The sequence below is a fragment of the Staurois parvus genome, unplaced genomic scaffold (genome assembly GCF_062004578.1).
Source record: "Staurois parvus isolate SC_StPar_1 unplaced genomic scaffold, SC_StPar_1.0 ptg000203l, whole genome shotgun sequence".
Lineage (NCBI taxonomy): Eukaryota > Metazoa > Chordata > Amphibia > Anura > Ranidae > Staurois > Staurois parvus.
Genome location: NW_028317999.1, coordinates 1619688 through 1763866, shown reverse-complemented (window position 1 = coordinate 1763866; position 144179 = coordinate 1619688). Strand labels below are relative to the sequence as shown.

General features: G+C 39.7%; 1 protein-coding gene across 1 annotated transcript; it reads left to right on the top strand.

The window, feature by feature from the left end:
- Positions 1-29411: 29411 nt before the first annotated feature.
- On the top strand, positions 29412-134747 carry ASXL3 (ASXL transcriptional regulator 3). The gene is made up of 10 exons (XM_089678351.1): positions 29412-29520; positions 33621-33729; positions 53151-53248; positions 83074-83191; positions 84487-84606; positions 88932-89095; positions 93505-93601; positions 103679-103784; positions 114395-116330; positions 120325-134747. The coding sequence occupies exons 1-10, from the start codon at positions 29443-29445 to the stop codon at positions 123835-123837; spliced, it is 6339 nt and encodes a 2112-aa protein (XP_089534477.1). The 5' UTR covers positions 29412-29442; the 3' UTR covers positions 123838-134747.
- The last annotated feature ends 9432 nt before the right edge of the window (positions 134748-144179 follow it).

Genomic DNA, 144179 nt, shown 5'->3' with positions numbered 1-144179 from the left:
AAAGTCTGGATACACCTAGAACCGTCTGTTTCCACCTTTTCCATTAAGGCTCATTCCATGGCTCTACCCCATATGTATGTTTGTTTTATGTATGTTTTAAGGAAGATTTAAAAATGGTAATTGTGGCTACGTAGTATCCTAAAAAATTTACCTTTTTGTCTTGAATCGCTCTTGAAAAATATTTGTTCATGTCCCGTGACTTCAGCCTTATAGCTGTGTGTCTGAGTATGAGATCTGAGGAACTGTATGCCTGTGAATGCTAGTTTCGCAAGATTTGGAGAACTGTACTGATCACTGTTCTCCTTGCTGAAGAGAACATTGCAGTACAAGGATCTTCCCGCTTCTGTTAATTGTCTGAAGCTCTGCTTTCTGAATAATTCTTGATATTGGTGCTAGGATATTTCTGTATTAATCATCAGATCTCTGGTCATTAGGGCACAGCTCTGACATATGGAAGCAAAGTCAAGCCCCTACCAATATGGCCTCCACACAGAGGCACCGTGCAGAGCGAGGCATGGTAAGCAGGGGTGTGGAAATTTTTAAAAAACTACTTGTCCAGGGACTACATTGGTGCACCAATCTACCTGTCCCTCATGACAATCTACTTGTTCAGATAAAAAATTTTTTTTTTTAACCAAAACTGTATTTAAATCAGGTGATATTAGGAATGTGTGGGGCTTTTAAAAACAAAAGGGGCTTTATGGCGACTTAAACGTGTAATATTTTTAACATTGCGCTGTATATCTCCTCCTCCCTGCCTCTCTCCAGCACCACCCTCGGGGACTAGCAGGGAGGGGAGAGATCTTGCAGTGTATTGAGCACTGATTGGCTGCTCTTCAGGAAAGGGTGGGTCAGGGCTTATCCTTTATCCTTTTTCAATGCCAGAACCGTTTTTGCATTTTTTTTACACAAGTTTAAAAAATCATTTTAGGCTCGAAGATTACATAAAACCCCCTAACATTATACAGTCATGGCCGAAATTGTTGGCACCCTTGATATTTCTCCAGGAAATCATGTATTTCTCACGAAACGTATTGCATTAACACATGTTTTGCTATACACATGTTTATTCCCTTTGTGTGTATTGGGACAAAACAAAAAAAGGGAGGAAAGAAAGCAAATTCGACATAATGTCACACAAACCTCCAAAAATGGGCTGGACAAAAGTATTGGCACCCTTTCACAACTGCGGATAAATAAGAATGTTACAAGCATGTGATGCTCCTGTAAACTCACCTGGGGCAAGTAACAGGTGTGGGCAATATAGAAATCACACCTGAAAGCAGATAAAAAGGAGAGACGTTCACTTAACCTTTGCATTGTGTGTCTGTCTGTGCCACACTAAGCATGGACAACAGAAAGAGGAGACGAGAACTGTCTGAGGACCTGAGAACCAAAATTGTGGCAAAATATCAACAATCTCAAGGTTACAAGTCCATCTCCAGAGAACTAGATTTGCCTTTGTCCACAGTGCGCAACATTATCAAGAAGTTTGCAACCCATGGCACTGTAGCTAATCTCCCTGGTCGTGGACGGATGAGGAAAATTGATGAAAGATTGCAACGCAGAATAGTCCGGATGGTGGATAAGCAGCCCCAAACATGTTCCAAAGACATTCAAGCTGTCCTGCAGGCTCAGGGAGCATCAGTGTCAGCGCGAACTATCCGTCGACATTTAAATGAAATGAAACGCTATGGCAGGAGACCCAGGAGGACCCCACTGCTGACACAGAGACATAAAAAAGCAAGACTACAGTTTGCCAAAATGTACTTGAGTAAGCCAAAAGCCTTCTGGGAAAACGTCTTGTGGACAGATGAGACCAAGATAGAGCTTTTCGGTAAAGCACATCATTCTACTGTTTACCGAAAACGGAATGAGGCCTACAAAGAACAAAACACAGTACCTACGGTAAAATATGGTGGAGGTTCAATGATGTTTTGGGGTTGTTTTGCTGCCTCTGGCACTGGGTGCCTTGACTGTGTGCAAGGCATCATGAAATCTGAGGATTACCAAAGGATTTTGGGTCGCACTGTAGGGCCCAGTGTCAGAAAGCTGGGTTTGCGTCCAAGATCCTGGGTCTTCCAGCAGGACAATGACCCCAAACATACGTCAAAAAGCACTCAGAAATGGATGGCAAAGAAGCGCTGGAGAGTTCTGAAGTGGCCAGCAATGAGCCCAGATCTAAATCCCATTGAACACCTGTGGAGAGATCTTAAAATTGCTGTTGGGAAAAGGTGTCCTTCCAATAAGAGAGACCTGGAGCTGTTTGCAAAGGAAGAGTGGTCCAAAATTCCGGGTGAGAGGTGTCAGAAGCTTATTGATGGTTATAGGAAGCGACTGATTTCAGTTATGTTTTCCAAAGGGTGTGCAACCAAATATTAAGTTAAGGGTGCCAATACTTTTGTCCAGCCCATTTTTGGGGTTTTGTGTGACATTATGTCATATTTGCTTTTCTGCCTCTGTTTTATATTTGTTCCAATACATACAAAGGGAATAAACATGTGTATAGCAAAACATGTGTTAATGCAATACCTTTTTTGTGTGAAATACTTGATTTTCAGGAAAAATATCAAGGGTGCCAACAATTTCGGCCATGACTGTATAATTTCTGAAACAAAGACCCTGGAGAATAAAATAGTGGTAGTTCCAATTTTTTATGTTGCATAATATTACTGCAAAATTTCAGTAAAAATTACAAGTAAGTTAATTTTAGGGAACAATAAATTACCTTATTTTCTGTAAAATATAAAAGACGAGGTTGCACCGAGTAAATAGATATCCAACTTTTCAAGCCTTAAATTTTTGAGTTCTCGTGAAATGGCGACAAACTTCAGTACCCTATATTTTCTATAGGTCGACACTTTTAAAGCCCCTTATAGGTCATCAGTTTAGCGTTATGGAGGAGGTCTGGTGCTCATTCTGGCGTGCACGGTGATATGTGACGTGTATCGCAATCGATGTTTTCATGCATGCAAAGTCCCCTATGTGATGATTTTTTGGTGACAGGCTCTCTTTAGTGAGGCATCCAGGGTAAAAGACCCTGCATGTCTCTCCTGTGGTCCACTGAATATAATGCGGTGCACATCGCACCACATTATATTCTTTCCCGGCTTCCATGACCAGGAATCTCTCAACGGGGACCCAGAAGTGACATCATAACATCGCTTCCGGGTCAGGACAATAGGAGGAGGGGAGCAGATGTGTCCGCTGTCCTCCCTCCCCTCTAGCTGACAGCAGTGAGCTGGTCCTGGGCCCGCAGATGGACAAGGAGAGCTCACTGGGGGGAGAGAGGCTGGCACTGTGTGGAACTACATGTCCCGAGCGTTGGGCGATAGGAATCGAACATCCTTGGTAAGTCAGACCTGGGTTAAAGATAAGCTCCAGGGAGCCTACTGGCAATTTTAGGGATTCATACTTTACCTCTGCCCTTTTTTGGACACAGCTTCAATAGTTAAGGTCCTACTCAGTGCATAACTAAGAATTGCCTAAGCACTATGTGTTAGCTGAAGAGAGAGCATAGATACGCAGCTTGCTTAGGTGTTTGATTGGAACCTGGGACTAAGCCTTCAGATAAGGGTTACTCACTTTTTTGATGACTCCTTGACTCCTGGCAGCTGAGAATGATAGAATGCTTCTTATGTGAAGTTTGTCTTACTGGCTGGGTAGATTACAAAACCAAAATATTCATTATTTCATTTCTGCTCTACTTGAAAAAAAATATATATTGTTTAAATTATTTTTATTTTTTTTTAAAGCCTTGACCATAATAACCACTATACACTCCCTTTAAATGGGTCTTTGCCAGAATAATAAACAAAAAAAAACATTTGTGGTAATAACTTTAAGAGCAACATAAAGTGTATGTACAGTAAACTCTAACAATGAATGTAATATATTTGACCCCGTTTGTATTTTTTTAATATACTATACAAAAACATTACAGCCACCCTAATTTATAACTTGCCTTTGCAGTAAGGTGCTCATGGAAGGGCAATGCTCATCACAAACAGATACAAATTTCCCAGCACACACCAGATAGCTTGCAAAAAATGCAAATTGACCCTAAAAATTCACGTTAAAAACAGAGGGTTAATTGTGCAAATTTGCAAATATCTGTGGAAGTGGCAATGCCTTCGCCAAGGCTCCTCTGTATACTGTGGTCCTAATTTTTTTGAGAGCCTCCCAAGTTGGAGCATATCTAGACGTGGATAAATTAAGAGCAGGCATGAACAAGTAGGTAGGTGCTTCACCCAGAGATAATCCCCACGGAGGTGGAATGTCGGTGCTCTGGCTCTGTGTGTCTTCCCGGTATAGATGCAACTGAATGATGAGGATTGGTATAGCTGGCACTCATCTTCCCGAATAATAAACTTAATTGAGTGAGTAAAATATGTATTTAAAATCATGGCAATACCTGTGATGCGAGTTTGGGTGCCATTTGTCTTAATGGAACCCCAAACACAGTGCGTTTCTGCTGACAGAATTGTGCGTCAAAATGCTTGTTTAAAAATTGTGCTAAGCTTGTTGCCCAAAAAGGAGCAAGAGCTTTTTTGGGTGACATCCGCATAGGACATCCCACTGAAGTGCACTTTTAGAATCACAAAGGGGGACTCTTGTTCCCAGAACGTGATATCTGAACGGGGCCTTAATGCTTTATATTTTCCTGTCTCTTAAAAGCAAAGTGCACATTTAGTTTACCAATAGCAATTAGGGTCCCCTCCCATTTATAATAAAATGTACTTAGCTGACATGCAGCTCCCCATTTAATTTTGCTGTGTGGCATTTCAAGGAGTCAGATCAACTGTTTGACCTTTGAACCCTGCCAGGCAAAGTGAACTTCATGTGTTCTAAAATCCTTAGAGACAATTTAAAAAGTTTTGCCTCAAATATCATCTTGTAAGTATGCACAGGTGGAAGATCCAGGGTGACCAAAAAATGACATCTGGTAGTTTTGGCATTAATCTCTACTTGTGTACTTGGTTCCCTCATGAGCTGTGTTGTAATACTGAGCAACAGAATAATAGAAAAATAAGGCTAAGTTCAAACTTGTTCATTCTCTGAAAAGTGATACACAGTGGTAGCCACTATCAGGCATTCAGGAAGTGATCTTGAGACTCCCTGAATGCCTTTTTTTTTTTTTTTTTTAAATAGCAATTTTCAATGTAACTAATGTGCCTGAAACAGCAATCCAAGCTGTAAAACTGCCTGTTTCTACCAACTCCCTGGCTACATGTGCGAATGAGGACTAATGCCTTGTTCACATAGGTGTGCTTTTGCCATGCTAAAAGGCACCTTTCCTGAGTGACAAAAGCGCATGAAAAATGGTTCCCTTTAAATTCTATCTAATTGACATAAATAAACTGAGTTCCTTCTCTTACTACCCAAAGGGTATATTAACCAAGTGGGTTAACCCACTGAAAAATAGTGCAACCCCTTAAAAAAAAATATATATTGGTGTATACCAAAAATCAACAGTGTTATTGTACCAATGCCAGTAATAAATTGTGCTAGTTGCCCCTTAAAGTTAAAATACACTTGTGATTAAATTTTTTGAGAAAGGTGCGGTGCATCACATACATGTATAAACAACCGATAATTTAGCTGCAGACAAAGATAAAGTGTTTAACCGTGGTATCATAAACAAATAAGTACATAAATCCATTAAAGTCCCACACCAATTTGTGTGTCATAAGTTATATGGATTCTTCAAGTGCCCAATAAATTGCTTTGTGCAAATTCTCTTTGTGCTCCACTACCATGTACCGCTATATTGCACTCACCGTTTATCCATGACCCCTTAGATAAAACGGGGTCTAATGCGCTTTATATTTCCAGGGATCAGAATCTCAGTGGGTTCCTTCTCAGCATACTCCCCATTTATTCCTGCAATTCCATAACAACAGAGATAAAAAACATAAACTCGAAAGTATAGTAAATTTATTAAACGTTGTATATTAAGAACAAATAATTGCACTCACATTAGTTGGTGCCCAATCCTTGGTACTAATACATTCAGCTATAGTACACCAGTGTGTCACTAGAGCCGGCGTGCATTCCAATGACCGGAAATGAATGTGACGTCAATGGACCCGGATGTGGCTGGACGAGACACTCTGCCTCTACATGTTTCGCCTAACTGGCGTCTTCAGGAAGCTTACCTAATGGTGAGCTTCTTAAATTCTAGTGTTCTGCATTTATATATAAACCCACAAAGCACTGTGCTTTTTTTTTTTTTTTTAAGTGCAGTGTTTTTTTTCCCAGGTGACCAGAGATGAACGCACATGCAAAACATATCAAGATGCATATATGTTTTAAGGGGCTACATTAAGAACAGGCACTAAAACTGTTTATTGTGAGAGCCGGTTCACACCAAAATGCGGTGGAAATGTGTGGAAAAGGCATGTTCTGTGCACATTTGCTCACATTGCAGGTGAACATGCTGCCCTTGTGAGTCACGTGCGAGTGCCAGTGAAATGTAAATGGTACCCTAAATGCATCTCACAAACACAGCATGTTTGTGGCCGCTAAATTTGATATTCCCACAGTACCATGCTGTTTTGTGCAGTGCATTTTGAAAAAGTAGTGCTTGCACAACTTTTTCTGTGTTCTAGTGTTTTTTGCAGCCTCTCTGAATGAATGGGCCATCAAAAAGGACTGCACAAGAACATGCGGGAATCATGTGGACGTTCCAATCTGAGCCTTGAAAGTATTGTATTTTGAAATTCTTTTTTTTAGCCACACATCTTTCAAAATTGGAAATGCAGTAAGTGCATTAAAGGGTAATGGGAGAAAAAAACATAGGGAAACTTTGGACAAAAGATATGACAGTTTGTAGATAGAAAGTGCTTGGAATACGTTTAAGTCCAAAATACCATATGGAAGTAGTCATGCCCTGTTTTGACTGTTATCTGGATATTATTGATACATTTAAACCAATACAAATTCATGAAAAGTGCTAGAAATTAAAAGAGAAGTGTGGATCCCCCCCATTTATACTTACCTGTGTGGAGGCAGCATCAGTGCGATGCTGCATCTGTCTCCCAACGGCTCTAAGTGTGAGAACTCAGCGATCACATGACTGCTCATCGCAGAGTTCTCATAGCCACTCTGAGCAGAGAGTCAGTCACGCTGCCTGCTCTGCCCCTCCCCCAGCGCTCACTGGAGTGCTGGGCTGGGGAGGGGGAGGGAGCAGTTTGCTCAGGCTTTTAGGGGATCGCTGAGAGGCTGAGGCAGGTGCCGCTCCAGACTCTTGGGTGCATCCCATCTTTTAAGTTGGGATTTTTCCCCAGGCTGGACTAGCTGAGTGGCATCAGCCAACAGCAGGCTTCAGCCCACTGTTAGATGAAAACTGGTCACAGGACTGCAGAATGAACTGCACTCCTGTGTTCCACAGAAGTACAGCCAAAAGAGCTTTGGCTGTACTTCTCCTTTAAGCCATATTAGCCACTCTGAATGACCAGGCCCCCTGCTATATGTATAATTTCACCAAAGTAATAATTGCTTTTACTTGCTCTTGTTTTTTTAACCTCTTCACGCCGGCCAAACGCAAATGTACGGCCTCCTGGCGTCTGGGCCTAGACGCCGAGCGGCTGCACATTTGCGTTCTATTAAAAACGGAAATGTGTCGCGCGCTCCCAGCACACATGTCCGGTACTCACGGAAAGGTCCCGATCTCCTTTTTCGATCGGGACCTTTCCCGATCATGTGACCACCGTGACGGCGCATCATGGCGGTCACATGACCCTAAATCCCGCCCCGCCTCCCGACTTCTGAAACTCTTAAAGGGCCGGGAGGCGCCGGCGTGAAGTGGGTAAATAAAGATTGGTGACGACATTATATTTGAAACTCCCCCAGACAGTTTACATGCAAGAACTCATATTTCTTTCTAGCTAATATCTTTACACCCCAAATATTGTTTAAACTAAGCTAATAAATAACTTCTCTGTTCCAGGGACGATGAGGCACTGCACCACTGATTTCTTAGGCATAGCTTAGAAAAGACTTGAAAGAAAATGATTATCTGGGCTGTTCAAATTTAAAGTGAGACACAACAGGAAGAATTTCAGGTATTCATTCAGCACTCAGTACTCAGTAGTGTGCATTCTTCTCTAAAGGCCTTCTGAAACTTGGAGGAATGAGAAGTGTTAAGTGCCTACAGCAGTTTCATCCTAAACAGACATTCCTCCTCCTGTTCAAAGTTGATGGCTTTTAGAATCATGTCTTGCAGGAGAGTCGGAATCAGCTGTATTGAGTGCCAATTATTTGTTACCTAGCATTATCCTTACTGCCCTGTTCTATTTCTGTGCTTTCTAATGGGTACTATCTAGGTGTTTATCGTGTACTAGTGAACAGTTTCCTCCCTACGGTGCTACAAGTGTATGGACATACTTTCCTTCTTTATCTGGTGGAGATTTTGTCCTTGGGTTAATTTTTTCCTCTTTACTGAACACCGTGTTATCTGCTAAATCAATCTGAAAAATGTAATAGCTAGTATGTCCTCTCTTTTATAGGACTTGTGAGCATAGTATTGGGTTTTGGGTACAATGGGATGGATTAAGTTCTGTATTTAATACAAAAATTAAAAATTAAGGCATATATATTTAGAGGTTGCACTTAGCAACCACCTAATTAATTGCATTAGTTTTCCAACCTGAGCTAGACAATAATAGCTGAGATTTTGTAACCAGCACTTCCCAATTTCCTTTCATTTATGTTTATACATCAGCCCAATGATACAAGACATGGTTATATCCAGTAGATCATATCAGAAGCCAGCTATAATTAGTCCATATGACCAAGTATTAAAAATTGGCAATGACTAGTTAATACAGCATATAAGACATTGGGGGTTATTTACTAAAACTTGACAGTGCAAAGAAGCCAATCAGCTTCCAGGTTGTATTGCCAAAGCGTAATTGAACAAGCTGAAGTTCAAAGCTGATTGGCCACCATGCACAACTGCACCAGATTCTGAGTGCACCAGTTTTAGTAAATCTCATCCATGGTCTTTGTCCTAGGTTCATTAATAATGTTTAAGTTATATTAATCAAGTGGTGTCATCCGGGTGTACAACCTGCGGCCTATGCTCTGCATGCAGCCCAAGACATCTATGAATGTAGCCCAGTTGTTTGTAAAAATGTGTTTAAACTCATGTGCAGAAGAAAAATTTGACTCTTTACTAGACTTTTATAAGTTTTATCTTCTCAAAGAAAATATCCATTTCTTTCTAATCATGCCTTATTCGGTTCAACAGATGTCGGCAGTACCTATATTTATGAGCAACTATTTTCAAGGATGAAGCACACAAAGGGCAAAATTAGAACCAAATTTTCTAATAAGCACCTTGAGAATTCATTGAGAATTGCTACTACATCCATCGAACCACATATTGATTTGTTGGTTTATCAAAAACAGTCACACTAGTTTTATGTTGCCATCTTTTACTTTTATAATAAAAATATTACAAAGAATAAAGCTGCATTACTCAGGTACATTATTTATATCAGTGATCATTAACTTGTGAACTGCTGGACTTTTTCTGCTCATCACCTATCCTTTTTGCTAATGTATTTTATGTGTGGCCAAAGACACTTCCTCTTCTTCCAAAGTGGCCCAGGAAGGTCAAAACAGTGAACCCCTGGGTACATATTATGGCATTATGGTGGCTTAGAAATGAGCACTGTAGCCCTGAAAATCTAGGACTCCCTGAGCTCCATTCCAGGAAGACGTCATCTACTTTTATCATGTTTATGTAAGCTCCCCCCCTTAATCCAAAAACACATGTTAATTGGCTTCTTTATTACAAAATTTGTTAAATAACATATAATGCGTCTGTGCAGCTGCGATTGAGACATGCTTCTGTAAAATCACATTGTTAGGTTAACTGGCTTTTATCCAGAATTGGCCTTTCTGGTGTTTGACTGCTGTAGAAATGTGTGGAGTAAATTAAAATAAATATTAGCTGGCAAGTGAGTTCACAAAGTCTGAACTCAGTAAAGCCCTTTACGCTTTGAATTATTTTTCCATTTTTCAGAAGTGACAGTAGCAGCTACTAGCAGATGCTAAAATAATGGCACAATATTTTTTTTTTTTTATACATTTTTTTTTATAAATGAAGAAACTTTCTAGAAAGTGCAATAAATAGAACAAACATAAATGAAAAGCCATAGATGCCACTTACCTTAAACACAGAAGCAATTCTCTAAGGTATTTGTATTCAGTTTCTGAAGATACTCATATGGTAGGTTTTTCCAAGTATGCCTTAAATACTTGCCACAATTCCAAAGTGGACTTTGGCTGTCTTACTTCTAACTTTGATCTCAACATCATTGATCCATTCTGGGATTACTTGCAAAGACAGTAGTAAGTAAGACGGCAATGTCCACTGTGGAACTATGACAAGTATTAAAAGAATATGTAAATCCAACATTTCATATTCCTGATATGTGCCTGCTGTACCATGAACTTGTATGAAAACCCAGCCTGCTCTCCCCCCACACACACACAGCCTATCACAGGGAAGATCAGTGTACTGCTGCTTCTCCTCCCCTAGCCTTGTTTTGCCTTTCATTTCTACTTTAAACTGGATGGGTTGTTTTCCAAGGCGAATGTTTGCATATACTTTAAAGAAAATGAAAAAGGTGCAAAATATAGTACGCCCCCACAGAACTCTGACCTCAACACCATTGATTCAGGATTACTTGCAAAGTTCAATAGGGACATACCATCTTTTTCACTTTTTTATTTTATTATTTATTTATTGCAGGTCATGATTTTCACCTTGTCCTTCCAGAGAACACTTTGCATTCATTGAGAAAATGCAAAGTATTGTTTGAATTGTGCCTGTGTCAAGTGAGCGAAGCCTGGAAGCTAGCAAGGATCACTTTAATAGCGGTGCCTACTACAGTGATTTTCAGCTTCCATGAGGATCAGCCGGTTATGACACATGGTTATATCGGACCAATGAAACTATGCCAAATAATATCGCTGAAACTTCAGCTTTAAAGGCTAAGTTCACCTTTTCACGCTGTTCGACACATGTCCTTTTACAAAGTTTTGGTAAATCTAAGTAATATTTTACAGGTGTGTGATCACTCAGCTTCTGCACACTCTGCCAAATGAACAAGTGAAAATGCAAGAAGAATGTGAGGTACAAAAAGTTCAATCAGCAGAGGAAAACATGTTTTTAGGCAAAACTGTGCTCATTAAAAATGATTGCATTGCAGAAGCATGTAAGTATAGAGGTGGGTGGGAGCAGTCTTCTGGAGGGGTAGGGCAGGTGCAGGGTATGTTTTAATGAGGTGAGCTAGTGAAGTACTTCCTCATTCTCCCAACAATTTTCATGTCCTATAGGATGCATACCAGGAAGTCATGGTAAAGTTTTCTATAGAAGAAACTGGAAGCTGAGGTAAAGCCTGCCCTAGAATATAGAGAAGTTAGGGAAAAAGTGGTGAACTTTACTTTTAACGTGTGGCAAAAAATGACGAAAAAAAGGCTTTGGCAGTGAAAGGCTTAAGAACATTGAGGTATGTTCTTTTATTACTTTACTTTTTCCAGAAAGAATGTTGGGAACTCTCTTATCTACTTATACAGTGTCAAAGATACCAAATGATCATCTCAACCTTTTTTCAGTTGGGGCGCCCTTTAAAAGTATTTTCAGTCACATGGCACCCCTGTCCAAGGCTTGGTTCATGTTACTGTGTGTTGCGGAACACACACAAAATTGCACTTATTCCTGACAGACAAATGCTTTGCTCTTAATGGTACCCCATACATTGGCAAATGCAGGGTGTTTTTGGTGTGGTGAAGTTTTAAAAGAAAAGGGTCAGGGACGACTTTCCCTGCATTTCTGCAGGTAGGGCAGCCCATTGAAACGAACTGAACCAAGGGCTTGTTTACCTCTGAGGTTGGAGGGTGGTAAAACCACACCGTTGATCTGCTTTTTACACCCCCAACTGCTTCCCCTTTAGCTGCAGAAGCAGCAGCTTGGGGTGTACACATGCTGTGGCTGCAGATGGAAGTATACCTCCAGATGAATGGGGTTGCACTACAACCACCCCGCAACTGTGTTCACATTACAAGCAGTTGTGATGTGGTGATGCTGCATTTACGGGGTTAATACAGGTGGTGAGGAGGCAGCATATTGCCTCTTTATCACCTGTCAAATGCCTCCGAGAAGCGACCTGAGCATAGATTGCTTTTCAGAGGAGCAACAGTCCTTGCTGCAATTAAGACCTTGAGAACGCCCTGTGGGTGGGGCGAAACGCGTTGACGTACTTTTGGTTGATCTCCCGAACGTCCAACATTATTTCCGGTGAGTGGAACGCACGCCGAGGGATGCGTTCCAAGCGGCTATTTTGACTAGTGGAGGAAGTTTGTTTTTTATAGAGGCTGTCATCCTGCTGCATACAAGGCTGTGAGTTCCTAGGAGCTGTGGAAATTCGTTCTGCTGTTCGAAAATTTGATTGATGTCCTTAAATAAATGCTGGTTTTTATCCTATGAAATGTGAGTGGTTTGGCTTGAATTAATTATAAAAGGGGTATAACAGTATTACACTATTAGTCTTTTTTCCCTTTTTGGAACTTGGTGATGTGGAGAGGAGACGAGTGGAGAAAATATCCATAGATCTGAGGTGGAAAATAGAGGAGTCCTCAAAGTCCTCACCTGAAAGGTGTTTTACTCACCATTATCTGGTGAGTGCGGTTTATGTTGGTTTCAGCACAGGTGGATGGTGGAAGAATTATTTGAAGCACTGAAGTTTATTTTTGAGAAAGTTTTTGTAGGGATCACTGGACTTTTGATTTATAAAAAAAAATTTTTATGTCACGGGTTTGTGGTCACTTATCTTTATCACTGGACTTTAAAGATCATTTATAAAATAATAATTTTATATTCCCTTATTATTTTAATATTTGTGTTTTGCGCTGGTTTATATTGGAAAATTTGTTTTGGTTTATATACCTATGCACAGCAGCATTTCACTTATAATTGTTTGTTAGTGTCCTGGGCGCTGTGTGTTTTTTGATCTAAATTTTTATAGTTATAAATACCCATGGTATATACTGTATGGTTGCTTGAAATTTAAGAAAGAAGTTGAGGTAGAATATCACAAATTTACAATTAAAGTTTATCTTTTGTTTAATACTATTCCTTGCCCCTCTTGTCCACCTTCTATTATTCTTATCTCCTTTTCCCCCTTGTGGATGGGAGACATTTGGTTTTATCTGTTATTTAACTGACTATTGCGTAACTAAACCCACACGAATATGATCTGTCTGTATATGCAGTAATGCATTCTTAACATACTCACTCTGGCACCTAAGGGTTTAATCCTCAGCATTATGTTTATATAAAAAAACAAAACAAAACTGGTTGATCCTGCCAGCGCTCTGCTCCTCCCTTCTTTCACTGTCCCCAATTCAGCTGCTGATTCTACAGAGGAGCGTTGGCAAGCAATGAGCATGCCATGTTTTATCTGTGTTTTAATACAGGACATTTCCTCTGTGCTCAGAGCTGTGCATGTCATGTGACTGACTTCATACACATGGGCATATATGCATATGATAAATGACAGCCCACATACTCTCTCCTCCTCCATGCCCACTAACTAGCAAAATTCACAGTGGATGAGATAGTGAAGGAGTTTATCATTGATGTGCTGATGTCCATAAGTAGGATGTAGTAGCCAAATAAAAAGGGCCATTATCACTGCAGCTCTAGCCAACCATTGGGAGCAATGTGTCAGCAGATACAGAACTAAAACAGAGCGCTACTGATATGGTCACAGGATGGGACTGAAGCAACCAATGAACTAGTGCATCGATTGTTCAAGTCTTTTCAGAACAACAAACTGATAGTCCTTACAAAGAATACATTTAGTATGCTAATATATTAAAAGTACCAATTAAAGCACGCTGGTGTATTACATAGGTCAGTGTAGCTTGTGAACTATACTGGTGGTAGAGATAAGCTCCCGGCTTATTTGAAATACCACTGGTCACTGGAGATGTAAAAGTCGCAGTCCAGAGACAGAGGACTGATTGTAGACGCCAAGGTTGGATAGGGGATGGAATGTAACCACAGCTGACCATGGATCGCATTGCGGTGTTGCCAGGACCCACGCACCAGAAGTGACGTGCAGGCACACCAGAAGTGACCTCAGGTGGACCGCAGGAGAGCCGGAACAGGAGCCACAGATCCTCAGAGAAGCGAGGCGCGGTACACAGAGCTTCCTGAACTAATACTGGTTGACTTGACGACACGTTTTGCACTCCCAGTGCTTTGTCACGGTCCAAGCTTGGAATTTTAAATATGTACTTGTATGATAATTTTATAAAAGAATTAATGTTAAATATATATTTTTTCTACTGTATCATTAAAGACTTTTCTTCCTGGGTGCTGTCATGTGACCAGGACAGCAGTAATTGGCACTGTATGGACACAAGAGTCTAAGTTCATGCTTCTTCTTCTGATGTACATAGATACATCAGAGGGGAATGGAAGCTCCTGCTATGATCTATCCCAGCTCTTGGCTCAGCATTAGATATGAATCATGTAACCACTGTATACAGCTATGGCATACCTCAGTTTAATTTGTTTTACTGTACAAACATGAATAGCTTACTTTGGCAGAACATATAAAGGTTATGAGGTATGTGTTTAGTATCACTTTAAATCTGTTGAGCTAGTGGTTGACCTGTATTACTGTACATGTATCCTACTTATGTAATTATGATGTGTTATTGTAAACTGAGCCACTCTGTAAACCCTAACATTTGGCCTACAAGAATATGTGCCACTGGTGATTGTTGGTATTTGTACATACTGAAACCTTTACCTGTTAATAAAATGTGCCTTTTGGAATATTGCATCATTAAAGTGGAACTGCACTGCACCTAAGCACCAGAAATCAAAAATGCTATTTTTAATTCATTTTTAATAAGGCAAACTCACCTATCCATCTATGTCTCCATGCTTTATTTTGCTGAGAAGTCACTTTGAAAAACACCCATTTGTTTTTCAGGCAGTGGCCATCTTGAGTAAGGGCAGATGATTTTATGTATCATTTACATCCTGGAATCCATCTGCCCTTAGCTCAGACATATGCGGAGCTGAGAACTTTCCCTCCCCTCTTGAAGACTCCTGGGATGTATGACATCATTTGCCTAGGCGCGTAAACCAGGAAGTAACTTCCTGGAAACCAGGAAGTAACTTCAGAAACGTAAAAAAAAAGTTTAAAACAAGTAAATATAATATACTTTCCTATCTATCTACTAATGCTAGCAGCATAAGGGCTACAAATAGCTCATGTTCATTGAGAGAATAAGGTTCCACTTTAATTGCGTGTGAGTATCTTTGTCAGACTACACACCATGAGAGACCTAGATCCCAAAAAGCTTAACAGGCCAATACCAAGCAGAATTTCTTAGGCTGGTGCTCTGTATGCCAATACACAACAGCAACTCTCTATTGGCTAGCAAGCCATGTTGCATTGATTGGAGGGAAGGAGACATGCTTATCAGAGCTCCAACCCCAAACCAAGAAGGTGCCATGTCAGATGGTGCTCCTTCAACTTTCCTGCTCCAATAATACTTTTAAAGATTGATGTACATTTTGGCATCTATGGTTGCTTCATTTTTTAATCAAATGTTAAATTTTATATTGCTGAATTAGACCTTAGGTTTACCGTAAACACGTGTACATTGACTAAAACTTTAGATAAAAATAATTTAGGTTGTTCAACTTAAATGATACAATTCCAGTTACTAACAGCAATTTCCTTTTTATCCTTCAGGCTTTAGAAAAACATCCCAATTCACCAATGACTGCAAAACAGATCTTGGAAGTCATCCAAAAAGAAGGCCTAAAAGAAACCAGGTGTGTACAGCATGTTATATACACCATGTTTCATGTTTAAAAGTCTAAAGTTGTGACAAACACAAAAAGAATTGAACATCTCAGTGGCACAGTGAGCAGAATATTATCATAACCAAAATGTTGGGCAGCTGCCATGGACATAAGGTCATTGCACTGTCATAAACAATGTGCATTACATCAGTAAGGGTTGTTGTAAGTGCACATGTTGCTTGTTCTTGTCAGCTCATGTTATGTGTTCCTTAAGAAAATAGCATAATGCCTTAATAATCTTGGCTGGCTGACTAAACAGCGGGTTACCGCATGGGGTCTATGTTGTATAGAACTCTGTAGTAAAACTCTTTGACTTGTTTGAAAAATAACCACATGCAGCTGTGGACTAAGATGATGACATTGTGCGCCTAACCATTTATTTAAAGAAAACGCAGTTATTAAAAGCCAACCTCACCCAAAACTGATATATTATTGTCTGCTTTTTGGTAAGTGTAATTACATATAGTTTTTGGAGATATCATGGTTATATACTACCACCAGAACTCCCATTTGCACCAAATTCCTTTGGCCGCTACAAAGCTTGATAATGTTGACACACTGTACTAATGGATCTTTGATACTAGAATTTATTGTTGGGGAATCTAACTGTGAAGAACCCTTGCTATGACTTGGTGGAGGTTAGAGGGCTAAGACTGTCTAAAAATTCTTGAATTTTGATCTCTGAGAATTGTAAGAAATCAGGTAGAGATTTAACCTACCATTACCAACCCAAAACTGTACTATCACTTTTCGGTAGAGCTGACTTTTGAGAGCATATAATTTGTGCTGGCAAATCAGTTTGTGCTGGAAATGGCCCAGTGGCTCCTGTAGTTGGAGTGTACGGTGTTTCGAATGTATGAGATGTCAAAGAGGAGACAGCATGCACAGCAGCTTGAAGTAATGAAACTCCTGGTTGGAACAAATGGCACGTGAGAGGCTGTATGTGTTCATGGTAGCAGGGGATTTTCATTTGGTGATCACCATAACACATTATGAGATGCACTCATTTAATATAAATGCATGTATTAAAAAATAGTTATGTACCCTACTGGGGCATCATCATAGTATATCATAATATAGTAGAGCAGGCAGAGCTACCAATAGCAATTATAATGTTAGTTGCTGAGATTTTGGTACATATTGCAATATTACCATGACTATGTTTGTTGTTATTTTTGTGAGAAAGTTAGTTTTTTTTTAATCTTTTTCATTAAAATTTATTTAGCAGAAGTGTATGAAGTGGAGAATTCTAACAGTCGATTTTGTAGTGAAGGTTAAACTGGGAAACAAATAGTGGTGCAGCGATATATCAGCCAACAAAAATTATTGGCTGAAAATAGGGTTATTTGACGATTTAAAAAAAGGTACCCATAATGATAATTGACTTCAATGCAAAATTATGTGTCAGTGACTTCAGTGAAAAATTGTGTTTCTTTGACGCAAAATCGCATCTCATTGACTTCAACGCAAAATCGTGTCCCATTGACGTCCGTGTAAAAATGCCCCCTATTGATTTCAATGCAAAATTGCGCCCCATTGACTTCAATGCAAAAATGACCCTATTGAATTCAGTGCAAAATCGCATCTCGTTAAGTTTTTTTATTTTATATATATATTTAATTTTTTCATTTTATTTTCTATCCAATTTTTGTGTTACTTTCAAAAAAAGTTATCTTAGGTTACTGGATTGTATTTTTTAAATTCATATTCATTTAGATTCATTATATTAATTAAAAAGTCATATATAATACAATTCCATAAAAAAACAATTTTTTTTTCTTAAAACTGTCCATTTCGGTTTTGGTTTTCGGCCAAGTGCATCCTGAAGTTTTAGTTTCAGTCCAAAATTTTCATTTCGTTACACCACTAGTAACAAAGTATCTTTCTTGAACAACGCTTACCCGTATCCTTTTTTTTCACATGCGGTCCTATGTAAGTCAATGTTCTCATATAAGTATTTAGGAAAATACACACGAGGGAAAAAGTCTCTAGAGACACAAGATTAAATGTTTTTACATTTGCAAATAGTAGAATCAGCAGCATAAATCCTCTGGGATAATGTACAGTTGTGTCCAAAATTATTCAACCCCCAATGCTGTAAAGGGGTTTAGGGACTATAGTGTACATTTGGAATTGTATTCAGAATCAAATCCTACAAGGACGTTGTAACTACCCAAATGCAACTAAAATGACATCAATTGTTTATGTAATACAGTAGTAAATGGTTCTTATGTGGTTTCTTCATTGCCACAATTATTCAACCCCTTAAAGACTACCACTCTGAAGAACAGAGGTTCATACAGGTGCTTTCCATCAGGTATTGAAAACACCTGTGGATGTCACCGAGCAGCAATCAAGCATAATAAGCACCAATTAGGCAGCTTTAAAATGACTGTGATACTCAGCTCCTTCTAGACATTTACTGGTGTGGTTACAAACATGGTGAAGGCAAGAGAATGGTCCAGGAAGACAAGAGAAGAGGTGATTTCTCTTCACAGGAAGGGCAATGGCTATAAGAAGATTGCAAAGATGTTAAACATACCAAGAGACACCTTAGGAAGCATCATTCGCAAATTCAAGGCAAAGGGCACTGTTGAAACGCTACCTGGTCGTGGCAGAAAGAAGATGCTGACTTCGACTGCTGTGCGCTACCTGAAGCGTAGAGTGGAGAGAAGTCCCCGTGTGACTGCTGAGGAACTGAGAAAAGATTTGTCAGATGTGGGTACAGAAGTTTCAGCCCAGACAATAAGACGCACACTGCGTAATGAAGGCCTCCGTGCCAGAACTCCCAGGCGTACCCCCTTGCTGTCTCCAAAGAATAAGAAGAGTCGACTGCAGTATGCCAAAAGCCATGTGGACAAACCACAAAAGTTGTGGGATAGTGTTCTGTGGACTGATGAAACAAAATTAGAACTGTTTGGGCCCATGGATCAACGCTATGTTTGGAGGAGGAAGAACAAGGCCTATGATGAAAAGAACACCTTGCCTACTGTGAAGCATGGTGGAGGGTCAATCATGCTTTGGGGCTGTTTTGCTTCTGCAGGTACAGGGAAGCTTCAGCGTGTGCAAGGTACCATGAATTCTCTTCAGTACCAGGAGATATTGGATGGAAACGTGATGCAGTCCGTCACACACCTGAGGCTTGGGAGACGTTGGACCTTTCAACAGGACAATGATCCCAAGCATACCTCCAAGTCCACTAGAGCATGGTTGCAGAGGAAAGGCTGGAACATTTTGGAGTGGCCATCGCAGTCACCAGACTTAAATCCGATTGAGAACCTCTGGTGGGACTTAAAGAAAGCAGTTGCAGTGCGCAAGCCTAAGAATGTGACTGAACTGGAGGCCTTTGCCCATGAAGAATGGGCGAAGATACCCGTAGATCGCTGCAAGACACTTGTGTCAAGCTATGCTTCACGTTTAAAAGCTGTTATAACTGTAAAAGGATGCTGTACTAAGTACTAAGATTGAATGTCACTTGGGGGTTGAATAAAACTGATAATGCTGTGAGCACAGAAAAGACATTTGTGGTTATTTCATTATAACTGTTATGTTATATTTGTCTGACCTACAAGTGCCTCTTTAATGTAAATGTAAGCAAGATGACTGAATGATCAAAAGCAATGTCAAACTGGCCAAAACACTCAATTTCAGTGGGGGTTGAATAATTTTGGACACAACTGTACATGTTGGCAACATTAGGAATATATTGGCAAAGATAGTTAAGCAAGTTGCTCAAAAACTCCAACTGTGAAGAGAGTCATTCTCTATAACCATGAATATTTAATGTTAAACTTGATCTACTGAGGGGCATGCTTTGAAATGTGTGTCATTTAAGGAAGGTAATTAAACAAACTTGAAATGGAACATCCATTCAGCAATAACTATTCAGGCTGGTGACATTAAAAAGTAGCCCTAAGATAATGTCTAGTGTAGAATGCTAGTCTAGTCCTCTAAATATACCTCCCACCGCCACTTTAGCGTAGCCACTCAATAACATAAAGTGATATTAAAGGCAGATTTGTTTTTGTTTAAAAATAACAAATGTGTTATACTTACCTTTTCTGTGCAGTGGTTTTGCACAGAACAGCCCCGATCTTTCTTGGGTTCCCCGTCAGGGCTCCTGGCCTCTCTCTTCTGCCTAGTGTCTCTATAGCAGGCAGCTATAGGAGCACCTGAGCAGGCTCGCTCCCGATCCTGTGTCTATTCACGGTTGGCCTTGCTCCCTGTTCTCTTTTCATTGGCAGTGATCAACAGCACTGGGAGCCAATGGCTACTGCTGCTGTCTCAGCCAATAAGGAGGGAGAGACCTGGGAGAGCCGAGGCTCTAGTGCTCATTGCTGGATCGAGAGGGGGACTCAGGTAATTTTTAGGGTGGGCTGCTGAACACTGAAGGTGTTTTTACCTTCATGCATAGAATGCATGAAGGTAAAAAAAACTTTCAGCCTTTAGAACCACTTTAAAGTATTTTTTACCCCAACATTTCATCCCTGATATGTGCCTGTTGTACCATGTACTTGTGTTAAAAAGTACCCCCCCCCCCCTGCACAGCCGCTCACTGGGAACACTGGGAAGACGAATGTACTGCTGCCCCCCCCACACACACACACACCTCTCTCTAAAACTTCTTATTCACCTTCGAACAGAGATTATGTAATCGCTTATTAAAATATATATATATATTTGTTTTTTTCATATATACAGTGTACACTGTTTTCCCTTTCATTTCTATTTTAAACTTATTGGGTAAGGGTTCACCTGCTGCATATTTTAACTTTATCCCCACCAACAAATTCTTCATTGTGAGGCCCTGCCCAGCTCTGCACAATCTTTACATTACAAGAAAATAATCCCAGGTGGGTTCTGGTACGCATGCGCTGTATGGTCTGATTGACTCCCATGGATGGAGCATCCTGTACCAGAGGGCTGCCATCAGTCAAGTGGGGTAGACTGGTATATTTCAAGGAGACGTCCCTAAAAGTGAATGCATAATTGCTTTTTTAGCATTCTCTAATAATGAAGTTGTTGAATATACTTAATTTCACTTATTAAAAAATGTTTTGTAATTATCACACTCTCAGTGCATGCAAGACAGCCTAAGAATATTTCTTCATTAGAAGCATACACTAAGGTCTTACAGTGACAACAGGTTTGTCTGCTGACTACAAAAAACTTCTACAATGAAGGCTTGTCAATAAAAACCTACCAAAGATTCCTAGCCTTCAACATTCTAGCTGAAGCAAAAGACTGGAGTTTCCTTTGCATATGTACATATCCCACATAGTTTTTTTTTTTATACTGTTTTTTTTTTTTTTTTTATGGAGTATCTCATATTTTGTATTTAACAGATAAGATGTCGCCATCAGAAATGCAGGTCTCCTCCTCTCAGGAGGGCTGGGGAGCTGTGTTTGCTATAATTAATCTGTATATACTATGCTTTCATATCATCAGTTGTAAACTAGATTTGATCACTATCTCGAAAAATCGTCCGATATTCACGCCGTTAGTGGGGCCAGCCCGTCGGTTGTTTTTCGCGGATCTTCTCGTTTATTTTTATCGGTCATGCTGGAAAATCTACAAAAAACGTCTGTTTTTCGTGAACATTGGTGGCAGCATCGGCACCGACCGATTTTTCATTTATCGGCCGATAAACAGCCCGTCTATGGCCTGCATATCCCTTTCTGTTGAACTTGTTAAGTATTTGCAATTAGCTATGACACCTTCTCGTGTGTGTGTAATAGCAGCAGGATGGGGTTTTGCTTTTGTGAGGTAGGGACTCCTGACTCATTTATTTTTTTTATTTCCAGAGCCAATGACAAACACTAAAGTAATATTAAAACAGTATAAACAGGATCTTTGTTATATAAGCAAAATGTATATCCTCCCTCTAAAAACCTGCTTAGTGTGCACAAGACAAATACTTTCTCTCTTTGAAATCATGGTAATGGTACTTGCCCATTTGATGGGTGAATATAGCAAATTGGCTAAATTTCTGTTTTCTTATACACCTTCTATCCTCTGCGTGTAATTGGGCAATGAAGGAGCAGCAGCATATTCTTAAGTTCATCCCTGTGCTTTCCCATGTATATATGTCCACATTTGTTAGACTGATTAGCTATAGTAGCTGAAATTTATTTTTTTGTCATAAAATAGTATATTACGCTAACTTTCTCCGATATTACCTGCAAGTTCTTTGAATGAATTGAAATATAAGGCAGAAGAATCGGTTTGGAAAGTCTCTCACATGCACAGACCCCAAAACAATTAGAACTATAGAGACTGTTACACTGTAAGAAATTTGTATAGCCGCACATTGGAGAGTTGTGGTTTCATTACTGAATGGGTTGCACCTCATTTCCCTGCTTCAGGTGTAATAGTAAAAGCCATCATTAATCTTGTTCTGCTGGACCAGTGACCAGCTTTCTTTTGCTGTGGCCCCGAACACCCTGAACTTATATAGTTTAAATGACCCAGAAAATAAGCTCTCACTCAAGGTTTGCAGAATGATTTAATTTATATTGTGCTAAGAATGATTCTGTCTAAAATATTTCTGAATTTATAGAAATGAACTAAACTTTCTCCTTCTTTTTCTTTGCTTTTTGTGTCTCCTGCATCACTTGGATTTCACCTTTTCAGAAAGTAAGTACTTTTTGTGAGATCTACGTAGAAATTGTAACATTAACATGTATTTGATGTATTGCATGTTATCATTCCTTAACTGTGGTCTCTGAATTAGTTTTCCATTTTATTATTTGTTTCCTTTATTTTGACCTAGTGATTGTTTCAGTAACACAATTCCTGTCCTAGGGAGACAGAGCTGAGGTGAGCATCATCATGCTTGAACAGGAAGTGTATTGCTACTGCACAATGGCTCCGCCTCTTACATAGCAAAGGGGCAAAATGCAAAGGACAGCACCAACATTCTAGCATGATCAGCAGTTTGTTTTTTGCACCCATCCAACATATATAACAAAACACTTAAAGTAATAGTTACCAAACCAAAGGGAGTGAAAAAGAAGTTCTTTTTTATGGTTTATGTGTACTTTAATTATACATCTACAAAATGGTCAGTGCATTATTGTGCCACCTTTGGTTATATTTTTGAACTGAATTCCCTTTGCACATTATCAGTTATATGGAAAAAATCTTTTCAATGCAAATTTGATCAGTTTTTGCATTTTTCATGACAGGGGTTAGAATGTCTAACAGAAACTGTAATTTAATATCAATGTATATATTGTGTTTGAAAGACCCTTTGACTTTTCTTTCTACAATTTTAGCAGTCCCCTTTTATAAAAATCTTAACCTGCTTTCACTTCCACCACTCCCCTAACACTATTATCAGCAATTACAGGCTGTCAAAATGACAGGCGAGAATTGCTTCGTATTACATCACTTGTGCAGCTGTCAAAATGTTACCTCTCCTGCATATAACGACACTTGCAAATAGCCTGCAGGTATCATAGAGCAATACACTGTAGCAATGTATTCACTATTTAAGAGAGCAGACATGTACAGAGCTAGAAACAAGCATAGATATTTCAGAGGAGACTTAAAATACTATTGGGTTACCTTAGGCCTATTTCACGCGGGCGGTTGTTCTGCCGCTTGTAAATGCAGGTTTTTTTATTTTGAAATTCCAACACTCGTGGCACTGATATCACTTGAGTTTGTACATTGCGTTTATCTGCGTTTACTTGCATTTACATGCGGCTGCGTTTTGCTGTGGTAGTAAATTCTTGCCATTTCTAATGCAACTGTTTACTTATTTTTTTCTTGGTACTGCGATTAACTGCGTTTATGTACAGATTGCTGCGGGACACCGCTCTTGGACGCAGTCAACTTTATTTTTCCTAAACACATAAAACCGTATGTTATGAAAACGTTGCTAAACGCAGTGTGTGAATGGAGCCAAAGGGATGCATTGTCTGTATTTAGCTGCGGTAAGTTCCTCTAACTGCAGCTAAAACCTGAAATCTAACCGCCCGTGTGAAAGGGGCCTTACAGCGTTTTAAAGTTAATAGAAACAGGATAGGATGCTGATAATTGCATTTAGTTCTTTCTTGGTTTGCTATTTTCAAATCATAATGCTTTTCATTGCTGTTAGTTTTCTTAATATTTTTTTTCTTCTAAAGTACCAGTTTAAATCGAATTAGAAAGGGTTACCTGTCTGTCAGGGTTTACTATTGTCTGTGTCCCTGTTGGGGAGATTTGCACTCCAGTCAGCATTAAAAAAAAATATGTACTGCCCATTCACACTGCTAGTTTTAGCTTCTTATTTTATTTATTTATTATTACAGGTACTTATATAGCGCCGTCAATTTACGCAGTGCTTTTACATATATTGTACATTTACATCAGTAATTCTGGGAAGATTCACCGCATCGTGTACATGGCCAAGCACGGACTGACCCTACAAGCACTTACCCCTCAGTACAGATGCACCCCCCTCTCCGAACAAAACATATATTTTACTTGGGGAATAGAAATAAGCAAGTATACTTTGCTTATTTCTTACTTCATTCTCTGAAGTTTCTGTAGTGTGGGCAGTCCCTCAACGTATTGGTCCTTCACTGGTCTTGATTTGTATATAATGACATCAGATAGGCTGATATGGATGAGCAGCAAAGAAAAGCAGCTTCAGGGAGCTGGTAATATGGCAGGGAGGAAGCCTGTGAGGGCAAGGTATAAGGTTGCTGCCTGGAGCTCAGTTTTAAAGGTTTGGCTGGAATATTTGCAGTTAAGTGTTTATTGGTTACTACAGCTATACGATTTTTTTGTTACATTTTAATGATTAAGCTGGGAGTTGTGTAGCACAAGGAAATTTATGGATACCCAATGCATATATATATTCCACAGTAATTCCAGCAAATTTCTGATAACTTAATCTGCTTTACAAATTTGATTCAGCAAAAGAGAAACAACAAGGCTTATAGGTTTACATTCTCCCCAGAGACCAAGATCATGAAAACAAAAAGACTGATTTGGAAGTGGAACAGCTTAATTGTGTCTGTTTAAACATAAAAATCACTAAAGTTAATCCTGTTTGTAGGATAATCCTAAAATGTAGAAAGCCTCAAGTGGTTTGATGACCCTGCTCTTCTACAGAAAACAGTCTGTTTAAAAAAAAAGAAAAAAAAAAACTTTAAATTTACTGTAAAATGAAATCATTTTTTTGTGTGCATGGATTGCCAAAAAAGCATTTGTTCATTAAAGAGAATAATTTAACAAAAAAAGATTTTCTTGTGTCCTTGAAGACTCGTGAGGCAAACAAAGATGCTCTGGTTCCTTTGCTCCATTTTTATATATTCGGTCCAGTATCTTCCACTGCTTGATATACAAAATTAACAAAGAGCAGAGATTTCATCCTTCATTTTTTTTCTAATCAGTTACTGAAGGTGGGGGGGGGGCTGTCAGCCAGGAGATTACCTGGCCCAAAGTTGAATGTAAACAAAGAGGCCCAGGGATGTTGGTAATGTCATTGTCCAAAAATGCAGATTTGGCAGTGCCCATATTCGGGAACTAGCTTCAGTCAGAAGGGAGGATGACCTGATGGGGAGGCTGGTGTCCATATTTGCAGCACCTGTTGGGTGGGTAGAGCCTGAGTGAGAACTGAGAAACTAGTTCCCCATTAGGTCAACCTTACTTTTTATTGACTGCAGATGGCAGTGAGCAGATTTGAAAGCTGCTGTTGGAATAAATAGCGGCTATGGATCTGCCCACTGCTGTGCACTTGCTGTTAATCAACAGCAAGTTGGGCCTTATGGGGAACTGTTCCTTCAGTTTCCGATCAAGCTTTGCCTAGCATAATACAAAACTCCTCAGCCATGCACCTTTCTGTGTGACCATCACAGAGGTCTGGGAGAGAGGACACTGAGGAGGAAGGATCCAGTGTAGACACTCTAATCTCCATGTCAGGCTCCAAATGATTTATGTACCTGTCTCTGACAAGTACATAAATTGGGCACAATTTGGGGCCTCATCCCGATGAAATTCTAAAGGGTGTTTTGTAGCATGACTATTTCCACCTTCTATCTTTAGTTTCCTTAGTGCAGTTTAGACCGTATAAGGTAGATTCCCGTTTGTGTTTTATATATACACATATTTTCCTAACCCTAGTGCTATGTTGACCAGCATGGTCATATCATCATTCAGTTGCAGAGACCACACCAATTATTTTTCAAAACTATTCTACATGTAATAAAATGGCTAGTAGCATTCATATAGATATCAAGAAGTTTTTTCATTTTGAATTGCTGTTTTTACCATTATAGCAGTATCAAGCCAGTTACCCAGTGTGACATGTTAGCTGGTATAAGTTTTTCAAAATTATAAAAACATTTTTTTAAAAATGTAAATGCAAACTGACTCTTAATGCAGTATCGGTAACCTTTTCTACTTATTAATAATTCTATTTTTTCAATGTGTTTAATTCCATTAAAGTAGAACTAAAAACAACACTTTTTATTTCATTTTGGTTACAGTAAGGGAGGGTTACAACCCCTGTCAGGTTTTTTTTTTTTTTTTCGATTTCCCATTGGGGAGATTTCATTTTATCTCCTGTTTCATAGCTAAAACAGGAAGTGAGAGGATATCCCTCTAAAATAAGGGACTTCCTGGTTGCAGGGCCGTGGATAAGGGGGTACTACCAATCCTCCTGTATGGGGTCCAGGTTAGCAAGGGGGACCAGGTAGCTGAGTGAATCAGATGTGAGCAAAGACGATAATCCGTATGGCCGGGGGGGGGGGGGGGGCAATTACTGGAGCCAATCCCTTGTATGTCTCTCTCTGCAGAAGCTTTAAGCTTGGCTTTTTCTCTCCCTCCCACTGGCTTTCAGCTGCTGCAGAGAGAGCCATACAGGGGGTCGGTTCCAGTAATAGATGGTGCACCTATCACCCCACCTCCCTATGCACCATATGTTTCCCCTGCTGCCCAGGCCTCTCTTTGTACCCCCCTACCGCTGCAGAGCTTCCATCTTCCTTCCTCCCCTTCCCGCTGGCAGCTACAAGCACACAATAGGATCCTTCAGGATGGAGAGTGGGGGAAGCGTTTGGTAAATATGTCAGTTACCAACCCCTTCCTTTACTGAATGAACACAATACTGATCACTCGCTGTGTTCATTCATGACTGAAGCCTAGTAAACTGTTTTTTATTTGGGGGGGGGCTATCAGGGCTGTATGGGGACCCATGGGTTCTAAAAGCAGCCCTGCCTGGTTGTCACCAGAACTACTGTTTCCACTGAACGATTTCTCCTCTATTACTTTTTGAGGACAACCCAAAATTTATGATTTTCTTTCACTTATAGTGATATCAGTAAACGTGACAAATGGAGAGGGTTAATCTCCCTAACAGGGGCAAAGGTAGCAATAAAACACTAAACCCTCTCCAGTGTATCCAAAAATAAGTTTTCCTTTGTGTATACTATAATTTTTTTAATCTAAGGTTCAGGTTTTACAAATTTATCAGGTGAGTAATATTCCAAAAAAAAGGGAAAAAAGAGAAATGATGAACATAAAATAATGATTTTTAATTGTGGATACATTTTTAATAAAGTAATAAATTAAAAGCAAAGAGCTCACTATCATTATTGAGACCTGCAGAACATTCTGTGGATGATGTTGCCACCCCTCCAATCTTTCTTTATGCTGTGTATTGGCCTGAAAGATGTCCCGATACAAATCTAAGTAGATTTTGAACTAGATACGCTGGTGTCTGCAAGTCTCAATAATGACATTGATCTCTTTGCTTTTAGTAATTACTTTAAAACTTTTACTTAAGTATCTAGTTCATCTTTTTATTCTTTATTTACTTTGTTTCACTTTCCTTCTTCATTTGAATTTGTAGCATTTTTTTGTCTCCTTTTTTGTGAAATTTTACTCCTGATGAATTTGTAAAATTTGAATCCATGAATGATGCAGCAGCAATGAAGCAGTTAAACCTTACTGAAGGTCGATAGATGCGATTTATAAGGGAGGCTCTACACTCCTGGTTTAGACCTTGATAAAGATAGTCGTTGCAATCAGTATATGTCAGAAGTGACGCAGGTAGAAGTGTGACATCACATTAACACTAACAGTTTCTACCATCTTGATACTACCTGTTACAAGATCGGCAACCATAGCTCTGACAGGTCTGGTTCACTCCTCCTTTTCCTACATCTACTTTGCTGGATTCTTGCCAATAGGATGCACTTACAGATTATCCAGCAGCAATGTGACAGCGGGATGGCCAGATGAGGAGGTGAACGATATTTTTTATTCATACTTGGTATGAGGAACTTGTTACACTGACTGCTTCTGACAGAACTCATATCCTGTCACAGATATTTTAATAAAGTTACATCCTGCTGTTTTACTTTGATACTTGTTGGTGCTTTCTACTATTTATCACTGCTTATGGCGCTGACCGAATACTGAAGTTTTCCAATTCACAGATATGTCTCATTTGTTAATTTAGCAAGAAGCAATGTCCGATATCAGATTTTCTCATACTGTTTGATTTGTGGGCACTGCATGTGGATATTCAGTTTGGGCTGTGTTCTTAGTCTGGAAAAATGTGTCATAGATGCTGTGCAGAGTAGGGCAGCTTGGAAAGCAACAGTTCTTGCAAAGACAGATTTGCTGATGGCAATGTGCACAGCAAGTCTGTGTTTGCACAGGGAAGCATTCTCCTGTTCAGTGCTATGTCTACATTTCAGCTACAATCTTTTTTGTCATTTTTTTTTTTCTAACAAATCTGAAAGGGAAGAGAAAACTGACCAACAGTTGCCTGTACGGCCAATCAAATTTGATTTTACGTTTTCATTTATGTTGTTTTTTATTTTTTTTTTTCATTCCCAAAGCTGTTTTCCCTCATGCTTTTTGATGCATACTCTTCCCTTCAGACCTTGTATTCTGCTGCAAACTCGAGCATGCAGAAGCAACTTAATTTTGACTCTTGAGGCAGATTTCTAAAGTGAGAATCATTACCACTTGTAACTTAAAACTGTTCTTCCGGGGCCTTTTCTCACTCTGCTTTTGTTGCCTTTTATCCCACTGGATACAGCTGCCAATGAACTTGATTTTTTTTCCCTTCTGATCATTCATGTGCATCAGTGGCATTGTTTGCAGCGTGATGAAAATCCACAGCTTTACTGCGTTATTTACTGAACGATTTTACTTAAATATTTGTGCACTGCTTTCTTGAAAGAGCATAGTTCCGCCGGTTTCTTTTTTTTTTTTTTTTTTATTTGCATGGAAGAAATATAATTATAATGCACAGATTTTCCCCCTGAAGCCTATGGAGCAGATGCATTTGATTAGGATTGTTGAACCCTTTATTGTAATGTAGATGCTTTCAGGCTCAGAAGAATTTCTCTAAAGGGAAGCATGAACAGAAAAAGGAAGAGGAAAGAAAGCCAGGGGGAGAGAAGGCATTGTAGGATGTAGATGAGCTCACGTGTTTTACACTCATTTTCATGCATGCTTTTTCTTCTCTCTGTTTTGTTATTGTTATCTTGCATTGCAGTGGTACTTCTCCGTTGGCTTGTCTAAATGCAATGCTTCATACTAACACTCGTGTGGGAGATGGGACCTTCTTCAAAATCCCTGGGAAGTCAGGACTCTATGCTCTTAAAGTAAGTACATTTCTTGGATACTGACCAAATTCTATGTTCTGCTGCCTCTTAGTTACTTAATGGAATGATTAATCAGTGTTTAAGGGTGGGGTTGTGCTCTTCAACTTTAGGACACAGGAAATAAAAAGCAGAATCTGTTAATTGTAACTATATTACTGTTTTATAAATTTTCTTAAGGCAGATTTTATTGGCGCCAAAGTTTGCCCAAATGAAAGATGTGGCTCAATTTAAACTGTACAAACAGTCTTATTTATTAAAATGAAATTATTTATCAAAGTGCAAAAAACCCACTGTTACAGTAATTCATAGCACACTAATAGCTTTTAGTATTCTGTCCTCAGATTGGTGACAAATATGTATTTGTTGCTGTGAAATACTGTCATTTTCACATTGCATTTTTCAATGGTATCACCTGAATGCCAGATGTTTTTATGTGTTCTAAAACTATTAAAACAAATTGTTCACAGATTTTCTTAATCTAATATTATTAAGCTAAAAATGCATGGCATTTTCTATTTGAAGAACATTCACATAAGTCAGTTTGGATGTGTTTGCCCTGTTTTACATATGTAAGAACATTTTGTAAACCCATAGAAAGATTCTGGACTCCTGCATGAATACCTTTAAATTACGATCTGGTCTCCACAAGTATTGCCAATTCCTTACTAAACAAATACATTAAATAATGAAGGTCATTAGTGGGAAAGGGAAATGTAAATCTTTTGGATAATGACATTGTAAAAATAGGTTCATTGGAGTATTTCAATCGGTGAGTCAAGTGTTTTAATCAATTCAGGTGTGTGTTTGACCTGTCCTGTCATATAAAACACACAATTTTGCTGACCTGATCTTTTCTGTTAATGCACACCATGTCCTGATTAAAATGTTTTCAGAAGACCTTAGAAAATGTCTTTTTGAAGCTAATAAGAATAGAAAGAGTTATCAAAGGTTTTTTAAAGACTTGAGCCTTCATCAGTCCTCAGTAAGATCATTTACAGAGTGCACAGTGTTCAGATAGCTGAAAAGTATCTGCAGGCATCTCTTTTCCTTGATAAAATTTGTTTTAATGATTCTGCAGCAAGAAAACATTAGTTGGTTTGTGATACTGAAATTTATCATGGAGGAAAACACTGCACTGCAAAAATGCTGCTTGTCCTAAAGTGGTTTGAAATATGAACAAAGCATATCCCTCTGTAGTGTCTACTTGTCTCAATCCAGAGCACTTATTGTCATTTCTGTCTGCTGCCTCTGCTATCTGCATGAATCACTTCTGACAAGTTTTCCTGACACCAAGTGAAAAAAGTGACAGGGGAGGGATCTCCAGGATGCAGCCTGTGATTGACATCCTCAGCTCTGTTCCTGTGTGCTTTGTGAAGAGGGTGTATCCCTTCCCTCCAATCATCTCTCACTGAGCTTTGCAGAGTGAAACAGCAGCTCCCCACCCCCTGCTTCATAAAATCTCAGACAAGCTCTTTAAATTCTGCAATTTGAACAATTGTAGAGAAGAGATGGCTGTAGATAAATAGTTACAACTTATGTAGAAGGATTTGTTCCATCTCTGTGTATCACCTGAGGCTTGTCGCTTCCCTGGGTATAAGTGAGGGTTTACAACCACTTTAGGTTTGCAGTAATTTTATATGCCTGATTATCTTACAACAGCTCTTCCCAAATGAGCCTATATGTGGGAATCATAACTGAAAAATTACGCAGGGGGCTGTGTGCTTATATCTATGCCACAGAGCCCACCAGGCCCTAAAATATAACTTTTATTGTACCTTCAATAAAATTAGCAAAAATTAACAAAAAAAACTTATACGTTCCTACAGGTACATGCAATAGGAGAGGAAAGAAGCTGCTAATATTGGAATTTGCAGTAAAACAATGTATATACTGTAACTGCCCATATCAAGGCTGACCAAACTGACAATACCAATCACTCCCTCCTCAAAACTATCTTGTTCCCTGCAAAGTCCAAGCAATAGTGGCACAAAAAATATATAGACCCCCAACCCCACCAGTTCATTATGTTTCACCCATATAAGGAATTCAGGAATAAAGTGCCTAAAAGTACAACTGTGCTCAAGGAAAGCAAAACAAGAAGCCTGTGCATTATCTTAAAAGATCATCTGATTTATTATTTTTACAGCACCACTGAAACAGTTTTCTGTAAGGACATAAAAAGAAATTGTGTTTGCAGAAAGAAACACATACATAGAAATAGTGCACCTTAGCTGTGAAGCATGATGTAGTGCTAGTTTACTTAGGATTGATTGTCTTGGTCTGTTTGGTTGAGATAATTGCTGATAAAGTCAATTCATCTCATTGCTGTATATATATATATATGTATTTTTTTTTTACTTTTTACATCAATAACCTTTATAGCTTTAAGAATTTGAGTTTGTGACAGTGTAATCATTATATATGTAATTTGTTAAATAAGACTATGTTTACTTATTACTTTAACTAAAAGACCAGATCACACAATAGTCTCCGTCACAGGTGGAAAGGTGGCAAACTGCTGCATGTATGCAGTACAGACACCTAGAGGTGGCTACACATACCTGCAGCAGTCTATTTTCTAAGGCAAAGCTTCAGAACGTCCTGTTTGTACTAAAGCTTGCCTGCCCCTTCCTGCATTCTGCACATTGATATTGGCCATTGAGGCTGTCCATTTTAGTGATGGGCTAACAGAAATGCATAGAAGCAAGTCTTAGCAGCAAGCTCCAACATTACTGGAAGATGTTGGAACTTTACCTGTCTAAATGATCTGAAATTTGACCATTAATGGAAGCTGTTGTGGGTATATGCTGGCACCTCATACCTGCAGCAGTTTGACTGCACCCCATTACAGAAACATTTAAAGATGAACTTCACCATCCTGTTTATTTTATAATCTGTTTGTTGGTTTATCCATAATAAAAATACTCGCACACCCAGTGAAAATAATGTTTTTAGATAATTCATCACTCTGCTGCTGTGCACTCAGTCCTGCACCTCCATCTTCTCTACTTACAGCATTGGCAGACGGCTGTCTCTTCCTGGTTCTTACAGCCATCACTGGACGGCCAGCTGCAGGAATAGAAAGCCAGCTCTGTAATGATGCACCTTTGCATTTTCAGTTGCATGACCCACAACCTCCTGAGATGCATGACATGAGTATTCCAGGAGACATGGCCGCTGAGTGCCTCATCCACAGCTAGGCAAGAAATCCAAAATTGGGGGGGAGGGAAATTGGAGGTGGAAAGGTGTAGGTGCTTACTTAAAAATTTTAAATTAATAAAAGGTATTAAAATGGTATGACAGGAAGGGTGGGTGAAGAAGGTGAAGGTCCATTTTAAGCAGAGAGCCAAAAACAATCATATATCATATGGGATTCACAAAATCTGTTTTTTTAACTGAAAGTACCCCCTTTTTTTTAACAACATTATTAGTATTTGTTTATGGCAGTGCATGATGACCTAAAGCCCATTTTAAATTTCAGTTTAGTTTGAGTAAATTCCTGGTGCATCAAAAGAATGCAGAGTCATGAAGTTGGCTTTGCTTAGAAATAAGCTACAGCCTGAGTAGAAATGCCTTTCCTCTGCCAGCGTACTGCAAAGAAGGACCCTTGCTGTATATCTGAAAGCAGTGGTTTTTCTGCAGATGTCCGACACACCCCTTGTGGAGTCGGAGCTAGAGTTCTCCAATCAGCACAGAGCTTGAGCTTTGCTGTATGTAAAACTCTGACTTGACTGGGGCGTGTCGAACTTCTGCAAAGAGACCACTTTTTCCACAATGAGAGCAAGTGTCCATCTTTGCAGCATGCTGCCAGGAAACAGGCTTTTCTACTCGGGCTGTGGCTGCTTTCGAAAGGAAACCAGCTGCAAGACTTTCAACACCTTTTTGTTTTGAAATGTATGTGGTTGATTCAAAACTGGAAATTAAGTTGGGCTTCAAATAAGTGTGCACTGTTTAAAGAAATTCTGCCTAGGGACTCTTAAGGCTGAGTAAGTAGAGTTGTGGGTTTGCCATTGTTTAAACACATTTATAAAGGTTGTCACCCTAGAATTTTCTTTTTCTGTTTGTTTACTATCATTTTTGTCTTTTACTGTTTCCATCAGAAAGAAGAGTCTAGTTGTCCAGCCGACGGGACACTGGAGATAGGCTGTGAATCTGAGTTTGATGGGACAGAAATGGCAGAAGCAAGCAGCAATGGAGAGGAAAATGAAGGTGTGTAGATTTTGGTAGATCCTCAATTTTCTGTGTACTCAATAAAAGTAGCAAACATTTAAAAGGAAACTATCTTGTATTTTCAGTACGTACACATACAGCGAGTAAAATAGTTATTGAACACGTCAACATTTTTCTCTGTAAATATATTTCTAAAGGTTCTAATGACATGAAATTTTCACCACATGTCGGTGACAACCCATGCAATTCATACATACAAAGAAACCAAAACACCTAAATGCAGAAATTAAGTTATGTGTAATAAAATGGAATGACACAGGAAAAAATTATTGAACACATAAAGAAAGGGAGATGCAAAAAGGCATGGAAAGCCAAGCCACCAGCTGAAATCTATCAGTAATTAGAAAGCAATCCTGCCCCTTGTCAGTGAAAATTAATGTCAGCTGGTTCAGTCTGAACTGATGGCCTATAAAAAAGTGTCTCATTACCAGCATGTCACACTAGAAACATTTCATGATGGATAAAAGCAAAGGGGTCACTCAATACCTTTGCAACCTTATTGCTGAAAAACATACTGATGGCATTGGATACAGAAGCATTTCTAAACTTCTGAATGTTCCATTGAGCATTGTTGGGGCCATAATCCGGAAGTGGAAAAAACATCATTTCACTATAAATCGGCCATGACCAGGTGCTCCTTGTTGATTTCAAAGGAGTGAAAAGAATTGTCAGAAGGGTTGTCCAAGAGCCAAAGACCACTTGTGAAGAGCTTTAGAAAGACCTGGAATTAGCAGGTACAATTGTTTCCAAGAAAACAATAAGTGAACCTCTCAACCACCATGGCGTGTATGCACGCTCACCACGCAAGACTCCATTGCTGAAGAAAAAGCATGTTGAAGCTCGTTTAACGTTTGCTGCACAACATTTAGACAAGCCTGTGAAATACTGGGAGAATATGGTCTGGTCAGATGAGACCAAAATTTAACTCTTTGGATGCCAAAATACACACCATGTTTGGAGGTCAAATGGCACTGCACATCACCCCCAAAACACCATACCAACAGTGAAGTTTTCAGGTGGGAACATCATGGTGTGGAGCTGTTTTTCAGAATATGGTACTGGCAAACTTTGTATTACTGAAGGAGGGATGAATGGAAAAATGTACCAAGACACTCTTAATAAAAATTTACTGCCATCTTCCAGGATGATGAAGATGAAACAAAGCTGAATATTTCAGCAAGACAATGATCCCAAACACAAAGCCAAGGAAACTCTCAATTGGTTTCAAAGAAAGAAAATAAAGCTGCTAGAATGGCCTAGCCAACCACCTGACATGAATCCAATAGAAAATCTATGGAAAGAACTAAAGATTAGAGTTCATAGAAGAGGCCCACTGAACCTTCAAGATCTGAAGATTGTGTGGAAGAATGGGCCAAAATCACATCTGAGCAATGCATACGACTAGTTTTAGTCTTTGAGCTGTCATTACCAACAATTTTGTACAAAGTATTAAATAACAGTTAGCGTGTTCAATACTTTTCCCCTGTGTCATTCCATGTTATTACACATAACTTAATTTCTGAACTTATTTGTTTTGGTTTCTTTGAATGTATGAATTTCATGGGTTGTTACTGATATGTGGTGAAAATGTCATGTCAACAGCACCTTTAGAAATACATTTACTGAGAAAAATGGTGACTTGTTCAATACTTATTTTAGACGCAGTAAGCACAGATTAGCAGTCCTCATACAGCTTTGGCAGGTCATCTTTCCCTCAGTCCCCATGGCAGAGCGATTCCATGAGTTTTATTCATACCCATTCACAGTTCCCAAACCGTAGTGGGGTGGCCATCCTATCTCCAGCGTTTGGGTGTAGGAGGTGGAACCTTAGAGCTACACATGTTTTTGCTTCCCCATTCCTTTTCAGTTTATTGTCTTCCACCCTTCTTATGTCACCGCACAAATTGGCTGATCTTCATCTGGCTCTCTTGGATCTTCTAGATTGGTATGTCTTTCCTCTTAGGGAACTGTTCAGAAGGTTTTACCCCAACCTGTTCATATTACCAAATCAAAAGAAGATATGTCTTCATCTAGGATCCTTAAGCTGTGCATGTCTTCATTCAAGTCCAGAAATTCTTCCTGGAATCCACTAAATCTGTCTTTTCTTCCCCTCACTAGGTAGACTTCCTGGCTTCTCTGTACATCAAGGCCATGCATCTGCCTGTCTTCATTTTCCGGTGCTCCATGTTTCCTATTTTTGTGTTTGTGGCCTGCCCTTCAGCCCTAGTGGCTGCCCCAGTAAATGCTTTACTTCACTCTTGTAGCATACCGATTGTTGGGTACTTAGATGACCTCCTGTTGAGAGAAACAATCATTACGGGCTTCTGTTGGCCACCATGGTCTTGACTGTCTAAAAAATGTAGTGGTTCAGGTGACTCATGAATGTTCAAAATCATTGCTAGAACCTACTCTTTGGTGTGGATATTTGGATTTAATCTTGGACTCAACTCAGGCATGATTGTTCTTTCCTCAAGAGGAACTTCAGGTTTTCTGGTCTTAGTTTCCAGTTCTCTAATTCAGGAATCACCTGACTCTCTGCTTTTTCAGGAGAATCTTGGGCTGGATTGTAGCCTTCTTTTGAGGTGGTCTCATTTTTCCAGTTTATCACCAGACATCACAGACAGCACCATTCTGTCATTGTAGGACAAGTCTACCAGGTTTTTGTGTGAATTGATTAATGTGTCACCAAACACAAGGTTGTTTCTGGCTTGGTGGACCAGGAAGCCAGCTCTGGAATCTGGAAATTTTGTCCTTCCCATCTTCTGGAAGATCTTTACTATGGATAACAGGGACAGCATGTCAGGCTGCTGAGAGGCCCTAGGCACAGTTTTGCTGTGGGGAAATTTGACATCGTTAGAGTCTTGTCTTCTGTTCATTGTCCTGGTACTTCAGGGGCTTGACTACCTCTGCAGCATTTAATTACCCATCATCCCATCTGAATTCAGTTAGACTATGCCATGTTCTTAGCATATATCAACCATTAATCTGTGAGACTGTTCAAATACTGTCCTGGGTAGAATTTCATATCCTGACTTTTCCACATAAGCATTGGTGTTGTATAGGCAGGCTTTGTCAGTCAGCAGCACCTGGGCAAGGGTGTGTTGGGGGGAACGTCGATCCCATTGAATCATGGTTGCAGGTGAGGAATATCAAACAAGGACCTTATGGCCTCTAGGTTCTTAATCTATTTGGTCAGGTTTGTCTCTGAATGCAAGGATCCTCTAGCAGATGCAGTGGATGATGTGCACTCTAATCTACCCTTTTCCTTTCTTGAAGTGTCTTGTTTGCTTTACAGGATTGAGATACAGGAGTTTTTAGTGCCCTTCACTGCTGCTATCCTAAGAGAATGTGATACACTGCTCTGATAATGCTCCTGTCTGACTGTCTGTGGGCTCTGTCAGATTGTCAGGTTATTCTGTCCCAAGGACCATTTTGCAGTCCTATTCATGGCATAGCTGGGGAAGCCCAGGTTCTGAGGAGCAGGGGCATCTTAGAAGTTGTGTTCCCTGCAATTCTAACAGCTTGAAAGGCTACTTCCTGCACATTTTTTCATCACACATGGAAGACATACATCATTCAGTGTGAGTCTTGGGGATTTCTGCCTAAGAGTTTTTCTGTGGGATGAATCCTCTCTTTTCTGTAGCTAGTTCTTGACCAGCATTTGTCTCTTGACAGTTTTAATAGGTTATATTTCTGCTAGGTTTGGTTTGTTTAAAATTTAGAATCAGTCTCCTAGGTAGCTCCTCCTGTTTGTTCTCCTGTGAATCTGTTGGATCTGAATCTGGTTCTTTCTGTTCTTTATTTATCTCTATGTGAACCCAATGGTGACATTCCTTTCTTTCTACTTTCATCCATGAGGTGTTTTGAGGCCCAGGACTTCTTTATTACTGTCAGGGATCGCGGCTCCATGGTCCGCGATCGCGGCTCCGTCCCTCGCGCATGCGCATTGGCGGCAGATCGCGCCGGGACACAGGCACTAGGTCCCGGCGAGCCGCGGCTGACAGGACGCCGCGCATGCGCAGTAGGAGCTGCGGGCGCGCCTCAGGCGTCCAATGACAGCCGGGGGCGCGTCCTAGCCGGCAAATGACAGTGCAGGGCGCACTATTTAAAGATGCCCTGCACTGTCACAAATTGCCGCAAGGTCTTCCTGTGATCCTGAGTTCCTGCACCTATCTTGTGACCCTGATTGACCCTGACTATTCTGCCTGCTCCTGCGTTTGACCCGGATTGTCCTGACTACTCTGCCTGCTCCTGCGTTTGACCCGGATTGTCCTGACTATTCTGCCTGCTCCTGCGTTTGACCCGGATTGCCCTGACCATTCTACGGATTGACTTCCCTGCTGACCCTGCGTGTGACCCGACTACTCTCGCCTACCGATTCTGTACCCCGCTTACCCTCACGGGCCCACGATCCGTTACTACCCTGCTGGGGCCGCCATCCTCTTCATATCTGGCTCTCCCGGTACCTGTCCCCAAAGGTCTCCTCAGCCACTGGCGGGCCTGCTCGGAGGTCGTGACCTGGCCCGGGACTGTTTCAAGTCCATCCCCACCATCAGGGGCTCTGGTGAAAGCACAGCCCGGGCTTAGACCCCACGCTCTGAGTAGGTCTGTCAGTTGGCAGCCTGAGGCACCCCCTGGCGGATCATAACAATTACCTAAGGTGATTTCTGTCTTTCTCCCCAACTCTTCCGTTCCTATTCTGCTTCAGTTTAGCAATGAGACGTTTCTTTCCATTGTCTGTCTGGATGTGGTCAAGGCAGTGAAAGTTTCTTCTCAGCCACTGCTTTTTCAGGAAGACATATTCCTTTGTAACCCAGGTGGGACTCTATATGGATACCTTGACTTTTCTGTCCACCATCTTTAGGTGACTAAGGCGGGCCATCATCCAAACTTTTATTCTTATGGATTGGGTTTCACTCTTTCCTGTTAAAACGCTCTCTGCTTGACATGTGAGTGCTTCTTGTTCCTTTCAGCATCCTGCAACATTACCAGTTTGCAAAACTACTGTCTGGTCTTCTGTTTTTTGTTTCTTAAGTTATTCCTGGGTGGATATGTAGACCTGATCTGATGCCAGCTTCAGGTGTTGGGTCTTTAAAAGAGAATTATGTTTTTTTTTTTCTTGTTTTTTTAATCATACTTACCTAGGTGGATGCAGCATCAATCCGATGCTGCATCTGTCCCCCGCTGGCTCCAAGGGTGAGAACTGAGTGATCAGACACCTCTGATCGCTCAGTTCTCCCTGCCGCTCTGAGTGAGCACAGAGTACTGACTGTCAGTCACTGCTGTCTGCTCTGCACTACCCCCAACATTCACTGGAGCACTGGGCTGTGGAGGGGGCAGGAGCAACTGGCTCAGGCTTTCAGCTGCTCACTGAGAGGCTGGGCCAGGTACCAGTCCAGACATCTGGGTGGATCCTGACTTTAAAGTCTGGATCTTTCTCCAGCCTGGACCAGCGGAGTGACGGCAGCTGAAAGCCTGCTTTAGCCTGCTGTTGGTTGAAAATGGGTCGCAGTAGTACAGAACGAACTGCGCTCCTGTGATTCTCCTTTAAGGCTCCTATTAAGCTGCAAACAGTCCTCCATTTTCTGGTATTTATTCTTGGGCCTCTTAGTCTTTGTTGCTGTCTTGGCCACCCTTCTCTTGAATTGCATTTGGATGTCCAGACAGTCTAAGATTTCTATAAATTCCTGTGTCCCTCATTGAACGAGAAAGAAAATTTGATTTTTGTTCTTCCCATAAAATCCTTTTCTCTGAGTTTATTGAGGGACATAGGTCCCTACCCTCTCCCTCTATTTCATGCTCTCGGTACTACTTTGCTTCAAAACTGAGGCATAACGGTATTAGATGGGTATCCTGGGCTGACTTAAGGGTTTTTTTTTTTTTTGTTGCCAGTATTATTTTTTTCTGTAGGGGGCATTATGACAATCCTAAAAATTTTACAAATTCCGTCTGAGGGCTTTTACAGTAAGCATCTATTTTTATGGAAAAAAATTGTCAATTGCTTATGATTTTCTCAAGAAAAAAGGTTTTATTGAACAAAAAGGAGAATTGTACAAAGATCCAGAGCACATCATAGATACATATTATACTCTAAGCAACCAATTAAAATTATTAAAGAGCCAATATATTGAAGAACAACCAGGGAATAGGAGAAAAGCACAAATACCATACCATGTCAGTACACATTCTATAGGAAACAGTGACAATAGATCTTTCCCATTATCAAGGTATTATCAAGGTATCACAATATGCGGTCCATAATCAGATCTACAGGGGCTAGACCCGGCTTGTCCAGCCATGGAGACCACAATTTGTTAAATCTACTAGTGCAGCCTCTGTGTTGATACAGTGAGGAACAGAAGTATTTGAACACCCTGCGATTTTGCAAGTTCTCCCACTTAGAAATCATGGAGGGGTCTGAAATTCATATTGTAGGCGCATTCCAACAGTTGATCTATTTTCACCAAGCTGCTTGCCAATTGCCCCGTAGCCCTTTCCAGCCTTGTGGAGGTCCACAATTTTGTCTCTGGTGTCTTTTGACAGCTCTTTGATCTTGCCCATGGTAGTAGTTGGCGTGACTGTGGGGTGGACAGGTGTCTTTAAAGAGCTCAGACAGGTGCTTCTAAGTTCGATTAATGAGTGGAGTAGAGGTGGACTTTTTAAAGGCACAGTAACAGGTCTTTGAGAGCCAGAATTCTTGCTGTTTTTTAGGTGTTCAAATACTTATGTTCAGCAGTGCAAGACAAAAAAATTCTTTAAAAATCATACAATGTGATTTCCTGAATTTTTTTTTTAAATTCTGCCTCTCAGGGTGGGAATGCACCTACAGTGTGAATTTCAGACCCCTCCATGATTTCTAAGCAGGAGAACTTGCAAAATCGCAGGGTGTTTAGATACTTCTGTTCCTCACTGTATATATATTTTGCAAGCCTAATGGTATCCCCCATGTGGACCACCCACTCTCTCAGTGTCTCAGAATCAACTTGCATGCTTATGATTTGTATTGTCTTAGCAATCTAAATTTAATCTAGTTAGAGTTTACATTTACTTTAATATTGTAGCTCTTACCTTAAAGTTTTCATTTGTGAATACTTTAGTGGCTGTCTGTTCCCCCAGATGTGTGATATGTGTTTTTGGTGAACATCTAAGATAAAATCAGTTAAACAGTATATTTGGAGGTTGTCACAAACATAAATAATTACATGCAAAAGCACAATTGAGTTTCTTGCAGATTTGTTTTTCTTTCCATAACATTTTTATTTATAGGTGAAATACCACTCCAGTACATTTCCTGGCACAGCCCTCTTGCATGTCATAGACCCTCTCTTCTTCTGGGAGTGTACTGTGCACAGTGTATACTGTGTATGCTGACCAAATTCCCCCACTCCCCCCTATCTACATAACATTTTATGTTGCATCCAGGGAAAGGTTATCACTACTGGGTATCACTGGGTATCAGCTCTGAGGCTGCTAACATCACAAACAAGATAGCATCCGGCAAGTCTCAGGGGTTTTGAAAACCTACACAAGGGAAGCTATTGCAGGTAACAAAACATGCCTAAATCGGTTAAAAATACATTGTTGCTTAATTGAATTGTGTGGTAACAGGATCCCAGGTCCGGGCTGCTTTTATATTTACCCATGCTTAACCGGTTCTCCGCTGCCCTATAGCAGAACTACTACTACAGGGTGGCAGGGCTGCTCAAAATCACGTATATATGCAAGATTTTGCATCACCAGGTAGGGGGTGCGCACGTGCCGCCCTACCCTCACCACCATTGGCAGCTGCAGATGTCGATCACCGAGTCTAGGCCGGAGATTCCCCGCTGCCACCCGGCGATTGCCAAGGAACAGTGACGGGAGAGGTCTGTGTGTAAACAACACAGATCTCTCCCGTCTGCACCGGCATGCTGCTTTGTATTGCTCTGCACACACAGTAAAACAGCACACAGTTAACCCTTTGATCTCCCCAGATGTTAACCCCTTCCTGCCCAATGTCATTATACAGTGTCAGTGCTTTTTATTAGCACTGATCACTGTATTAGTGTAATTGGGATGTCAGTGGCAGTTATTCAGTTCCCCCCCAGTGTCAGAATGCCTGCCGCAGTTCAGCAGTCCCGCTATAAGTCGCTGATCGCCTCCATTACCAGTATAAAAAAAGTATATTACAAAAAATTCCAGTGTTTATACCGCCGTTTAGACGCTATAACTTTCAAGTAAACCAATTAATTTACATGTATTGGGATTTTTTTTTTTTTTTTTTTAGCAAAGACATGCAGCAGAATACATTTTGGTCTACATTTATGACGTGGGACATAAATTTAATTTGGGCGCAGCATTGCAATTGTCAATTAAAGTAACGCAGCGCCATATCACAAAAAATGGCCTGGTCAGGAAGGGTGGTAAATCCTCTGAAGGGCAAGTAGTTAAACTTCCCCTCTTGCACTGCATGGGTTAAATGTTCAATTGGCTGATGGGCAAGGAAGTACAAATACCTTATTGCTCCGTCCCACAGACTTCCTCCTCTTTGTGCGACCGATCACCCAAGCTGCTGCTCTCAGCTCAGTGATGTCAGTACATACAGTTGCAAGAAAAAGTAGGTGAACCCCTTGGGATTACGTGGAGTTTTGCATGAATTGGGCATAAAATGTGCTCTGAACGTCATCTAAGTCACAACAATAGAAGAACACAGTCTGCTGAACATAATACTACACAAACATTAGATGTTGCCATGGTTTAATTGCACATAACATGTAAACATTCACAGTGCAGGGAGGAAAAAGTATGTGAACCTTTGGACTTAATAACTGGTTGACCCTCCTTTGGCAGCAATAACCTCAACCAAACGTTTCCTGTAGTTGCAGATCAGACCTGCACAACGATCTGGAGTAATTTTGGACCACTCCTCTTCACAAAGCTGTTTCAGTGTAGCAATATTCTTGGGATGTCTGGTGTGAATCGCTCTCTTAAGGTCATGCCACAGCATTTCAATCGAGTTGAGGTCAGGACTCTGACTGGGTCACTCCAGAAGGCGTATTCTGTGCTGTTGCAGCCATTGTTTTGTTGAATTACTTGTATATTTTGAGTCATTGTCCTGTTGCATCACCCATCCTCTGCGGAACTTCAGTTGGCGGACAGATGGTCGTACGTTTTCCTGCAAAATGTCTTGATAAACTCTGGAATTCATATTCCCATCAATGACAACAATCCGTCCAGGCCCTGAGGCAGCAAAGCAGCCCCAAACCATGATGCTCCCTCCGCCATGTTTTACAGTGGGGATGAGGTTTTGATGTTGGTGTGCTGTGCCTTTTTTTCTCCACACATAGTGTTGTTTGTTCTTCCCGAACAACTCAATCTTGGTTTCATCTGTCCACAGTATATTTTGCCAGTAGTGCTGTGGAACATCCAGGTGCTCTTTTGCAGACTTCAAACGTGCTGCAATATTCTTTTTGGACAGCAATGGCTTCCTCCGTGGTGTCCTCCCATGTACTCCATTCTTGTTTAATGTTTTCCTTACTGTAGATGTGTCAACAAAAATGTTAGCATGTGCCAGAGATTTCTGTAGGTCTTTAGCTGACACTCTGGGATTCTTCTTTACCTCATGCAGCATTCTGCGCTGTGCTCTTGCAGTCATTTTTACAGGACGACCATGCCTAGGGAGAGTAGCAACAGTGCTAAATTTTCTCCATTTGTAGACAGTCTGTCTTACCGTGGACACATGAACATCAAGGCTTTTGGAGATACTTTTGTAACCCTTTCCAGCTTCATGCAAGTCAACAATTCTTGATCGTAGGTCTTCTGAGAGCTCTTTTCTGTGAGACATGGTTCACATCAGACAGTTCTTCTTGAAACCAGTAAACCCAAAACAGGTGTGTGTTTTTTAAGGGCAGGACAGCTGTCAGCAACACATCCAATATCATCACACTGATTGGAGTCAAGGTTGGCTCACTCCTGGCTCCAATTAGCTCTGGGAGAAGTCATTAAGCTAGGGCCTCACATACTTTTTCCTCCCTGCACTGTGAATGTTTACATGTTATGTGCAATTAAACCATGGCAACATCTAATGTTTGTGTAGTATTATGTTCAGCAGACTGTGTTCTTCTATTGTTGTGACTTAGATGACATTCAGAGCACATTTTATGCCCAATTCATGCAAAACTCCACGTAATCCCAAGGGGTTCACATACTTTTTCTTGCAACTGTATAGTCCATTACTCTCTGTCCTGCATTGTATGGGAAGATAGAGAGGGTCTGTCCACAACCCAAAGCGTGGGACAGCGGAGGAGAATGCTGGCTGCAGGGGGAATGAAGAATAAGATAATCATTTTTACTGTTTGCAGTAAAAAAAAAAAAAAACATCTCCCTCCAAGGGTTAATCTGCAAATATCTATATTAAAACAATAACACGAAAAATTTGAAAATCTAAAAAAAATTCTAAAAAGTAAATCCTTCCAGTTAAAACCTTGAAACACGTACTTTAATGAATATAGTTAGCACTTTCCCTCTAAACATGGCTGTAAATGTTGTAAGACCTTTGCTTTGCTAGAAATCATGTAGAATAACCAGTTATTCGCTCAACTGATATACATTGCATTACAAAATTACATTTTTACCAAATTAGAATGTGCAGTTTTTTCCTTTAGCACTTCTATAAATGATACAATTACAACATACTAAGCATTTTTGTGTGTCTGTATACTGTACATTCTGAAACATAAGAGAAGGATACCCATTTATCATGGTTGAAAAATATCCTAACTTTGGTCAGATTATACAAATTTATCCTAATTTATGGGGAGCCTTTGATGTACACTGAATGTAAATAATATTCACCCCTTTGTAATTCATAATGTTTTATTTTAATTAACAGATTAAATCATGCTTTTGTTTTTTTAACAGAAGATAATGGAGCGCATATGTTTACACTATCTTTAATATGACACATCCAGATCATCACTGGCACATCCTATTCTGTTCGAAAGTTACATATTTAGTTAAATGGAGATCGACTATGTGTAGCCAAGGGGTTTCATGTTATTGTACTATAAAAACACTTGTAAGTTGGTATAATGGCATAACCGTACACCATAAAGACAAAGGAACATTCCAAATAACTGCATAAAAAAGGTGATTGAAAAGCACAAGTCATGAGATGAATATAGGAAAATTCCCACATCACTGAATTCCCTTGGAGTACAGGTAATTCAATCATTAAGGAATAAAGTGAGTATGGCACAGCTCCTATATCTGCCAAGAACAGGCCATTCTTCAAAAGTGAGAGTGTCTGTTTAAGGAGGAGACTAATGAGAGAGGCCAAGAGACCCATGACCACTCAGTACAGTGGTTGTGGTTTTAAAGACTGTGCAATTTGTTGCCAGTGTGTTTCACCAGTTGCATCTTTATGGAAGAGTGCAACAAATTTAAATAACATTCCGATTGCGCAACGGATCAAATTCAAAATCCTAACACTGACGTACAGAGCTGTCCACCATACTGCCCCAAATTACATCACCGACTTAATATCCAAGTACCACCCAACACGCACACTCCACTCCTCACAAGACCTCCTTCTCTCTAGTTCCCTGGTCTCCTCCTCCCATGCCCGCCTCCAGGATTTCTCCAGGGTGTCACCCATCCTCTGGAACTCCCTGCCCCAACCCATCAGATTATCACCTACTCTCCTCTCCCTTAGGCGCACCCTGAAAACCCACCTCTTCAGGGAAGCCTACCCCACCCCCTGCTAATTTGCCGACCTCCTCCACTCTTCCTACCACTCCATCCCCCACAGCTATCTCCTCCTGTACCACTATCCCCTCCCTCCTACATTGGAAGCTCGAAAGAGCAGGGCCCTCGAACCCCTCGTGTATCGCATTTTATTGTTATTGTATTGTCACATGTTCTGTCCCCCTTTTAATGTACAGATCCGAGCGAACTGTTGGCGCTTTATAAATACTGTATAATAATAAAAATAACATTGACACTACTATATTTCTGTTCATCACTGTAAAAAGAAAAAAAACAAGATTCAGTCCTCTCGGATTCAATGTTCTATGGCAATAAAAGCCAAAATCTTTTAATATTAATAACCTTTTATAGACACTGTAGTATAGGCATCAATATAGAGCTATTTAAAATAACTAGAAAATGACTGTGGTCTTTAGGTTTTTTAGAGTCTATAGCTGCTAAGTCTGTGTTTCTTGGATTATTATCATTCTGACTATGGGTTGCTCCTTTCTATTAAATAAGAAAATGGTGAGTTTGTCTGAAACCTAATTTGCCAAAAATACAGTGCATCCAGAAAGTATTCACAGCGCTTAACTTTTGCCACATTTTGTTATGTTACAGCCTTATTCCAAAATGGATTAAATTAATTTTTTTCTACATTTTTTTTCTACAATTAATACCCTATGATGACAACATGAAAGAAGTTCATTTTGAAATCTTTGCAATTTATTAAAAATAAAAAACCAAATGTACATACAGTTGCAAGAAAAAGTATGTGAACCCCTTGGGATTACGTGGAGTTTTGCATGAATTGGGCATAAAATGTGCTCTGAACGTCATCTAAGTCACAACAATAGAAGAACACAGTCTGCTGAACATAATACTACACAAACATTAGATGTTGCCATGATTTAATTGCACATAACATGTAAACATTCACAGTGCAGGGAGGAAAAAGTATGTGAACCTTTGGACTTAATAACTGGTTGACCCTACTTTGGCAGCAATAACCTCAACCAAACGTTTCCTGTAGTTGCAGATCAGACCTGTACAACAATCTGGAGTAATTTTGGACCACTCCTCTTCACAAAACTGTTTCAGTGTAGTAATATTCTTGGGATGTCTGGTGTGATTCGCTCTCTTAAGGTCATGCCACAGCATTTCAATCGGGTTGAGGTCAGGACTCTGACTGGGCCATTCCAGAAGGCGTATTCTGTGCTGTTGCAGCCATTGTTTTGTTGAATTACTTGTATGCTTTGGGTCATTGTCCTGTTGAATCACCCATCCTCTGCGGAGCTTCAGTTGGTGGACAGATGGTCGTACGTTTTCCTGCAAAATGTCTTGATAAACTCTGGAATTCATATTCCCATCAATGACAACAATCCGTCCAGGCCCTGAGGCAGCAAAGCAGCCCCAAACCATGATGCTCCCTCCGCCATGTTTTACAGTGGGGATGAGGTTTTGATGTTGGTGTGCTGTGCCTTTTTTTCTCCACACATAGTGTTGTTTGTTCTTCCCAAACAACTCAATCTTGGTTTCATCTGTCCACAGTATATTTTGCCAGTAGTGCTGTGGAACGTCCAGGTGCTCTTTTGCAAACTTCAAACGTGCTGCAATATTCTTTTTGGACAGCAATGGCTTCCTCCGTGGTGTCCTCCCATGTACTCCATTCTTGTTTAATGTTTTCCTTACTGTAGATGTGTCAACAAAAATGTTAGCATGTGCCAGAGATTTCTGTAGGTCTTTAGCTGACACTCTGGGATTCTTCTTTACCTCATGCAGCATTCTGCGCTGTGCTCTTGCAGTCATTTTTACAGGACGACCATGCCTAGGGAGAGTAGCAACAGTGCTATACTTTCTCCATTTGTAGACAGTCTGTCTTACCGTGGACACATGAACATCAAGGCTTTTGGAGATACTTTTGTAACCCTTTCCAGCTTCATGCAAGTCAACAATTCTTGATCGTAGGTCTTCTGAGAGCTCTTTTCTGTGAGACATGGTTCACATCAGACAGTGCTTCTTGAAACCAGTAAACCCAAAACAGGTGTGTGTGTTTTTTAAGAGCAGGACAGCTGTCAGCAACACATCCAATATCATTACACTGATTGGAGTCAAGGTTGGCTCACTCCTGGCTCCAATTCGCTCTGGGAGAAGTCATTAAGCTAGGACCTCACATACTTTTTCCTCCCTGCACTGTGAATGTTTACATGTTATGTGCAATTAAACCATGGCAACATCTAATGTTTGTGTAGTATTATGTTCAGCAGACTGTGGGTGTTCTTCTATTATTGTGACTTAGATGACGTTCAGAGCACATTTTATGCCCAATTCATGCAAAACTCCACGTAATCCGAAGGGGGTCACATACTTTTTCTTGCAACTGTAAGTATGCACAGCCTTTGCCATAGCTCTCAAAATTTTGCTTTGGTGCATCCTGTTCCCACTGATCATCCTTGAGATGTTTCCACAATTTGATTGCAGTCCACCTCAGGGAAATTTAGTTGATTGGACATGATTAGTAAAGGCATAAACTTGTCTATATAAGGTCCCACAATTAACAGTGCTTGTCAGAGCACAAACCAAGCCATGAATTCCAAGGAGTTGTCCATAGACCTCCGTGACAGGATTGTATCAAGGCACAGATCTGGGGAAGGGTACAGAAAAATTTCTGCAGCATTGAAGGTCCCAATGAGCACAGTGGCCTCCATCATCCTTAAATGGAAGAAGTTTGGAACCACCAGGAATCTTCCTAGAGCGGGCTACCCGGCCATAATGAGCGATTGCGGGAGAAGGGCCTTAGCCAGGGAGGTAACCAAGCACCCAATGGTCACTCTGAAAGAGCTCCAGCGTTTCTCTGTGGAGAGAGGAGAACCTTCCAGAAGAACAACCATCTCTGCAGTACTCCACCAATCAGGCCAGTATGGTAGAGTTCCAGACGGAAGCCACTCCTCAATAAAAGGCAAATGGCAGCTCGCCTGGAGTTTGCCAAAAGGCACCTGAGGGACTCTCATACCATGAGAAACGAAACTCTGGTCTGATAAAACAAAGATTGAACTGTTTGGCCTGAATGCCAAGTGTCATGTCTGGAGGAAACCAGGCATCGCTCACCACCTGGTCAATACCATCTCTACAGTGAAGCATGGTGGTGGCAGCATCATGCTGTGGGGATGTTTTTCAGTGGCAGGAACTAGTCAGGATCGAAGGAAAGATGAATGCAGCAATGTACAGAGACATCCTTGATGAAAACCTGTTCCAAAGTGCTCTGGACTGGGTCGACGGTTCATCTTTCAACAGGACAACGACCCTAAGCACACAGCTCATATAACAAAGGAGTGACTACGGGCCAACTCTGTGAATGTCCTGGAGTGGCCCAGACGTGAACCCGATTGACCATCTCTGGAGAGATCTGAAAATGGCTGTGCACTGACGCTCTCCCTCCAACCTGATGGAGCTTGAGAGGTACTGCAAAGAAGAATGGGAGAAATTGCCCAAAATAGGTGTGCCAAGCTTGTAGCATCATACTCAAAATGAATTTAGGTTGTAATTGGTGCTAAAGTTGCTTCAACAAAGTATTGAGCAAAGGCTGTGAATACTTATGTACATGTGGTTTTTTTTTTCGTTTTTTACTTTTAATAAATTGAAAAGATTTTAAAACGAACTTCTTTCCCATTGTCATTATGGGGTATTGTTTGTAGAATGTTGAGGAAAAAAATGAATTTAATTCATTTTGGAATAAGGCTGTAACATAACAAAATGTGGCAAAAGTTAAGCACTGTGAATACTTTCCGGATGCACGGTATGCAGAAATGTGATTGTCAGTTAAAAGATAGTAAATTACATGGACAGCCTAAGCCTCCTTTAATCCTGTATACGCATAGTAAGGACACACACAGAAAATGTACTTCATATTGTCCTGTATGTAGTAGAAATTCAGTTCAAATATAAATAAAAGCCGTATACTTGAACTGATCGGTAGGTAGGATTCCGAAAATGATGTCAGGGAGGGCAATACCTGAGTTAGTAGCAGCTTTAAGCTTGGCAGTTATGCTGTTTTCCAGATTTTATATTAATGGTTGGACTCAAAGGATAAAACTAGCTTTTATCTTGCAAGCTGGTTGGTGACCCCTGTTGAAGAATGGAATCTGCGTCTGATGGAGCTGTTATTAATTATGACAGTTTTCATCTGTTATTGCCATAGAGCTGATCTCGAATGTTGTGATAGAGTCATTAAGGAAGAATTCCAGGGATGGTTTATCTTTACATAGTTGCATTGGTCATGCCACTCAGCATGGGTGCCATGATTTGTACCTGGGCCAAGCAGCTGACCTCTGCAATGCATCAGGCTGGCCGCCCGGCACGGTTCTTGAAAGCAAGTGGAGAACAGTAGAGTTGCAGGATCCACTTCAGTGGTTCCCAACTTCCAAGGGCATTGGTCAGCTATTGTGTATAAAGCAACATTCAAGTTGGACCAATGTAACTATGTGAAAATATACCATTCCTGGAATGCATCTTTAATCTCTGTTACCACCTACTTGTTGCAAGCAAAACTCTGATCAGTTGCATAGCTTGTGTACATTAAGCAGTATATGAACTTATATTTAGTAAGGGAAATGTATCTCAATCCCCTACTTACAAGGCTAAACCTTCCTGAATGGTCACTATCTGCGAGCCATTATTTACTGAACACATTAGTAAATATTATGTGTGCAAAAAAAAAAAATCCTTACTCTACTAAACAGTGCTTAGTCTGTTAGTTAACAATTTTATATTTGTTTATTTTAATTGCCCAATCCATATACGTCTTTAGTCTATCTTCCAAAAAAAGAATTATGTTACATATGAACTCTCTAGATAGTTATATGCAAAACTAAAACGTATTACTCCAGGCAAAATAAAAAAATGAACATTTTAGTTAATGTTTCCACTAGAGTTAAATGTTTTTTAGGTTGTTGTCTTTCATTTCCATCAGACGTGCTTACAATACCTGGGACCCCTCCAGCATCACTGCCATTGCAACCTTCTAGTTAGAAGCACAATAACGTGACCACATACAGTGGATATAAAAAGTCTACACACCCCTGTTAAAATGTAAGGTTTCTGTGATGTAAAAAAATTAGACAAAGATAAAACATTTGAGAACTTTTTCCACCTTTAATGTGACCTATAAACTGTACAACTCAATTGGGGGGAGGGAGTAAACATAAAAAAACTAAAATAATGCAGTTGCGTAAGTGTGCACACCCTCTTATAACTGTGGATGTAGCTGTGTTCAAAATTAAGCAATCACATTCAAAATCATGTTAAATAGGAGTCACTACACACCTGCCATCATTTAAAGTGCCTCTGATTAACATCAAATAAATTTCAGCTGTTCTAGTAGGTCTTTCCTGACATTTTCTTAGTTGCATCCTACAGCAAAAGCCATGGTCCGCAGAGAGCTTCCAAAGCATCAGAGGAATCTCATTGTTAAAATGTATCAGTCAGGAGAAGGGTACAAAAGAATTTCCAAGGCATTAGATATACCATGGAACACAAGGAAGACAGTCATCATCAAGTGGAGAAAATATGGCGCAACAGTGACATTACCAAGAACTGGACATCCCTCCACAATTGATGAAAAAACTAGAAGAAAACTAGTCTGGGAGACTGCCAAGAGGCCTACACCAACATTAAAGGAGCTGCAGGAATATCTGGAAAGTACTGGCTGTGTGGTACATGTGCCAACAATCTCCTGTATTCTTCATATGTCTGGGCTATGGGGTAGAGTTGCAAGACAGAAGCCTTTTCTTACGAAGGAAAGCATCCAAGCCTGGCTAAATTTTACAAAAGCACATCTGAAGTCTCCCAAAAGCATATGGGAAAATGTGTTATGATCTGATGAAACCAAGGTTGAACTTTCTGGCTATAATTCCAAAAGATATGTTTGGCGCAAAAACAACACTGCACATCACCAAAAGAACACCATACCCACAGTGAATCATGGTGGTGGCAGCATTATACTTTGGGGCTGTTTGGAGGTCATTAGCTATTGACTCGGCAGATGGTTGGCGATTTCTGTGTACTTCAGCATGCGATGACCTTGCTCTGTCATTTTATGTGGCTTACCACTTCGTGGCTAAGTTGCTGTTGTTCCCAGTTTCCACGTTGTTATAATACCACTTACAGTCGACCATGGAATATTTAGTAGCAAGGAAATTTCACAGATGCACAGGTGGCAACCTATCATGGTACCACACTTGAATTCACTGAGCTCCTAAGAGCGACCCATTCTTTCACAAATGTTTGTAGAAGCAGTCTGCATGCCTAGGTGCTTGATTTTGTACACCTGTGGCCATGGAGGTAATTGGAAAATCTGAATCCTATAATTTGGAGGGGCGTCCCAATACTTTTGGCAATATAGTGTTTCTCAGATGTTTGCTACAGTTGCAGCAGGGTGTCCATGTTTGCGTGGGTCTGGGAGATGGACAGAGCCAGTGAAAATCATGTGATTTGAGTTGAAGTCAGGTTTGCAGTAGTTAGTGCTGGTTATAATGTATGCCACAACAGTGTCCTAAGATTAGGAATAATACATATAAACAAAAAAATAACATTCCTGAGATTATTTCCTATTTACAAATTGTGAATCTGGATGTAAAACAATATTATATAAATAATATATAAACCCATTCAGCTGGATAAAAATGCTGGTTCCCACAGGCCATGAGTTGCAATACAAATGGTATTTTTATATCTATATAATGACAAAATGTAATGCAGATGAATGTATTACATAATGTATGTAATAAAGATAATCATGTTCTATGGTACGCACTTGTTTTTTTTTCTTCTGTTTGTTTTTTTTTTTTTTTAAAGCTCCCTGGAATATTTCCTTCAAAGTAGCTTTTGTTTTTAAAGATAAACTCAAGGAAGTTACTTGAAACATAATTTGATTCAGTCATTCAACTTGCATGTGTACCTGAATCTGTCACCTTGATATGTACCTGAATCTGTACTGAATCTGAACCTGAACACCCACCTGTCACACCCTAAACAGCACTCAGACTAGGAGTTGGGGAAATCCAGCACAAGGGGATAATCAGGTGTTTACTGCATTGCCCTGAGCTGCCCATCTATAACCATATGCTTTCTGCACGTTGTTAGTGGAGTGATGACCTTATCAGTGTATTGCTTATTAAAGAGACACTATCACTTTCTATCACTGGGTATACTCACATTAGCAGTGTTCCTGTGCCGCTCCTCCCTGCTTTACAGCTGGGTAGAAAACCTGAATGCCTCTATACCTGTCCAGTCACAGACTGAGGGTGGTGGGTCCTAAATCACGTACAATCATCAACTACTGCATAGTCTGCACAGCAATCACAATCAGGACAGCTGTCTGACAAGATCACTAGAATGGCTGAACAAATTTACAAATCCCTTGACATCTAAAATAGTTCACATATACCATGTAAAATAGTTCACATGTACTATGTATTTAGCTGCTCCCGTGGAGCTCAGCTGTAGTGATAGTGAATGTCTTGCTAACACATCTCGTATATAACATCTTATTAAAAATAATACAATAGATTTTAAATATTTTCTTTCTTGTATCATTCTATAATATTTTAAATTGTTTAATGTTTTTTAAATATAATGTCTTTTTTAAAAATTACTTCCATGCTTTATTTTATGTGCAGTGTGCCTCAAGCAAGTCACTGAAGAAGCATCTTCCAACCGAGTGCAAAGCAAGCTAGTGTCTTCCTTTCAGCAGCATACTAAAAAGGCCCTTAAGCAGGTAGGTACATTTTAACACCTGAATTTGTACAGAAACCCAGCTTTCATTGTGAACCCTGTTTTGTAGGCTCTATGCATGAAAGGTAATTCCTGATCACTTTGAAACATAAGCAGTTGATGAGTGATTCATGGTCAGCACTGCCAGGTTTGATTTTCTATAGCCAATAAACCCTGATAATGCCTTTTTAATGGTAATTGTAAATCAGCTGTGCAAATAATATGTATCCTTAACCATTTGCTGCCCGCCCTATGGCTGAATGGTGGCTGGCAAATGTCATCAGCGTTCCGGGTGGATGCCATATGGCGTCCTCCCGCACATGCGCAGATCGCGCTCCTGCAGAGCCGCGCAGCGGCACGATCTGTCACCGGCCGTGTACCTCGGACACGGCCGATGACAGATCTGAGTATCGGCCCCCTTTGCCGGTTCCATGTGACCTGCTGTGACCAATCACAGCAGGTCACATGACAGTTGTATACAGTGGATGGCTTCATTCATGCCATCCATTGTATACTAGTGTCTAGCTGTGAATGGTCACAGCTAATCACATGCACATGTCATGTGATTAGCTGTGGCCAAATCACAGCTAAGCACAAAAAAAAAAAAAAACCCTGAATGAATCGATGTCATTCGGGTAAATGCTTGCTTATAGCAAAGTAATTCTTTGCTATAAGCAAATTGTGTAAAAAAACAAAATACTGATCACTTCCCCAAAGTAGTACAATGTTACTATGGTAACATTGTACTACTTTGGTCATAGTGAAATATGAAAAAAAAAATCTTAAAAAAAAAAAAAAAAAATTTAATAAAAAATAAAAAAATATATATTTTTTTCATACTGTCACCAGTCAGTGTCCCTGATCACCGCCATGCCAGTTATATGATGACACTGTACTGCACTGGGGACAATATGTAAAAAAAAAATAGTGAAACTAATTTTTTTAATTTTTTCATTTTCAGAAAAATTATGACAAAAAAATTACAACTTCAAAAAACTCGCCATGCCTCTTATGAAGTACGTGGGACTGTATACTCTGCAAAAAGGGGTCATTTGGGGGATATCTGTACTGTTCTGACATTCTTGGACCTCAAGAAATTAGATTGGCTGTCAGTACTTCAGGATTGATCAATATTCAGATCTATACAATAGTTTGTGAACTCTATAACTTTCCTACAAACTAAAAAATACTTCCTAATTTGGGTTATTTTCAGCAAAGACATGTAGTAGAATACATCTTGGCCTAAATTTATGAAGAACAATTATTTATTTGCAAACTTTTATCACAGATACAAAGAAAAACGTGTTTTTTTCACAATTTGCGGTCTTTTTTTGTTAATTTAGCAAAAAATAGAAACCCCAGCGGTGATTAAATACCACCAAAAGAAAGCTCTAGTTGTGTGAAGAAAATAATAAAATTTTAGTTTGGGTACAGTGTTGTATGACCGCGCAATTGTCATTCAAAGTGTGAGAGCGCTGAAACCTGAAAACTGGCCTGGGCAGGAAGGTGTAAAATTGCACGGTATTGAATTGGTTAAAGAAAACCCTTGTTGAAATTTGCACAATTGCTATGTTTTAGTCTGAACACTTCCTCCATGTAGTCTATATAGTTCCGTATTCTGGGAATTGAAGTAGCTTTTACAAAAGGTATGTAGAGGCCATACCTGCTCGCTGGCAGCATGCTCTGTCATGGCTATATTTGTTTGTACATTTAATTTGGTTGTCAGAACCCTCATGGTGCCAAGACCTTTCTCTAAATATAAGCATAAAAATGATTGTTGAATTGCCATTAACTTTTTACAGCCTGCTGGCAGATCTCATTTGGCATCCAGCAATTATGATACAGGTGCTTGTTATTCATAGGGAGTTTACACTTACATGGCTGGACTTTCACAAGCAATATTTAAAAGCTTATACATATTTTATAGTCTGTAAATATCGGCCAGTGTGTGCTTGACCACTGATGTAAATTCCCAAGATGTTGCTGTACATGGTTTTGTACATGATGGAGGTATTTTATGACAGCACTGTAATATGTCTTATCCAAAGTGTGTTATCTAGAGTAGGACTGAAGTTTAAATACAGTTGCAGTTTTCTGACCCAGGGGAGTTATTATCTAGGATCTCTATATAATAATGACATCTGATCAGATTACTGCTTTGTGTATTAAGCCCCTGTATTATATCTAGATATTTAAAAATGCTTCAGATTAGACATACTCAATAAATGTAGGCCTGTGGTATTCTGGCCAAATTAGGTTTAGCTAACAGGACATATCTTGTGTGGTGTTAGTCTTTTTTTGTTGACACTTTACCTGGCTCACTCAAGCAGCCACCCATCTGTTGCAGCACCTAGCAGGTCTGCGTGCACATTTGATTTGAGGTGCACATATGCATAGCAGAGTGGGGGCCTTTTACAGTAACCAAATAAGATGGAAATAAAAGGTATTATGCTTTTGGCATTGTTCTGGTTGATGGTGATTGGCTAACAGGTGCCAAGCAGTCAGTGTTAAAAGTAGTGTGGTTCCTGCATATGCCAACAGCACAGGTACCAAGCCATTCGTGCTAGAGATGTTGGTCAGGAGGGAACAGCAATAGCTCCCTTGGAGAGAAAAGTAAGCCTGACTTGTGCAGAGGTTCTGAGAGAAGCTTCCCCATCTACTACTAAAGGTTAAACACTTGCGTTGCGATTTCCTATTACCTTTCAGTTATTTTGGCTGCATTTGCACAAGATGTATTCATGAGCCACAGTACAACTACACAGGCTTAAGCATAGCTGCTGACATTTAGTTGGAGCACTGGAGCAGTAATATAATAGACAGATGAATAAGTGTTGGCTTTCTGGGGAGTCCAGAAGAGAGGACCTTGGGGGTGATGTACCATAGCAGAGCTCTAACTCTCTTTGAAATGGTTCTTCTAAAAAATGGGAGAAATCAAAAAGGAAAAAAGGACTGTTTTGAAAAAACTGTATTGGGGAACTGTTTTTGAGCCTCATTTTATATATCATGATTTGCAGCATATTAACCTGAATTTTTGTGATACCCTGTACTATAGTTCCTGTAATTTAGGCCAGTGTAAAAAAATAGTTGCTAAATCCCAAGCATTTATATTGTTAATAGTGAGAGTTGTTCTGTGTGGTGAACAGAACCAGCACAGAGCTTTTGGATGTTAACTAAACCTCAGGTAATGCATGGAGCTTCTGTACACTGGCCACACCTCGGATAAAGAATGCAATTTATACAGCACTGAAATCTCTGTTTTGTGTTGTACAGTTTACACTTCTCAGAGCATGGAGCCTCTGGAGATTGGGCACACTTTAACAAGAGCATTATATTTCTGGAAGCTGGGCACACCTCTGATGGAGCATAGAGCTTATAGAGGCTGGGCACATCCCAGATAGAGCATGGACCTTTTACAGCACCATACTCCTTTTATTTCACCCAGTTTACATATCACAGAGCATGGAGCTTCTGAGGGTTGGACACAGTTTAGACAGAGCATAATGTTTCTGAAAGTTGGCCATAGCTCAGAATGAGCAAAGAGCTTCTAGATGGCATACACTCCATAGATAAAAATTGGAGATTCTACATTACTTCAATCCGTTTTATTTTGTACTGTGTACACAGATCAAGCATGAAGCTTCCGGAGACTAGGTACCCCTAAGAACATGGAGCTTTTACAGGAATGAAATCTGTTTTTGTTTTTTTGTTTTTTCACAAAGTCTGACATTGACATGCAGTTAACCAGTTAGTTAGGTCAAGCTGACCGCATACATAATATGCTATGCTTTCCTTTGAGACTGGGCACATACAGCATGTCATGTATGAGAGTACTTGTTAAAGTCAAATCCAGAGTATGTGCTATAGATGGATGTCTGCTTTACCAAACTGGTTTCTTCTTGAGAATGAATGTCAAGTTGTATGAGTTACATTTTGGTTCATTTAGTGTTTCTATGTAATACTGGCCATATCGCTATTGTGCTGATCCTTTAATCCATCTAATATGGATCATTTTCACCACTGTTAACCCTTTTTGACAGATTTTCCAGGACTGAGTTGAAGATCAAAACAGTCAGATGTTGGACAATTCTGTTTTTTTAGGCTAATCCATTGTTCAGAATAATGTTTGTCCAAGCATCGTTGAGTCAATTTTAACTGAAAAGAAGCACTTTTTCTTTAATTTCCTGTCACAAAAAAACAAATAATCAAACTGCACAACAGCAGATGACTAACTTGTCAATAAAAGTGATTAACTGGGTGCAGACAATTTACAATTTGTATTGCTTTTGACATCCAGTTTATTACAACTGTCAGAGTGAACAGTCAATTGGATAAAAAATATCTGGCCAGATTTAGAACTCTCATCATCTGAATATTTACAGAAATCACCAGGTCATTTCCTTGTCTTAATGTCTCTACAGATTACTGTAAGACTACCATGTATAGACTTTAACATTAGTAATAGAACATGGAGTGTACCACGAATACAGAAGCTTCACTCGATAATAAACGTTGCCTATATTACTCAGCTGATTGCTATGAAAATAATAAAGTACACTGTAATGTCATATACAAGCTATCAGGCTGGCTTTTTATTTCTCAGTGTAAGTGACGCTATCATCACCCTAAGCTGATTCCATCTGTACTTTCAAATGCTGCTATGAAAAATAGGATTTTTGTACTTGCTGTAAATTTATTTTTTTTTTAGTTCATTGAAGGGTACAGCTGAGGTCTTGGTCTCTGACCATTAGGTTGTAATGCCACAAAACAAAAGCACACTATAGAAGCATCTGCTAAAGGTGGCCAATCCACCCATCTGCTAAAGGCAGCTCAGCTGGTCGAAAGCAGTATCCAAGAACTGGTCATAAACTAAAGTCAACAGGAGGGGAGGGTGTTGGCTACCAAGTTGCAACCCACGAGAATCAATGCACAGGGAAGAATATACTTCAAAGATTCAAAGGAGCAGAGACCCCAGAAGAACTAAATTCAAATCTAACAAAGCCATAGAAGGGAGTACAGAACAAACTGCATAGGATAACCCTTATGAAAAAAAAAAATAAAACTTTAACATGAATCGAAGGCTAGCAGAACTTGTAGGGACTCAAGCACCATGCTGCAAACCTCATGGAACAACATGAGCAGCACACAGGTAAAGATCCCTACCCATTGAGATATTCCTGGGACAAAGCTATTTACATTGCAACAGGCAAAAATGCGGTTATGTGCGATGGTGGACCAAATGGAGGTAGACTATCTAATATTTGAGTGCAGGAACTACCATTTCAGAGAAAACCCTTTGCATACATGGCCAAGGCAACAGCGGCAAAGTCATTAAGTCAGACCACAAGGAAGAGAAACAAAATGGTACAGGGACTGAAAATCTAGATGCAAGCAGGGCCACACCATGACACATCCACCAGCAGATTGTCAGGTTGAAATACCATAGTCCACCAAGCCAAGGGTGTCCAACTCAATTCCATCATCAGCATATGGTTGTCCTCAAGGGCCAGTTGTATCTGCAAGACTAGATATCCATAGCACACCCCCCCCCTTTTGCATCAGATGTCATAAACTTCCACCATCAGAAGTCAAGCGTTCCTCACCCCCCTTTACATCACCGTGCACCCCCTAACCTTGTGCTGCTGCTGGGAAGAAGCTGGAGGCGAAGGGAGGAGGACCAGAGGAGGGCTGGAGTCAGCTGCTGGATTCAGGAGTCTGCTGAATGCTGATACCAGGGGAGGCGGAGGTGAGGGGGTGCTGTGATGAAATGGCCTGGTGGGTTGGATTCGGCCTACGGGCCTTGTTTTTGACACGTGCCCTAGGCCATCCAGAACAATGAGTAAAACAGGAATGCAGCTTGATCTGTCAGAGCAGAAGAGGAAGAGCAAGCAGATCAGTCTGTGTCTACTGTCAGGGGCCAGTAGGCTGTGCTTTTTGTTTTTTTATTTTTGCCTAGTGTCCTACACCTGAAGGTGGTGATATAACACAGTGCTCAGAGATCAAGATCTCAGCTATGCCCTTCAATCAATGGAAGAGAAAATGAGAGTAGCTCCAAATCGTATAATCTCCTGTGACAGCTGTCTATAAGGTGTAAGGCACTGGCTGGCAGGCTTGTGAATGGTCTATATTTACTTACATTTCTCACTTATACATGATGAGGGGCTCCAGGGTGTGTGTCTTACGTATATGCAGAAAACAAGCTTTAATTTTCCTTCATTAGGGACACAGGATTCAGTTATTCCAAGGGGTTATACTGCTGCCTAAAGAAGGTTTTTCAACCCTGGCAAACAAAAACAGTGGCCAGTCAGGTATAACCCCTTTCCCTCCCTCTCAGCATACTGCAGTTTTGTTGCTGTGTTAGGAAGATGTATTTTTTTTCTAAATTGTGTTTTTTTTTCTTCAGTCAAGACTTCATCTACATATTGCTGTACTCTTTATACATCTATTCGTATTGGTGTTTCCTCCGCCATAGCTTTGAAAGCTGTACGTCGGACCAAAGATTCCAGGCTTGCCTGAAAAAAGGCCTTTAGGCACTGGGCTCTGCTTGTGGCGTTTGCTGGACCATTGAGCCATTAATACCCCCCTTTTCTATTAGTTTCTATGGAAAAGGTTAATATGCTGTGGAATAAAGTGCTGCATCACTAGACGCAGTATTACAGGCATGCAGTACATGCTTTTTTTCCTGCCTCTTCACTGTCAGGAAGTATCTTCTCACTACTGCTCCTGTTTTCAAGAGTCACTCTGTTTCACCTCAGTTTTTGCTGCCGCATGCAGTGACCTGGGCACCTACAGTAATTTCAACTTTTGCTACTTTAAGCAGCTGCATTCTGAGCAGCCAAGGTTTTTTCAGTTAAGTTTCTATTAAGTAGTTCAACATGTTGGATCCCAAGCAATTCCTGTTGCATCTGGTCTCCCCAGCTCAGGACAGACTAACGGTTTCAGGGACTTGACAGCCTAGATCATTGTCCTCTGCTTGATTCCTTACATTCCTCAGAGATTTTCTTAGCTCCACTGGGTGTGGCCCTCTCCTCAGGGTTAGTTCTCTGCTGCTATGCTGGATTTTATAGGGCAAAATTTCTGACTTGGAACCCAGAGTCTGTAGGCATACTTCTGTGCCTTCTCCTTCAGAATCCTGGTCTGACATACAGTACTTGCAGTTGTAGTGGCCTGAGCCTTCTGCTGCAGAGGCTGTTTCTGACAAAGAGGCTTGTAAATCCTTGATAGATGGTTTTGTGCTAAGGAGCCACAGGTAGCTGCCATAGCTCCAAACTAAAGATCCTTTATTAGTTCTTATTGAGGCGGTGCACACCACCTTAAAAATGGATCAACAACCTACAGCTTTTAATAGAGCTGTTGTTAGTCTGGGATCCCTGAGATTCGCCAAAACTATACATTTTTCTAGTACACTGGAAAGTTCTGTCTGGAGATGGGAAAACTCGTGATGAACTCATTACTAAAACCAAACATTTACAGACCAGTGGCCATTTAAAGAGGCATTTATTATGAAGAGGGCTGTTCCCACTGTGGATTCTGGCCATATCCTGCCTTAATAAAACAATGAACATACCTGTTGAAGAGGCATCAATGTTAAAGGGATCATGTTAACAAACGTTTGAAAACCCTTTCCACATTGTTGTTCTCTCTAGCAGGTTCTGCTTTGCAACCTGATGTCAGTATGTCAAACCTTAGGGGAATGGACTAAATTTATTTCAAGGATGCAGCTACTATCCTTGCTGACCCTTGATATGTGGAACGCTTAGAGTTTATGCCTTCGGCCCCCCTACACTGTTGCATAGAATGATTAGTTGATATTGTCTCATTTCTCAAATTAGTTTTCTATGTGTGAATGTCTGGAGAACTCTTTCACTGAAATGATGGTCTGCGGAAAAGCAATGTTAAAAAAAAAAAATGCTTGCTGTGCATAAGTTTTGATTGTGAATGTCTCTATGGTGCTACTTTGGATACCCTCATAAACTGTCGCTGAGGGGTAAAAGTACTAATTTTTCCAAGGTGAAGAAAGCTAACTAATAAACTGACAAGACTCCTCTCCTTCTGAAGCAAGAAAGAGTTTATTTCGTTACTACCAGGCTTCCACCTCCAAGTCCGGACCCAAAGTCCTTTTCTAAAGTGGAAGTACGTCTTGTGGCCTTTGTGGACACTTGATTAAAAAGCATTTCAGATGTTTGGGTACAGGATGTGGTTTTCAAGGGCTACAAGCTAGAGTTACAGATGCCTGCCTCTGCCCCACATTTTGCCTGTGTCTCCACACACGGTAGCAGTCCACCATGCTGTTCTTACAGGTCTTTTGAACCAAAGAATCATTGCCATTGTTCCAACAGTAGAAATGTTTTAAAGTTTTTATCCCACCCTTTTCACTGTTCCAAAACCAAAAGAATGCTTCCATTCCATCTTGGCTTTGAAGGCTTTAAATGTCTTCATTCATGTGCAAATCATTTTCATGGAATCCACAGGGTCTGTCATAGCCTTCTTCCATCATGGATTCTTACTACCTTGTGTGGACCGCAAGGTTGTATACTTTCATGTCCCCATCTTTCCAGCACATCAGAGCTACCTCTGTTTTGCTGTGGGTGATCAACACTGCCAGTGTTTAGCTCTACCATTTGATCAGTTTTAGGATACCTGGACAATCTCTTCTAAAGGAACAGTAAGCACAAATTCTGACCATTTTGTTTGATGAGGATATTCTAAATCTTAAAAAGGTTGGATTCCGAAACTTCTCATTGCACTGCTTGGAATATCTATGCCTCATAGCTTATGACAACTTAAGATACTCAGACAGCTCCCACAATGAGTCACTATAGTCCAGGAGCTGTCTTACAATTCTGCATGAGAATTCTAGGCTTGATGGCAGGATCCTTTGAGGCATTACCATCTGTTCATTTTCACTCCAAACCTCTACAATACAACATTCTGTTGTCATGGGACAAATCAGTTTGGTCTTTAGACAAACTGACTCACCTGATACTGAAGACCTGCTTATCTCTGGGTTTGTGGATAGGGAATATAACTCTGGAGTCTAAGAAATCTTTCCTCCCACTGTCTTGGAATATTCTAAAGTAGGTGACAGTTTTAAGGACTGAAGAGGAGTCCTAGACACATTTTTGGTGCAGGGCATTTGGTCTCTAGAGGATTCTCGTCTCCTAATCAACATTATGAAGCTCTGAGGGATTTATTTGTCTCTGCACTGCTGGACACCCATACCGATGGGTCATCTGATCAGGCTCCAGTTTGACAAAACCACAGCAATGGTTTACATCAATCATTAGGGAGGAACCAGAAGTTTTGCTGTGGTGAAAGAGAGAGAGAGGATTCTTGTCCTGGCAAAACTACATGTTACAGCCCTGTCCACCATTCACATTCCCGGAGTGGACTATTGACATATAGATTACTACAGCTGGCAGCATCTACCTATGGGATGTGGTCCCAATATTTCAGGACCTGTGTTACAGGTGGGAGATGCCTGCTGTGGACCTCTTGGCCTCCAGATTCAACAAAAAACTGGACAGATTTGTCTGCAGATGCAGAGATCCTCTGGGGGATTATTGGGAACAGTATAGTCTAATCTAAGTTTTTTTTCTTCTCTATATCTCTTTCCTCATCTACTCCACAGGATCAAGATAGGGGGCATTCCGGTAATATTCATAGTACTAAACTGGCCCAGGCAGATATGGGACTCTGACCTGACCAAACTTCTGGAAGACACCCTGTGCACTTTGCAGATTGATTAACCACCCTGCTTCATGGTCACTGGCTTTAATAGCTTTGCTGGTGAAGCCCAGGTCTTGACAGAAAGGAGCAATTTCCATGCTTTTAAAAGGTTAGAAAGTCTGTCTCCCACAAGATCGCACATAGAAGGCTGGGAAGGATGCTTACCTCTCTGCAATCTAGCCTGAATCAGCATTTTTGAGTACCATCAAGAGGCAAATCTCAGCCCTTGTTATCTTGTTTCAAAAGATGCTAGCCTCCCATTGATCGATCAAGACTTCAGTACAAGCTATCACTCATTTGGTTCCTCCTGTACAACCCCCCTGTGACTCCATAAGATTTAAACTGCATCCAGGCAGTAAGGGAACATTTTTTTGATCTACAGTACTGTAGATCAAAAAAATGTTCCCTTACTGCCTGGATGCAGTTCATGCTGTGTGGATTCAACTGTCAGCCACTAACTGACTCTCTTTTTGTTTTTCCTGATTTCCCTCATAAATAGAAATCCGTTTCTTGCTCCACCACTTCTCAGATAGCTGATTGTTCAAGCCTTTGGTCTTAAAGTGTTGTGTTTCTAAACCCAAGACCCTGCATTCACTATATCTGGTCTCCCACAGTATGCACAACATGGAAATGCAATTATTTTAGTAAATATAAACTGCTAAATACCTTTTCTCATCAGCAGTTAGAGCAGTCTGCCAGCAGAGTGTCCAGCAGAGCACTGGTTAAAGCTTGTAGGAGGAGTTTTCATTCTGCTCTAGGAGGATGCATGACCCCTGACCTCTGTCTGGACAGTGCTGATTGGCCCTGTGCTGATCACATGCACTCTCCCAAGCAAAAAAAAAAAAACCTCTCTAGGAATACACACCAAACTGAGCATATGCAATCCACACAATATGTCTTATCAGGAGATAAGAGGGGGAAACTGGAAGAAGGGGAGGATCTGAGAAGTCAGGATCAAACAGCCTTTTTACACAATGCAGAGGATTAACTCCTTAGGTTTCAAAGTGAGTATAACAAGCATTCTTTACTGCATATGTTGACTGATTTTACTGTTGTGGGTTTAGTTTACACTTTAAGGATTGGATTTCACCCTCTGCCCTGTTAAAGTTCACTTTAGTAGATCTTTGGCTTTTTGTATCGGCAACTGTTTCCCAGATTTGCGAGGCTGTCACCTGACCTTCTGTTTTTGTTTTTTGTTACTGTTGCCCACCCCTCAGCTGGAATTATTTTGGCCATCCCAATTATCTCAGAATAACCAAATCATATGTCCCTTAAAGAATGAGAAAGAAAATAGGATTTTTGTACCTGCCATAAAATTTGTTTTTTGGAGTTCATCAAGAGACATAGGTTCCATCATTCTGTGTCTGTGATCTACTTCTAGTGCTGCTTTTCCACAAAATTGAAGCATGCAGGAAGTGAGAGGGGTTATACCTGGCTGGCCACTTTTTTTATCAGTATCCTACAGCCATGTGACCCAAATTTGTTTGAATAAATGAATCCTGTGTACGGTAATGAACTCCATGGAAAAAATGCTATAGTAAGTACTAAAATCCTATTTTTGTTTTCTCAGAATCATAATAAAACCTGTCCTGGAGCCCTGGAGTCTTTGTAGAGCTTTGAGTGGTAAAAGCCTCTATTCATAGGTCCAAACTTACCTAGTAACCAGACCTCATTAATTAATCTCAGCGATCCACAAGACCTTTTATATGTGAGCTGACTGATGCTCAGGACTCTCTCTCTCTCTCTCTCTCTCTCTCTCTCTCGCTTCCTCTGCTTTAGAGCCTACTGCTGGTGAAATGGCTGAGTGCTGACAGAAGACCAAAAAGGTTCAAGGGCTGCCTGCTTGTTTTGGAAAACCTATTGGTACCCTGTTAAGCTGGAACTGACATACATTTAGTTATTGACCTTAAGATATCCAGTACCTAAAGTGATGTTACTGGTTTAATACGTGGTCTGGCTGTCAGGAGAAGTAGGTTATCTTCCTGCTTGTGTAACAGACAAGTTGAATAACCTGCTAAGAGATTCTCTTGCAGAAGTTCAGTAAAAACAATAGTATTTGTGTGGATGTGATTTTTTTAAATGGATTTATCCCACCTATTACTTTTGGCAACACCTTATAATTATGTATGTATTTTTTTTCTAGCATCTTTGTTTTTGATTTAAGGGAATAGTTAATGTATTTTAAGATATGTACATGTGAACTACTCAGGGCCCATTCACATAGGCGGTCCGTGTGTCCGTTTTCTGACCTGTGATTACACGGATCTCAACGGACCGCAATATGTTCTTATGGTTGGATTAATTTAAATGGATTTGTATCCGCCCACCTCCAGGTTCACTCAGGTCTGTTGGATTGGATGGAAAACGTTTTTGTGCTCGGGCCAGTTTTTACTGACCAGACCAGAGTTGGATGGATATTGGCAGGTGCAAAAGGGATAATAGGGGTCCATTTACATCTGCCCACCCATAGGAATTGCATGGGATTATTTTGTCATGGGGGAATAATCTAAGCAGACACAGTTCTGATCCAACCTAGGCAGGGGATCGGTCTAGGATCATTTTTTGAGAATGAAGAGACACCGCTGATTTGAAAGGGGCCTTAATGTAATTTATAGTCTGTCATTAATATATGTTATCATTCATCATTACTATTCATCATACTTTACTTGTGTCCTCTCCATGCATTGCTAGCTGTCTGTTCAGAGTAATTGAAAGAATAGTCTTGAGCTTGACCTGTTGTTGGTTGTATTTTAGCAGTTGTTCAGTGAAAGTGGTAACTGAACTTTTCTTACATACTGTTAACTACTAAGGTAGGAATGATCAAATCTCTCTGTATACGAAAAAAAACAGGCATATAAAAACATGAAAACTTGTCAATAAATACATTCAAATAAACTTTACAAGCACTATTATACTGTATACGTATACTCGCCAAAAAACTCACTATATTTTCTCTTTAAATGGCCCGTATATTTTATTTCTGCAGCACTTTAAAGTGTAATTGAGGCATAGCTGCTAGTGGCCCTGCTGTGCAATTGCTCAGAAGCTACAGACTTTGTAGAACAATGTGTGTTCTTCCAGCACATTTAATGTAAGCACTCAGAGATACTGACTGAGAGCAAATTCCTGCTTCTTTGACTTCATATGTCATATGAAATACTGTCAAAGAATTGGTATGGCAGAGAAGTGACAAGCCAAAGTCATTTATGCTTTTTATGACTTGAAATATGAGAGCAGATACTTGGAAACGCGAAATAAACTCCTTAGATAGAATAGTATCTCTGGGCTTGTCATTATTTGACACTGCTTTATTATTTGTCACATTGGATGGAATTCTTATTGTACCTGTAAATATTACCATTTTGTGTAAGATATATTTATTTTTGATTAATGCCTGTTGAGCATCAGCTTGCCATTGTGTGGAACAGTCTCACATCATTAAGTCACATCTTCTGTTTTGGTTATATTTACATTGGTACATTATTACTACTAATATTATGCATTATTACCATTGTTATTATCATTTTTTTAAAAATCTTTTGCGTACACTATGAAGTTTTCAGGCAATCGCGATAAGTAAAATTATTACAGTATAAAAGATGGATTATATGCTAGAAACATATTTGTCATTCCTATCTGTAGCCCTGAGACTAACCATTTTGGAACCTTGACAATTTCAACTCCTAATTTGATACACAGCATGATATAGCTATTGTTACCTAACTGGCAATTCAACACATTCGACAAGCTGAACAGATTTTCTAGTCTTCAGGCAATTCTTACCTTAATCTGGTCATATCTGTGGCAATTTTTAGTCAATTTCATCCAATTTTGATTCACTGGTAATGAAAAATGCAATCAAAGTGGAATTCATGCTTACACCTAACTAGCCTTAAAACTGTCACTTCCCTTCCTCTTTACACCTATTCTAACTAACCTGTGTGAGAAAGATGTATATACTTCCTTATTTTCATGCTGCTCTGGTATGGTCACATGATCTCCACTGTGTCACCCAGCAGCAGCTCTCCAAACACAGCTAATAAAGCCAGGAGTTGTAACATCCTCTATAGGCTTCAATGGCCCATCTGTTGTTGGCGCTCTTTCCTTTCCCTTGAAGCCATGGCTAACACAGGGGAGCCAGATCACATGACCAGACCAGAGCAGCCTGAAAATAGGTAAGGTGGGGGGGGACAGTTTTAAGGCTAGTTGGGTGTAAAATTGAAATTCCACTTTAAAAGTATTCTTCAGAAACTAAACAATCTGCCAACTATGAGCTAAATTGACCACCAGACTTGAGTCAGACCCTTTACCTACCTAGTTGTGGGTTGTCTAACTCTGTAATCCTGGTCAGCTTGCTTTACCCTACCTGAAAACTGCCACCTGTATTACATTTCATGTGTTCACCACACCCTAAGTCTATTTGCAGGAGGTTTTGGAAGCCTCAGACCCACCCTTGACATTTTACACTCTTGTTTCCACTATGGAGGGCTTTGTATTCAGTATGGAGAGAGCCTTGTCATAGAAGTCTTCTAAACCTGCTGCTGAAGACCCTGATCCCCCCTGTTGAGGCAGATCTGAGCCTGACCTTTTCAGTAGTGAAAATGAGATGCCAGCTACAAACCTGGCACAGGAATCCCATGGGACAGGAAGACAGAGAGTTATTCTTGCTAAGCCCTGATTAGATTAGTACTTGCTTCTGCAATAGTTATCTACATCTTAACTGAATTGACTAAACTTTTTCATCAAGGTTTGGCTTTGAAGCAGGTCTCTCTTGTGTATGTAGAGTTGGCAGTCCAACTGATTCAGGGTCTTGAATATGCATGTGACACGAATCAGTTGATCTCTAGCCTGCTGTCTTAGCTGTTGTCCACTGCTTGTTGTGGCTCAAATGTTGGTAGTTGGATCGAATATCCAAGAATCCCAAGGTGATTTTTTTTCCAGTTAAAAATTGGTGTTCCACTCTGGCCTCCAGAGCTTTTGGTGCTAGTCTTTTTCTCTACCCCCACCAATTAGTGGGCCTACATTCAGGGTCATCTCACCTAAGAGGTGATAGTCCCATTACCCTCATCTGAAAGATTTAGGGGGTTTTATTCATACCTATTCAAAGTTCTGAAGAAAGAGGGAATTTATATTCTAGGTTTAAAGGCTTGGTGACTGAGCACTGGAACCTTGGTTGTAAAGGAAAGGATATTTTGGAAATGTTTCCTTATCCATCTGACCTCTAGTTTCTGGTTGCCCATTCTTCAGACATGTAGAATGGTTTGACAAAAGGATGTTGATAAGCCCCCAGCCCTCTTTAGATTGTTTGAAGTATAGATAGTGTTGTGCCTTTATCTTCTAATTGATGTGTCCATGTAACTGGATTATAGATGACTATAATCCAGGGCTCTTCAACACTTTTTGTATATACCTTGTCATACAAGAAATTCCTGCCCTCTTCCACCAAAGATGACACCCACCTGTAGGATTCCAGTGAATCTGTGGTTTTAATACAATGATAATTATAAGTTTCATCATGCTGATCATCCATATATACTTCTGAAGAAGATCTATCGAAACAGGTCAAGTCTTCATGTGGATTGTATTGGATCTAAATAATTTCTTACACTAAATTAATTTTTCAGTGTATGTTTTGTCTTTTGGGTTTTATTGACTGTTGTAATAAAATTCATGGTTTTTATGCATGCAGTGTTTCCCTTGTATCTATATGTTCCTCAAAAAGTCATTAGCTACTACTGTTGTTTTTGTATAGGTTTAAAGGCTCTAAACTCTGTAGTGAAGGTGCGCAAATATCAGATTGAGCCTGTGCAGTCAGTAATAGCCTTCCTGCACAAGGGGGAGTTTTATCTTTGAAAGTTCTTTGCTGCTCTGATCTTGGTGTACCCCTAATGGGGAGTGGATAAATTACTGGCCTTGAGTCAGATTTCTGCCTTTACCGTCTTCAGTGCCCTCTGGCCACTCAATTCCTGTTTTTTTTCTTTCATACAGAGTGTCAAAGTCCAGATCTAAATCTGCAACCTCTGTGGTGTCTGTGGTCTCTTTATGCCACCTGAGATGCTGGACAGCTCCCTGTCTGATCCCTTGAACAGTCTTTCCTTGTTTCTGATGAACCTTGAACTCTTTACTCCTCCCATGAACTTACGGATTTAAGCCATGTTTCTGCACTTCCTGTTTTCCGGATTATTGTATTCTACTCTTCCAATATCTCGCTCTTTTAACGCCTGCTGCCATCCGTATCTTCACTACCAATTGTTACTGACCTTTGGCTTGCTCCTCGACTATGCTTCCGCTGATCTCTATCTGCAACCACTTTTTACCAACCTTTGGCATGTTTACTGACTACATTTCTGCTTGATCACTACCTGCTATATCTGCTACTGGACCCCAGCTTGGTGACTTCCTGGTGGGGCAATCCTGAGCACGCAGCAAAACCAATTTCCATTTCAGGAGCTCAGGTGTAGACCAGTTAGTGCTTAGTCCTTGTGCCTTGGGTCAGCCCATATCATCTGCCTGGATGACCTGTTCATGTACTTATCCTGCTGGTTGGTGGGAGCCTCTGCTCTGACGTTTTTGCGCTGTTGGGTTTCAAGAGATATCCACTGTCGAAATTCAGCTGTGTACTCTGCAACAGAGTCCCTACCCTGGCGGTAACTATACAACTTTGCTTTGGCAGTAGTGCAGTTGAAATCATCAAAAACTTGATTCATCGCAGTCTCAAAATTATTCAGTTGCGCTGTCTTGTTTTACATGTGGTTTGGCTCAAGCTAAGGGTTCATCAGTCAGGAGGTTGATAACAAACAATACCTTCTTTTTCTCAAAGTAAATACAGCGGACTGCATTTGGAAATAAATGCGCTATTGCTTAGGGAAACCTTTCTATGCCAGCAGTCAATATTAACCTTGAGTGGTAGACGCATACGTGCATTAGCATCATCTTGGGAATGTAAGCCCAGTAGTTGTCTCTGCAGAGCGTGGATTTCTTCCTGTTGCCCTGTTCCTGTTTCACTACACTTTCCAGTTTGGAACATTTTTTCTTTGTAACACTAAACTCTTGCAACTCTGTAAGTTTCTGCCTGAAAGGAGCCACAGCAGTTGCTGTAGCGGTCTTCATGTTTGGAGCAGATTATTCTGTCACAGTCAGGGGTCAGTATCTATAGTAGTAGAGAGGCTCCCACCAACCAGCAAGTTAAGTACACAAGGGCTCCCAAGGCATGGGTCAAAGCAGTAATTAGTGTTCACTAGCGCTCCTGATGGTGGAGATCGGTTTTGCTGCATGCTAGTGCCAGGTTGTAGTTCTCAGGATTTCCCCACCAGGAGGTGAGCAAGCCAGGGTCCAGTAGAAGATCCCTGCTTGCTGACCAGAGCTTTGAGTGCTTCCTGGGCTTTTTTTATCATGCCTCTGTTACTTACGTTTACAAGGGGGTTACCTTTTCATATCTGGCTGCTGTTCACACCTTTACCAAATTCTTCATGAATTTTGCTTCATGAGAGGACGCTAGCATTGACCACAAGGCTTTTCAGTGTGAGTATCCTTACTGTGTAGTCCCTGTTTATGCTATTATTTATGTTTTCTCCGTTGGATCTCACCATTTATTTTACACTGCTTTGAGACATTCCATTGGTCAAGATCTAAAGTTCCAGCTGTGTCCTTCAATGAAAGTAAGAGAAAAGTGTATTTTTGTACTAACCATAAATTCTTTTTCTTTGTGTTCATTGAAGTACACAGCAACCATCCTCAAAATCTTAAAAACGTATGCTATATTCTCTTATATTCCCCACACTGCCTATGCAACGGAAACACATCACAATATGACAAAAGCAGGGTCACAGGAACACTTTTAAGTAGCACGGTGGTTGAACTGGGCATGGGGGCTGTTGTATTGGCAGAAATTGGAATATTAAATTATTGAGTGAATGAAAAGGGGAAGTAATATTTTCAAGAACAATATGCTTCTAAACCTTGAATGACTCAAGGTAAAAGAAGCAGGAAAAATTTTAGAACATTAAATTGGTGAATGGTGGATAGGGGACGAGATTTCTGTATGTACACTTTGTTTCACTCTGTCAACTGCATAATGCCAACTTACTGTACACAGTGTAACATAACTGAAGTTCCTGTGGGATCTTAGAGTCAGAGTATTTTTATCTTATTTAGGCTTATGCAACTATGATATACTATCGGGGAAGATTGGCCTTATGCTGGTTCTGTTTTTTGTTTTTATACAAGTAATCAAACGGCTTGGTAAACACACAAACCGTAATTTTTTTCATGGAAATGTTTGTTTTCTGTAATTCAGCTGTGGTCATGCAAAGATTGCCAACAGTTCTGCTTTACAGCTTGACAAAGCATGAGATGATTCTTACCTGATTTTCTAGATTTGTTTAAAAAAACTTGTCCAGTTATGATTGGTTTGTCCAAGTTGTGCCAGAAGTATCAGGTCTGTCTCTCTTTATTGCTTCACTTATTTCAACGGGTATGCTCAGATATACATTGGGGATCCAGAAGTATGTTTCCAGGGCTTCCCCCATCCTCTGGAACTCACTACCCCAATCCATCAGACTGTCACCTACCCTCCTCACCTTTAGGCGCACCCTGAAAACCCATCTCTTCAGGGAAGCCTACCCCGTCCTCACCTAATTGCCGATCTCCTCCACTCTTCCTACCACTCCATCCTCCACAGCTATTTCCTCCTGTACTACTATCCCCTCCCTCCTAGATTGTAAGCTCCAAGGAGCAGGGCCCTCGAACCCTTGTGTATTGCACTGTATTGTTACTGTACTGTCTCGTGTACTGTCTCCCATTGTAATGTACAGCGCTGAGCAAACTGTTGGCGCTATATAAATACTGTATAATAATAATATGTGAATGCCTGTAGAAAGAAAGCTTATAAAATGGTTGGCCTCGTGAACTTTGCCCACAGTTGAGATTGGTTTCAGAACCCCGAAAGTGTATTTTTAAATTTGCCAACAGACCTGTTTTACATGCTGCCGAAATGTGAATACACTGCTTGTTTTTTCACATTTTTTTAAGTACCTTGTTAATTCACCTGTTGAAATCATTTTATTATGTAGACCTTGAACTGAACCTATAAAAGAGTCCTATTATATGTTTATGTTCTGCCCAGTAATATGTAATCATTTGTCTTCTAAATGGACGTTGGCTTTTAACAGACTGCTACCGTGCTGTGCGCTGATAATTTCCCTGAGATAGATTCCTCTGTAATTTACTTTTCTGCTCTGGATATAATTGGTTCAGGGTTTATAGAAATGTGCAATAAAAATGAAGCTGTGGCAGTACAAATAATAACAGAATCATGATTGAATTTGTAGCCCTATTTCATGATGCTATGAAATGAATGCAAACTATCAGCGGTACATTTTTTGCATTGATTTAATATCAAAGGATGTATCACTGTGTTTCCATTTTTTATTTAGCATAGAAGAATTTCCCAAGCTACTTTGAGCCTTTATTCGTATCGCAGAACGGTCGAGTTCCCGTCGCTTTGTCGTTGCTCTTTGTCTTTGATCAGTATTGTGTGAAATTTCAAAGGTTATCTTTCATGCTGTTTTTTTTTTTTAATTTTCTGGGGACATTAAATTGACATTTTAGAACAGTAGTAACAAAATAAAAGAGGTTATCGCTGAAAAAAAAAATACTTGAATGATGTCTTAACAAAAGTAGCAATTGGTATATTTGTAAAACATTTCCTAAATAGCCCACCTATTGTGCATGGATGGCATATAAAATCTTTAAAATCTTTTTTTTTTTTTTTTTCTCTCTTCCTTAAACATGTATCTTTTTTTACTAATGAGCCCAGTAAATCTCTCCATGTACTAGTAAATTATTCAGTGTTTACAGTCTAAAGGAATCCACTAACTTTTTTCACTTGTCTTTTAATTAAATCAATTTTCTGACTTTACCAAATATTTGTTTACAGGGCTTGTTCTACAAAAAGCCAATCATAAAAGCTATAATTCACTTGTTCATGTTCCACTACACATAAAGGGCATACACATACACAGTTGTTTGGATTTTTTTAAATGTCTAGTTACAGTATTTAGTTTTCCTCATGAAGTATAGATAATTGGTATATATTCTTGGTGATTTTCCAAAAATAGTTGTGATAATGGGAATGCAGATGTCTGCAGAAGATATTTTAGCATGCTGGCCACCTACCAATTCTGGAATCTAGTTACCTCTACTGAGGTATCCAGAAAATATAAAAAAAATCATGTCTGTGGGTACCTTCATACAGATTTGAGAAATGCAGACCTCCATTTTATATAAAGAAAAGCAACTGTGCTCTTATAATTATGTTTGTTATTTAGATAATGGGCTCTAGTTTGGGCTTTGAATGGAGTACTTTTTCATATTGTCTTACTCTATTGTCCTATATTTTATACACATTAATGCATAGTTTCTACATTTAAAGTATAAGCTGCCATTTTGTCGACATATTTACCAATGTTTGTCTTAACTGTCGACTAGTGTCTTTAATAATACTCATAAACTAGTCAGAGACCTTGTGTTTAGGTAAACCTGCCAGCCTTTACATTTGGCAGAAAAACCTAGAGTGTGTCCAGGATCATAAAAGGAAAAGAGAAGGGCAATCAAAAAGGCTTTTTTGATCAATAAGGATGATAACAAGAACTACAAGTTAGCATAAAAAAAGAATGAGAGCCACACTCCAATATTTGCTCTTCTTGGTATTTTTATTCAGCTATCAATGAAGTAACTGCATACATAGTATCTCCACCTAAACGCCACACTTCCTTAAACACATTTCACCACTGTTGGCTTGCTCACAAGGACAATGGAAGTTGAGGAAGAGAAGGAATTTAAATGCCTGCTAATTGGTAACTCCTGAGTGCCTTTCACAGGTGTGCCATTTTCTCACATATTCAAACCACTCCCTGAGCTGTCAAAATCCTTCTCAGGGATTGGCAACAAAGCAAGACAAGACTTTTAATAAGAGATTTACTAAAACTGGTTGACTCAGAATCTTGGGCACCTGTGCATGGTAGCCAATCAGCTTCTAACCTTAGCATGTTCAGTTAAGCTTCAGCAATAAAACCTGGAAGCTGATTGGTTTTTATGCAGAAGTGGACAAGATTCTGAGTCAACTAGGTTTAGTAAATAAACCCCTTAGTATCAAAAGTTTAGAGATGCTTACAGGTTTCTTCCAGAAATTACTTTGTAATCTCCCTCTTTCCAACTTGCAAATGGTATGACTGATCCTGGGTAAAAACTCATTTTGTTTTTTACAGACTTTGTTTAAGTCTGTTTAGGTATTTGGAACCTGGGCTCTTAATACTGATGTATCCATTTTTGACAGTTTGAAATGCTGGTAATTAAGCATACATAATTAATTTATCTGTAATGCCCATGTTTGTGTTCTTTGCTTCCTTGCTGTGTGATTCAGTGTTCAGCCTTGCTATATTTGGAACACAAGCTGTTCAAAATGTACATTACTGATTATACCAACCTACAACTGGTATTGTCTAAAATGAACATTGAAACTCGTACTGAAAAGATCTGTCTTGCTTGCACTGTCTAGTAATAAGAAAGAAGGAATCATTGTGTGAAGCCCTGCAAGTGGTCAGCTTGCTGGCGGAATCTCCATAGGTAGCACTGCAAATTTGAACTGATGATCAGTGAATAAATTTCCCAGTTGGACTCCCAAAGCTATCATCACTTGAGTTCCGGTTAATAGACATTGTGGAGTACTAGCACAACACCTTAGCAATTTATGTATCAAAGCCCTGCATTTTTTTTACATTGCTGGGATGAATTTAAACAAAAATATAGATTTCTGACACTGATTATTCTGTTCAGTAGAACAAAAATAATGTACAGAATGTGATTGTAAAGCTTCTGTAACACATTATGTAATGCATGTTTGTTCTCTGTTTTGCACTGACAAGAAGGTGTGAGGTCAATATTTGTCAAGATTTCTTGTTCACTAGAATACGTAGTGCAGACTAATCAAGCAGAAAAATACTTACAGAAATACATGCCTAAGCTAAACGTTTCTAATGGCAGGGTGATTTAGCTCTCTAAATATAACCTATTAAATATTGTATGCTTATATTGGGAAGGCTGTTCATATGCAAATAGAAGATCTCCTAAATTTGACATGTTCATCTTTTAATATGCTAAGTTTCTGTGTAGCATTTGCTGGTACATCAACTGCAGGTTTACCATTTTATTGTTTGTAAAAACAGGGTTTATGAGGAATGATAGCAAATGGATATTATTTTCTGGAGACCCTATAAAAATGACTTGTGCAATAATTGTTGTCTGTACTACTTGAGATCATTTAGGGTCACTGGGGCTGAGGCTGATCTTCTACAGAAGTTGAGAATGTTCACAATATTTTGTATGATTATTCACTTCAAACATCCAATCACGTGTATATAAAAATAACATTCTCTTTTTACGCGATTGGTTAAAAGAAATGAATCTGCTTACAATTGTTGTATGAAACTTTAGTAAGTCTGCCTTACTGTGTCTATCCACTCCCCAGCACAACCTAACCATTTACAGACGAAGCATGGGAAGAAAAATATCATGTTTGTTATTGTTTTTTCTGTTTGTTGCTGTTTTCATGTTTCATACTTTCTTGTCTATGACATGCTGACAGTCAGAAGTGGACACATTACGGTTATATTCGTTGAATTCTTCCATATGTGAATTTTAGAGTATTGGAACTTCATCAAGTGTATTTTCAATGAAAGTATTGTAGTTTTTTCATCATGTATTGTGTATCAAATGGTCTAAATAAGTTTTTATTGTATTACTATTTGGACTGTAAAATACTTATGTGGAACAGACTTATCATTTGACTTCTAAACACTACATACATCTTCCAATTAGCAAGCAGCATTTCTTTAGCAAAAGTAACATAAATCACCTGACCAGGGGTGAACTGACAACTCATGGGGCCCCTGGGCAATAAGGGATCATGGGGTCCCTGTGTCCTTGCCCACACTCAAAGCACACCCAAAAAAGCCTATAAAAAGTAACCAGGGGCATTTCATGGGGCCCCCTACTGACCCCGGGCCCTCGGACAGTGCCTGAATGGTCAGTCCGCCTCTGCACCTGACATTGACTTAATAGAGGGCAGCTCATAATAAACATACAGTGGGGCAAAAAAGTTTTTAGTCAGCCACCAATTGTGCAAGTTCTCCCACTTAAAAAGATGAGAGAGGCCTGTAATTGGCATCATAGGTAGACCTCAACTATCAGAGACAAAATGAGAAAAAAAATCCAGACAATCACATTGGCTGATTTGGAAAGAGTTTATTTGCAAATTATGGTGGAAAATAAGTATTTGGTCACCTACAAACAAGCAAGATTTCTGGCTCACACAGACCTGTACCTTCTTTTTTAAGAGGCTCCTCTGTCCTGCACTCATTAACTGTATCAATGGCACTTGTTTGAACTTGTTATCAGTATAAAAGACACCTGTCCACAACCTCAAACAGTCACACTCCAAACTCCACTATGGTGAAGACCAAAGAGCTGTCGAAGGACACCAGAAACAAAATTGTAGACCTGCACCAGGCTGGGAAGACTGAATCTGCAATAGGCAAGCAGCTTGGTGTGAACAAATCAACTGTGGGAGCAATAATTAGAAAATGGAAGACATACAAGACCACTGATAATCTCCCTCGATCTGGGGCTCCACGCAAGATCTCACCTCGTGGGGTCAAAATGATCACAAGAACGGTGAGCAAAAATCCCAGGACCACACAGGGGGACCTAGTGAATGACCTGCAGAGAGCTGGGACCAACATAACAAAGGCTACCATCAGTAACTCACTACGCCGCCAGGGACTCAGATCCTGCAGTGCCAGACATGTCCCACTGCTTAAGCCAGTACATGTCCGGGCCTGGCTGAAGTTTGCTAGAGAGCATTTGGATGATCCAGAAGAGGATTGGGAGAATGTCATATGGTCAGATGAAACCAAAATAGAACTGTTTGGTAGAAACACAACTCGTCGTGTTTGGAGGAGGGAGAATGCTAAGTTGCATCCAAAGAACACCATACCTACTGTGAAGCATGGGGGTGGCAACATCATGCTTTGGGGCTGTTTTTCCACAAAGGGACCAGGATCCATGTACAGGACAGAATGAATGGGGCCATGTATCGTGAGATTTTGAGTGCAAACCTCCTTCCATCAGCAAGGGCATTGAAGATGAAATGTGGCTGGGTCTTCCAACATGACAATGATCCCAAACATACCACCCGGGCAACGAAGGAGTGGCTTCGTAAGAAGTATTTCAAGGTCCTGGAGTAGCCTAGCCAGTCTCCAGATCTCAACCCCATAGAAAACTTTTGGAGGGAGTTGAAAGTCCGTGTTGCCTAGCGACAGCCCCAAAACATCACAGCTCTAGAGGAGATCTGCATGGAGGAATGGGCCAACATACCAGCAACAGTGTGTGCCAACCTTGTGAAGACTTACAGGAAACGTTTGACCTCTGTCATTGCCAACAAAGGATATATAACAAAGTATTGAGATGAACTTTTGATATTGACCAAATACTTATTTTCCACCATAATTTGCAAATAAATTCTTTCCAAATCAGCCAATGTGATTGTCTGGATTTTTTTTCTCATTTTGTCTCTCATAGTTGAGGTCTACCTATGATGCCAATTACAGGCCTCTCTCATCTTTTTAAGTGGGAGAACTTGCACAATTGGTGGCTGACTAAATACTTTTTTGCCCCACTGTATGTTCTAAGAAATAGGAATGTGCCTTGCCACTTATATTTTCAACTAATGATTATATTTGAGATGATTGGAACCTGCAGTTTATTATTGTTGTTTTTCTTAGAGTAGTTGAGATAAAGCAAGCAAAGATTACTCATCCTTTCTTGTAGCCAAGAACCTGAATCCTGAGATAATTTAATATATGAGAAAATAAAACAACAGTTTAAAAATTATTCCCTTTTGAGAGGTCTGACAGTTAACTGAAAACTCCTTATTCTATAATCTTACAAAATAGAAGTATATTGTTTTTATGTACTGGCAGTTAAGCATTGATTGAGCCATGTACACACTCAGGTCCCAGTGAAGAGTGTGAGAGGTTTGCAAAGCCACATTTCCTTGCTTTGACAGGTTATCATGGATACAACACTTCCCCCCATCTATTTAAACACAGTTCTGTAGTATACTGTTTAACACTTGTCATTGCCATGTTTAAATTGACCTGGTCGCTCATCTTGGCAATATATGATAAATGTTGTCCAAATGATTTTATATGACACAAGCAAAACCCACCCAATTATTATTATACAAGATTTATTTTGCGCCAACAGTTTGCTCAGCGCTTTACAACCCAATATATGTATATTTATAGAACATTGAATATGACCTTTACCAAACATTCAATGCAGGTAAAAGAAAAAATTCCTGGTGCATGTGCTATAAATGACAGTGATTGATTCACCTGCAGTGAAGTTTTGGTGAATACAAAAGCTAATTTTATAAATAAATTGCGCTGCTCTACACTCTCATAAACAAAATATAAAACATGACCATAACAGACATGCTTTAGCAATACAAAATAACACTAACGCTAAGTAATCATATAAACAGTGAATAAAACCAAGTGAAAAGTCTCAGATAAAAAAGTGCTCGTGTAGGTATAAACAAAACAGGTGCTCCACTTCTCAATGCCCCCACTGTTCCCTTATAGACAGACACTCACCACAAGTTGTTGACCTACTGTTGCTAGTCAGGTCAGTAGTGCTTGTGTTCGGGGATATACCCCTCCAATGGCTCCAATGGCTTGTTCCTATGGGTCCTTCTCAGATGGTGTACTATCATGCATGCAAATAAAATACCAGGGAGGATCTCGTAGCGTAAAACCATTCGATTTTATAAAAAAAAAAACAGAAGTATTGATAAAAAAAATTCACACTCACATTTGTAGGTGCCTATAAGAACAAGCACTGGGTATGTGTGGCTTGCATAGGGAGGAAAAGATGGCCATGGCTATGCATGTGTAGAGAACCAGCGTGTGCTCCAACAGGAGGATATGATGCCACTGGAAGTGACATCAGCCTGTAGACCACACCTCGACCGTTTTCATCCTGATTGGACGTCTTCAGGAAGTTGTGTGTTTTAATAAATAAAATCGAATAGTTTTACACTATGAGATCCTCCCTGGTATTTATTATTTGCATGCATGACAGTACACCATCTGAGAAGGGACCCATAGGAACAAGCTATTGGAGACTTAGGGTATATCCCCAAACACAAGCACTACTGACCTGACTAGCAATAATAGGTAAACAACTTGTGGTGAGTGTGTATGGGAACACTGGAGGCACCTAGAAGTAGAGCACCTGTTTTGTTTATACCTACACGTGCACTTTTTTATCTGGGATTTTTCACTTGGATTTATTCACTATTTATATGATTACTTAGATTTCATGTTATTTTGTATTGCTATAGCATATCTGTTATGGTTATGTTTTCTATTTTGTTTATGATGGTTTTAAGCAGCACGGTTTATTTATGAAATTAGCTTTTGTACTCAGTGTTTTGATTTTATAGCACTTGTTTTAATCTGCAGCAGCTAAATTCCCAGGCATCATTTATTTACACATTTTATGCACTTTTCCTGGGTGCAAGATCTTTTTAGTTTCTCTACGTTTTGGTGAATGCCATCACCACTGCTCTAGAAATAAAAACGTTGATTGCATAGTCTTTATGTTCCATGAGTATTATGTTTCTGAAACATATAGAGTGTTTGTTAGCATTACTGGCTGGAACCAAGACATGGACTTCTTCAGTAAAACAAAGGGGGAAAGTACCGTAACCGTGGTAACTAGTAAGAATTCATTATTTACTGAGTTGACTCTAGTTAAATGGAAATATGTAGCTCACTGCATGTTGAATTTTGTAATTGCTCTTCATAGTATTTGCAGGGTGTCAGTTTCACCTTAAAAAAATTGACAGCTTGCTTTCCATTCTGGAAACTTATCTAGGGTTGAGAAATTAGGCAAAAAAGTCAAAAGTAGGATTTAGACTTTTTATTCTTTTTTTTTTCCTCTATCATAATCTACAGGTTACTATAGTTTTTCTGATGTAGACCGTACATCTAATGATAAATAATTATTAATGATTATTATAATTAATGATTATAATCATTCACAGGTTAAATCTTTCCATAAAAATCTTTTTGGCAAACACAACAGTTTGATGCAACAATGATAAGAATTCTTTTGACCAAACCTCCAGTTTATTGTTGTCAATTTCCAATAAGTACATTTCTTTTGCTGAATTGTTTTCCAGCATAAAACTGTTCTGTCCAGAGTCACTTTTAAATAAGGTCTTTTATGAGCCAAAATATGAATGGCTTCCGGTCATTGGGCTTTCCAGTATTTACTGGCATTGTCAGATGGAGGTAGGAAATATGGTAGAGCTGAAAAATTATTGAATCATTCTAGGGAAAGGTGTGAAAACAGTTTTAATAATTGCACTAGACAATAAGCCTGAAAATATACTCTTTATGATGGGATTTATCTACATATAATCCTGGATCCACAGATTAGAAAAGGATGGTATTACTGCATTTTTTAAATAATTCCTCTAATTTTAAGTAGATGTAAAGCCAATCAATAAAATTTCATATAGGCTTTAACGTGTTAATGTAATTTCAGAAGTAATTTTCAATCTTTAAAGTCTGCTTCTTTCATTTAAATAATACCATATTATAGTATAATATATTAATATTGCCTTGTTCAGGCACTACCTATCATGGGGTGACAACACTGCACCATGTCATGTGCTCTCAGTGGAGACTATAACAGCCATGCACAGGCATGTTCTGGTGTTGTCATTGGTAGGAAACATATACTAGTATTGACATTCAGCCACCATTGCCCGGGGGGGGGGGGGGTGAAGGGATTGGGGATAGGGTAGGGAGTGACTGAAAGAGGCTGCATGAGATCAGCAGCAATGAGATGTAAAACAATAATGAAAACCCTTTTCTAAAAGAGGAAACCAAGCTGTTGATGGTCCACAGTGCTTCTTTAGCAAACTAACTCATCCAGTTAGGGTTTACATCTATTTTTACATTATTTACCTAAAGTAATTGGTATCTCTCATCCTTAAAGTGATGACAAATCCATGTCTTTCTTCTTTTTTCCCTTTCCCAGTTATTTTATGTAACACCTCTTAAACCATTTTCTAATTTTTCATCTCCCGATCTTTTTTCTGCTTTTTCTGTATCTCCTTCCAATCTCTCTAAACCCTTATAACCAGTATCAAACAATAGTATTGTCAAAGCCTGCAGTTATTATAATTCTTTACTTAGAAAGCACCATACAGGTTGATACTGTACATGTACAAAGGATCTCATTTTTATAAATATGAGAAGGCATTGATTTGTCACCTTTATACAGCAAGCAGAAATAAACAATATAATCAATAATGTTTATTTCTGAATTTCTCTCTAGTTTTCCTATTGTTCTGTGCTTGGGTCTACATTAATGAAAATATCTTATTTTTTAACAAAAATGTATGACATTTTGTTAAATTGTGTTTAAAAGAAAAGAGTAGGCCAACAGATTAGCATATATTGCCGCTTTGGTAATAATTAGAAAAGGTTAACCGAAAGAATCAAACTCCCCTTCCCTCATTATCATAGTGTATAGTCTGTAGGAATACTGCCCGGGGCTTTTACTTCTTCGGCTTCTATTTCCGTGAGACATTTTGGACAATTGGATCTGAGCATTGATTTTGAATGTATTGTTGTCAAGTTTAAACTTTTGTTTTGAGTTTTTTCATTGAAGCATATTTAGTTTGGCATTTTTCCTCTTCTTTTTGAACCACCCTCAAGGGTTCATAATACACTGTTATTGGCCCGCGTTCCCCTCCCACATTGAGAAGGAATGGAAGCAGCAATGAATGTCTGTTTTATAAAGGGCTGCTATTGAAGGGCATGAATAATTTGTCTTGTAAGCATGGATTATATTGGTAACAGTTGGGTAATTCTGAAAAACATGAGTAGCAGAATTAATGTGCATAACTATGCGTAAAATGTGCTGTTATGTGTTGATGGTTTTATAACGTTACACACTTGAGCAGTCCGTTGTGTCATTTAAATATTTCTTTCCATGCTGCGATCGTCCTGTCAGTTTATTTGCTGATGTGTTCATCTTTGTCGATTTGCTCTTTTCAGTTAAAAACAGCTTGCTGGGGAAAATACAAACAAAAATTAACTGACTTGTCATACATTGCCTTGAATTAGTAATCTTTTACAATTGTATCCTTAGAAACACAAAGAGCACTTGAGCGATTGAGCTCTTGGCCTGTTATGGATAATGAACAGATCTTTAGAAAACATTAGCTCATCTGAAGCAATTTCGTGCATTGTCATTCGTTGTCGGTGACAAGAATCTATTTTTTTTTTCTTTCAAACGGTGGATTTTTCCAATCATCTCCTGTTGGTAGCTTGAAGGTTAATCCCCAAAGCAAAAGCAGACAGAAGCCCTGCAAGAGCTGCAAGTGTTCCAAGGCTGGGAGCGATTCCTTCCCTGAAATAAACGATTCCTGCCTTGTTCAGTGATTTTTGTGCAGCACTCCACACGGCTGAGCAAGTGCATCAATACTGTAGTCCTTACATGCTGTACATACTGATGACACTCTCTCTGTTTAACTTGATTGACTGAGCAGGATAGCGAAGCAGAAGCACCTGCGAGAGATGTGCAGCCATATACAAACTGATCTCCAGCCTGCTTTTTTTTTTTTTCTTTTTTTTTTTAATACTTAACGCTGTGTATTTGACTTGAAAATGATGGTGTGGTGAACTGGAGGTAGTACAGTCAGCTACAGATGCCTTTGTTGTGATGAGCTGTGACAGTAATGCAGTTAGGTGCCGTCTGATTGTGTTTGGAAGTCCAAGTTTTCGATTTGCTTTGTCTAGGGTCGAGCACTGTATCCTTCATGAGGGCTGGCACCTGTAAAGCAGACAGAGACTGTATGCTGTGAATACAGCTAATGTGCTGGTGATTGAATGCTTGTTTTGATATTGTGCCGGCTGGTATTGCTGGTAAACCTAACACTGTATTCTTTCCTTTGTTTAGGCTTTGAGGCAGCAGCAGAAAAGAAGAAATGGGGTCTCTATGATGGTAAACAAGACTGTCCCTCGTGTTGTCCTGACGCCTTTAAAGGTGTCTGATGAGCAGTCAGATTCACCTTCAGGTAAACATGAAACAGACTACACATTTGATGTGAAAATCCACTCGCTAAAGCTTTGTGGAAGGAGGGTGGTGAGATAAGGGGAGAGCTGAATAATAAGGCAGATCTGCTGCTGTTTTCCTAGTTTTCTAACATTCACAGATAGTTATTTGTAGATATAAGCTCACACCTATACATGCATAAGTATATGTTAGAATTCAGAACACATAACATAACAGTCCGGCTGCAGCAGAAAGATACAGGAATCCAATCATTGTAGGCTGGTTGAAGAAATGTAATACCGGACCACATGCTGGCGCTAAATGCCTGCAAATAGAGCTCTGTTACACACTGTTATTTTGTGTGTTTGCCTTTGAGAACCTTAACAAATACACCATGTGTGTATTTGTACTTGTTGGTGCCTGACATCGGGCTGGAGGTTATCCACTATGCATACCTAGCTATCACAATATTATTTTTCTCTATTTCTCATCAGTATGCAAGCATGGTTACACACTGTGTTGTTTTTGTCTTTCATATATGGAAAAGTAAATATGGTTTTTGTTTTTTAGTTGTTTTTCACCTTTATTTTTAGCTGTCACTTTCTAGCATTATATCTGATTATTTAAAGATTTTTTTTTTCTATTTTGACCATTGTGGTGTTCTTTGCCTTTGGTCTTTAGGTTTTTTCAAACGGCGATAGTGACTGCATTTTTCTATTGCATTTGATAAGTATTTAGTCATAAATTGCTGTTCCTGCTTAAAAAAGTGCAAAATGATGTAGGGTAGAATCACAAAGTCTTCTGATTTTTGAGGTTAGATGCATGGCACATTTTTGCAGAAACTGTTTTTCTAGCTTTTTTACCTTCTTTTATAACCAATAACTATTCCTTTATTTAAAAAAGTACACTATAAGGATGGTAACATGTATGCCAAGAATTCCAGTGCTGCTGTTCAAGTCGTGATTGTATGTGTGTAAACGGCATCAAAGTTAATGACGGTGATCGGAAGGGGATAACTGTTATACTGGCTTAACAAGGATAATACCAGGAGCAAGAACATCCTCTGTGGGGATAGTCTTCAAAGCAATGCATTAGCAGGACACTATTTCTCTTATCTATTGTAACACTCTGCAAGTTATTGATTACGTTATTTTATCTGATTTTACATCCTCTTGTCTGTAGTGTACTGAAAGAAAAGATTTAAACATTAAAAAATAATCGTTTGGACCAAATAATAGACACTACCAAGATGACATCTTTGTATACCTAAGGGAGCCATATAAATTTTAATTTACATTTTCTTTCCTCCTCCCCAAGGGTCTGAATCAAAAAACGGTGAAGCAGACAGTTCTGATAAGGAAACCAAGCAAGGGCAAAAATCACCCCCTGGCAAACAAATAAGCCAGCACTTGAAACGGCTTAAAAAATCAGGTTTAGGTAAGTGATGGTAATGCATGCCTTCTTTTTCAACACTACTATCCAGGTTTCACATTACGTCACTGTGATACTGCAAGTAAAAGAAGGACCTGAAAATTGTGTTGTCCTACTGAACTTTATAATATATACTTTGTGATTGCCATTTATCATATTTTATTTACACAAAATATTGCTCCACACATTTTATTTCTTGTGACAACTCCAGAGGCCTGTAACAGTTTGTTTATTTTATTTTTTTCAGGTACTTATATAGCGCTGTCAATTTACGCAGCTCTTTACATATATTTTGTACATTCATATCAGTCCTTAACCCTCAAGCACCGTACAATCTAGGGTCCTTAACTCACATTCATACATACACATACTAGGGCCAATTTAGACAGAAGCCAATTAACCTACTAGCATATCTTTGGAGTGTAGGCGGAAACCAGAGTGCCCAAAGAAACCTGCTTGGGGTGAACATGGAAACTTAGGGCAGGTAGTGTTGTGGTTGGGATTCGACTAAAGTAATAATAAGGAATGATAGGGACCTGTTGTCTTTCTGTTTGCTGATTTTACTGGGGAAACTGGGCCCTAGTTACATGGACTTTTTTTTATAGGTTTTGTACTAATATATTCACAGAGCTTCAAAAAGTCTAATAAGTCTGCCTGTGTGCATTGTATATACCTCTAGACATTGCAAACTGTGTCGATTGATCGAGCACTGAGTTATTCCTCAGTGCCCTTCATTGCTATACCACAGCTTCATATTTTTACATTAAGTAAAACACTAGTCATTCTATTACTTTCCCTCACTTTGTTGCATTCTAGAAATTTGTATAGGCCCTCCCATGTTTTTAATGCTTTGCTGCCTCTGCCTAAATCTTCATATGTGATAATATGGCTAAGAGCATACAGGTACATTTTAATAATGCAGTTGCATGCTTAAAGTTGCTAGCGATAAATCACTACCTAAAGAACACGGGACAGTAGCACATGCTTCAAATCAGTCGCATTGTGAACAATCATTGATTTTAGTGCAGAGTTGTGATTAATCACAGGTTGTAGTAACTAATAAGTGACAAATCATGCTGTACAAGAAAATGGAAAGAGAGGGAGTGGAATGATGTACCCATGGCTCACAGAGAAAAATAATCTTATATATATATTGCCAGGATTTTGCCACGTTTTGTAGACATCAACCCCAGACTAGAATCATGGGCCTGGGGACCACCATCCACACCAAACCACCCCATGGGAGAAGAACAGACAAGTCTGTTTTATGTGTAAAGGCTTGCTGGTAATTTCTCATGAAGTTACAATATATCACAGCAAAGGTATATCTTTAGTCTCCTCTCCTATTCTTGTTATCCCAAAATGCCTTCCACATCAATCCAGAAGGAAAACAGAAACAAAACACAAGGTGAAGGAGGGGGGAAAAATGGCAAGAAGCAAGAAGGAGGGAGTAGAGGAAAGGAAGAGGAAAAACAAATCCTTCCACATGTCCTCTTCCTGTCCTGTTAATGGCCGCCCCCAGCACAGAGTCCCACTGTCCAAAAAAGTTTCCATGTAAAAAATTTGTGATTGAAGAAATCCAGTGAGACTAAAAAAGGCCACAGCTACTGTTGAAAGATTCAGTGTATACACACCAGTTGTAGGTGGAGTTGCACCTTATTTTATATAGATTCTTTGGGGACTTACTGTAAATAAATAATACCAAATATATGTTCTCGGGCTAATATACATTTCAAAAAAAGATTTTAAAAGACCTTCTTTTAAAACAAGAACAGTAGACAATAACACAGTGCTAATTAAACCTACAGTAGTTCTGCAAAAGACATATACGATTTAACATCATTAAATAATCAATGCACCAGACGTATGTGTTACTAGGGTAACAGAGTAGAACTATCATGCTTCTGTCCCAGGTTTATGACATCACAAAGCTAAAGAAATATAAGTTGGTCTAGAAAGTGTCTCCTGGCAACTTACCTTCTTCTGTTTCATTCTATAAAAAGAAAAGCCCTAGTAGGAAAATTAGGGTATAGCAGATAGAAAATATATGCTGAAGATAAACATTTAGCATGGGAAAAGAAAAAGAGGGGAAAGGGGGGAAAAAAAGACACTTGCGTTAAACACATCCTGTTGAAGAAGAGATTTATTCTTTAGGTTCTACAAATTAATTTCTGTAGAACTAGGTTTTTGCGGAAACACTGTCATCAGAGCAGAAGTTGGGTCTTTCATTTATTTAATATTGTTGATAGGTTCAATAAGTTTGACATAAACCCCAGGAACAGTAAGGCCTTGTTTACACAGTAATAAAAGGCAGTTTGGCCAGGTTTTTATTTCCTCTTGACCACCAGTGTAAGCGTAATAAGGCATCCAGAGGGGATCGTAACATGCCATTGTTGCAAATTTAACTCTGCTTGTCGAGTTTGACAGGAGACACTGCCTGTCCGACCTGCCCATTGAATTCAATGTAAATGTAACACCTTCCTTGCAGTTGTGGCTAGTTAGTTTTAGGCAAAATGGCCAGTTGGAAAAAAGCAAAAAAACAGACATCTAGAAGGCAGCATTACTGCTTTCTGAGTGCCTGGAAGCTGCTCTACAGTTACCCACTCCCTCCTCACTGGCTATGATTTACAGCAGCGGGAGCCTGCACGCAGACGGCCTGTACACCCAATTTAAACCCCCAGATCATTATATATTTTCTGAAAGAAGAGACCCCGTTGAATAAAAAGATGACAGTCACAGTTTTTTTTATGTTGCACGATATTTGCTCATCTGTTTATCAACCATAATAATAATAATAATAAAATGAATTTTAGTACACACACAGTATAAAACCCAATGTTTTGGTAAAATTAATTTGAGCTCTGGCACTAGAATTATTGCTCTCACTCCAACAACCACAGCGATGCCTCACATGTGTGGTGTAATTGCGGTTTGCATACATGTGCGCACCCTGGGTGCTTGTTTGCATTTGTGGGTGTGTGCGGGGTAGTGGGGATTTTTTTTTTTATACATTTTATTTTTTTGTTTTTGTTTTTTTTATTTAACTTTGTTGCTGTCACAAGGGGATAACAAAATCCCATGTGACATGTACTCTTTATGGAGATATTAGGAGTCTAATAGACCTCAATGTTTCCCCTGCTTCTCATGTGTAGCCACTGCTGGCTGATGCAGGGAAGCCAGATTATGTAACCAGACCAGAGCGGGCTGAAAATAGGTAAGTATATAAATATTTCTTGCACAGGTTTGTCAGCATAGGTGCTAGGAGGGCGAGGGAGCATTTTGAGACTTTAGCCTGGAACTCTACTTTAAACATGGCTTCCTTTGTTCATCTCCATTACATGGTATTGAGGGGATTAGGAAAGGGGAAAATAACAAATGCAGCCACCATATCCAAGGGCTGGTAAGCTGCAGTATTTTACTTTTGTTTTGTTTTTTAAGAGGTAACTAGCCATAGATGACTTGAACCTGTTAAAAAGGCACGTTCGTACAAATTCATTGACTTTAACACTGAGTAGTATCTGATTTACTTCAAACAGCTTGAAAAAACAGTATTTTCATAACATTTATTGTTTATTACCAGTACTTGTATAGTGCCATCAATTGATGCAGAGCTTTACATATTGGTATTATTATTATTATGCAGGATTTATATAGCACCAACAGTTTATGCCACGTTTTATATAGTTTGTGCATTCACATCAATCCCTGCCCTCAAGGAGTTTACAATCTAAGGTCCCGAACTTACATTCATAGAAATATTAGGACCAATTCAGACAGGAGCCAATTACCCTATCAGCATGTCTTTAGAGTGTGGAAAGAAACCGGTGTACCCGAAGGAAACCCACGCAGGCAAAGACAGAATATGCAAATTCCAGGCATGTAGTGCTGTGTTTGGGATTCGAACTGACAACCCTAGTGCTACTAGGTGGAAGTGCTAATGCACTTAGCCACTGTGCTGATATTATCAGATGATATAATTCATACCTTTGGCAAAATTGCTTTTTTTCCTGTAGAAAAATATTCATCGTTCCTTTCAGTAATCAAGTTGATTGGCTTTGGGTCCATTATAGCTGTGGTGGAGAGAGTTACAGAAATAGGCTGACCCATACAAAGCTAATGCAAAGATTTAAGAAATGGGATTAGACTGTCCTCTCTGTATTGTATGTGCTGAGCACGGCTTCAGTGCTATCCATGTGAAAACAAAGTAAAACCATTTTCTTTTAATGACTGATTGCACCATTCCATCAAGCCTATCAGAACTACATTTTGGAACTACTGATACATGTGTCCTGCGGTAATTAGTCTTATTAACTTTGTTTTCCATACGCCAGGGCACTTGAAATGGACCAAAGCAGAAGATATTGACATTGAAACACCAGGATCAATTTTAGTGAACACCAACCTGAGGGCTTTAATAAACAAGCATACATTTGCATCTTTACCTCAGCATTTTCAACAGTACCTACTGCTCTTACTTCCGGAAGTAGATAGACAGGTGAGTTCTTCTACTTGCATAGCAGCACTGTATGTCTTTATTTTTTTTATCCTGTATTTCATAGAGAAAACATTTTAAAAGCTGCAAATTGTGTGAGGTAGAACTGTGCGCTGTTTACTATCAGCCGCTACCTTCAATATTCTGTTGAACAGACCGTTAACAATGGTCTGAAAATACTTGTACAAGCTCTCTTTACGGATCTACTCGGATCAGCTATCGCAGTGAGAACAACAAAACTGCACCAGATATATTGATCTTAACAATTACTCGGCATCTCAAGGTTGATTTACTTGAATTCTTTCTAGTACATGCTATGAAGGCTGTGTGAGTAACAAAGAAAACATAAAGATAGAAAACTGCTTGTGCAGTGAATGCACTTCAAATAGAGTACATTTCATTTAGACTTCAGATAATGGTTTCTAAGTGAGTGTTAAGGACCAAAACATTTGATCATATTCATAGAATTATTTAATTGCGTTTCCTCTTTTGTTGACTGCAAAGAAGCTCTGAAGTAAACAGTTTTTTACCTCTTTTAAAACATTCTTATAAACTACTACTGACAGTAATGTTGGGCATCTGGTGGTGTTGCCTGTATTGCAGTCATTTTTTTTTTCTATAGTGGCAATAGTACCAGCCCTTTTGAGCTGGTAAAGAGTAGAACTGGAGCCTTCTATATTATGTCCAACTGCCTGTGAATGTGGAGAATATATTTTGCCATATAGAAAGGTGAGCAAGGCAGTTACCCTGCTAGACAAGGCGCATCCAATGCTGGCCAGTTACCACCAGTGTGATACGCTGTAAAGATAATTTACCAAATGATTTACTAAAATAAAGGTAAAAAATACCATGTATCAAAGAGAAAACAAATGTTTATTTTTACAAAGCATTTTTGGCGCACTGAATACTGTATGCCAACATGCAGAATACTGCTTGACATTGGTGTGGAGAGGACTTAAAGTGCACCTGTCTAGTACAGAGCCTTAGCATCGGTATTAAGGTACAAACCTGTACCCTGAAAATCATTTGGTATGCTCTTGACCAGTTGTATTTAAATCTTACTTTGTTTTGTTTTGGCCCTGTTGTGTAACCTTGTACAGCAAATTTTCTTGGGCTTCAAATAAGTTCGATCTATATAGAGACAGAATTCTATATCTGAAAGCCATCCTAGATTATAACTATAATTTATAACTATAACACTTTTGCTTTAATCCCTATGTTTTATTAAGCATCATCAAACGCTTGCATGTGTGTATGTATGTATTTGTGTGTGTCAGTGTACATGTTGTGTGAGTGCACGTATGTAAATATGTTTATGACATTCAAACGCTTTCACAATGGGAAGGAAATGACTGAGGATGAGCCACATTCGGGTCAGCCGTTGACTAGCAGAACCCCAGACATGATTGAGCAAGTGCGACAAATGCTGGCACAAGATCAGTGACTGACTCTAAAAATGATGCCCTAGAAATTGGGCATTAGCAAGGACACAGTGCAAACCATCATCCGTGAAGATTTAGGTAAGCAGAAGATCTGTTCCCGGTTTGTGCCACACAAGCTGACAGACGAACAGAAAGCAAAACGGATGGAAACCTCTGGAGATTTCCTTACCATGTGTGACCAGGAACCATCCTTTCTGCGAACCATCCTTACAGGGGATGAGACTTAGTGCTACCAGTTCAATCCAGAATTCAATCGATGAAATGGAATTCACTATTTTCCCCGCAACCAAAAAAGAGTTGCCTGCAAAAGTTCAAGGTCAAGACGATGTTGATCATCTTCTTCAACAATGATGGCATCATTAATAAGGAATTTGTTCTTGTGGGTCAAACTGTAAGCATCGCATTCTACGAGGAAGTTTTGAAACGGTTGGCATGATGCATCAGCTGTGTTCGGCCAGAGTTGCACAGCACTGGACAATGGATGTTGTTGCACGATAACGCATCTGTGCACTGTGTGATCCATGTTCGCCAATTCTTGACTCAGCGTGATATACAGTGAAGGAAATAAGTATTTGATCCCCTGCTGATTTTGATTGTTTGCCCACTCACAAAGAAATGCTCAGTCTAAAAATAGAATGGTAGGTGTATTGCAACACTGAGAGAGCATGTCTAACAAATTATGCACTGATTTGCATGTTTATGAGGGAAATAAGTATTTGATCTCCTATCATTCAGCAAGATTTCTGGCTACCAGTTGTCTTTAGTACAGGTAGCAAGCTGAGATTAGAAGCAGTCTCTTAAAGGGAGTGCTGCTGATCTCATTTTGTTACCTGTATAAAAGACACCTGTCCACAGGAGCAATCAAACAATCAGGTTCCAAACTCTCCACCATGGCAAAGACCAAAGAGCTGTCCAAGGATGTCAGGGACAGTGGCAATCATTCGCAAATGGAAGAAACACAAAACAACTGTCAGTTTTCCTAGGTCTGGTGCACCATGCAAGATCTCACCTTGTGAAGTGTCAATAATCATAAGAACAGTGAGGAATCCTCTCAGAACTACACATGAGGATCTTGTCAATGATCTCCAGGCAGCTGGGACCACAGTCACCAAGAAAACAATTGGTAATGCACTTCACCGACAAGGATTGAAATCCTGCAGTGCCTGCAAAGTCCCTCTGCTCAAGAAAGCACATGTACAGGCCCGTCTGAAGTTTGCCACTGATCATCTGAATGATGCAGAGGAGGACTAGTTGAAAGAGTTGTGGTCATATGAGACCAAAATCAAGCTCTTTGGCATCAACTAAACTCACCGTGTTTGGAGGAGGAGGAATGCTGTCTATGATCCCAAGAACACCATCCCAACTGTCAAACATGGTGGTGGAAACATTCTGCTTTGGGGGCCTTTTTATGTTAAGGGGACAGGACAACTGCACCGCATCAAAGGGACGATGGACGGGGCAATGTACCGTCAAATCTTAGGTGAGAACCTTCTTCCCTCAGCCAGGGCATTGAAAATGTGTCATAGATGGGTGTTCCAGCATGACAATGATCCAAAACACACGGCCAAGGCAACAAAGGAGTGGCTCAAGAAGAAGCACATTAAGTTCCTGGAGTGGCCTAGCCAGTCTCCAGACCTTAATCTGATTTAAAATCTGTGGAGGGAGCTGAAATTTTGAGTTGCCAAACATCAGCCACCAAACCTTAAAGACTTGGAGAGGATCTGCCAAGAGGAGTGGGCCAAAATTCCTCTTGAGATGTGTGCAAACCTGGTGGCCAACTACAGGAAACGTCTGACCTCTGTGATTGCCAACAACGGATTTGCCACCAAGTACTAAATCATGTTTTGTGAAGGGGATCAAATACTTATTTTCCTCATGAATATGCAAATCAGTGCATAATTTGTTAGACATGCATTTCTTTGGAATTTTGTGTTGCTATTCTGTCTCTCAGGGTTACAATACACCTACCATTCTATTTTTAGACTGATCATTTCTTTGTGAGTGGGCAAACATTCAAAATCAGCAGGGGATCAAATCCTTTTTCCTTCACTGTACCTGTTCTCGATCATCCACCGCACTCTCCTGATCTGGGAAGGAAAACAAATGACAGGGTCATGGGTGGGCAAGGCACGAGGGAAGCAAAGTTTGGCCTGTGTAGTCTGATCCAGAAGAAAAGCTTCTGTAGCTCAAATTCCTAGGTAATGCTAGTTCTAGTAGTTGTCAGTACACATAGTGCATCACAGTTTTTTTTCTATGGGGCTGCATACCCACAGATCTGTCAGGGTGCCAATGCTGACCCATGTCCACATCCAAAAGTGCTCAGAACTGGACCACAGGAGCAATCAAAGAAGGTGGCCTGGTAAGATGAATTCAAAAATGGTTTGAGAAATATGACTATGAATTCAAGGTGTTGACTTGGCCTCCAAATTCTCTAGATCTCAATCCAAATGAGCATCTGTGGGATGTGTTGGAAAAATAAGTTTGATCCATGTAGACCCCACCTCACAACTTTCAGGTTCTGTTACTGATGACTTGGTGCCAGATACCACAGAATACCTTCAAAGGTCTAGCGGAGTTCATACCTTGAGAGGGCATGGTGGTTGGTTATTGTGTCAGGGCTGATTGGTGTATATTACCACGGATGTTGTTGATTTATTTATTTTTTCTGAGTATATTGATTGCAGGTAACATCACACAATGTTGATATGAATGTAAGGTATATAATCTTAACATTTAGTATTATTACGAATATAATTTAAAACAAAAATGTACCTATATCAACATGGCATATATTACTGCCTGTTTTTATACTCTAGTTACGTAACTGAAAATTTAATCATTGCATTATGTTATGCGTTGGTCATTTATTTCTGAATATAGTCAACAGACCTTTTGCTAAACGTACAGAAACCATTTTCGCTAACAAAAAAGGGCATTTCAGTCATAACTTTTCTCCTGTTCCCCTTCCAGATGGGAAGTGATGGGGCTTTACGTCTTAGCAATTCTGCACTGAATAATGAATTCTTTGCATATGCTGCGCAAGGCTGGAAGCAGAGACTGTCAGAAGGTAAAAAGTCATTTTTTATTCTGCTAATATTGCTATGTAATTGATACACACAGCTGCAGAACTTGATATCTGATCTAGGAGCTGTTTATTTAAAGAATAACTATGTTAATTCCTTATACTGGGCGATAATAGTTAATGTGGACCTCAAATGTGTAATTACCCTTATGTACCTTGTTTGCAAGAAATTCTGTTCTAGATGACCGTGGCCTGTAGTATCTGAGTCTTGGGTACAAATCCTGAAATCATTTCTCCTGCCTGCAAGGATGGGAGCACGGGTGTCACACACAGAGGATTATGGCACTTTATTCTAATGAGCACTTTATAAGGACTGCACTGTTAAGTACTTTGCTAAGCACTTATTTGCATATTTTGTATTTTATACATACATTGCTCAGGGGTTGTTTTATTTCATTGCATAGGAATATACAGTATCTCACAGAAGTGAGTACACCCCTCACATTTTTGTAAATATTTTATTCTATCTTTTCATGTGACAACACTGAAGAAATGACACTTTGCTACAATGTAAAGTAGTGAGTGTACAGCTTGTATAACAGTGTAAATTTGCTGTCCTCTCAAAATAAGTCAACTCACAGCCATTAATGTCTAAACCGCTGGCAACAAAAGTGAGTACACCCCTAAGTGAAAATGTCTAAATTGGGCCCAAAATGTCAATATTTTGTGTGGCCACCATTATTTTCCAGCACTGCCTTAACCCTCTTGGGCATGGAGTTGACCAGAGCTTCACAGGTTGCCACTGGAGTCCTCTTCCACTCCTCCATGATGACATCACAGAGCTGGTGGATGTTAGAGACCTTGCGCTCCTCCACCTTCCCTTTGAGGATGCCCCACAGATGCTCAATAGGGTTTAGGTCTGGAGACATGCTTGGCCAGTACATAACCTATACCCTCAGCTTCTTTAGCAAGGCAGTGGTCATCTTGAAGGTGTGTTTGGGGTCGTTATCATGTTGGAATACTGCCCTGTGGCCCAGTCTCTGAAGGGAGGGGATCATGCTCTGTTTCATTATGTCACAGTACATGTTGGCATTCATGGGTTCTTCAATGAACTGTAGTCCCCCAGTGCCGGCAGCACTCATGCAGCCCCAGACCATGACACTCCCACGACCATGCTTGACTATAGGCAATACACACTTGTCTTTGTACTCACCTGGTTGCCGCCACACACGCTTGACACCATCTGAACCAAATCAGTTTATCTTGGTCTCATCAGACCACAGGACATGGTTCCAGTAATCCATGTCCTTACTCTGCTTGTCATCAGCAAACTGTTTGCAGGCTTTCTTGTGCATCATCTTTAGAAGAGGCTTCCTTCTGGAACGACAGCCATGCAGACCAATTTGATGCAGTGTGTGGTGTATGATCTGAGCACTGACAGGCTGACCCCTTCAACCTCTGCAGCAATGCTAGCAGCACTCATACATCTATTTCCCAAAGACAACCTCTGGATATGAGGCTGAGCACGGGCACTCAACCCTTTTGGTCGACTATGACGAGGCCTGTTCTGAGTGGAACCTGTCCTGTTAAACTGCTGTATGGTCTTGGCCACCATGCTGCAGCCCAGTCTCAGGGTGTTGGCAATCTTCTTATAGCCTAGGTCATCTTTATGTAGAGCAACAATTCTTTTTTTCAGATCCTCAGAGAGTTCTTTGCCATGAGGTGCCATGTTGAACTTCCAGTGACCAGTATGAGAGAATGACAGCGATAACACCAAATTTAACATACCTTCTCCCCATTCACACCTGAGACCTTGTAACACTAATTAGTCACATGACACCGGGGAGGGAAAATGGCTAATTGGGCCCAATTTGGACATTTTCACTTAGGGGTGTACTCACTCTTGTTCCCAGCGGTTTGACATGAATGGCTTTGTGTTGAGTTATTTTGAGGGGACAGAAAATTTTCACTGTTATACAAGCTGTACACTCACTACGTCACATTGTAGCAAAGTGTCATTTCTTCAGTGTTGTCGCATGAAAAGATATAATAAAATATTTACATAAATGTGAGGGGTGTACTCACTTCTGTGAGATACTGTATGTCCAAGAGAAGGGGAGGTGTATTGTAGCTTGTTCACTAATTATATATATGTAAAGAAGGTGGTCTATGCAAGGAATATTGGGGTAACAGGCGTTCTATTGATGAGGGGGGAGGTGTTTTATAGCACACGCGAAGGTTTTTTGCACAATTAATTTTAAAATTTACACGAGAGTCATTTTTAGCACTCAGAACTAAGGAGTTGTTGCAGAAAGGTGGAGGGTGTTTTGTAGTGCCACACCAATAAATTGTTGTTTTCACATTTATGCCCATTCAGGATATAAAGGTGGTGTAAGGTTGCTGCTTCAATATATATTTGGGGATTTGTCTATAACGCGGATATCACATTTTGATCATTTATCCTGCCTGCCTGCCCATGTGCTTTTGTACCACCTGCCCCTTCCTTTAGATTGTAAGCTCCATGAGCAGGGTCCTCCTATCCCTTCTGTACTGAAATGTATTGTAATTGTATGGTCTCCCTTACATTGTAAAGCGCTGCACAAACTGTTGGCGCTACTATATATAAATCCTGTATAATAATAATGTCCAGTCTGACACAGAACCTGCTTTACTATCTAACAGCAGCACCCTAGAGGTGAACAGAAGTAATAACTTTTTTAACTAGCATACTGTATGTAAACATAGGAGCAGATAAGCACAGCACAGAGAATTCTAAGTTAGAGATCTCCTTGCATTAAAGTTACATAAATGTATTCAAACATTTTTAGCAGTTAAACATTTTTTCACTTCGTATGACAAATAATAGTTATACATTAAAAGAGAAGTATAACCAAAGCTCTTTTGGCTATACTTCTATGGATTGCAGTCTGTTCTGCACTCCTGCGACCCGTTTTCAGCTGACAGCTGATAAAGCCCGCTGTCGGCTGACATCCCAGACCCAGCACCTGCCTCTCAGCGATCCGCCAGGATCCTGAGCCAGCCCTTACCGCACCTTTAACAATCCAGCTCTCCAGTGAGAGCTGGAGGGGCAGAGCTGTGAGCCAGTGAATGACACCAATAGCTCTCTGCTCAGAGCGGAGGGGGAGAACTGAGCGATCAGCAGTGTTTGATTGCTCAGTTCTCAGTGCAGACCCAGCGGCGAACACATGCAGCATCAGATCAATGCTGCATCCACCTAGGTGAGTATATATATTTTTTTTTATTTTAACCAATGCTTCTCTTATAAATGTGTGTATTTCTGGTGGCTTGTACACAGTGTAATTATGAGGTATTCTGCAAATCTCCGTATTCTGTGTGTATACAGATACTTTTCAAATTGTAAAAAATATAATATATATTAAATGTGATATTAATTATTCATGTTGACCAATACCTTCCCAACCCCCACTGCTTCCTAAACTAAATGTGAGTTATGTTGGTAGCATCAGAAGTAGCATGGCCACTGGCTTTTTCTCAGAAAAAAATTTGATTGGCACCAAAGAAGGTCAGTGCCACTAGCAAAGCTGCAAGAGGAATGCCTGCACAGAGACTGTACAGCATGCTGGAGCAGGGCCCCAAAGTTGGGCCTTTGTTTTCAAATCTTCTTATTTTCTGCTGTAGCTGAGCTCTCATAAAAATTACTTGAGAAGTAAACAGTATCTCTTAAATAGTAATAGGGTTTGTTAGAAATGTATTATGCAATGCATAATTAGATTTATTTTATTACATTTAGGACTCTTGGTGTCACAACCTTTAATTTTTTTTTTCTTGCTATATGCTGGGCGTGATTCGAATAGCCTTACCTATTTTTTATCATTTTTATGGTTTACCTGAATATTGAAAATGTTTCATGTACAATTACTGTAAATCACACTCAGGTTGATAAGCATACTATAGGAGGGACAGATTCACCTGATTCAAGTAGTAGTGGCTCAAGTATGGATAATCTTTTAAAAAAATACTTTTTTTTATTATTATTATTGGGGGGGGTGTCTAATTTAGGCTGGTAAAGTGTGATTTCTGATGCAGGCCATTGCTATCATCTCCTTTTGCAACTATTAGTGGCCTAGCTCTCATGCTGAGTCTTGCCTCAATACCTAAACTCCTTACTCTGACTTTCCACATATTCATTCTTTTTCTTGGCCAGTGACACAGAGTCTTAAAGCCAGAGGATAAACATACCAGCCTTTCAACAATTACTTTTAGGAGGTAGTCAACCTTAGCAGTCCTTATATTTCTCCTAGAAAAATTTTATGTTGAATGGGTTTGCCACCTTACCATGGCTGAACTTAGTCAAGCCAATGTAGGATTTGGCAGAGAGGGGATGTTTTTTCTGGATCTGGATCTTAATTAAGTGGGGGGAAAGAGATCTTCCCATATTTGTCTTGCACTGACTTGCTTGAGCCCAAACATATGCATGATATCACACAACTAAGAGTTATCTTATATAGAATTATAAAGCTATGATATCAGTTCATCATAGCTGTGATGCATTTGGTTTAATTGCACCTGTGGACCCTTTATAGTAGGATCAGTGCAGGAAAGAAGTAGGACTGTGTTGCTGCATATGAAGGAAGTGTAGACAATTTGGTTGCATAAGAAAGCTCCTTAAGGCTAAACTTCAGCCTTACCAGAATGCCTTGACGTATATGTAGGTCCAACATGCTGTTCCATGAAATACCTTAATTTTAGGTAGAAGTTCCTTTTAAAGTGTATGTTACTCCAACATTTCATATCTCCCATATGTGTCTGTGTTACCATATACTTGTATTAAAATGTCTTCTTTTTTTTTTGCATAGCTTCTTTTGTGTGAAATACCTAGTGACCTTGCAAGTACCCTTGCTTTTCTGTTTCAAACTGACCATGCTAGGACATGAAAGCACATCCATCTCTGTGTGGTCAATTTGCTTCTTTGCATTCCACTTGGGAGTGCAGCATGTCTGTACTGCAGTGGTCAGACTTCTGCTGACATGCCTTCCCTGCACTGCTTTTCTTTGGGAAAACCAGTGTGTTGCTGTTTCTCTGCCATATATATATATCTCCCAAAGTGTCTTCCAGGATGGCTACATGAGAGATACTGGCTCCACCCTCTACAGGAAACACAATAACGAGAAAAGTTAAAAACCCCTCCCTCCTACTCGTCTTCAGTAATTATTGTGTTTCCAACCCTCCAGCTGAGCACATCGCTAGTCTTTTTTTTATTTTCCTATCCTGTATGGGTAATTGTGGTTATCTGCCAAATCCTTCTTTTTCCTGACTAGCCTGCTTGTGGGTATAGCCTTGGGAAGTTTCTTTAGGCATGAAGAGGATTTTAGTCTCTTTACCTGGATCTTGGTCCCCTCATCTGTGGACCGACTCCAGAAGCTCCTCATGGTACCAGGCAGTGGTGCTCCCGGGGACACAGGATATCTGTCATTGGAGGCTGGAGTAGTGTGAGCATTTGCAAGTCCCTTTTGTGGTTGTTTCCCCTCCTGGTAGCCCTCGTGGTTCTTCTCCCAGGTTCCTCCAAGATGGTGGTCATGCGTCACTTCTAGGTGTACCAAGATGGGGGTGTCGGTACTTCCGGCGTCGTGATGACGCACTACTGGTCGACAGAGACACTCAGAGGCACCATTTTTAAACAGGAGGCACTGTTACTACATTGGAAGGCTGGTTCTGCTTGGGGGGAAAAGAACACTGGCACCAGGCAGTTCTGAGTAACAGCGCAGTGGTCTTCAACAATGAGCATGCAGGAAGGAGATGCTGTGGATCCAAAAGCGGACCCTCCCAAGGCTAAGCCAGCTGGCCTGCCAGACACCTCCACTGAAGGGTCCAAGCCCCCTGCTGCTCAGGTAAGGGAAAGCTGGACCTGGGTTAGAAGGATGGTGAGAGGGGGGGAGATGGGGATCACTGAGAGGGCCCTCTAAGCTTTAGATGTTTATCTCTTTAGTTTCCCTAGGAAGCTTGCAGATCTAGGAAGAGATTCGGGAGCTGTGGCTGATACATTAAAAAGATTTGTGAGAAATGTATTTTATATGTTGCTGGTTCAGATTCTGTCTCCTTCAGTAAGAACTTTATGCGATAAGAAATGATTTCCACTTTGTGCTCTGGAAGGTCTGTTGTTTCTGAAGAGCCTTCTACATCTCAGGCTGCTTCCCTTCCTAGTGAACACACTCCCATTGTTTTCCTGTCCATGGATACACATATTTCTCATGCGGTGTCCAATTCAAAAGAAGAGGAAGGGTCTCCCCGGTCTTCTGGGGAAGTAAGTTCAAAGGAGAGGGATGGAGATGCACAAGAAGATTACTCCAGCAGATTGCTTTTTCCGGTGGAAGAGACAGATCAGTTTCTGAAGGCGATTTATACATCTGAGAAGATTTCAGAGGATTTCCCTCCTCAATCTGTTCAAGATGTAATGTATAGATGATTACAGGAGAGAAAAGATAGGACATTTCCTGTACACAAGTCTCTTAGGAATGTGATCCTTAAAGAACAGAAAGATCCAGAAAGAAAGATGTTTCTCTCCAGGGGTCATAAACAAAGATTTCCTTTTGGTCCAGAGGAGGAGATATTCTTTAAATGTCCCAGGTTAGATGCCCCCCTTTCACAGATCTCCAAGAATGCTGACTTGTCTTTTGAAGACACGGGTTATTAAAGACCAGATGGATAGGAAGGCAGAGTCATTGCTAAGGAAAGCCTGGGGAAACGTCAGCTTTTTCACTTGGTCCAGCCCTTGCTTTTACATGTTTGGCCAGGAACTTGGATGTCTTGGTGGACAAGCTGGGTAAACTTCTCTCCTCAGACACCCCTATCGTTCAGGTCCAGGAAGCCTTGACACTCATTTCCAAATCAGTGGCCTTCCTTGTGGATGCTGCAGCGGAGTCTGTTAGGACTACAGCCAGAACTGCAGCACTTTTGAACTCTGCTCGCAGAGCCATTTGGCTCAAAGCTTGGGAGGGAGATTTCTCTTCAAAAACCAAGCTTTGTGGTTTGCATTTTCAAGGCAATCTATTATTTGGCTTTGGTCTGGAGACTATTCTTTCTTGTTCCTCGGAAAAGGGTAGTAAATTTCCAGTAAAAGAATTTCTGAGGTGAGGGATCCTTTTAGAGCAAGCAGGAGAAAAGTCGATTTGACTCCAAGAAACCTCAGCTGGAAGAAAGCTTTTGATAAGACCAAGGGAAAAGGGGGAACCTTGTTTATCTCTAGGGACCCCACACCCAAAGCTGATAAGTGACGCTAGGCACGGGGTATGGGGAAGGTTGTCCCACTTTCACAATATTTGGGAACAAAAGTTAGCATCACCTTTTGTTTTGCAGATTGTGAAAGGGGTAAAGACTAGAAGGTTGGTCTCTCCCCCCTGCAGCATATTTTGGCAACAAAGTTGCCAAGGGACAAGATAAGGGCTCAAGCCATTCTGGAGGTTGTGTGGTATCTGGCCTCTCAGGACGTGGTTATTCCGGTGCCAGTGGAGAATCATTTTCAGGGATTCTATTCTCATGTGTTTCTGGTATAAAAAAGAATTCAAGCGGTTTCAGGATGATCATCAATCTGAAAAGATTAAATCGACATCTTGTGTACAAACGTTTTCGAATGGGGAGAGTATCTACACTATCAGGAATCTGCTATACTAGGGAGGTGTTTATCTACAAGATGCCCATCTCCATGTTCCTATTCATCAAAGTTACCAGAAATATTTGAGATTTGAAATCCATTCAGGAGAGCGACTGCAGCATTGGCAATTCCAGGCACTTCCTTTCGGTCTGGCGGCAGCTCCAAGGGTGTTCACAAAAGTGTTAGCAGAGGTTATGGCTATCTTGCGAATGCAATGTTTTGCAGTGGTCCCCTGCTTAGACGACCTTTTGATTTTTGCCCCCACGAGAGAAAAACTGAAGTCAGACTTGGATCTAGTTCTTTCAGAAAATCTAAGGAAGTCCAGTCTGGAACCGTCCCGAACGGTGGAGTTCTTAGGTTACCTAGTGGACAGACTTCTTTGACAGAACCAAAGGTTCAGAGGTTGATATTTGCAGTTCAGAATCTCCAGACACAACAGCAATTGTCTTTTAAGGAGGATTATGCAGGTTCTTGGCTTAATGACAGCTGCCATTCCAGGGGTTACCTGGGGCCAACTGCACTCAGGAAAGCTGCAAACATTTTTGCTAGCTTCATGGAAACGCAGTCACACTTCCCTGGACACAGTGGTGAGTCTTCCGCAGAACGATACTCTGGATCTAGATTGGTGGTACAATCGTCAAAATCTGTTAAGGGGTTGGCCCTGGTTTCAATACAAGCCTGTAAAGATTACCACAGATGCAAGTTCCTGGGGGTGGGGGCCCACTCTGGTCAGTCCCATGCTCAGCGGATTTGGGGTCTAGACCTTGTGGGGGCCTCCTCCAATTTCAGGGATTTGCTGGCTTTAGGACACACCCTAATATCCTTTGAAGACTCAGTTTGCAATCAGGATGTGTTGGTTTTTTCTTTAACAGACAGGGGGGAATAAAGTCGCAGACCCTGTTGTCCCTGGCTTAGGAGATTTTATGTTTGGCAGAGTCTTGTCTGAATTCCCTGAGAGCCGTCCATCTCGGGTTCAGACAATGTGCTAGCCGACTATCTCAGTCGAAATCCGATCCAGCAGGGAGAGTGGGAGTTGAATCCAGAAGTTTTTGCTTATTTTATGGATTTGTGGGGCCTTCCGGAGGTGGACTTGTTCGCCTCTGGCAGGAAAAGCAAGGTTCAGAAATTTTGTTTCCCTGGAGAGGGAGTCTCAAGCTCTGGGGGCAGATGCTTTGACTCAGGTTTGGGACTTCAGTTTCCTCCCTTAGCAATCTGCAAGTAATACGAAAGATTGAATTGGAGAAATGCCAAGTCATCCTCCATAGCTACGTATTGGCTGAAAAGGAGTTGGTTCTCAGTTCTAATATCCCTATCAGTTTCCCCTCCTTGGATACTTCCAGATCACTCAGACCTACTTCTTCAGGGGCCGGTTCTCCACCCCAGAAGGTCTAGTCACCGTTTAGTACTGTTCAGTGAACCCAGAAAGAGTCTTTGTGCTTTCAAAAGTTCTATTGCCAGATGGATTTGCAAAGCTATTCTGCGTGCATACAAGAGCTTGGGCCATCAGCCACCTTCTAGTGTGTGGACACATTTCACAGAAGCCTTGGCAGCTTCCTGGGTGGAGAGGGCAGGTGCCTCATGGGAAGATATCTCCAGAGAAGCTGTTTGGTCCAATAACCACTTGTTTGCAAAACACTACCGTGTGGAGCTTCTTTCCAGATAGTATCTGGCTTTTGGAAGGTTCTGCAGGCAGTGGTCCCTTTCTAAGGTAGGAGTATTGCTTGTTTATACTCTCATGCAGCCGTCCTGGAAGACATTTTGGGAAAACCACGGTTACTTACTGGTAACGGTCTTTCCAGGAGTCTTCCAGGATGGCATCCTTTTCCCATCCTACTTCTATTTTTTCACAATTGTGAGGGTGATGGGTTATTTCCCTCATGTACACTGGTGATAGTTTTCTTGCCTAATTACTGAGGGGGAGGGAGGGGTTTTTAACATAGCACATTATTGTGTTTCCTGTAGAGGGCGGAGACAGTAATTCTTATGTAGCCATCCTGGAAGACTCCCGAAAAGACCATTACCAGTAACTAACCGTGATAATACTGTATATACATATACTGTATATTTGTATATGTGTGTGTGTGTATACACAAAGGTTTTGCCCTGCATTTCTGTTTTAAACTGAATGCATTGTTTTACAAGATTAGGGTTCACTTATACATTATTCATGATATGCAGTCAGGGAGTCATGGAAAACTGTTCACAAATGTATTACTGGATTTCAACTTTAAACACGTGACAGATGTTGCCTCCCCTCCGCTGTGCAAAGTGGACTTATTTATTTTTTGTGAGAACCCTCTGGTCTGCCTCCGTACACTCCCCAACACCCCCATTTTTTTATTATTCGGTTATTCATATTTAAAGATGGACATGTGTCACCAGTACAAATATAAAACCATTTATTATACTTGTTAGTAACAACTACTTTTCAACATAAAATTGAAAATCTGCCAAACTACTCTGGGTTTTTTTTTTTCTTTTTGTTTTTTTAGGAGAATTCACTCCAGAAATGCAAATGCGAATCAGACAAGAAATTGAAAAGGAAAAGAAGACAGAAGTTTGGAAAGAAAAATTTTTTGAAAAGTTTTATGGAGAAAAGTAAGGAAGTCCTTTAATTACATTTTTAATGTACATTTATTAAGCAGAGATAATTTATCTCATTTGGTTTCTCTGCAGTTCTCAGAGAAAAATTTTCTCCTCTGTCCCCCCCGTTTATGAAGCGGAGAACATTTGTTCTGAGAAGGAGAAGAGAGACGTTTTTCCTCTGAGAACAGTTGAGATCTGTGTAGAAGGTGGAGGGGCTGCATGTGATCTCCTGAGATAATTGTGTGATTACAGATCACCTGAGTTTAAACAGTGAAACCAAAGTTAAAAAGACCTTGCAATTACATCAAAATAATAAGCACTGACCACTGGTACTTTTTAACACATATTTTGGCACATTCTTTAAATTTGTATTTTGGCTCCTTTTTATTGCGCATTTTAGCATTATTTCTATGCATTTTGCCGCTTTTTAACATGCTGTATTTTTTTAACATGCATTTGCCGTGGGTTTTTTTCATACGCATTTTGGCGCTTTTCTAAGCACACATTTAGGCGCTTTAACGCACATTTTGGCACAGGTTGTTTTAACATGCATTTTGGTGTGGTTTGTAACGCACATCTTGGCACTTAGCACATATTTTGGCACTTTTTTAAAGTGCATTTTGATTCAGTTTTTATGCATATTTTGGCAAACTGCACATCTGCTAGCCACTTTTGGGTGCCATTAATAAATAATGGCACCACAAACATGACAGGACACACACAAAAACGCAGGTAAAAATGAATCAAAATACATGTTAAAAAAGCACCAACATGCACATAAACATTTCAGCTCACATTTTTTTAAAAACGTGTGTTGAAAAAAGCAGCAAAATGTTTGTTAAAAACTGCACCAAAATGTGCATTACAAAGGTCCAAAAAAGCCTAACTGAACCTTTTTTGGGCATGGAGTGGTGTGAGTTTTTTCCTTGCGCATTTTGGTGCGTTGATAGCGTATTTGTCAAATGAGAAAATGTGTGGGAAAATGCATGTCTGCTAACAGCATAAATAGTGTACATATGGTGCAGTGCTAAAAATAAATACACATAATGAAATGATACAATATTAATAAAAAACGATAAAAATCCCAAAGGGATCCGAAATAAAGTGCAAAGAAATATAAAGTGCATCTATGTGAATATAACAAATAGGTCACAAATTCAGACCCTATATACTGTGAAAAAACAACCCAATCCCAAATTGGGATGATACACATCAAATTGTGTCAGCAAGGTGAATCCCATAAATGGGATAATCTTAAAGTGACAATTACCAAATCAAATCGCAATATACAAAGTGTATACACAATACACACAGTGAAAAAAATTCAAAACCAATAAATATGTGTAGTGAACTAAACAAATATTAAATACAGTGAGAAACAGAAGTATTTGAACACCCTGCGATTTTGCAAGTTCTCCCACTTAGAAATCATGGAGGGGTCTTAAATTCACATTGTAGGCGCATTACCACTCAGAGACAGAATTAAAAAAAAAATTCAGGAAATCTCATTGTATGATTTTTAAAGAATTTATTTGTCTTGCACTGCTGAACATAAGTATTTGAACAGCTAAGAAACAGCAAGAATTCTGGCTCTCAAAGACCTGTTACTGTGCCTTTAAAAAGTCCACCTCTACTCCACTCATTAATCTAACTTAGTAGCACCTGTCTGAGCTCTTTAAAGACACCTGTCCACCCCACAGTCAGTCAGATGCTTACTACTACCATGGGCAAGACCAGAGAGCTGTCAAAAGACACCAGAGACAAAATTGTGGACCTCCACAAGGCTGGAAAGGGCTACGGGGCAATTGCCAAGCAGCTTGGTGAAAATAGATCAACTGTTGGAGCAATTGTTAGAAAATGGAAGAGGCTAAAAACGACTGTCAGTCTCCCTCTGACTGGGGCTCTATGCAAGATCTCACCTCGTGGGGTATCACTGATGATAAGAAAGGTGAGGAATGAGCCCAGAACTACAAGGGAGGAGCTGGTCAATCACATGAAGAGAGCTGGGACCACGGTTTCAAAGGTCACTGTCGGTAGAACACTACGCCATCATGGTTTCAAATCATGCATTGCACGGAAGGTTCCCCTGCTCAAGTCATCACATGTCCAGGCCCGTCTGAAGTTTGCCAGTGACCATCTGGATGATCCAGAGGAGGCATGGGAGAAAGTCATGTGGTCAGATGAGACCAAAGTAGCACTTTTTGGTCTAAACTTCACTCGTTGTGTTTGGAGGAAAAAGGATGAGTTGCATCCCAAGAACACCATCCCTACTGTGAAGCATGGGGGTGGTAACATCATGCTTTTGGGGGTGCTGTTCTGAGAAGGGGACAGGACGACTGCACTGTATTAAGGAGAGGATGAATGGGGCCATTTATTGTGAGATTTTGAGCAACAACCTCCTTCCCTCAGTCAGAGCATTGAAGATGGGTCGTGGCTGGGTCTTCCAATGACAACGACCAGAAGCACACAGCCAGGATAACCAAGGAGTGGCTCCGTAAGAAGCATATCAAGGTTCTGGAGTGGCCTAGCCAGTCTCCAGACCTAAAATAGAACATCTTTGGAGGGAGCTGAAACTCCGTGTTGCTCAGCGGCAGCCCTGAAACCTGACAGATCTAGAGGAGATCTGTGTGGAGGAGTGGGCCAAAATCCCTGTTGCAGTGTGTGCAAACCTGGTCAAGAACTACAGGAAACGTTTGACCTCTGTAATTGCAAACAAAGGCTTCTGTACCAAATATTAACACTGATTTTCTCAGGTATTTCGAATACTTATGTTCAGCAGTGCAAGACAAATAAATTATTTAAAAATCATACAATGTGATTTCCTGAATTTTTTTTAAAAATTCTGTCTCTGAGTGGGAATGCACCTACAATGTGAATTTCAGACCCCTCCATGATTTCTAAGTGGGAGAACTTGCAAAATCGCAGGGTGTTCAAATACTTCTGTTCCTCACTGTATGCAGTGAAAAAAACAATTATTGTGAAAAACTGATCACATATAACAAAGCAGCAAATGTCCATTTAAGTCCAATAATGGTGCTGTTGGAATCCTCCACACTAAAAACAGTGCTCCACTACCAACAGGGAACTGGTGCCATGTGGTGTACACTCCAAAGAAATCCCAAAATGGCTGAAATGCCCGCTCACCTTCAATAAGTGACCCTACAGGTCAACACGCTTTTGGATCACACCAGGATCCTACGGTATAGATCTCCTCAATGGCCGACCTCCATACACACAGGGTTCCAATTGTACCAAATATGTAATCCCCTTCCTGGATCGATAGGCAGGTGACCTTACTATCTCCAACTTCCAGAAACTCTGCCTCAGAACATGCCATTTAATGTAAGTAATCAGACAAAAACGCCAGTAGATACACTCACATTTGTGCAGTATTAGTAAGGCATTCCACCTCATACCATGGGTGTATGTGATATTTTGGATCCCTTGTATGTGTATTTTGGATCCCTTTGGGATTTTTATAGTTTTTTTATTAATATTGTATCATTTCATTATGTGTATTTATTTTTAGCGCTGCGCCATATGTACACTATTTATGCTATTTAATCTTTTGCGGTAAAGGGTTTGGGTGCTAGCAGCTGTGTTTAGGTTGAGTTCATTTAGCGCAGGAGGAACCATTACACTTATGTCTGCTAACAGCATTTGGGGTGCCACTGGGACAGAGATATTTTAACCACTTGCCTACTGGGCACTTATACCCCCTTCCTGCCCAGGCCAATTTTCAGCTTTCAGCACTGTCGCACTTTGAAATTACAATTGCGCGGTCATGCAACATTATACCCATATGAAATTTTTATAATTTTTTTCACACAAATAGAGCTTTCTTTTGGTGGTATTTAAATGCTACTGGTGTTTTATTTTTTGCGCTATAAACAAAAAAAGAGCAAAAAAATTTGGAAAAAAACCTTTTCTATTATAAAATTTTGCAAACAAGTAATTTTTCTCCTTCACTGATGTGCGTTGATGAGGCTGCACTGATGGGCACTGATAGACGGCACTGATGATGTTGATGATGTTGTACTGATATGCAGCAATGATGGGCACTGATGGGTGGCACTGACTGACGGCACTACTGGGCACTGACTGACAGCACTGATGGATGGCACTGCTGGGTAGCACTTATGGATGTTACTGATGGGGGGGCACTGCTGGGCACAGGTGGATGGCACTGCTTTGCACTTGTGGGTGGCACTGCTTTGCACTTGTGGGTGGCACTGCTGGGCACAAGTGGATGGCACTGGTGGGTAGCACTGCTGGGCACTGATAGTGCCGATCTTTTTTCTGACAATTGCGGGTGATCCACTGTGTCATTGGACACAGCTGATCACGTGTTAAAAGACCGCTGTGATTGGCCTTTTACCACATCACATGATCAGCTGTGTCCATAGGACACAGCGATCATGGAGATTACCAGGTGCGTGCCGCTGGGGGCATTCAGAAGTTATATGATGCCCTCCCAACACTGGACAACCGCGCTATAGCCGTTATTCAGCTATAGCGCTTTTGCCAAGTGGTTAAAGAGATGGCCAGTGAGATCCTCAGAGTTTACCTTCATAAACTGGCCATCTCTGTAAAAGTGAATGACAGAAGGGTGTGTCCTGTGATGAGAAGTGAAGAAAACATTCTCCGCTCCTCACCTCCGCTTCATAAACTGGCACACCTGAGACATCAGCTGTGATCATCAGGATCTCGGCTTTTCTCTCTTTCATAAACAGACACTTAAATGTACCGTACTGTATTTGAAAATGCATGCACTGCAATCAACAAGGTTGAATAATGTACTGTCCCCAATCTCCATGCAAGTCTTACATGTCTCCAATTCAGCGAGATATCACCCATGAAGCTACTAAGTCAAAATCTTCTAAGCCATGCCCATGCATATGCAGTAAACTCTCAATTTCTATGGAGAGTTTGTAGTTTGCTAGAGCATGAACTACACACTCTGGCCTATTGTCAGGCCTGAGTTCTATTATGAGGTAGGAGGAAGCTTACTCAGCCCTCTGCATGTTTGAAATGTTAGGCGTCATGCACACTGCTGCTCCTAAACTCACCTTTTTTTAGCATTTGGTGTTTTTTGTCAAAGCCCCGGAACTCAACTAATTAAAAGTCTGTGTTCATGCACACATTATTATTATTATTATTATTATACAGTATTTATAAAGCGCCAATGGTTTGCTCAGCGCTGTACATTACAAAGGGGGACAGAACATGTGACAGAACAATACCAATACAATGCAAAACATGAGGGGATTGAGGGCCCTGCTCTTTCGAGCTTACAATCTAGGAGGGAGGGGATGGTGGTACAGGAGGAGATAGCTGTGGGGGATGGGGTGGTAGGAAGAGTGGAGGAGGTTGGCAAGTTAGCAGGGAGTGGGGTAGGCTTCCCTGAAGAGGTGGGTTTTCAGGGTGCGCCTAAAGGAGAGGAGAGTAGGTGATATACTGATGGGTTGGGGCAGGGAGTTCCAGAGGATGGGTGACACCCTGGAGAAGTCCTGGAGGCGGGCATGGGAGGAGGAGACCAGGGAACTAGAGAGAAGGAGGTCTTGTGAGGAGCGGAGTGTGCGTGCTGGGCGGTACTTGGATATTAGGTCAGTGATGTAGTTCGGGGCAGTATGGTGGACAGCTTTGTACGCCAGTGTTAGGATTTTGAATTTGATCCGTTGCGCAATCGGAAGGCAGTGGAGGGATTGGCAGAGGGGGGTGGCGGAAATGGAGTGGTTGGAAAGGTGAATAATACATATGCACACATAGGCTTTTACCAGAGTTTAGGAGCAGCAGAGTTTTTAGAGGCAGTAAAATGCTTCTCTCCTGAATGCAAAAAATCATGTTCAGAAGAGGAGAGTTTTATCAGAAATCACTCAAACATGGCAAAACGCAGTTAAACATTAGTTAGTACTTGGGTGTCTTGGGTTTTTTTTTTTTTTTCATTTCATTAGCCAAAATAAATTATTATTCTGGCCAGGAGAAATGCGTCCAGGGAATTTTTGAGCTGATTTTAGCATGTGCCTTTAGAAAGTTAAAACTAAAATCTCAGGGCAGACGTGCACAGGGAAGGTAAGTAAAGTTGCCTTATGATAACTGCAACGCAACAGCCTGTGAATTTACCATTCATGGGCAAAGTGCATGTTCATTTTTAAAGTGTCTTTTTCATAAACATTGCAAGAGTGAAAATGTTTTGCTTATGATGCCTTTGTACCTTGCATTATTATAAGGTATTATATACTGTAAATAGCTTAATTCATCAAGCTTTGATTGACCATCAATCAGAAAAACTTTTATTATTAAAAGCTGCCATAATTCAGGATCTAGCAGATTGTTCCTGTAAGCTTGTGGTTTCAAAGTTCATTTTCCTTATATTTTGAGCAAATAGTAGTGGTAAAATTAAAGTATATGTAAACCCTAACAATTAACTTCTCATATTTCCTCTCCTTTGATCTGATAAATATACCATTTAAAGTATTTTTTATATTTTTTAGATAAATGCAAGAAATACCAATTGATTTTGCCAGACATTTTGTGAGCTAATAGCTTCCTATGCTCTCTGTCTGTGCACAAGAGAGTTTATAGAGATAGGAAGGGAGAATGAAATGAAGAGAGGTCTGTGTTCTTTGTAATGCATCTGAAATGAAGTAGGCAGTGCTGACAACCCATGGTTAAGGATTCAGAGCTGTGTTGTCACGTTAAAGAGGAAGGTTAAAACACACATATTTCTGGTGCCTCAACAGTTATTTTTCTGTAATTGCATTATGTTTAAAGATAAAAAACATGGGCAAATGTGCATGTATTGCAGAGATGTACAAAATATGATAGCTATACATTTTTGCCTGGCCATACAATTTAATTGTATGCCCTAATTATGATTTTGTAATATTGTTTATTAATCATGAATTATTGTTTTATTGCTAGCTTTGAAGTTGTGTTTTTATAAAGGAGTGGCCTAATCTCTTGTTTCTAAACATTTCTAAAAAATCCTGTGCAGCAGTTGATGGTGTATCATATGAATTTAAATTGTCAAAGTGTGTAAAATAAGTTATGACTAATACTGTATGCCTTGTAAATTAAAAAAAAAAAAACATGAGCAGGGCACTCGGTCAGTTTATGTCATCCCATTTACTGTTTTCAGTGTTCCACTGTTCAGTTACTGGCTCTAGCTTTGCCCTGCTCCTATTCTCTTCTTTTTCCCTATTTCTTACTGTAATCTATTTCCATTACATTAATGAAGTTAACATACTGTACATTCAACCCATTACTGGGCAGACTGGAGACCTGGAGTTTGCTGCAGACATGTACTTCTCTTGTGTTCTACCATTGGAAGCAGGAAGGAGGGAAGTAAGAGCAGTTTTTTTGCGGAGGATAGGTAAGGGGCCATTAAGGACCCAAGGACTGATAACTGTATTTGACCATCACTGGACACAGACAGTAGGCACAACTACCCCTAAATTCAAAAGATAGGAATATGAGTTGGCTATGGCTCTGGTTGACAACTCTCATAAACCAGGGGACCTGCAATTGCAAACTGGATGGAGTCTAGAAGTAGATTATGCGTCTAGAGTGTTTTTTTTTTGTTTTTGTTTTTTTGCAGTGCTCTTTTTTTCAGTCAGTTTTTATTAAGCAAGTTTTTCATTTTTAAAGTTGTACAAAATATTTTACAAAAATCTTTCCTACTCATCCTTACCCTTCACTCAATTCTCTATTCAAGAAATATACAATTGAACAGCAAAATGTTCCCATGTTTACTCGTCAAGTGATCTTGCTGTAAGCAATTGCATATTAACTGCTTAATCTGCTTTTTGTGCATATCCAAAAAACTCTTTTGAAAAGTCTTTGTTATTGAATCCGTTCAGTAAGTATTTATGAGATGAAATAGAATGACACATAATAAAATAAGATGAGATAAACAAGCTACAGCCACTTTCAGACCCTTTGTAGTGGAGATGGGAAGGAGGGTAGTGGCTCTTATTGTATTACTACATCTGACCAATACATAACCGGTATGTTGAGGCAAAGTGAAAAAAAAACATATATGCAGTATATTCCTGCAATACATGCACATTTCCCATAGTTACCCTGCAGGTATAGAAAAATACCTGTTGATCTACCAAAATTGCACTCCGTTCTTATATTTTTGTTTTCTTTTTGACAGCACACAGCATTTTGAAGACTGAGTAGTGTTAGCTCTAGCCAACGTTTTTTTGCTAATATACTGTTCCACTACTGCCACCTTTTTAACCACAGCAAAGGGACTAATTGACTTGTAGTCCAAGATGAGAACAGGGAGGGCTAAATAGTCTCTCAGAGATAACAGAGCTAGAGAACATGGGACAGTTCTCAATTTCTGGCAAGATTAAAAGGTATTTTTTGCACTTGTACAACAGGCATCACAAATGTGTTAAAGGGGAAGTAAACTCCCACTGAACACTTGTACCTACAGGTAAGCTTATAGTAAAGCTTTCCTGTAGGTACAAGGAATATCTCCTAAACATGCACTGTTTAGGAGATATTCAGTGTCCCTGCATCCAATGACTTCACCTGCATTTGCGCTCTGAAGGAACAGCAAAGGTATGCCTGTTTCGTTCCTTCAGAGCTTTGAGCCACAGCCGAGACTCCTGCATGCATCCGAAACAAAGACCGAGTGAAGATGAAAGCCCTGTCAGCTGTGACAGTGCGCTGCTGGAGGGTTTCGTTCTAAGGTGAGTCTTTCATAATGTGCAAGTATGCAATGCATACTAGCACATTATGCCATTATTTTGAAGGGGAAATAATTTTATTTGTTTTGACAATTTGCTACCTCTTTAAATGTAAAAATTTACTAGACCAAAAAAGAGGAAATACGATAAGTCCATTGTAGAGGTTTGACAACTACATGTCAGGATGTGACCACTGCTTCAATTTTTGGAGTAGTAACAACTAACTAGGGAGTTATTGCTACTGTACATAGGGAGTGATTATTGTTTTGGTAAGGACCATTACATTAACCACATCTCCGCCGTACAATAGCAGTTATACTGCTACAGGGCGGCAGGGGTGCGCAAAATCATATATATATATATATATATATATATATATATATATATATATATATATATGTATGTGTGTGTGTGTGATTTTGCATTTCCGGGTAGGGGGCGCCCGGTGATTACTGAGGATCTCCAATGGTGAGGATGGCTGCTTTGTTTACTAACAGTCCTCCTTCCTGTCAGCTCGGGCACACTGTTCTGGATGGCTGTGCACAGCACAGTCATCCAAAGCAGTGTGCTTACAGTAAAGCCCACACACACTCCCCCCCCCCCCCCAGTAAAACACTCCCAGCACACAGTTAACCCTTTGATCGCCCCTCATGTTAACCTCTTTCTGCCCAGTGCCATTAGTACAGGGTCAGTGCTTTTTTTTTTTTTTTTTAGCACTGATCACTGTATTGGTGTCACTGGGGATGTCAGTGACACCAAGTCAGTTCCCTCCAGTGTCAGAATGCCCGCTGTAGTCCCGCTATAAGTCACTGATCGCCGCTATTATTAATATAAAAAAAAAATTCCAGTATCTATACCGCCATTTGTAAACGCTATAACTTTCACATAAACCAATTAATTTACACGTATTGGGATTTGTTTTTAGCAAAGACATGTAGCAGAATACATTTTGGCTTAAATTTATGACGAAATTTAATTTTTTTGAATTTTTTACTGGACATATTTAATAGCAAAAAGTCAAAAATATTGTTTTTTTTTTCTCAAAATTGTTGGTCTTTTTCTTTTGTTATAGCGCAAAAATATAAAAAACACACAGGCAATCAAATACCACCGAAAGAAAGCTCAATTTGTGGGGAAAAAAGGATGTAAATTTCATTTGGGTGCAGAGTTGCATGACCGCGCAATTGTCAGTTAAAATAACGCAGTGCCGTAATGCAAAAAATGGCCTGGTCAGGAAGGGGGGTAAATCCTCAGGAGGGCAAGTGGTTAATACTACTACACCTAGGGAATAACTGCCAGTAATTCCATGAAGTTTCCAACTCTTGCTTCAACTAGTCAGTGACTGCCTTTATAAACATAACTTGACCTAAGAAGGAACCACCACAGCATTATCGCTGGAGCTACTACCTCTATGAACTGGGTCGTACCCTTTAGTTAAGCCACACATAGATTTAGATGACTTCTGCTTTGCGATTTTTGGTGCTGTTTATGCCAAAGGGTGATTTGCTTGACCCTTAGAATTTGAAGCTGAATTCCTGTTTTAGGTCACATTTGTCAGGTTCTGGTGGCACGCTTTTAAGGTTCCATTCACACTTGTGCGACTCCAAAGTTCCACAATTTCCAGTGTGACTTTGGAGTGCAACTTTGATGCGACTTTGATCTAACTTTACACTCATTTGACTTTGTCGCACCAAAGTAGCGCATGAAGCTTTTCAAAGTTGCTGTGACTTTAATTCACAAAGATCCAAATGGTTTCCATTGAAAACAATGGGCTGCGTCTTGCCCATGCGACTTTGGAATGTGGATGGAGCCTAAAAGCTACTTTCTTTCTATGACTGTGCACATTCTGTTGAACTTTGTTTAATAATATTTTTATTTGATTGGTATGAGATCCTCTCCCTTTTCTTTTGTTTGTAGGTCTGGAATGTCCAAAGAGGAATCTTTGCAGCTCACCTCTGAGCAAAACAGCAGTGAAGATGAATGCAGTTCTCTAGAAACATCTTTAAATTTACCTGGCCCATCTACCCAATTTGAGAATAGCACACCAGCTAGTAATGAAACTCCTGCTGTGTTGGAAACTGAAGTTGTTGAGGAAACTGTGTGTAACATTGTATGCAACATGGATCAGGTTACCTCCAAGGATATGATGGGAGAGGGAGAATTAGAGGACATACTGATATCTGAAGAGTCATTAATTCATGAAGAGATTGCAGAAGAGGTGGAAACAACCATTTGTGAGTGTCATGAAGATGTTCATAAAGACGAAGCTGAGCTTGCTGAAGTGGTGACAAACCAGGACTCAACGAATGGGGACAAAGAAGAGCCTGCAGAAAATGTAGAATCTTGTGTTGTAATGGAGGATGAATTAGTGCCTCATTCAGAATCTAAACCTGAGGAGGTAATTAAATGTGACAGGGAGCAAGGAAACCCCCTGGAAGTAGCAAGTGATATAACTGATTGCAGATCACCAACTCCTTCTGTGTCCTCTCATAGTTCATCTGGGGAGCCAACTGAACAGGATGCAACACCAGTTGAAGATTTACATATATCAGAGGATAATGGTGATTGCAGTGCTACTGCTGATTCTGCATGCATTGAAGAGATTGCTGCTGTTGAAATGGAGTTGATCAGTGAGCCAGAGGAACAGGAACAGTTTTCTGAAGCTGCATGTGTTTCTGAGACATCCTTTTCCTCACAAAGTCCAGAAGGAGGATGTGTTAGTCTTGCTTCTCCTGGGGGTGACACACAGTCTGCTTCAGAGGAACCTTATACTCCTGCATCTGTTGAAGCTGCTTTTCTGTCTGAGGTGTCAAGTTTTGAAAATGCCGAATCAGAAAGTCAACAAAAAACAATGGCAGAAAGTCCCCCAACCTCAGTAGCTTCAGATGTCTCACCAATTTCCACCTCTCCAGTGTTATCAGAAGCATCTCCTCCTTCTAATCACCCACTAACACCTGAACCATCTCCAGCATCTAACTTGCCATTAACGTCTGAAGCCTCTCCCATGTCAGATGTACCTTTAATATCAGAAACATCTTCTTTATCTTCAATAGCACTTGCTTCTGAAACTGGACATACAACAAATTTACCTGCAACTTCAGATGCATCTTCTGTATATAGTCCCCCTCCAAATGAGCACCTTTTGCCTCAGCAAGCAAGTTCCCCAACCTCATCCGATGAATCTCGATCGCCCTCAAAAGATGAAACTGATGCTTACTCTGAGGCATCACAAACAGACACAATTGGTACAGAGCATGAAAGCTCTGAAAACTTAAAATATAATTCAGAAACTCCAAATTCTGATACTTCTCTGTCAGAAGACACTTTGACTCAAAAACATTATAAGATTGAGACAGACCAGGAGAAACAAAGTGTCTCATCTGCCACAAAACTGTCTCCACCTGATACCATAACAATTAAAAACAATTCAAGTCATTATAGGATCCTTGATAAAAAATACTTATCTCCCTCCCAAGAAGGATTTGATGGAATCCATTCTAGGAACAATGAGTCTGTTCTCTCAAAGTCTCATGATAAGCCTTATAGTACCTCAGCAGACGTATCTGGATATTATGAATCTTCTAGAAGTAAATCTCATAAGCAGCAAGCTGGCTCTCAAAGCCGAGCAGACAGTTCTCATTGCAAGTCATATGAACATAGTAAACAGTCTGAAACAATTAGTCGTGAGCCTGAAATTTCCAAAAGAAAAACGGCAGAGTTGCATACTTTTGGTAACTACAAAGAGAAACGACCAAGAATAGATGATGACCACCCAAATAGATCATCCTCAAATTCTAATCAAGCTGACAGGGAGCACCCACCCAGGGAAGAGCCCCGAGTTCCACCTCTCAAGGTAAACTGCCTGATTGTAAATTTCCTTTCAGAATATAAGAAGGCTCAGGAATATAAGGGTTTCAGGGTCATCAGAAACATTCAAGGAAAAATTAAAAACTAGTCAAGTACTTTTTTTTTTCTTTTTTTAATATTTAAACTTTCACTAGAGAAATTACAACTGGAGCCTGACTGGTTTCTGTGCTTAAACAGTTTTATTTCCCGATAAAATAGAATTCCTTGCAACAGATAAATTAATCTGTGATCCTAGTAACAGAATCATTTGCAACCAACATCTCTCTGGTCCTCACTGGAACTACAGGATTTTGTTTTCTTGCTTTTGTTTAGAAACATATCTCTGTTAAAGTGATTCTAAAGTAATTTTTTTAACCACTTCCTGCCCGTCAGACATCCTATGACATTTTGGACTAGAAGTGGAGATATGGGGATGATACCTGCAGCTACAGGCATCATCCCAGTATCTTTTTTTTTTCTTTTCTTCAGTCATCATTTTCCTGTCATGTAAAACCATCCTAGCAGCTAAGTAGCCACCCTATCATCACCTCTCCAGGCTCTCCTGTGCGATCGGGAAGCACAATGTCTTATTCAGTGGTGCCGCTGGGTTATTATAGAGCTGGCCATAGACCAGATGGTCCCTGGTCATCTCTATGGTCCTGGGAGGCCGGAAGTGATGTCATAACGTCATTTCTGGTTCTGGCGAGTAAACACCGCCATTTTTTTTTCTGGAAAGCAGAGATCAATGTTTTTGTTTTTTTGTTTTTATTTCATGCTTTTCAGGGTAGAGGAGAGATCTGGGGTCTTATAGACATAAAGAAAACCTGTCATGCCTTACTTGTATGACAAGAGATGTTGATGATTATATAAGTAGAATGCGTTGCAAACATTTAAAATACCTGTATGTTTTATCTGTCCAGTGAACAAGGTGGAAGTGGAGAGATGACTTAAGCTTGTCATTGATGGGTCATTTTTTTTCTTCAGCAGGCTAAATGAAAAAAAAACTGTTCTAATTCCCCTATCCACAAGTTCAGTGTCCATGCGGGAATCCTCCCCACTGTGTCTTTGTGTTCTGACAGCAAGGAGACTTTCTTGCCATCAGAATACACAGAGTCCAGCTGTCAAAATACAATAGCACAGCTAATGTGTGGTTGGGGCAATCTGTTAATTTTTTTTTTTTGATCAGCCTACTGGCTGATCCTAAAACAACTGAATAATGTTCAGCAAAGTGACATGTTTATTTGATAGCCGGCACCAAAAAGTGTGTATTGTTCATTCCCTGTGGTTCCTTACTGCCCTGATTCACTGTCACCTCTGTTACAATTTTCCCTGCTTCCTAGAGAGTGCAGTGTCTCAGTGCTTGGAGTGACAAGTAGAGTAAATAAGAGTTAATTCATAGACTGTATAATTATGCTCCACCTTCAGGTGAGTAGCAAATAGCACAGCTTGACTCAGCCCTGCATAACCCCTTCCACTCCCTGCAGTGCTTCAGTTTTTTTGCTAGTGTCCGTAGGTTAAGGAACATCTCTCTCCCTGCTGAGAGAGTCTTCTACAGAGAAATATGATTTACTACTGCTTTTTTCTGCTGACCCTTGGTGCTATATAGCAGCAGCAGTTATTTGGATTGGTTCCTATGGATCTTCATATTCTTAGAGGGCCTGGTAACAGACAGTGGAGGAAAAATGGCAAAGGCCTTTAAGCTGTTACTGGCATTGGATCCTGTGTGTGTTGCTCACCTTGGCAGGCAGTTGCAGTGAGCTGGCCGGCCAGTGAGTGAGCTGGCCGGCTGCAATGCGGGTTCAGGGTTGCTGTCTGCTGTGGCAGAGCCTAGTCCCTGAAGACCCTGTGGAGTAGCCTGACCAGGATCGGCAAAGATTGAACCATTTGCAGCTCTTCTGCATACAATGTTAGTTGCACTTTATTGTGGTGGGTCCCTTGTGCTGGCTTCATGCCTTATGGCTGTGGGGGGAGGCTTTTTTCACAATCAGAAGTTTACCCACTGCTCCTGGGAGCTATGAGATCTAGGGGGTGCCATTGTGTTGCATAGCTATTCTTTTTCAGTCTATATAGGTGCCAGGTGTGTGCAGTTGGACAGCGACGAGGAAGACCTCTGAACTGTGCACAGATGTGGCCCACTGCCATATGTATATATGCGGTTTGGCCATTACACTGCAAGTACGACCCTGGCAGACGTGGCCGGGAGGTCGCACTGCACAGTTGTGAGCACCATTTTGGCTTTTAGCCCTTTTCAGACTGTAAGCTGACCTAGAAGGATGTATAGGGGAGGTAAGCTACCGCTCTGTAATATCCTTGCACAGATCAGGTAAGTATAACATTAAAAAAAAAACCTCTCCCACCCCCAGCAGTGCTTTGTCACTTGAAGTGCTGCCGGAAGTAGGAAAGGTTATTTGCCATTGTACCATCACTTGAAGGTGGAGCATAACCCAGTGGCATAAGAATTAACTTTCCTTTGTCCTGTGATGTTCTCCAAGAAAGGGATTTTACAGGTAAGTAAAACATTCTGTTATTTTGCCTTACCCAAGCAGATTACAGGTTTGCTTTAAAAGGTATGAAAAGCAAAGTTTCCCTTTGCTTTTCATAGTTTTGACCTCAGGAAGCCCCCCCCCTCCCTAAGGGCAACCAGCCCACCCTCCTCCCCCAAAGGTCCTTACTTGCCAAGTTCATACTGCAACTCAGCGGGTGTATACACACACATGCTACATTTGTTCTTATACAGTATGATAAACTTATTAGTTAAACTGTAGTTTATAGTATTTAAATTACAGCTTCAAATCAGGGCCTCCACATGACCAGCCACCCAAAATGGAATGCTTCTAGGATTTATACGCATGTTCAGAATTTTAGCAAAATTCTCACTTTTCTAAAGTAATTCATGGTTGCAAATAGTATAAGTTTACTCAAACTGATTTCTGAATGGGAGATTCTACCTTTATTTTCATAGTTGATCAGTTTCAGTGTTTTAATAAAAAACGTTGCAGTGCCTGCTGACTTTTAGGCCAAGAATGGCCTTACATCTCAGCATAATGAATTGTGTTCTTTAAGGTATTAGAGAAAATGAGCTTGCTTTATATGAAGTTGAGTTTCTTAAATGACAATAACATGCAAAGAGAGCAATTTCACTGATGTGGAAGTGATTTGTAGATGTAGGCAGCTTGGTACATGATATGTTTTCTTGTATTACAATTACTATATTTGGCTATTAACCTTTCGCTGCCAGAGCCGTTTTTGTATTTTTTTTGCACACGTTTAAAAAATAATTTTAGGCCTGAAGATTACACAAAACCTCAAACATTATACATTATTACCCAAATTTTTGGTAAAGTATAAAAGATGAGGTTGTGCCGAGTAAATAGATATCCAACATATCAAACCTTAAACCTTGTGAAGAGGAGTTTCCATCTCAGGCTTGCAGACTTTTGATTACAAAGTTTGCTTGTGCTAAACGTTATTATGATAAAATACCCATGTGATAGGAGCAACATGGGGACTGCCATTGCTGATTTTCTTTCAAAAATGCTAGTTGCCTGGCTGTGTTAACTTTAGTGCAGACATGGAACAAGTTTGCAGCAACCGAAGCCTACAGGAAAGTCAGTATTCCTTTTTTTAATTCTTGTTCCAGGCCAGTATTAAATTCGGACACAACCAGACAGCTAATATTTACAGAAAGGCAGCTTTTAGATCTATCTCATGACAGGTTTCCCACAAGGAGATCCAACATTCTACAATCCTTGTAGCCACTGTTGCTGTGTTTGGCATGTTTCTGGGAAAATTTCTCAGTGATTCCCATACAGAGTACTGAGGGAAATGGCAAACAGAGGAGTTGTAGTTCATAATGCCAGGTGTGGAAAGTTAGAACAACCCTTTATATTTTCCAAACTAATTTAACACTTTGGGTGAAGATCTTTTTAAGTTGTTCACCCATCCTTTTGTTCATCTACAGTAATGTGTTTTATTGAAATATTTTTATTTTGTTGTTCTAGATCCAGTTGTCGAAGATTGGTCCACCATTCATCATTAAAAGTCAGCCTGCTCCCAAGCTTGAATCCAAGATTTCTTCTAATACATCTGTCAGTGGAGGCAGGAACACTGGAGCAAGAACCCTTGCAGATATTAAGGCAAGAGCTCAGCAAGCCAGGGCACAGAGAGAGGCAGCTGCAGCAGCTGCTGTTGCTGCAGCTGCAAGTATTGTTTCTGGTGGTGTTGGAAGTCCTTCCGAAAGCAGCAAGACTAGAACTTTGGCCCACATCAAAGAGCAGACAAAAGTGAAGCTGTTTGCCAAGCATCAGGCGAGAGCTAGTACTCAACAGTCTTGCAGAGATGGAAAGTCAAAAGAGGGTATTTCAGGAGCTGAAGCAGCATCCCCTGCTGATGCAAAGGTTGAAGGCTCTACTGGGGTAATTATTATGAATCCTAACTGTAAATCTCCTAGTAGTAAGCCCAGCCTGCACCGAGAACTGACATCCATGTTACAGAAATCCCTCAGCTCTTCAACATCATCAGAAACTGACTCTGATGTATCTTTGCACAGCTCTACTGAAAATATTCATGTGCCACATTCCATTGACAAAGCTGTTACATCTACCTCCACTGAAGATTGCAGCGTGCCAATGCATTATAGCAAAAATATAGGTTCAGTATCTGTTTGCCCCTCTGCTGATGCCCCCTTTACAAATGCACTTGAAAAGTCTGCAGTTTTAATGTCTGTTGATAATGAAAGCACTACATCTCCTGTCTGCAATCTTAGCATGATAAAACCCATGAAGGAAAGTGACGTTCCTTTCATTACTGTTACACCAAAATGCACTGATGACAATACCAGTCATGCCTCCATAATATCTGACTCTGTAGACGACAAGCGAGTGCCAGTATCAAACAATAATGTTCATCCTTACACCACTGTGCCAGTTTCATCCATGGGGAGTAGTTTGCCAAATCCTCATCTTACAAACTCTTTGAGTTCACTGAGTTCATCAGTTGGCTCAGGCAGCAGACACTCTGACAAATTAGCTGCAGCCATATGTGAAGAAGATGTCTGCCCCTCTGTTCGAAGAATGTCAAACCCTGAGGAAACCATATTAGAGTCACACGGTAGATCTTCAGTTCCATTGTATTCTAACAGCAGAAGAACAGTGAGTTCAGATCCCTCCCTTGCCAAATTGCATCTTGATAATTTACACAATAGCTCATGTAGTAATTTAGCCAGTCTTAATAGTAAGACCTTGCCATCTGGTTTAATACAGACAAATAGATCTATCCCTTGCAAAGTGATTGTTGATCACTGTACAACTCCAAATTCAACGTATCCTTTCAGCACTGAAAATGTTGAAAATACAGATTCTCAGAACAGAATTGGTAAAACAGATATATCTATTCAAACTAAAACATGTCCTCAAGTCTCTGTCATAAGTAGACAAGAGAATCTTATTAATGAAAGTGCTGAGCATATGCCGAGCCCAAACATTGCTGCTAGGTTAAACCGAGATGACAGAAACAAGCCCTCTGCTTGCACTAGCCTTTTGGAAACCTCTTACATGCAGCAAGAGAAGTTAAGTGATTCTGTTCCATGCCAACAAAACTTTAATGAGCAACTACACTCTACTTCATCCTACAAATGTGGAACAGATACTATGACCAACTCTGAGTATATTCCTAATAATAGAATATGCTGGAGTGATAAAGAACAAATGAAAAATGACGATGTAGTTATCAACCATTTAAATACACAAAAGCACATGGAGTACTATGCGGAAAATATTGTGGACAATATAAAAAGTGAACCAGGATGTTACCCACGTGTCTCAAAACTTCATACACGTTCACCTGCCACCAACAGTATTCCCATCAAATCTGAAGCTACTGATTCCAGTAAGTGTTTTGGAATGGAAACAGAAGTATTTTCAGGCCACAACACTATGCCCCAGGCATCTGACTTGGATTTAGGCTTGCAATCATCAAAAACACCTATTGGTGTTTCCAGAGAAGAACCACCATTAACAGATGGTTTGAAAAGAGTAACAACGGCAGGAAACACAAGTTGTCGACTATCATCAGTTGAAGCAAACAATCCATTAGTAACACAGCTCCTTCAAGGTAACCTGCCTTTAGAAAAGGTTCTCCCTCAACCCAGACTTGGGGCAAAACTCGAAATAAGTCGTCTCCCTTTGCAGGCTACCTCTGTGTATAAAACTTCATCAGAGAGATTGGCTTCTGAAAACAGCTCTTGCTCACCTACGCCTGACAGCAAAGGGTACCCAATGAGTACTCTCAACCCTTTGCAAATGAGGAAGCGTGAAAATCACCCTAAAAAAAGAATGGCTAGGACTGTGGGTGAGCATGCGCAGATTAAGTGTGAATCTGGAAAGCTTTCTATGGACACTGATGCCAACTTGTCATCTTGTATGATGGGTTCTAATATGAACTCTGTGGGTCAAGAGCAAGTATTTAAGCAAGAATGGATGAACAAGCATTCAGTTCCAGCTAGGATGGTTCACAGCCCAGAGATAAAGCAGCAGAAGCGGCCACTGCCTTCTTGTAGTTTCCAACAAAGTTTATTTAATGCTGATAAAAATGGTAGCTATCATGCAGAATCTAGTACGTTGCACAGGCAACATTACTACCAAATGTCCATGGCTCAAAGAGGACCAGGTCCTAATGTGTATGTGCCATCATCAGGTTCTGCAAAGGTCCAGAACAGTAACAACACTTTTGCATTCTCTAGACAACCTGAGCAGAAGGTTTTGGCTGAGGCTAATGTACCATCCCTTCCTTTTAGAATGGGCAATGCCTATTCACCAAACATTCACATTAAAGAAGGTGATGACCTAAGCAATGCCCCACAGACTCTGCAAAATAAATTTTTAGTCCATCCTTCCTTATCTAATTCAGAAGTCCCTTCTGATCAAAAGCAGCCAGCAGTTACTATGGAAACCACTAAAAGACTCAGTTGGCCTCAGCCTGCGAGCATCTGTAGCAATATAAAGTCAGAGCCCATCTCTTTTGAGGACGGGTTAAACAACAGCTGTGAACTGACCATGAAACAATCTTCCTATGAGCAGAGTGAAGTCAAAGAACAGTTAAAAGCATTTGCCTTGAAAAATGCAGATTTTTCTTCCTATTTACTGTCTGAGCCACAAAAGCCTTTTTCTCAGCTTGCTGCACAGAAAACACAAACACAGCAGCTGCCACAGCAGCAGCAGTGTGGGAGTTATCCAGCAATTCACTTTGGTAGCACAAGCTTCAAAAGAGCAGCATCTGCCATTGAGAAATCTATTGGAATTTTAGGGAACAACTCTAAACCTATTTCTGGACTCAGCAGTCAAAACACTCCCATTCCTGCACAAAAGTTTGCTGACAGCAGTAGTGCAGATGAACTGGAACTAAAGTGTTCTTGCAGGCTGAAAGCCATGATTGTGTGTAAAGGCTGTGGAGCTTTTTGTCACGATGACTGCATAGGCCCTTCAAAATTATGTGTAGCGTGTTTAGTTGTTCGATAGAAGCTGAATCGAAGATGGAGTATCCCCTTTACAGCCTACATGTCTACGCCAAGAGCAGTAACAAATCTCCATTTTTTTTTTGTGTTATATTTTATTCTAGGTTTTTCCAGAGAAGAACAATATTCTGAAAGAAAAATAGGTCTCATCCCCCCCCCCCCCCCCCCTTCTAACTTATTCACTTTTTGAATATTGAATTGTGTTATTAGTAGACTATATCATGTGAAGCATTTGTGATGTTTCAGTTTGATTTTTCATTACAAAGCACCTGTTTGCATTTCAGTTGGAGAGCACGGGTTTCCAACAGATCTCCAATATGTCATTTTCATGATCACTCTGATTTTTCAGCTGATGGAAAATATCTTTGGGAGATCTTGTTCTGCAAGCTATTTGCTCTCTACCACATCAAGCATTATAGATTGTGATTTTAATTAAGCCAGCTGTTCTGTCTACATCCCAGGGAGAGTTTGTTTTATGCATGTGGAGGATTAACAAACTCCACAGTTCGATTCATCACAATATCAATTGCAATTGAGAGTAAACACTACTTAGTATTAGACTCTGAATGCATTGTTTCAAATGCATAAGAGTTTTTCAGGCTCCTAGAAAAAACTATGTAAGAGCACTATTTTTAGCAGATACGTTGTTTTTGTTAGGTACTCATTCTTTTAATAACAAAAAAGATTGTTAGGCCATAGTCCTATTGAAATGTCAACTTTATGACAAATTATATTTGGCACATAATTTATTTGGTCAGCTTTGTAGTTTAGGTTAAATTGGTTTTTGAAGTATCCATTGGGAAAGTTTGCTTAGTTTAACATAAAGGATGGTTCAATGGTCAAGTCAACTGTGCAAAAGAAGCTCCTGTGTCTTTTATTTCTCTTACACTTGATTCTGAATTCAAAGTGAACACTGTTTTATCAAGTGAACATTTACATTGCAAAGTGAACAGATGTTTAGTATATCAACGCCATTGGGTCTAATGATAAATTTTCAGAATATTTGTGACAACAAAGTGTGACATGTCGGTATTCCCATGGCTAAAAGTAACTAAAATATTTCACACATGGGACTATATATTATTACCAAATCAAGTAAAATATAGTTAATGAATACTGCTATTTTTTTCCTGCTTTACAATAAACCAATTGTTAGAAAGATGGTCTTTATACATGCTAAGACATAGTTGGCAGTCAGCAGTATCAGTTCTAATAACTTCAAAATGATCAGTAAGCACTCCTGACCTTTTCAACATCAGTGGAAAACCTAGATAATGGTGCCCCTTCAAGGTGAATTTAAAGGTTTTTTCACAAATTTTACTTTCTTTCAGCAAAGTTATTTTTGGAAACAGATGCATTCAATGGTCCAGCTCTTCGCTTCTTACTGATTTACAGTTGTTTAAAGCTGGGTACACAGGGTCTGAATATCAGCTTGTTCAGTAGGAACTGGCCGACATTCGGACCATGTGTACAGCTGTCTGACAGAAACATGTTTAACAACCGTCTTTTGTCAAAGGGACATGCTAGAAAACCAGCATCTGATCAGTGCTTGCAGCCAATGGCTGATTAGTGTGTTCTGGCAGGGAGGGAGTTACCCTGTCAGAACACAAAGTCACAGCGGGAGAGATCGCTGCACTAACATCGCATGGCTGCACTGGGTTGATTGAAAAAAAGAACTTCATGTGTGTACCAGGCTTTAGTCAATTAACAAGCAACTGTGGCAGTAAATAAAAGGAGTTCAATCAGTTGCATCATAGAGACATTTGTTAATTAATGACCTTATAACTTGTTTCTTTATTCAGTTTTGCTGGAAAGTAGTAAAACTCTGCAGCTGGGCTGTGGCAATATGTAATGCACTCGAAACAGTACTTATATCTTCAGTGTCACCCATTTTAAAACTAACTGAAATAATATAGGTTTTTTCTTAAAAATGTGTGTATTTTTAATTTCCTCCAGTATAAGATTGTTCCCATTGTTATTCAGCCTCTTTGCTTTTCCCTTTGCATAGTAAGGTCCTACTGACAGGTCTTTGAAAGACCTCATTCACATTTCTAGCTGGGCACAATGGAGCTCTGTTTTTAATGCATCAAAAGGCCTCTTTCCAAGGACACTTTTTATTGCATTCTATGGGCAATTTTTAAAAAACATAGTACACCGTATTTTTCGGTGTGAATGCCCCACTGTCAACAACTCAGTTGCCAAAATTCTGTTGTAATATTTACTCGTGCACTTGAACTAAACAAATATTGTGTACAACTAGCAGAACAAGAGTCATTTAAAAAAGGAACTTCTAAGTAAAGAGAAACTATGGTTTCATGTGTCAGTTACAACAGCCTAAACCATTTTACAGACCATATCATCATGATGCATTTATTAGTATTATTAGCACTAGTTTACCATAAGCAGACTTTGCCTGCAAGGTATTTTTATAGATGCATAGCACAGGACCCAAGATGTTGCAGGGCACTTTGAAAACTTGCACTAATTTTAATTAAAAGAACCAAACGGCCCATCATCTAATGGTGTATACTGTATATTAGGTCTGCACCGATATCAGTATCAGTGCCGATACCGAGTACTTGCACAAGTACTCATACTCATGCAAATGCTTCTGATACCCGAAACCAATACCTTTGATGTGCGATTTTAGGCCATACAAAATGAATGGGTTCAAATCGCACTGCAAAGAATCAAATGCAATGCGATTCCTATCCAAATCACATGTGATTTCCCCCACTGCTCCTGTGTGATCCATCCACTATAGAAAGTCAAGGAAGCAACATGAAGTGCAGCAGTGGGCAAGAAAACAGGTTAAAATGTTATCACAACTCACGTGTTAAAAGTGCTTAATATCTTGTATGTCAAATAAAAATCTGGCCGCTTGCGGTGCTCACAGGGCTGGAGGAGAGGTATAGGCAGTCTGCCCCCAAGCTGATATTGCTATACCCACAGGGTCCCAGACCTTTTACTTCTCCTCCAGCCCTGTGAGCACCGTAAGCAGACCGTTTTGGATTTGACATGCAAGGTATTAAGAACTTGTGAGTTGTGATAACATTTTAACATGTTTGTTTTCCATTGCTGCATTTCATGTCACTTCCCTGTCTTTCTATAGTGGGATCACACAGGAGCGATGGGGGAGATCGCATTTGATTTGGACAGGAATCACTGTGCATTCTTTGCAGTGTAATTTGAGCCCATGCATTTTGTATTGGCTCAAATCACACTGCAAAGGTGTCGGTACTCAGTATCAGAGAGTACTTAGACTCGTACTCGCAGATAAAATAATGGTATCTGTGCAACCCTACTGTAAATATATAAAGTATACAAACATACTAGGCATTTTCTCTCATTTTCTGATTTAATTATTTCTGTTAACTAATTTAAAGCATGTCATTGAAGATTTTTTTTCCTTCTGGTTTGCATAAATGTAATGCCACAAAATATTCAAATGTGCAGTAATTTATACTATCATAATACAGCCCTTACCTTCTTTAGGGTCTATATCCCTGAAAGTGTTTTGTACAGTAATAATCAGATAAGTAATAACCTATTATTAATTTAGAAATGTTACAGTTACTTGGCAAGTTTATTCTTTTTCACAAGGTGCACAAAGCCCAAATAGTTTATGTCCCACATTTCAACCATTTACTCTTCAAAATTTGGGAAAGTGTTACATGGATAAAAATGATTTCATGTCATTTTAAGTTTTGATATATCTTAATACCTCTCACTTAGTTTTGTCTGTTTCATCTGTAACCATTTTAGAAACACTTATGCATCAAGAGCACTAGGATGCTTCCATCGAATAAGTGGCTGTTAAATTATGTTTGGCTATCATTACTTAAATTTACCAAGTTGCAATTTGCTTTGCAATGTCCTTCAAGGTCTGCTGCTATTAGTAAGCCTTCTTAAAATGTTTTATAAGACATGCAGTCGGGAATATCAAGAAATGAAAATAATTCAGTTTGTTTAGCATACGTAGAAATCCAGTACATCATTCAAGCCAGGTGAGTGGTGGTTTTAGTGTATACAGCTATCTGCACCTAGAAGGGTGTTCATGAGTCAGTATAGATATGACTGCTCTCCATCAGATATGTTGCCTGTAGGTACTCCTCAGGGTTGTCCACACTTCATCAGATTAGGATTTCAAAATTAAACCCCTTCCACTTATAATATCTCAATCAATTTAATCAACAGGTTTAATATAATATAAATCTCCCACTCCTTTTGATCTATTTTTAACATTTCCCCCATCCATTTTCTCATGAAGTTTATCTCAGTGGGTCTTAAATACAGCTGATCACTCCAGTTCTCCTCCACAGTGCCAGGAAATTCTGATAACTGCAACTCTTCATAACCCAAGACATACTTTTATAAGAGCGTGAGTAAAAGGTCATTTTTATAGGGTGAGCAGTCTTTTCTAAGGCTACCCTTTGAGCTAGGACTTATATTCATACAATTTATTGCTGCATAAACAGTAACTGTTTTCTTTACGAAGAAAATAGTTTTACATTCAGTATGTGCCTGAAATGATCCAAATGATGCTTCCAAGTATTTAGTACTGTTTAGAATTGTTCAATAATCTGAAGCTGGAAAAATAGATATCCAATGGAAGATGAATAAAAATAATAATCAGTTATGTGAATCAATGTTTCTGCAAAGTTGATCTGAAGACATGTCTGTAATAAATAGCAGAGTCAACTACTGAATAAGGTTCCATTTGGAAAAATTAGGTAAGAATAAAGTGCTGCGCTTTCCCCTATTTTAACCCAAACAAAAAGCAAATGCTCTCAAATAAATAAGTAAAAAACATATATAACTCATGAAGTGAAACTCAGCTCAAATAAATATATGCAAATTCTCTCAAAAGAATAAATACATAAAAAACATTAGTTATTACTTATGTGTTTTCTGTTTCAATCTTTTTTATAAATCTTTACAAATAAACAATAAGAGATTACAAAACCAAATGAGTTTGTACATCAAAAAGTAAACAGCCATGGCATTAGCAGGCAGCAAGGTTGATATTGTCGGAGGGGTATGTGCATAGTCCCTAGTTATTGCTTATGTTTTTTATGTATTCACTTGAGAGCATTTGAACAGAAATAATTGGGCTAATTTTCACTTCTTGTTTGAATTATTAATGTTTTTTTATTTATTTGAGAGCATTTGCACATTGTTTGGGATGACATAGGGGAACGTGCAGCACTTTATCTTAATTTTTCAAGTTACTGAGGTATTCTTCTGGGTGCAGCAGTAACTGGTAGCAGCAGCTCCCTGGGTATAATATACACTTGGGCCAAGGCAAAGGGGTGTGTTATGGTACTACTACTTTTACAGAAAGTGAATCCCTCTCTGCTGACAAATATTTTATATGGATGTAAACATTTCTGTCTTCACCATTTACCAGTTAAAGCTAAATAAAGAAGACATGTTTACATGATGCTTCTTTAACAATTTTTATCAATTTCTATCGCAATGTTTTAGCCAAACGCCAACCTTTATCTTCAGTCATGCACAGGCTCGTCTCCTGTACTGAAATTGCTTACTCTGATTTTACTGCACACTGTAAGCTTTCCACAGTGTTTATTAAAACCGCAAGTCAGACAAGAGCCCACCTAATTTCTCTTTGCATCCTTTAGCTCTTTCCCTTCCTGGCCTGATTGTCCCTGGCCCAACCCTTTCATTAGGTGCATTTCAGGTGGGTGGTCTGCATGCAAATGGAGTCTCACTAGAAACACCCACTTCTCAAGGGTTTTTGATGTTTGCATAACTCCTACCTAGAGGATGCTCTTTAGGGTTGAGGACTCCTAGGAGAAGTTCTGAGGCATGGTGCTACTTTTAGCATCCTACTGTCCCCTCCCACCAGTTATGATCTGCCTTTATTTCATAGTACACAGACCCAGTGATGATGTCACTAGGTCTAAAATAAGGTATGTCATGAAAATGGAAAGGTTTCATTTAAAAATGTATCTGTGCACGTTGATGAGCTGAGGAAGGAACCAGGGAAAGCAAAATATAAGCAGATTAAACTTCTGCATTAAAAAAAGTATTTGTGGGAAACCGGAATAATATTCCTTAGCTAAAAAAAAAAAAATCTTTAAATCTTTTAAAACTATTAAAAATGACAAATATACATCGTGGAGTCTTTTTTTTTATTTTTTATAAAGATTGGTAAAACAAATTAACTTAGTTTTACAGTAGTTTATCCTATTGGGCTGCAGTTTTTACTTTATAAAACGCAAGGTTGCAATGTCAAACTGAAGTGAAAAATATGGTGTAAAATAGTCTGCTAAAAATCAGCAGAGGTGAAAAATTGGAAATTTGAAATAAAATAATTACACTACTTTGTGAAAGGTTATTTTTTCTGCTTCCCTTCACTCAAAATAACAAAAGTTCCTGGCTTAGTAGGTCCTAATATTATTTGAAACATTACTTTCTAAAATAAATGATCAAAAGTCTTTATGAATTGGTTAAGTTTTTGCTAAATAGATTTTGTTGGATTTTCATCATGCAATGTATGCTGAAAATGAGTAGAGATTTAGGTAGGGGCCAGATTAGGACAGAATAAAACTTTTGTTAAGGTTTCCAATGGAAAAAATACCTATGCTGACTTTCAAAAATAGGCCCCTGTTATATTATATTTAAATTACAGACACTACTTTATCCAGATGAGTATTTCTCAAAAAATGTCAGTTACACGGGCAGCGCTTTATGTACTATTGTGCAATGCTGACATCATGTGGTCATGTTGAATTGTGATACATACAACACTCCCCAAGGATACTGTCTATTGTGCAGAATCATACCTTGTTATGATACAATAGCTCATTCCTGTCTTGCCACAGCACAATGGTGTGAGCCAAATAACTCATAGTATGCAGTATCAATATATTACAAAAGAGATTTTTTTTTCTCATTACATTGTATAAGCAGCAATTGTGTGCAGTAGCTGAGATCAGTCAGTCATAGGTAAGCTTTTGCTAAGTTTAGATCAGATTGACTTGTAAAGCTTCAAGATCATAGCCCTTTGTACTGTTTTCATAAATAATAGCAAGCTGCACCCAATTATTTTATTAAGCAAAATGTGGTTGTAGGAACTATTCATTTAAAAAAAAAGCTTAATTTAATGCATTTGTTTTGGTAATGGATTGTATAATGTATACATGTTAAATATTATGTAAGAACATAATGTTTACTCTTGTCATAATTTTAAAAAAGAAGCAATCACACTTAATAGCAGCTACTCTTCCCGTTTTTATGTGTTTGCATCCCATATATTCAGTTCAGTGACTTACAGAAGACAGAGATGTGGGCTTTTTGTGAGAGACATAGATTCTTTTTATTCTGTGCTGAGTTCTAGATGATACTTTTATTATAAACAGGTCCTTTTTGATTGATCACTATATGATTTGATCTCATTTTATTTATTTTCCATTTTATTCAGAAACAGTGGCACCATGTGTTTTGCTGCCCTCAAAGGTTCAACATCATTTAGTTTTACTTTTTGTTTTTAATTCACTATTTAACTATATTCAACTTAATGCTACATTTTTCTGTTTTTATTTCTTTTCCCATACATGGTTGTTACATAAATTTCCATGTAATCATTTTTTGGCCTGTATTGTTATCACACATTATTTGTATAGCTAATGTTTTAATATAATGTGAGCTGTTGACTTTATATTTATTGACCATTGGAATGATATGGAGTGTAAGTAATTTGGATATTGATAAATGTTTAAGAGTAAAGGGAACTAATGAATTCTGGGCTTGTATGAAAAGGTCCAATTTTTTATTGTTAATTTTGTTTGTGGTGCTTTTGTGTGAAATTGATGTATTCCGATTGGCTGCATTTGTGTAAGAATTCTGGCCTCAAATCTAATAAGAAAAAGTATACGTAACATGAAATGCATAAAACCTTTTGATCAACTTGCTATTGGTCTGTAAGAGGTGTAAATTGTCTTTCAATTTTACAAATCATTTTCTGCAAATATGTTTCCAGTATGTTAAAGTGTACCTGTAAGCCATACACAGTGGACACAGTGCATGTATTTCTTGCTTGCTGTTCATGGACTGTAGCTGTCAGTTCATGCCACAGTAATGTGGGTCATTAGTCTTAAGGGAACAGCAAAATGGATGTTTCTTCTGTATGTAGATGGGAGTATACTTTATTGTGTCAGTCTGCCCTCAATTGTCAATAGGCTGGATGATGGTGAACAAATTACCCAATGGCTTCCTATAGCTCTTAGGATTGGCATTGCTCTCCCTTCAGCATGGAGTCTTGCTTGTCCCTCTGCAGCATTTCAATTGCTTTACTGCATTTTGAATTTTATATATAAAAAAAAACAAAAACTTGCAAAAACACCAAAAAATAATTTTATGGCATGCAAATGAGATCATGCTAAACATCTGTCAGAAAAAAGGGAATACCATATATGAAAAGAGGATGCTTTTTACAAACCATCTATGTTAATATTTGCTGCAACACTTATTTTAAATTTAACTAGTTCCAGATTTTGGGTGTTATACACACACTCAAAAAAAGGTCATCATTGTACACAGGACATATGTAGCATGTCCAGTTCTTCTGCCCTACTCCCTCCTCCGATTACACAACAATTCAGTTCTGATTATTCAAAGCCAAGGTCTGCAGCTTTCGCTGCAAAAAAAAAAAAAAGCAGTCTGACAGTGTTAATAATAACACTGCTCAGAAGACACAGAAAGATACAATATAACATATTGTTACTTTTGTATTATTCTGTTAATTCATCTACAGATCAAAGGGATACACTTTGATCAGCAGATGATGTCCATTAAAGCAACCTGACAAGTAAAAAAGGTTTTTTTCTTTTAACACATTTTTTTTTTCTGTTTAACCCATTATTAAACCTTAGTTTACTCTAATCAGTCCTATTTTCTATTTTATTAACCATTAATATTTAAACTTTATTTATTTGTTTTGTTCATTAATATTTTTACACATTTTACATATATTTGCATATTTCACCTTTATAAAAGTGCAAAATTGAAAATCATTTACATCATTTGTAAATAACTTTCTTATGCTTTGTACCAGAATCATAATTTTGCTATCATTTTGCACACTTTTATCTGCAGTAACACTATTTTTAACTAACACTGGGCCAAAAAGGAAAGTGTGTTTTGTTTAGTTTTGTTGTATTTAATTATCTAAGGATTGCAAAAAATAATAATTTTAGCAAGCCAATAATTAAGAAAAAAACCTTGTTTGACCTTAAAATAAAAGCAATAAATGTATTACCTTGCAATCTTAAGTAATGACAAAATGATTTCCGTATAAACAGCTTCATAGCAGATTTGTAAAAATTGTTCTGGTCCAGAGGGGGTGAACAGGCGTGAGAGGCAAAGTGGTTCAACTAAAAATAATGAAAAAAATAAAAAAGTTAAACGAACGTTTTGATAAAATAGATTAGCAAAAACAAATGCGTCACAGCGCAAATGTTAGTATAGATCACTTTTTGACCATGCCCTGTCTGAAACTCACTGCCCCCAACATTTTCCTCTTAGTTATCTTACCTTTTGCTTTTTAGATAGGTATGATTTGGTTTGAGATTTTATATATATATATATATATATATATATATATATATATAGTGTTTGTGTGTGTTTTGGTGTTTTTGGAAACTATTTGGGGGTCTTATAGGATCCCTGCTGTTTATATCTCAGGTTTTTGAACAGTGATTTTTGTAATTTTCTTTGCTAGTACATGAAAAATCCACTAGGATATGTGTAATCTCCTCATAACAACTGTAGCATGTTGTCCATCCCTGAGAGATATAAAAAGTTAATGGGTTAGCCAAGCCATCACATCTGCCTAAAATTCATGTATCAGTTGGTGGCCTGACCTTTTAATTTAGTTGGGTTTCAATAAACATATGAGGTTGTATAGAGAAAAAAAGCTGCTTATCTCCAACATATTGGGCTATATGTGTCCTATATCTATTAGTAATTGTATATTAGAGTTTCTAGAATATCATTGTACTGTTAATAAGTGTTCAATGCTTCAATCTGTTGCCATATTCCATGAGTTTTGTACTGATGTAAAATATTTTTTCCTCAGAAACAGAAATAACAGATGCGCCTTTTCCCTCTTCACAGGGTTTTTGTTTTGTTCGTTATGTCAGTATTTCTGAATGTTTACATGTTTCCTGCCTCCTTGCAAGGAGTATTCTATAGATTTGCAGATTTAATAACGGCAGGTTCCTGTGTGTAGCCCTGTACTGGAACTATCCTCTTTGCATTGCTGGGCAATGCATTACAAACCCTTCACTGCAGCAAAGCCTGATATTTATGCTTACAAGGTTCATTTTTTTTTAAGAACAAGCATGTGATTGTCAGCTGGTTTCCCAAATCCTGTAAAGCCTTATTTCCATGATTGCAGTCAGAGGTGAAGGGGTTTAGCTGTGTATTTACCTTGATAATGTTCTTAGCATGAAATGTCCCCTTCGTTTTCCTACCAAAGACACTGTTCTTACACTACAGACTTATTAGTATTTAATTTATTCAGAAGAGAATAGAGCTCATTCCTCACGAAAAAAAACAAAACAATCTCTTCTGACTAAACTTCTTTCCTTGCATTATTACCTGGCAACCATATGGCGTAGTAAAAATACACATTTTTTTTTTCCAAAATAATATTACAACAGTATTTTATTTTAGAATTCAGGGATCATGTATTTTATTGGTGCTTTTTGTTTTCAGTTTTTTTTTATGGTTTTCAGACAATGCCTGCAGTATCGACTGCCCAAACAGTACTCTAACTTATATACTACAGGACATGTTCCCCCATTCCTTCAGTCTCCATCAAGTTTTAAAAAAAGTCTTCTACGTTATTTTATTCACAAGAAAATAAAGAAATTAAAACATGATAAACTCTCTTGCATCTTTTTCTTTCACATCTGAGTTTTACCCAATTGCAGAAAAGTGTTTATGTAACAGTTTAAAGATGAGCATGGATTGCAGGATAAGATCACCTGACAGGACTGGTGCTTAGGTAGCGATGTATAGAGCATACACAGGTATGGGCAGAACGTCCTTACACATTGCTTGGCAGACATTAGGAACAATTGAATTGTAATCACAAATACTAGCAGATTTTGTCAGTGCTTGAGAATTCCAATTAATTTTCAAGCTGGTACTGATCAGCTGCAGGAATCTGTTTCACCTCATACATAGGCTTATTTGCAAATTAGGGTTTAAAAAATCGAGCCTTTGTTCTGTCATTAGTGCTTTGTAACTTGAAAAGGAGACACATGTTTAGTTTATTTTTATGTTGAATACCAAATGATTCTGATCTGATGTATTTTGATAATCTATTCCCCATTTTCTGCCTGATGGTCATTATCCTTATAGTGTGGGATGAGTAAGCTCAAATACAGTGGATATAAAAGGTCTACACACCCCTGTTAAAATATCTGGCTTCTGTGATGTAAAAAAAAATGAGACAAAGATAAATCATTTCAGAACTTTTTCCACCTGTCATGTAACCTATAAACTGTACAACTCAGTTATACAACAAACTGAAAACTTTTAGGTGGAGGGAAGTAAAAATAAAAAACTAAAATAATATGGTTGCATAAGTATGCACACCCTTAAACTAATACTTTGTTGAAGCACCTTTTGATTTTATTACAGCACTCAGTCTTTTTGGGTATGAGTCTATCGGCATGGCACATCTTAACTTGGCAATATTTGCCCACTCTTCCTTGCAAAAACACTCCAAATCTATCAGATCGCAAGGGCATCTCCTGTGCACAGCCCTCTTCAGATCACCTCACAGATTTTTGATCGGATTCAGGTCTAGGCTCTGGTTGGGCCATTCCAAAACTTTAATCTTCTTCTGGTGAAGCCATTCCTTTGTTGATTTGGATGTATGCTTTGGGTCATTGTCACGCTGCAAGATGAAGTTCCTCTTCATGTTCAGCTTTCTATCAGAAGCCTGAAGGTTTTGTGCCAATATTGACTGGTATTTGGAACTGTTCATAATTTCCTTTATCTTGACTAAGGCCCCAGTTCCAGCTCAAGAAAAACAGCCCCAAAGCATGATGCTGCCACCACCATGCTTCACTGTGCGTATGGTGTTCTTTTGGTGATGTGCAGTGTTGTTTTTGCGCAAAACGTATCTTTTGTAATTATGGCCAAAAAGTTCAACCTTGGTTGAACCATAACAATTTTTTCCACATGCTTCTGGGAGACTTCAGATGTGTTTTTGCAAACTTCAGCCAGGCTTGGATGTTTTTCTTCATAAGAAAAGGCTTCCGTGTTGCCACTCCACCCCATAGCCCAGACATATGAAGAATAATGGGAGATTGTTGTCATATGTACCACACAGCCAGTACTTGCCAGATATTCCTGCAGCTTCGTTGCTGTAGGCCTCTTGGCAGCCTCCCAGACTTGTTTTCTTCTTGTCTTTTCATCAATTTTGGAGGGATGTCCAGTTCTCGGTAATGTCACTGTTGTGCTATATTTTCTCCACTTGATGATGACTGTATTCATGGTATATCTAATGCCTTGGAAATTCTTTTGTACCCATCTCCTGACTGATACCTTTTAACAATGAGATCCCTCTGATGCTTTGGAAGCTCTCTGCAGGCCATGGCTTTTGCTGTAGGATGCGACTAAGAAAATGTCAGGAAAAGACCTACTAGAACAGCTGAACTTTATTTGGGGTTAATCAGATGCACTTTAAATGATGGCAGGTGTGTACTGACTCCTATTTAACATGATTTTGAATGTGATTGCATAATTATGAACACAGCTGCATCCTCGGTTATAAGAGGGTGTGCACACTTATGCAGCCACATTATTTTATTTTTTTATGTTTACCCCCCCCCCCAAAAAGGTTTCAGTTTGTTTTTCAATTGAGTTGTACAGCTTATAGGTCACATTAAGGGTGGAACAAGTTCTGAAATTATTTATCATTGTCCCATTTTTTTACATCACAGAAACTCAACATTTCAAGAGGGATGTGTAGACTTTTTAAATCCACTGTAGCTCCTTGTACTCATGAATTGGGCCTATAAAGGATAAGTACACCTGTCTCCACATTTTTAAGACTTTTCCTAAACCCCTCAATTTTGTTTGTATTTAAGCATTTAATGCATGGAAAATACACAATAAATGTATTTGAAATGTTTTTCCATTCATCTCAGTGGGTCATATTCCTGTATCTAAAATCCTGAGAAATGCAGCATGCAGGATTTACCAAAGCACCGCTTATTGACACACAGGTGTAAATCACTACCAATAAAATACATTTATTAAATATTGTGTGTATGTGTATGCGTGTGTGTGTGTGTATATATATATATATATATATATATATATATATATATATATATACACAGTTGTGTTCAAAATAATAGCAGTCAGACATCACTAACCTGATCACTGGTTTTGGTAGAAATGATATTTCTACATGGCAAATAATTTACTAGCAGGTGTAGTAGAGTAATAGCAATCCAACAGACCCAACAGTCATGACATGCATGCTGCTGATTCTGTGTAATTGAATCACCAATTGAAAGGGGCATGTTCAAAATAATAGCAGTGTGGAGTTCTTTTAGTGAGGTCATTCATTCTTTGAAGAACAGGAGGCAATTATTGCCCTTATTTAAAGGAAGGAAGGCAGCAAATGTTGTACATGCTGGTTACAGTGCATTTCTCTCTGAAATTCTGAGGAAAATGGGTCGTTCCAGACATTGTTCAGAAGAACAGCGTACCTTGATTAAAAAGTTGATTGGAGAGGGGAAAACATATAAAGAAGTGCAGAAAATGATAGGCTGCTGAGCTAAAATGATCGCAAATGCTTTAAAATGGCAACCAAAACCTGAAAGACGTGGAAGAAAGCGAAAAACTACCATTCAAATGGATAGAAGAATAGCCAAAATGGCAAGGACTTAGCCAACAAAAAGCTCCAGGAAGATCAAAGAAGGTCTAAAGTTACCTGTGAGTACTGTTACAATTAGAAGACGCCTATGTGAAGCCAAGCTATCTGCAAGAAGCCCCCGCAAAGTCCCACTGTTGAAAAAAGATGTGCTGAAGAGGTTACAATGTGCCAAAGCGCACATTGACTGGCCTAAAGAGAAATGGCGCAACATTTTGTGGACTGATGAAAGTAAGATTGTTCTTTTTGGGTCTAGTGGCCGGAGACAGTTTTGTCAGACGACCCCCAAACACTGAATTCAAGCCACAGTACACTGTGAAGACAGTGAAGCATGGTTGCGCAAGCATCATGATATGGGGATGTTTTTCATACTACGGTGTTGGGCCTATTTATCGCATACCAGGGATCATGGATCAGTTTGAATACATCAGAATACTTGAAGAGGTCATGCTGCCTTATGCTGAAGAGGAAATGCCCTTGAAATGGGTGTTCCAACAAGACAACGACCCCAAACACACCAGTAAACGTGCAACATCTTCCAGACCAACAAGATTGACGTTATGGAGTGGCCAGCCCAATCCCCGGATCTTAATCCAATAGAATACTTGTAGGGTGACATCAAAAATGCAGTTTCTGAGGCAAAACCAAGAAATAGAGAAGAACTGTGGAATGTAGTCCAATCATCCTGGGCTGGAATACCTGTTCACAGGTGCCAGAAGTTGGTTGACTCCATGCAACACAGATGTACAGCAGTCCTCAGAAACAGTGCTTATACAACGAAATATTAATTAAGTGATTCAAAGGAAAGCAAAATCTTCAAACATTTTTCAGTTTATATAGTGAATGTTTGAGTTTGTAAAGAATACAAACACTGCTATTTTTTTGATCAGTCTAATATTCACTTTTCTTCATTTTGTTTAGAGGAACAACACAAATGTGATATATTTTTCTTCATGTTTTGATTTGGAATAGAATGTGTAGTGTTCCCAATGCATTTGTGTGAATGGAAATAAAATCTATTAGAAGGATTTTGAGCTTTATTCACTTTTTTCAACACACTGCTATTATTTTGAACACAATTGTAACACCCAAAAAGAACACCTTTTCAGTTTGTACATCTATAGTTTTTTTGTGTGTTGTGCCTGCAGTCACAGCAGCACAAAAAGCAAAATTATGGGCAAGATGCAGAAACTCAGATCAGGTTTAGAGCTGACTCACATGTGTGGTGCAGATTGAAGCTTCGGTTTCAGAGGTAATTGACCCAGTAGTTGCTCAGTGGTTCATATCAGGTTTACATCAGGTTCAGGACAGGATTAGGTCAGGATTTTATCCTGTTCACACATGGGCAGTTTAGGAACGGTTCCCATAGAAGTGAATAGCGTGTAATCCGCTCCTGAACTGGCCTGCATTCCTCAGAAATTGAACAGGACTCTATTTCAAACCACACTGAATCAGTAATGCCAGTGCAAAGGTTATATGTGAACAGGCACCATAGGAAGCAATGTTATTTCACATGTCATTTAGATTTGAAACTACATCCAATCAACATATATGTGAAGTCACTTAAAGGCATAGTCTAACTATTTTCACTATGTTTCATGTTACACCCATATTTGGGGAATAACATGAACCATTGTCACATTCTGTAACCCCTTACATCAATTTTGAGGTGTGTCTTCCTGGAGTGTTCTGTTGTTTTTTTTAATTTAGTGCAGGGATCTATGAATGGGAAGATTTAAATGTCTCATCTGTTACCTCAGCAAAGGGACTCACAGATCACAATGGAGCACAGGACGTCATGGAGAGGAGGCAATTGTTTACCTCCTCCATTCCCATATGGACCTGGGGCTGGGATGTAACCAATAGAGGAGCCTGTGCATTGCATCTTTAACACCCTGATCATACTTGCAATGCTCTGCAGGCTTAAATGCAAACATTTAGTAAATGCACATTTTTTTTAATTTTAGTAGCGTGGGCAGATTTATTGAATTTGGCAAAAGGTTAACACATACCCTCTTAAAAATGTTCATATTTTATAAATTTAGATAAGAAAGATCAAAAATATAAAACTTTGTATAACTTAGTTATCATCACACTCGCCCCCACCCTTTATAGGCTGTAAAAACTGACAATGTTGTCATAATGTCCCCACAGCTCTAAGCTTCACGCAATCAAGCTGTTTAGATACAAAAGGAAACAGTGTTCAAAATCTATCCACAGAAAGCTATACCCAAGCTATTGTGTCCATAAATGTTATCAGTATATCTGAGATAATTTGATTAACTGTATTAGGAGGCCTGTAATACCTCCTCATTACCTAGCCATATTTTGAGGATACATTGACTGAAAATTACTTGATCATGCAACACTGTACCCAAATGGATTTTATGTAATTTAATTAACACAGATAGTTTTATTATGGTGCTATTCAGTAACAAACAGTCCTGTTTGTTCCCTTTCCTCTGTTGTAAGAGGATGGGACTGGCTCACAGATGTAAACACCACATTGTTTATTCAGTTCACGACCATCCTATAGCCGATTTATTGCTACAGTTAGCTGACAGTGTAAATTTTTAGCACTTGTCACTATTATTGTCACTGGTTCCCACAGAGTGTCAGTTAGTGTCAGATTGTCTGCAGCAATATCACAGTCCTGCTATGAGTCGCTAATCGCTGCCATTACTACCGTATTTGCCGGCATATAAGATGACTTTTTACCCCTTGAAAATCTTCTCAAAAGTCGGGGGTCGTCTTATACGCCGGTTTACCGCATATTGACACTTTTTAGGGGGGCGGCGCGGTGCCGCCGCCACCCCCCCTTCCAACGGAAGGGACACTAAGTACAGGGGTGGGCAGGGGTTGCTGTCTCTTACCTGGATCCAGTCCCACGACGATCCGGTCCAGGAAGCGCGGCTGCTCCTTCAGTTCGGCCACTGGATGTTCGTGCGGCTGCTCGGCTCCGCCTCCTCACCGGTGATTGGCCGCCAGAACTGTAGCTCAGGAAAGGCACACAGGCGGCCAATCACCGGCGAGGGGGCGGAGCCGAGCGGCCCCGCGAAAATCAAGTGCCGGAGCAGCAGGTAAGTGTTCAGTGTAGAGGTGCTCCTGCAACCACATATGCTGGCTGCAGCAGCACCATACTAGAACAGGGTCAGCAAGTGTAATTGGTGTCAGTGGGAGGAATAGTGCCCCATCATTGGTGTCACTGATAGCAATGATGGAGCACTATTCCTCCCACTGACACCAATGATGGGGCACTATTCCTCCCACTGACACCAACGATGGGGCACTATTCCTCCCCCCACTGACAATAACAATGGGGCACTATTCCCCCCCACCACTGACACCAATGATGGGGCACTATTCCACCCCCCACTGACACCAATGATGGGGCACTATTCCACCCCCCACTGACACCAATGATGGGGCACTATTCCTCCCACTGACACCAATGTTGGGACACTATTCCTCCCACTGACACCAATGATGGGGCACTATTCCCCCCACTGATACTAATGATGGGGCACTATTCCCCCCACTGATACTAATGATGGGGCACTATTCCTGCCACTGATACCAATGATGGGGCACTATTCCTGCCTCTGATACTAATGATGGGGCACTATTCCTGCCACTGACACCAATGATGGGGCACCTATTCCCCCCATTGATACTAATGATGGGGCACTATTCCTGCCACTGATACCAATGATGGGGCACTATGCCTCCCACTGATACCAATGATGGGGCACTATTCCTGCCACTGATACCAATGATGGGGCACTATTCCTGCCACTGATACCAATGATGGGGCACTATGCCTCCCACTGATACCAATGATGGGGCACTATTCCTGCCACTGATACCAATGATGGGGCACCTATTCCCCCCACTGATACTAATGATGGGGCACTATTCCTGCCACTAATGCCAATGATGGGGCACTATTCCTGCCACTAATACCAATGATGGGGCACTATTCCTCCCACTGACACCGATGATGGGGTACTATTCCTCCCACTGGTGTGCATTGGAAGAGGGGTATTCTTATACGGCGAGTATAGCCCAAACACTACATTTTAGCAGGAAAAGTAGGGGGTCGTCTTATACGCCCAGTCATCTTATACGCCCAGTCATCTTATACGCCGGCAAATACGGTAGTATAAAAATAATTCATTTATATACAGCATTGCATGACCGTGCAATTGTCCATTAAAGTAATGCAGTGCTGTGTATCAAAAAATGGCCTCATCATGAAGGAAGGTAAATCTTCTGGAGGTCAAGTGTTTAAATGTGTGATCACTCTTATTTATGTCTATAACCAATCACAGTGAAGGTACAGAGCTGCTTGGATGGACTCTGTATACAGTGTCTGTATCTGTAGCCAACGTCAGATGCACTGAGGCATCATAGGCATTTCCAAGGTGAATGGACACCCACATGTGCTTTATCCAGTGCCATTTATAACCATCCACCACTTCCCCATTTTTAGATATACAGAGGTAGCAAAGTGGTTGAAGTATCCATACCAATTGATATAATATTAAACCTAGGTATCCCAGTAGCCAAGTGATCCCCTGGATCCACCTGGAGAGTATTTTCCTCAACACCAATTCAAACTATCTAAAGTTCTTAAGAAGAGAAAATAACTTCAGGACTGCTAGCATGTTTTAATTTGCATCTGTGTCAAAGGTGTTTCATAAGACTATACAACACTCTTCTCAATCAATGTATTATCTATGCAACAGCATCTAAAGCAATAGAAAAAATATTAAATATACAGTAGGGATAGTCCAAAGATTCAGAGTCCATAAACACCAATGTAATAAAATTCAGCAATAGCATGGGCTCCATCTGTGTATGCAGAGACAGAGAGCTCACTCAATCACCCTGTTTTTGTTTAAAAGTTTATGATACCAGCTAGCATATAAACAAGAGTTTACTTATATATGGAATGAAGGCTATGAGCTTCATTCACCCTGAAATGGCCCTTTATGCGACTGTTCACAATCCTTAGGGTGTCAAACTGGCGACCCTCTAGCTTTTGCGAAACTACAAGTCCTATCATGCCTTTGCCTTTGGGAGTCATGCTTGTAAAGTCAACCTTGCAATGCCTCATGGGACTTGTAGTTTGGCAACATCTGGAGGGCCACTGGTTTGACACCTGTGCTTAGCGGGAGGGTGACTCACACCATAGGGAAATGGCCATAGTGAAATGAGACTTGGTCAGCAGCCACTAAGATGTACACAAGGTGCATGCCTGGAGGATGTTATATAGTATCCACCAAGGATAATGGTGCTCCTTCCTGGCCGTTTTCTTATAATAGGCCTAGCAGGAGGTGGTTAAAGACCTATGCTGATAGTAAAGCTGTTAAACAAGTAAAAAGCACTTAGAAATGTAATTGGCATTTTTAAAGTATAGTGCATAGATATGCTATGTAAATGGGCAAATTTAACAAATATACAATGTGTGTTATCTTAATTTTGGCTGCAAAAGTAGATACACTTTCAGGATATGTCCATTTGTTTGTTCAGTGTACTTGGGTTGTGAACTGTAAACAATGAACATCTGTCATAAAACTTTTCAAATAGCTCTTCTAAAGTTTTATGGCTGACCTACCCATATTCTGGATGGTGCAGCGAAGCTATGTAAATAATATATACCACGTCAAAGAAAACAGTCACTGAGTAGTGGGGAAAAAAAAAGAAAAATGCTGAAAATTGAAATGTTCAATCGTGGGAAGAAATGAAAAAAAAATAAACCTACAAACTGTAAACAGTATTATATTTCTATATAACTAACTAAACAAAACGGTGAGCTATAATTTACAAGAAAAGGTTTCATTTGAATGTTGGTTTTAGATTGAGGATAACCCTAAGGATGATTGATAGAACCCTAATGTCTTTAGCAATATTCAGTCCTCTTTGTTAGTGAATATATCTGCTAGTGGCTTGATCCTTTTACATTTACAACTTACTATGATGTCTACAAAAATACACCCTACAATTAGTTTGGTGTACACTAAAATACACATTTAATGGTTCTATTTATTCTAGTCTGTTATAGACTGGTATAAAGGTAGCAGCTAAGAGAAAAATAACTGTAGCTAGATCTTTGTCTCCAAGATTTTTCTAGAATGAGGTAGAAATAGTCAAATATGTGTGAACACTCAAGGAATTGCATTTTTTATTTTTTGCTTAAAGTGTTACTAAACCCCAAACCCTGCATTCACTATGGCAAGGCCTTAAGGTAACATTCAGTGTATGAAGTGTTTTGTACACCTACTTTCATCAATATTTTTCTGCACAATTGTTTGTTCCACAGGCCAATGTATCCAGCAAAATTGACAGTTGGGACAAACTCTTATACTTAGAGATGTGGTTTATGGCTTAAAAGAGGACAGAAAACATGATTTAAC

Coding starts and splice junctions, on each gene's coding strand:
- ASXL3 (XM_089678351.1), top strand. CDS start 29,443: ATGCTTCATACTAACACTCGTGTGGGAGATGGGACCTTCTTCAAAATC. Junction 29,521..33,620: donor CAGGACTCTATGCTCTTAAA/GTAAGTACATTT, acceptor TGTTTCCATCAG/AAAGAAGAGTCTAGTTGTCC. Junction 53,249..83,073: donor CTAAAAAGGCCCTTAAGCAG/GTAGGTACATTT, acceptor TCCTTTGTTTAG/GCTTTGAGGCAGCAGCAGAA.